The sequence below is a fragment of the Diceros bicornis genome (assembly GCF_020826845.1).
Source record: "Diceros bicornis minor isolate mBicDic1 chromosome 30 unlocalized genomic scaffold, mDicBic1.mat.cur SUPER_30_unloc_2, whole genome shotgun sequence".
NCBI classification, from domain to species: domain Eukaryota; kingdom Metazoa; phylum Chordata; class Mammalia; order Perissodactyla; family Rhinocerotidae; genus Diceros; species Diceros bicornis.
The window spans coordinates 1,570,566-1,714,744 of NW_026690900.1; the positions used below are offsets into that span (position 1 = coordinate 1,570,566).

The 144,179-nt window shown below is 43.1% G+C and overlaps 2 long non-coding RNA genes across 2 annotated transcripts; both read left to right on the forward strand.

Annotated features, from left to right (window-relative positions):
* The first annotated feature begins 16,450 nt into the window (after positions 1-16,450).
* On the forward strand, positions 16,451-119,498 carry LOC131402104 (uncharacterized). Its single transcript, XR_009218279.1, has 3 exons — positions 16,451-16,555; positions 16,819-16,924; positions 119,468-119,498. It is a non-coding gene; the product is annotated as an uncharacterized LOC131402104 (long non-coding RNA).
* On the forward strand, positions 23,045-24,177 carry LOC131402103 (uncharacterized). The gene is made up of 3 exons (XR_009218278.1): positions 23,045-23,110; positions 23,706-23,748; positions 24,089-24,177. It is a non-coding gene; the product is annotated as an uncharacterized LOC131402103 (long non-coding RNA).
* Positions 119,499-144,179: the final 24,681 nt, after the last annotated feature.

Genomic DNA, 144,179 nt, shown 5'->3' on the forward strand with positions numbered 1-144,179 from the left:
CCGTTGCTTTAAAGTGAGCTATGATCCATCACTCTATCCTCCTGGTCTGGGTTCAGTCTTCTCATCACTGTGTGATCACTGGGTCCGGCCAATTTCCATCTCATTGCCTTCCCCCTGAACACCCCTCCACTTATCCCCTCTGCTTTCCCCTCTGCTTTTCCCACAAAGGTCCCTACATCCTTCCTCTCTCTTAATGTTATATGTTCACCTCAACTCTTGCTCAGCTCCTCTCGCCTTCTCTCCACAGGTTACACCTATGGAGCCGTGGTCCCAACTACCAACAGTGAGTATTCCTGGCCCTGATCTCCTGTGTCCCGTCTGCATTTGGGGTTTGGGAGCACTTGTTCTCCTTCACCTGCTGTCCTTGGTGAGGGAAGGACCTGGAAGTGCCCTAATTCATCCCTTCTCTCCCTCCGGGGTTCTGGTGGAGAGTCCCAGCCCAGTGTGAGAAAGCCTTAGACACAGACATGTTCTCCACCACATTCTGACCCCACGTGGTTTTCACTTTAATTCTCCTAAAGCCCCGCCCTTGGTCCTCCTTTTCCAGGTATCCCATCCATCTGCCCATTTTTCTGCCTATCAGTCTCTCCTCCGAGTTCAGTCACTGTTGTTCACCTATCTCTCTCTCTTGGGCTCCTCTCATCCACAGGCTTGCTCATCCTTCTGTTCACAGAGTCAGCCATCCCCTCACTCTCATTTATGCTTCAACTGTGAATGGTGGTCCTGAGACAGCCAGTGCTGGAGCCCGTGTGAGCCTGGGTGCTCCTCCCACCCTGTCCCTCCCTGATGACAGACTTATCCACAGCTCCCGAGCCGGCCAACACGTCCCTGCATACTTGATCACCACCTATTCCACCAGAAGCCACCACAGGTATCTGGGGGTTCCCTTTTCCTTCCCAAGAGAAGCTCTCTGGCCCCACTCCCCATGAGCCAGGTGTGATCCAGGAGCTGGGAAGCCAGGGTATGAAATTCTGGTTTTAGGGCAATCATGCTGATCACAAAGATTATACCAACGATTCATTCTAAGGCCAGCCATCAGAGAGCCCCTAGTCTTGTGAAATTAACACACCATTATAACACAATGTGGGATATTTCGGGGAGAAGCACCTGGAATAATTTGGAGGGGAAGAGCTTGCTAGAGAAAGTTTCACCAGAATGTAGTCTTTAAGAATGAGTAGGAGGGACCCTGGCAAATAGAGGATGAAGGGTTTTCCTGGCAGAGAGGATTCCATGAGCAAAGGCTCTGTCCAGAAGCAACATGCCGTATGGGGAGAATTGAAACGAATTTGGGTTGCATGAAGCATGAAGTTTAACTTGCAGTAGATGGATAAAATGAGACTGAAAGGTCAGCAGGAGCCAGATTGAGTAGAGTCTTGAGTGCCAGGTCAAGAAGGTTGAACTAAACACTGAATGTCATAGGGAGCCATGAGTGGTACTAGAGCAGTGGTGGCCCTAGTGAGGTATTCATTTCAGAAAGATTCTTCTAGTAGTCCATGTAGAACATCCTTTAGACAGAGCATCCAGTGAGCCTGCTGGGGTGTTGGTCCGGGTGAAGGAAGTTAAGACCTGAGCTAGGACAGGGATGGAGAGAGGGAGTGTATGTGAGGACCAGTGTGCAAGGTGAATGGGTGTTACTGGGAAGGAGGAGGAGCTGAGCAGATATGCTGGTTCTGACTTGGGTGACCACACGGGTGGGTGGTGGTGACACTGGGACAGAAGACGACAGATTATAATGAGTGCAGGACTCTGGTCTGGTCTCAGGCCAGCTTTCACAGATGGACATCACTCTCCCTCTCGTCTTGCGGCTTTGGGGCACAACCTGAAGACCCTCACAGTCAACGTCACCATCTCCACCCTCCGGTATTCATCACACATGAACAACGGCTAGGCCACGTTCAACTTCACTGAGAGGGTCCTGCAGAGCCTGGTGAGACCCTGGTCCCAGCAGCTCCTGGTGGGTTAAATCCCACCCAGCCCCTCCCCCAACCCCTGTCCCTCCTGCTCCTCCTCCTCCTCCTTCCTCCCCAGCTGGATCATTGTTCAAGAAGAGCAGCCTGGGCCCCTTCTACTCAAGTTGCAGACTGGTCTCCCTCAGGTGAGACCCTCCCCTGAGCATTTGCCCCTAATGACCACTTTTGTGACCACCCCTCTCTGTCTCCCCACTGTCCTCCCATTTCCTCCTTCCTGTTCTGGCCCCCACCCCCAAAGGTTTCAGGACCTCTCTCTAGAATCCCCACATCCCTCTCTCCCCAGGCCTGAGAAGGATGGGGCAGCCACCTGTGTGGATGCTGTCTGCACCCACCACCCTGACCCCGTAGGCCACCAGGCCTCTGTGCTGGGAGCTGAGTGTCTCCACCTCTCTGCTCTTCTTTTCGGTGGCTCCAGGCTCTGCAGCACAGAGTTTATCCATCAAGAGAGAACACCAGCTACATTTCCGCATCATCAGCTGGAACCTCAGCAACTCGGAGCCCACATCCTCGGAGTACACCGCCCTGCTGAGAGACACCCAGGACCAGGTGGGGTCTCCCTCTTCCGTCTCTCTTTGCCCTGAGGGCACCGTCATTCCTCCATCTGACTTTCATCTGTTATGTGATTGTTTCAACCCTTCACTTTCCCTGCATGTCTGGGTTCTCTCAGTGTCCAGAGGTGATGTCCTAGTTGCCATCCCCATTTCTCACATGGGTAAACTGAAGCTCAGAAAGAGGTGTATTGTGCCTAAGGTCACACAGTGAGTTAGGGACAGAGCCAGGATTTGAAGTCAGGTCTCCCTTGCCCCAAGGTCTGTGATCTTTCACTGGCTCCAGTGGCCCCCTGCGTCCCCAGGAGACCTCCATCTCACCCACTCTCCCTCGCGTTTGTGCTAGGTCACTAAGCTCTACAGAGGCAGCCAGCTTTGAGACATATTCAACTCCTGCCTGGTCACCTACTTGATGTAGGTTGAGGAGATTGGAAGCATTGGCTGAACTGGTGGCTGATGACTCTGAGCTCCCGTGACACATCACTGATCTGGAAGTCACTTACATCGTGCACATTCTCCCCCACATCCCTGTCAGCTCATCCTAACATCCCCTTCCATAGGTTTTCGGGGGATGAGAAAAGCATTAACATTTGGTGCCACCAACCTCCAGTATCCTGCTCCTCCTCCTCTTCTGGATACTTTCAACAAATATCAGCAGTCTAACTGTGCTCTCCAATAGTGGAGCCGCTAACCACATGGGGCGATTTAAATTTTTTATACACCTATTAGGATACGATTCACTTATTGTGTGTGGAGAGGAGTGTATTTTTTAGGTTTTTCTATATACAATATCTTCTCATCTGCAAAACAAATAGTTTTACCTATTCCCTTCCAATCTGGGTTTCTTTTTGTCCTTTTTCTTGGATCTGTAGATTACATTAGGTAATATGAACATTTTAACTGTGTTTATTCTTCCAATCCATGTGCATGGAATATCTTCCCATTACTTCAGGTCATCACTGATTTCTTTCAATAATGTCTTATAGTTTTCATTGTATAGGTCTTTAACCTCTTTGGTTAAATTTATCCCTAGACACTTTTTTCTTTATGTTGCAATTGTAAATGGGATTGTATTTTTGAGTTCTCTTTCTGTTAGTTCATTATTAGTGTATAGAAATGCAACTGCTTTGTGTAAGTTGATTTTGTACACTGCAACTTTGCTGTAGTTGTTGATTATTTCTAATAGTTTTCTGATGCATTCTGTAGGGTTTTCTATATTTACAATCATGTCATCTGCAAACAGCAAGAGTTTCATTTCTTCCTTTCCAATTTGGATTCCTTTTATTTCTTTTTCCAACCTAATTGCTCTGGCCAAAACCTCCAGTACTATGTTGAATGGGAGTGGAGAGAGTGGGCACCTTTGTCTTCTTCCTGTTCTCAGAGGAATGGCTTTAGGTTTTTTGCCATTAAGCATGATGTTGGCTGTGGGTTTGTGATATATGGGCTTTATTGTGTTGGGGTACTTTCCTTCTATACCTATTGTATTGAAATTTTTTATCATAAATGAATGTTGGATCTTGTCAAATCCTTTCTCTGCATCTGTGGAGAGGATCATGTGATTTTTATTCCTCATTTTATTAATGTGGTTCATCATATTGATTGATTTGCGGATGTTGAACCATCCCTGCATCCCTGGTATAAATTCCACTTGATCATGGTATATGATCCTTTTAATATATTGCTGTGTTCGATTTGCTGATATTTAGTTGAGGATTTTTGCATCTGTGTTCATCAGTGATATTTACCTGTAATATTCCTTCTTTGTTCTGTCCTAGCTGGCTTTTGCTGTCAGGGTGATGTTGGCCTCATAGAATGAATTAGGAAGTGTTCCATCTTCTTCAACTTTTTGGAATAGTTTGAGAAGCATAGGTATTAAATCTTGTTTGAATGTTTGGTAGAATTCTCCAGAGAAGACATCTAGTCCTGGACTTTTGTTTTTTGGGAGGTTTTTGATGACCATTTCGATCTCTTTACTTGTGATTTTTCTGTTCATTTTCTCTATTTCTTCTTGAATCAGTTTTGGGAGGTTGTATGAATCTAATAATTTAACTATTTCTTTTAGGTTATCCAATTTGGTGGCATGTAAGTTGTTCAGTGTATTCTCTTATTGTCCTTTGGATTTCTGTGGTACCTGTTATAATTTCTCCTCTTTCATTTCCAATTTTATGTCTTTGAGGCTTCTCTCTTTTTTTCTTAGTGAGTCTGGCTAAGGGTCTGTCAGTTTTGTTTCAATCTTCACAAAGAACCAGCTCTTTGTTTCATTGATCCTTTCTACTGTTTTTTTAGTCTCTATTTCATTTATTTCCGCTCTAATCTTTTTATTTCCCTCATTCTGCTGACTTTGGGCTTCATTTGTTCTTCATTTTCTGGTTCTATTAGGTGTAGTTTAAGGTTACTTATTTGGTATTTTTCTTGTTTGTTGAGATGTGCTTGTATTGCTATGAATTTCCTTCTTAGATCTGCTTTTGCTGCATCCCATAAGAGTTGTTTTGTTGTCTTTTCATTTTCCTTTGTCTTCAGATATTTTTTGATTTCTCCTTTGGTTTGTTCATTGATCTAATGGTTCTTCAGTCATGTGTTCTTTAGTCTCCACATATTTGTAACTTCCCCATCTTTTGTCTTGTAGTTGATTTCTAGAGTCATGGCATTGTGGTCAGAAAAGAAGCTTGATATGATTTCAATCTTAAATTTATTCAGGCTTGCCTTGTTTCACAACATATGGTATATCTTTGAGAAGGTTCCATGTGCACTTAAGAAGAATGTGTATTCCGCTTTTTGGGGAGGGTATGCTCTCTATATATTGATTAAGTTCATCTGATCATATATTTCATTTAATGCCACTATTTACTTGTTGGCTTTCTCTGCATGATCTATCCATGGATGTAAGTGGGTTGTTCAGCTCCCCTGCTATTATTGTGTTGCTGTTAATTTCTCCCTTTAGGTCTATTGATAGTTGCTTCATATTGTTTTGTGCTGCTGTGTTAGGTGCATATATCTTTATAAGTGTTATGTCCTCTTGGTGGAAAGTCCCCTTTATCACTATATACTGCCCCTCTTTGTCTCTCATAGTCTTTTTTATCTTCACGTCATCTTTGTCTGATATAAGTATGGAAACACCTACTTTCTTTTATTTGCCATTTGCTTGCAGTATTGTCTCCCATCCATTCATTCTGAGCCTGATTGTTTTTAGAGCTGAGATGTGTTTCCTGGAGGCAGCATATTGTTGGGTCTTGTTTTCTAATCCACCCCACCACTGTGTGTCTTTTGATTGGAGAATTCAATCGATTTACATTTAGAGTCATTATTGATACATGAGGGCTTAATCCCACCTAATCTATATTTCCATAGTTTCTCTTCCTTTGTGTTTCTAACTACCATTTCATTTTGGGGGTTTTCTGTGGAGGTTTTATCTTTTTTTATGATCTATTGCTCTGCTCTGATTTTTTGTTTGCTGGTTACTGTGAGGTTTGTATGAAGATCTCATAGATGACATAGTCCATCTTCTGAGAGCCTCTTATCTCCATTATCCTAAGCAGGTTCCATCCCTTTCCTCTTCTCCTTCTGAGTTATTGTTGTCACAAGTTATTCATTTTTGTGTTGTGCGTTTGTGACTAAGCTGAAGTGTTTATAGTTACTTCTGATGCTTTCCTTCTCTTTTCCTTTTAAGTTATAATTAAGTATTTGTTACCTTGTTGTGAAGCAGAGCTGTAGCTTTCTGATTTTGTCTGTCTATTTATCACTTTGCTCAAAGCTTTGTAGACATTTGCCTTCTTTTTGTTTCAGGTATGAGGGCGCTCTTGATCGTTGCTTGTATGGGAGACCTAGTGGCAATGAACTCCCTCAGCCTTTGTTTATCTGGGAAAACTTTTATTTCTCCATTGTATCATAAGGATCGTTTCACTGGATAGAGTATTCTTGACTGAAAGTTTTTGTCTTTCAGTATTTTTAATATATCATTCCATTCTTTCCTTGCCTGTAAAGTTTCTGCCATGAAATATGCTGAAAGCCTGATAGGTGTTCCTTTGTAGGTTATTTTCTTCTGTCTTGCTTCCCTTAATATTTTTTCTTTGTCATTGGCTTTTGCCAATTTTACTATTATATGCCTTGGAGAAGGTCTTTTAGCATTGATGTAATTAGGCGTTCTGCTGGTTTCATGTATTTGTAAGTCTGGTTCTTCCCCAGGTTTAGGAAGTGCTCAGCTATTATTTCTTTGAACAAGCTCTCTGCTCCTTTCTCCCTCTTTTCTCCCTCTGGGATACGTATAATTCTTATGTTGCTTTTATAATTGAGTCATATATTTCTCCAAGATTTCCTTAATTTTTTAAAAATCTTAGTCTTCTCTCCTCATCCACTTGAAGCATTTCTATATTTCTATCCTCTAAATCACTAATTCTTTCATCCATAATATCAGCTCTGGTTTTTAAGGATTCTAGATTCTTTTTTATCTCATTAATTATGTTCTTCATATCCAGAATTTCTGCTTGTCTTTTTTTTATATAGTTTCAGTCTCTATGATGAAATATTCCTTTTCCTCATTAATTTTATTCCTGAGTTTATCGAACTGTCTTAACATTCTTGTAACTTGGTGAGTTTCTTTATTGACATTTATTTTGTATTCTCATTTAGATTGTAAATTTCTGTGACTTCAAGGTTCGTTTCTGGAGATTTGTCATTTCCTTCTGCTCTGAATTGTTAGTGTAGTTTCTTATGGTGTTTGATGAACTAATCTTTTGCCTGCGTATTTGTGGTAGTATCAGGTCGCAGATTCCACCTGCTACCGCTGTGGGGGAAGCATGAGCTGTGTTTCTAATCCCACTCCATATGCTGGAAGTTGTGTGGGTACAGTGGGTGTTTCCACTCGCTGGGAAAGCATTCCCACTGGGCTCAGAGCTGCCGCCACACGGAGGCACCTACCCAGTTGTGAGACCGCAGCACTACTATGGGTATTTGTGCTATCTGTGATAGCATTTGCATGTGCGCATATATCTGCTGCTGCCTTTTCTTATGCTCATGCCAGCCTCTGTGCTTGGTATGTGGGACTTCTTCATGGGTTCTGAGCATTGTCCAATAATTGGGACTGCAGTGGCACGGTGTGCTTTCCAACCATCCAGGAAAGCATTCGTTTGTGGGTCCAGGGCTGCCGCCAACACCTCCCAGAGTTGCACCAAGGTGCATTCCTACTTTTGGGGGTGTAGCAGTACTATTGGCTCTCACTCCAACTTGGGAAGCACTCGGGTGTGTGCACAGTGCTGCCAGGGAAGGGTTGGGGATAGGAATGAATTCATAGTGCATGCAATGACAAGCATAAATCTCAAAACAATTATGCTGAGTGAAAGAAGCCAGTAAAAAATGAGTACATCGTATATGATCCCATTTATAAAAATCCTTGGAAAATACAGGAAAATCTATAGGAACATATACCGGATCACTCGTTGCCTGGGAATGAGAATATGTTTGCAAACGGCAGGGAAGGAGGAATTAAAATGAGCATGAGGAAATTTGGGGAGGATGGGCATTCCTTTTCTTGATTGTGGTGTTGGTTGAATAAGTTATAATCAAAATGTATCAAATTGTTCACTTTAAATGTATGCAGTTTACTGTATGTCGTTAATACCTCAATTAAGCTAGAGCATGTAGGGGAAAGAGAGGGAGAGAGAGCCGAAAGAGGGAAAAGGAAAGGAAAAGAGGGACTGAGGGTGAAAATTAAGTGGACAAAAGGAAGAGAGAGACACAGGAAGCATCGGGTCTCTGTGGCTTTGGCATCTCCTTCCCCTGGAGTGTCCCATACTGGGCAGCTGACTGGACCATTCTGATGCGCTCTCCTCACCTCACAAGTCACTGTCTGCCGGCGGTAGACGGAGGGTGACCATGAGATCCGGAGACGACGCCTGGTCTATTATCTGCCTCATGGCAAACTGCGGAAGCTGCGATGACTAGATCTGACTAGATCTGAGGTCCACTTTTCCCTGTTAAGGTCCAGAGGAGCTTGGCTGGAACAGAACGAAACCACATTGAATGGACACAGGCTCCGAGCCTTTCTAGACTTGGCCCCTGACTGGCTCACAGGGGACTAAGCTGAAAGGTTTCACTTTCCTTAAGTGCTGAAAGTGACTGCAACTTCTGTCCTTGATGTCACACCAGTTCATCCCTCAGGGACACCAGAATTGGTGAAACCAGCACAGACATTGCCATCATGTAAAATCGTATCCCCACTTCAGTGCAAGGTTTCCCTTTTTAGGAAACTTCGGAACATCCCTCCCCTTCACTCTGTGCAGCCATCACACCCCTCTCAGTTCCTCCATATTCCTCCCCCACTGAAGCCTTGGTAGTCTCATGTTCCCCTTTTCTGCTTCATTCTCTGAAGCTCAGATTCACCAGGACTTCCACATCAATCTCCCTCAATGTCTCCTCTCCCCAATCATGGGTCCTCTATGACGGGAAACAGGTCAAGATGGGAAGAGTGTGTCAGACATGACTCTGCAGTCACCTTGGGCCTTGGGAGCTGAAATGACTAGGTGGCTGGGAAGCCTGAATCCCAGAGTAACACCAAGGCTCTGGGAAGAGAGTATCTGCTCTGGATGTAAAAGTGAATAAAACTCGGGGGGTGAAATCTGAGGGAAAAGAAAGAGGCTTTTTACATCTTTCTCTGTACAGAGTCCAACTAGCCTCACAGCAGAGGCTCCCCAACAAGCAGCCCAGAGCATCCCAAGCATGAGGCAGGCTGCATTGTTCTGCAGTTGGCCTGTGGCTACAGATTATATTCTCTGTACACACTGTGCACATAACCAAAGCTGAGGATACCCAAGGGCTGAGAATAAAAGTCACGGTCAAGCCACTCTCTCAGACGTTTTGTGTGTGAGCTTCACATTCTCAATCTTAAGCAGTGATTCTCTGAGAATGCACACTCTGAGGCTATAATGATTAATAATATTAATATATTATTATACATTGCATATATTATACATTATACACTGTACATTATAATTATAAATTAACGTATAATTATTATACATTAATATATTATTATTATATATTACGTTATTATGATATCATTATAATGGTTAATAATGATTATCATTATTGACTATTTAATTTCTCCTAAGCAACATGACTGGCAAGCTCTGCGTGTATTATCCAAGTTACAGTCACAATATTTAGGGTTTTATTCCCATTTTAAGGTAAAGATTTGGAGGCTCAGAAATATTAAACAACTTGACAAAGAAGGAAAAAATTGCTACAAAGCTAAATTAAACATCAATTCACACTATGTTTCAAAGAAAGAAAGACGTTATCTGACTTACAAACAGACTCAACGTTGACCTCCCACAGGCCTGCAGTGAAAGAACCGGTAAAGAATGTACATCAGGAAGAAGAAATGTGAACCCAGGAAAACATAACAGGGGTCACAAGGAAAGGAAAAAACCGTCTGTCTAATTTAGTATTAGTTTTAAAACAAGACATTAAAAACACATTCGAACCAAAATTCCAGATTATTACCACATGGAAGAATAGAGGAGAGAAGATTTAGCTAAAAAATAACTCATTTTTTACGGAAGATATAAATACTAAGATACTCTATTATTGTTTAACACATTGCTCTCAGGAACTGATAAATCTGTGGGACAAAAGTAAGTAATGATAAAGAGGATTTGAAGAGTGCAACATACTCGATCAGACAAATAGACAAATCCCAACACACTGGCTTATTGTGAGACTTGTGATGCTGAAAACAGTCGTTCTTCTGACAGCATGATACCGCAATGGCATATCAATTTCCATGAATCAAATTTCCAACGCATATAAATCTAAAAAAAGGGAAAATCCAGTATTTCATTGTATGCAACTAGTGATTCAACATGCAACAAATACCAGAAAAATAAAGACCCAGAAGTAGGTGTCTTTTGTGAGAAGACAGATATAACAGTTCTTTAGTGAAATGTTATGTTGGAATCTATTGCAATATTACATAAAAAGGACAATCCATTTGGACTAGGTATGTGTTCTCTGTGACTGTGAGGGCAAAATTCTAAAGAATCCCCTGACTGTGATAACTCTCTGTTGATCTTAAAATACAAATGCATAACACTCAGGAAAGGAAAGGAAGGAAAGATCTCCTTTCTCTCCTCACCTGAAACTCAATCTCCCACCTCAGAAACATCACTGTCCGTATCTTCTCTGTCATGCAAAGGAATCAAAGAAAAGAAAAATATTGGTATATATTAAAGTTTCAAGAGCTCAAAGCAAGAAAACCTAATGATCCCTGCAGAGGCATAGATGTAGTGTGAGCTCCATGTCATCTGCCCCGTCTTGTCTTTTATCACCGTGTTTGTCGGGACGTCCTTCTTGGCCCCTCAATCTCCCTGCCTCACTAGCGAGTCTGTCTGCATCAGTGCTACCGCCAGTCTCTCTCTTGCCGTCTTCACTTTCTCTTCCTGTTTCCTGATATCTTCCTGAGTCACCAGAAGTTGTTTGCCAAGGAGCTGTGGGATGTACAGACCAGCTCCTGGGATCGTCTCTGCTGAATCTGAAGACCAGGCAGGGGTGGGCATAGGACTGGAGTTCAGACCACCTGCAAACACACCTGGCAGGGATGCACCTGTGCAACTAGGTGCAAGATTCAGCAGGGTTTTGACAAGGTCCAAAGGACTTAACAGTTCACCTGCACTCTGCAGGCCTGGAGACCTTGTAGTCTCTTCTGCCAGCAGAGTTGTTTGTGCTGCTCCAAGGTTTCCTCCCATGGATGGCATCTGACCTCATTGCCAGGATAGGATGAGATTCTAGTAACTGGCCTCTTGAATATCTAACTGGACATCCTCAAAGGGATGTAGATGCTCAAACCAGGCTTTGGGTTGGATTGGTTTCCACAATCATGTCGCTTCCTCTGTGATGATTTGACCATCATACTTCTTTTCCTCTTATCCTATAAAAATAAATAGTGAATGTGGATCAGACTGATAAATGAAGCCTGCTTTCCCAGGACAATTATGTCAGATGCCTTGTACTTCTACCCTCCCTCTCTCCCTGTGGAGATTAATCTGACCTGTGTCCTGGGACATCATCAAAGAGATTTGGGTCAAGAACAGAAAGCTCGAGGTCAAAACTCAGGACTACGGCAGGTCATTTCTTCTCCCCCATGTTGTTAGACACTTATGAGTATGACTTTATTCTCTTTTCGTCTTTGCCACTCTCAACAACAAAATCCCTGGTGCTCCCTGTCAGGACCCACGTTCCCCAGTCTTTTTCTAAATCCCAAATAATAGTATTCTTCTGTACAATATGACTATTCATTTGATTAACCCATTGGCCAGTTGGTGTTCATAGATCCATTAGAGCTTAAATCAGTAGTGAAATTATCATCCACCCCACTCCTAGTGACTCTTATTTGACAACTGTGAACATTAAATCTCAGTACAGAGAATGTATGTCTGAAACAACTCAACTTCCAAATGGATTACGTGCTGTAAGTGAGAAGTACCCACTGGATTTATAAAACCCAGGAAAAAAAAATGTAAAATCTCTCATTATTAAGTTTTGTATAGACTGCACCCACATTGATGATATCTTGGTTATAGTGGGTTAAAATATACTATTAAAATTAGTTTCACCTGTTTGCTTTAATTTTTTAAAATGTGGCTACTAAGAAAAAAATTAAATTCTATAATATAGAGTGCTTAATGTTAATATTAGACAGTGCCGATGAAGCCATCAGTGAAAATACATTCCAGAGAAAGTGGTTAGGGAAATTTTTTCCCTAGAAAAGGAGTCTACACTGGCCCACACTGCAAGTTGCAGCAAAAACTGTCACACACACACACACACAAACACACACACACACACACACTGAAAGAATGAAACAAACCTCTTCCTAGAGTCACCAATTCTCACATGGCATGAGGTTGCACTCCTACTTAGTCCTAAGTGGACTAATCTCAAGAGAAAAGGCAGAAGTCAAGGTATTTTACCAGTTAGGAAGATCTAAAACCAGAGACTAAAGCTCAAGATAAGTGGTGAATTTCCTGTCCTGGCTTCTGTTATTAATTCAATATGTTAGGGAGACTTTTCCAAGGAGGGTTGTTTTAAAACTCACTTTTTCTTTACTATGTAAAAATAGACAGGCTATGTAAAGAATAATTACTCTAACCAATCAATGAAAAGGAGATGTTAGAACACGAATACCCTTATTATAAGTCACTACTGGATTAGAGAGTCAGGAAACAGCTGACATTGGGTTAATTTGGCCTTAATTAGGCTGATTCTGATTTCATGACCGTCATATTGATTACATTATGCTAGAACCTAGGAAACTTCCCAGCCCCCCTATTATTTAACCACCAACCAGACCAGTCCTTGCTGACACATCCCCTGCCTCCATCCCTTCTGACAACACCTGGAGGATTTTCCCCAAATCCCACTCTGTCCCTGAGCTCTTCTACCTGCCCCAGGGCCAGGGAATCATTTTCTCCAAGGCTCAGGCTCTGCGTGTGCCCAGCTCTGGGGATGGCACTACTCCCTCGAGTGAAGACAAGGATCACACCACAGACCCTGTGAGCTGCAGCAATTGGACAATGACTGGGGTTTGCTGACAGAAAAGAACCTTTAGTGGGCACGGTTACCAGGGTCCAAGAAGCCCCAGTGATTCCTCCAGGGAATGTGATGCAGGACAGAGCAGGAATATCTGCCTGTGGTTCGGCTTGGGAATGCCTGTAGGTTGACATCGGTGACATTGGTAATGCATTCGCCAATGTCGTTCACTCATTTATTCATCGTATGTTATGGGGTGCATTCTACATACATCCAGACAACCGTCTCACCCTCTGGGGCTCACAGGCAGTGTCAGAAGAATTTCTAAATTCTATTTCTAATATATAGGTACAGCACTGGCAATACACTAGGTGTTCCAAGCATTTTTCAAACATTAACTCCTTTAATACTCTCCATAAACCTACAAAGTAGGTATGCTGATCATTATTGCCAACTGAGTGATGAAGAAACTGAGGCACCAATCAGGTAAATAACTCGGTCAATACAAATATCTAGTAAGGGATTGAGCTGGAATTTGGACATGAGGAGTTAGCTCCATACTCTGTGCTCTTAACCACGACATTTACTCTCTAAAGACTTCACATCATGAAAAAATTTGATCAGTTATTCATTTTCTTGGTGCATTGAGTAGCCACACTATTTTATCTGTGTCTGAAAAATAGAATACCTGCGTAGAAACTACTGCACATACACACTCAAATTACATCTACCTATGTCGCCAGTCCCTGAAAATTAATACAGAGAACATTTCAGTTTGTTTATTGCCCAGGTTGGGAGGACTCTGAGGAAATCTCAGTGTTACTGTAAGAAGCTGAGGATAGGCTGAGACTGGATATCAGGGGAAAGGTGTCTTCAGGAGTCACCATTAAATGAAAACATTGATGGGAATGTCTCAGCATTGACTGAATTCAGGATCTGTTGGTATTTTAACCTGGCGCTTATCTTATGGCTGTGGGCTTATGGTGATGCAGCACAGGAAGAGGGGATGGTTCACTGTGTTCTTGGGGAAACCAGACCCATGAAAGAGAGGAATGACGGTTTCCTTAAACAATGGACTCGTCGTGGGAAAAATTCGGCCTGGAAGAGAGAGTCGTGTTCCTGGTATAACCAGAAAGATTCGCCTGTGCTTCAGCCAAAGCAGACAGCCCTTCCTCATGCACTCATTTTATCTCAGTGGGAGGAAGGAGGAGAAAATCATGTAATTCTTTTCTGGATGTAAGATCTGTGATGGTAGAGACTGTGCTAGGAGGTTCTGAAAGGCCTCTCTGAGACATTTCAGACCTTTGCTCTGACCAGAATTACAAGTGTAAGCACCCCTGCGTATGTCTGGGAACAGTTAGTGTGTCAAGGAGAAGGCTCCCTGGTGCAGAGACTCACATGAAGAAGCGAGTTTGACTAGGGAAGGTCAGAAATGTGGCCAGTGTGGCTGGAGGGAGCCTGAGAAGAGAGAGTGAGGGGAGAGAGGAGGGTGATCAGGCTGGATCCTGTGACATGGTAGACTGTTACTTTCTGTTCCTCTGTGACAACATTACTCCAAAACCTACCACCTATACAGTACAAATATATAATATCTCATAATTTCTGTGAGCCAAGCATCTGGCATGGCTTAGCTGGGTGCCTCTGCCTCAAAGTCTCTGTGAAGCAGGGTTGTGGTCTCAACAAGGCTCAAATGGGGGAGGATTCCCACCCAAGATCACTCACATGGGTTTTGTCAGGATACATTTGGACTGAGAGTCTGATCTTCTGTCTGTCTGTTGGCTGGACACTCCCTCAGTTCTCTCCTATGGAGCTTCTACATAGTGCAACTGAAAACATCAGCACTTGCATTCCCAGTTCTGGTGATTTGATAGAGAGAGAGAGAGAGAGATGGAAACACAAGGAGGTAGGTAAGTAGGGAACCCAAGTAAACCAGTAAACAGGAAGCGACAGATGTTTTGTAATTAAAACTTGGAAGTGACATCCCATCACCTTGGCTGTGTTCTGTCGTTCAGAAGCCAGATACTGACCACTTAGTGATGACAAAAGGATGTGCACTTCAGGAGGCAGGGAGCATTGGGGCCATTGTGGAGGCTGCCCACCACATAGGCCAACGTGGGGCACTCAGAACTGATTCTGAGTAAAACAGGGGACGGTGGGAGGGTTAATGCCAGTGGATCACAATGTCTGAATTTCCTCTAATTTCAACCCCTTCAGGATGCAGACCTGAAAATGAGGCCCAGAGGGGCAGTGACTTACCCAAGATCACACATCTGGAACCCAGAGAAGTTCTGACTGGTATTCTATGTGATGTCCTACTCCTTCTTGTACTTCCTCAATCTCTAAGTGTGTACATTAGACACATGTGACACCATCCATAGGTGTTGTACGTATTACCACATGGACCCTGACAATGTCCCTAGGGAGCTGTTTTTAACCCAATCCTCATTGTGCAGCTTGGGAGACTGGGCAGATCTTGAGAGGCACAACAGATTTTCCAGGACACAGAACTGGTAGGAAAAAAGAGGTCTGACTTCAGCTCTGTCTCCTCAAATCTGGGGCCCTGGATCCACTCCCAAGGAGCTGTGGGGAGGGTGGTGATGGGTATTTGTGTACAGTGATGGAGATGACACGGGCAAGGAGGGAGAGGAGCCAACAGCCTAGAGGGGGTTTTAGGTGGGTCTGATTGAAGGAAGGGGCCAAATAATAGAACCTTGAAGAAGTGACCTCACTTCCTTGGTGACAGCCCCCAATAGAACTTAGAACTCTGGTTACCAGGCACCCACATTGTAATCACAGCCTCCTGTCCAGTTCATTTGAGTGGAGACACTCGACACAGCAGGATGTTCTCATGTTGTCCCGTGACTTTCTGAGGCTCTGGCCTCCGGAAAGCCCAGAATGAGAGCATGTTAAGTCGCTTTAGACATTTGCTCAGCCCTCACCTCGAATGTCTGTGGCCTTTTGGCAGGAGGAACCATCAGGTAACAGTGTGGGCCAGGGCAGGCCACTCTAGGCCAGGCCAGAACTGTGATCCCAAAAGGGCAGCCCCATATCCCTTGACACTCCTTTTGTGTGTGTGTGTGTGTGTGTGTGAGGGAGGTGGAGTTAGGTAAGCCGGGGATGAGGAGGACCCAGCCTGGGCAGGAGCAGGAAGCTAGATGGTGGGAGTCAGGCAGTGTGTCATGTTCATACTCAAGATCTTGGCTGCAGGAGAGGAAGGTGAGTGTTGGGGACCAAGCTCCTCTATCTGCATGTGAATCCCGGACCCTGAAGTTGTCCTCACATTCCTTCCCTGGTGAAGTCTATGCAAATTCCCCTCTGTGTCTGATCTGTGGGGGGGTTTCCCCTGTGGCAAAGTCCAGGCAGGCCCCTGATCCCTCCTGGCCTGACTCCTGGGCACTGTCAAAGCAGAGCTGCACCCAAGAGATGGTCGAGGAGCTGGTGGATGGTTTCCAGTTCACCCTCTCCCTGGAGAGAACACAAGTGCACCAGTCCATCAATGACCAGGGCTGCTCTGAGGTGAGTGTGGGTGCAGAGGGGTCTTCACACGCAGGACTCTGAGATGACCAAGGCAGTACTAGAATGCAGACTCAAATCTGAGAACCCCCTGGACTCCCCACATCCAGAATTTTCTCACTAGAGTACCCCACAGTCCCACTCTCAAAGGAATCTGGACCTCCACTCCTCTCCACCAGCTACACAGGAGGGTAGAAATTCACTTCAGTCCTCCTGGTGGTTCACTGTGATATCACTTACTGTATGTCCCTCCTCCTCTCCCCCAGTGTGAGGATGAGTTCACTGTGAATTTAAATGAGGCCTGCAGGATGCGTGCCCTCCAGGCAGGCATGATGGAGAAGCTGACAGAGTCCATGGCACCAGCTTTCCTGAGTTTGAACATGTCCATCTTCACCACCTTCATGGTCAACTACTCGGCCTTAGACACATCCCACCGGGTTCTGGACCAGCTGTTTACTAGGTGAGTAGCTACTCCCTCCTCAGCACAGTGGTGACTCTGCTCACTGCCAGCTGTGTACCTTGGGCAAATCCCCACATCTCTCTGAGCCCCAGTTTGCTCTTCTGAAAAGTGGGGGGGGGGATAAATTTCATGGTGATCTTGTAGGGACTAATGGGATCAGCAATGGCAGGTGCTTACCTGGTGCTTGGATCTGCGGAGAGGGCTGTTGACGTGCTGTGGTTGTCCATGGTGTTTATTTTTCTCTTCGCCGTGAAAAGTAGTCTGCCTCACTGATCTCTAGGATGTGGCTTTTCTGAGTGTGGAAAAGCACATGGAAAGCACCCTGTCAAGGAGTTGAGATTCCATCCAGCTGGTCCTGATCCTTTTCCTTGGGTTAGCCAATTAAGGATCTCTGGGGCAGCAGAGAGGCCCTAGGTCCACTCAAGTGTCTGGGATGGTCTGGCTGGACTTCATTCATTCAAGTGTGTAGATTAAGCAGCTACTACATGCAGGACTTTTGGAGACACTTAGTAAAGTCAGTGAATGAAGGAGACACAATCGCTGTGCCTCAGTTGTTGTCTGAGAGACAGTGACATTATACATCTTTCACAGGTCCTGTCTTCCATGGTACATCACAAGTGATGCCCTGATAGCCTCCTTTATAGCTGGAGGCATCTTCCCTTAGTCCAGCCATGAGGGCAGAGCACAGGACCATTTAAAAAAGTGAGTGGTCTTTGGGTCCAGAAGAAGGGCTTCCTGTCTCTACAGAACAATGTGTGGAAGGAGAGATGGGGGCTGTGGCTGGGGCGGGCCTGTCAGAACCTTGCGTCTCACACATCTTTTGATTCCCAAGGGAAAGCTGAGGTCTGATGGCTTCCACTCCAGGAAGACAGGAGTCAAAGAGCTATGGATGGGTACCAGGACCCCTGGGAAACAAAGGGGTGGCTAGGCTGAGTTGTCTCCAAGAGACCCATTCCCATCACAGACCCATCTTAATCTGTCTCCTCTTCTCCATATCCACCTCTTTTGACCACCACCTCCAGGCCCAAGACAGGAGGTCTGTGAGCAACCCACTCAAAAACCGGCCTCTGCTCAATCCAGTTGCACAAGTACATGGAGGGCTGTGCTGGGCTGTGTCCTGGCCCTTCAGGAGAAGCGTGTCAGCAGGAAGAGAGTCACGACAGGCTCTGTGTTCAACGTGCTGGATGAGCAGGGGCTCATCCCCAGAATGGGAAGGGGCAGGCATCGATGTCTTGCATGAGAAGTGTGGAGGGAAAGGCCAGGCCTCTGACTCTGTTGCCAAATTGCCTCCCCCAGTGCCATCTCTTCTCTGGTGGGAACCTGCCTGGACCCAGGGCAGGATTTCTGGGACCCCCTTCACTTTCCCTGCTTCAGGATGAAGCTGACCTCTCTGCATCTCAGCTTGCCTGGCTCGGAGCTGGGGTCCACACCTACTTTCTCCATGTCCAGCTGGAGCATCCAAGGCCCATTGAGGCAGATCTGGAAGGTGAGGAGACTGCAGTATGGGAAGATGTTTTGCAGGGTCTTCAAAGGCTAGGTTCCCTTAAAGGCAGTGGGGTCTTTCCTGGCTTTGACAGGGACGGGGGAAGTCAGCTACTTGAGTGAAACTGTTTCTTTCTCCTGCTGCAGTATCATCTCCAGAGATCCCTCCAGCTCCAGAGCCAGAGCAAGGGCCAGCTCCACGGCTAGATCCAGCTCCATCTCTTGTTCCAACACCTGTGCTAGAGCTGGAGCCAGTGTCACCTCCATCAGTCCCTCCAGGGCCAGAGCCACCACCAACATCAGCTCCAGCCCCAGTGCCAGCTCCTGAGCTGCAGCCAGCTGGACCATTGGCTCCAGGGAGAATCCTCACTCCACCTGGAGAGATAACAGCAGAACCAGATCCAGCCCCAGAGCCCACCTGCCGCTGGGATGTGACCAGCAAGAACCTGCTGAGGGAGGAGAAGCATGAATTCTTGGAGTTCCCTCCCAAGCTGGTGGCAGAGCAGTTGACACTGATTGAAGTGGTGAACAGCGGGGTGCTCACGGCAGGTGGGGTCGACCTTCCTTGTACCATGAGCTGCCCCACACCTGCCATTTCCTGATCCAGAATCCCATGATCTCGGTCCAGCTTCCCTGCTTACCCTCATGTGACCTGAGCAGTTTTCTTAACTCCCAAGCCTTTGCTGTCCTCATGTGGACAGTAGAGATGGACACTGAGAGGAGCTGCCATGCAGAGTGCATGTGCAGATGGACAAGGTCGAGCAGAGAGGAAGTTGGGCAGAGTCTGTGCTTTGGTGGGGGAGGGGAGCACACTGAAGTGCTGTCTCGTCCTTGGGTAGTTCACTCATTTGCCCAGGAGGCCACAACTGCCTCAGCACTAATAAACACCTCATGTGTACATGACTGCAAGGCACACAAACAAAGCCTGTGGTAGTTGCTGCCTTGGGATAATGTGCATCTGATAGAGGAGTCAGACCCCAGGATGCTCAGATTGGGTGGGAGATGCCCCTAGAGACAGTCAAGCAGGCGCCGAGTTCTGGTGCTTGGAGGAAGTGAGACTGGGCGGCGAGCAAAATGCCACTTCCCGGCACCACAGTATGGGGTCCTGCGTCATCCTGTGCTGGGTACCCTCAGGGGACACAGGCAACACCCAGGGACTCCCACAAGCCTCAGGCCACATTCTCAGCTTCCTGAGCACTAGCTCTCACCACTGACCCGGCCTGGGACTGGGGGCTGTGGACGCTGAGCTGGGCTGTGGCAGGGCTGTGTGACACGCCATGTCCTCCCCAGGAGCTCTTCAAGAAAGTGATGCCCCACGACTTCCTGGACTCCATCTGGTCCCAGTTTGACAACAGGTGCAATGAGCACCTGGCACCCACCATCCATGCCACCACGACCCACTTTAACAGAATGGTCGAATGTGTCATCACCACCTGCATTGGGGACCCGAGCATGACGGCCTAAGACAGGGCCAGGGTGGTAGAGCTCTGGATCCAGGTGGCCAAGGTGAGATGTGGGAGGCCCTGAGAGCCACTCTCTGGAGTCAGGGTAACTGTCCCTTCTCCTCTCTCAGCTCTCATGTTTGAAGTCTGTGGTCTGAGCCTTTGCACAATTATTAAGCCCCTCCTGCCAGTGCCTTGATGACCTGACTCCTGGTCCCAGTGGTGGGAATCTCACCCCTTCCTGGGCTCCATCCTTGCCTTGAGCTAAAATCCTCCTCCCTGGAAGTATTCTTCATCAGCTTCCAACTGTGCCTTTCCCGGGGTTCCCTGAGCTGCTGTCCCATTCAGGATAGGAGACGTCAATGAGGCGACAGAAGCCAGAGGAAACAGGGCTCCAGCTCACCCTCACAGCTCATTCTCTTCCCTTCCCCAGGAATGCCAAGGCCTGAGGAACCTTTCCTCACTCCATGTGATCCTCTGGGCTCTGCAGAGCCCCTCCATTCAGCGTTTAAAAGAGACATGGAGATGGGTGTCCAGGTGGGTAGGCCTCTCTCCATTTGATCACCACCTGGGTAGACCAGACACCCCCCACTGGGCTAGCATTGCCCTTCAGTCAGTTGGGACCTCCTGGGAGACAGCAAAACCTGACGATAGGGTCTGACCTGGTTGGGAGGCTTGGAGTCTTTCTGAAAACTTAGGCCAGTGGTTCTGCTTCAGGAATCAGTTTCCCTAAGTGACAGATCCTGGCTTGAGCCAAATTGAAGATTTTCAAGTGTTTTCAACAACAGAACTCTCTGTCCACATGTAATTAAGACTGTTTAAAACACATCTGCTGAGAAGATAAGAGAATGGAGGCCCCAGGTGACAATAGGAGAGCCCCCTCCCCAGTCCCAGACACCTCAGGGCTCAGAGGACACAGTGAAAACGCTCATCCAGGCTGTCTGGATATTCTGGGTTTTCAAACAAAAGGGATTTACCCTCAAACCACTCCACAGTGTCTCTTTCCTTTTTTCCCTCCTCAGGAAGAACGGTACAAAACTTAAAAAGTTGATGAAAACAAGCCAGCAGGAGAGCAGGAAGCTGCTCAAGGAGGTGAGTGGAGGCAGGAGATCTGGAAGGAGGGGAGGTGAGGTGGGGAGGGACCAGGCAGGATGTGCTTTGGGAAGTTTTTCACTTAAGGTTCCCTGAGAAATAATGGTCTGTGTTGTCCAGCTTGACAGGAAGCGGGGGATGTGAGCTGCATGGGCAGGTGGGGACTGTTTGGGGAAGGAGGCCCTGGTCACGGGATACAGTGATGTCGGCTGGACTGTTCCAGGAGGTGAAGAGCTGGCAGAATGAGCAGGTCTCTGGCTTCCATGCGGACCCATCAGCTGGCCCTCTTCCTCCAGGCTGGCGGGTGGATGGAATGGGTGGGGGTTCCTTTCTTCCTACAGCAGCCCAGCCTGTCCTCAGGAAGCCAGGCCCCTGCTGCTCCTTCTGTCTTCACTGCACCTCACAGGGGTGGGCACTCTGCCTGCCCCAGGAATGGGCACTGTGAGGTCACACAGGTCTTGTGGACACAGGGGCTGCCCAGCCTTGGGCCAAATTGTGAATCTGGGACAGAACTGTGTGGTCTCTGGGACTGTGCACTCTAGCCAGATAGTGGTCACTGCTGACAAACCAGTGAGTCTCGCCCGGTGCCTTGTTGACAAGGATATGCCCCAGATGGCAATGAGAATTATCAGGGAACCTGCAGATTCTTAATGGACCTTCCTGACAGGACACTAGAAGTTTCCAAGTAAAAAAGGATGCAAATGTCACCATTACACAGTGCTGTGGTAACCCCCTACACTGTCACTCAGATGTGGCACAAGGGGGATCCTTCCCGAGTGAATAAAGGAGGAGTTCTGTGCAGGGTCCATCATGAGGGGATCCTAGGGAGCTGAGGCCTTTGGCATGGCCTCAGGTCCAGCCTGGTATCAGAGAATCCCAGGGGGCTGGAAAACACAGAATCCACTTGGATAGGACCCCGAGACACCTTGTGCCTCCCGATCCATGGCTCAGGCTGACTGAAGGCCTCAACACACCCCGAGAGTCCAGAGGACAGGACCTTGGTCAGAGGTGTGTCTGGAGGAGGAGTGAAGGCCGGGGGCCAGGCCCTTTGGCTGGGAGGGGGTACTGTCACCTCTGTGGGCCCCTGAGCAAGTCACTGCACCTATGTGGGCCTCAGTCTCCTCATCTGGGAAAAGGAGGGAGATGATCTGTGGTGCAGGCCTCAAAGGGGTGATGAGGTACAAGGGGAAGAGGAATGTGCAGGAGCATTGTGCTCCTCCTCCTCGAGGGGGGAGGAGAGAGTACTGGTGACAGTCAGATGACATTGAGTCCTCAGGGGACCCTGAGAGGCATGGGAGTCCTCCTCACACTTTCCTATGAGGAGAGAGGCTTAGGGGCCTGGGCAGGCCTGAGGGCACAGAGGAGGGAGTGTTGGAGCTGGGAGTGATCTAGAATCAGAGCACTCTGGAATGGGATCAGCCATAGACACCAGATGTCCAGGGTCCAGGATCAGGGGCCTGGGAGACACGGAGAAGGGAACATGGCCTCCCTGAGCTTGTGCTTGACCCTGCAGGAGGTGACCTCTGTGTGGGCCACCCTAGAGATGGATCCCCAGGGAGCCCAGGAGAGGCAGCAGCAGCAGGTGAAGGGGCCTGAGGGGGAGGGTCTAGGTGTTAGAGGAGAGGGTCTCTCTCCTCACGGCTTGAGGCCTCCCTAAGAGAGGGGTCCCTCCTCCTCCAGCCCAGCTCCTGGAGCCCCAGAACCTGAAATGCCTGCCCTGGAAGTGACCGGGAGGAGGCCTGGAAGGGCTGGGCCCAGGATAGATTAGGGACGGGAGGGGCAGGGAGCACATACTCTGGGATTTGCCAAAAGCCGCCCCTGGGAGGTGACTGGGGAAGTTGGGTGGTCCTGGAGGGGGCAACTGGGTGCAGGCCACTGAGGTTCCTAGGCTGCTTTCTGTGGGAGTCTGTGGTGGGCAGGAGGCTGGGGTGAAGGGATTTGGGGAAGGGTACATGGGGGCACTTGAGAGGTGGGACTCATCTCACCACTCCAACCCTCATTTCACAGGGTGTCGTCCCCTTCCTGGGCACGTCCCTCTATCACCTGAAGCTGCTGAACATTGGGATGGAGGATGATCTGGAAGTGAGTGAGCCTGGAGGTGGGACCAGGGAGCAGGATCCTGAGGTTTGGGAGGCAAGAGCCCTGCACTGGGCCCTGAGCTCTCAGTACCTGGCAAACCTCCTCTCATGAGGGCCCCATGGCCACCCCTGGGAGCTGGGGAGTCAGGTCCTTCTTAGCAATGCATGAATAGACGCTCCGCATAAGCCCCCCCACCAGGCTCCCTGGGCTGGTGAAGCTCAGTGCTGCCTGTCTGCAGAGCTGCAGGAGGCTGTGTCTCAGCTGCACTCAGCCTCCCCCTCAGACCCTGCCCCTGGGGGAGTACCACCAGCCCCTGCAAGTGAGGAAGCACTTCTGTGGTCCAGCTGTCCTTTCCTCCCTGAGGCCTCAGTCTCCCCATCTGTCATCAGAGATGGTGTGCTACATAATGTCTCTGGCCTCAGCTCCCCTGTCCCTCCTGCTCTGGGGCCCAGAGCCTGGCCCAGTGTCAAGTTCTCTTTGTGGAAACTCTGCCCTCTGCTGGGCCCTGATGTTCTTGCAGCCTGAGAAGGGGTGGGATGGGGGTTGGTTATGGGTTTAGGGGGCTGTTTCTGATGGACATTAGCTGTCTTCCTTCCAGGGAAATCGGGTCAACTTCCAGAAATGGTATGAGATAAGCAGCTGTGGGAGGGTGGGGAAGTGGAAATCACAGACCTCCCCTGGCAAGACTTTCTCTGACCTCATCTCTTGGGTCTTACGTTTATTGGGAGAGTCAGATCCACAAAACTGGGAATCCCATTAGGTTGGCGGGTGTGGGAGGGGCTGGCATCAAGGACACCTTCCAGGATAAGGAACTAATTCCAGCCAACTGTGAGGACAGGCAAGTCCTGAATGGAGTGGGAAGGAAGGAGGGTTCCCGAGTGAGCACAGACCCCAGACCATATCCTCAATCTGCAAAGTCCCTGACAGGGTTCCCCACCCAAGCTCTGTCTGTATCCTGTCCTTCCTCCTAGAAATTAAAAGTCATCAGGAGGATCCAGCTGCTCCAGCAGGCTGCAAATGCGTATGACCTGGAGGCCGAAGAGCGATTTGGGGCCTGGTTCCAGGCCATGGAGCCCCTCAGTGTTCATGAGAGGTGAGGAGGACAGGAGTTGGGTGAGGGCAGGGCAGACTCTCTCTGATGGCCAGCTCCAGAGTCTGTGGCCTGGCTCGCTAATCAGCCTCAGAGCTCGTAGCGGGGTGGCCCATGGGGCACCGGGACTCAGCTGCTGGCAGGCTCTGGGAGGGGCAACTGAGGTGTGGCTCCTGGTAACTCACAGGTCCACTCTGTCCTGTAGCTACTGGGTCTCCTGCCAGCTGGAGCCCGCACACCAGAAGGCGAGCAAAATGCGGCTCTTAAAGAGAAAGAGGAACCGGACATCCTCCAGTTTAGGGCCGAGTGAGTGTTGGGACCAGCAGCGACTGCATCCAGGGGCTCAGTATAGCTTTGGCCTAAGCATTTGCCTGGATCCCAGCTCCACTGCTGACCAGGCCTGGGACAGGCTTCTCCCCTCTCCTCTCTGGGGTTCAGTTGCCTCCTCTGAAATGAGTGATGCTAAATGATGCCTCCTGCATCAGGGACAAACGGGGTGCTGTTGATGGACTCAGCACTCGGCACAGGGTTTGGATCAGAGTGCAGGGGGGCAGGGAGGTGTGCCATGAATCTCAGGGAGGGACCCCAAAATAGTCTGTTTCTTCTCTTCAGCCGGCACGCCTTTGGCAATGAGCCGTCACACTCTGGAGACCACAAGTGCAGCTACTCCTGACCAGCAGGAACACTGGCGCCCTCGGGGTGTACCGGGCCAGCTCTTCCCACCCTGAGTGAACGAGGACATCCTAAGACTTTCCCTGGCTTCCCCTAAAGCCCCAGAGGGAGGGAACCACCCCCTCCAACTCCCTGAAATCTGCACCCCAGGGACTGTTAGCCCATTGGGAAGGAGTGATATTATTTCTTTACTAGTAAATGGTAGATTTGACTCTTATGTTATATCCTGTTTCTGTCACAGCCTGGGTGTTGTGGTGTGGTTCTTCCACTTCTTATGCTCATGTAAACAAGACACAGAATCTCACTTTCCTCCTTGAATTAAGAACTTGTATGCTCACAGCTTATTGTATATGGGAGAAGGGAGGAGGGCTAGCCTCCTCCCTGGCTACTGAAAGAAACCCTCAAGTCTCCCTTCCTCAGAGGACAGGTGCATTTCTGTGTGGGTCACCTGGGCCAGGAGCAGAGACTGCCCCTCAGATCTCCCTGGATGTAGAGGTTGGAGGGACTTTCCCAGGAAGAGCAGTAACCACTGAAATATGGGTGTCTTTCAAATAGCACCTACCAGGACCGTGTCCTTCCCCAGGACAGTGGCTGTCTTTCTGCAGTTTTCCAGGAAGAAGGAATGTTTTTTGCTTCTCTTGTTGAGGTTTCTTTGATCAGATATTGGAACTTGCCATTTTCTAACCAGTCTCTGGATTTGCATCAACACTAAATGAGAAATAAATGAAAAAAGATAAATGTTTGCATGTGTAATGGACAAGGACAGAGGAAGACCATGTGCAGATGGACTAAGGGCCCACAGGACATCCCCATCAGGCCGCCTCTAGGGCTCCCTGTTGACCCTTTGCCTAGATTGGAATCCTCCTGGGATCCTGGCCCATGCCCTTGGAAGTCCTTTTCCCGCTTGTTTCATATCCAGAGGGAAAGATTCATGATGCAGCTTTTAAACCTACAACAGGACTTTGTTCCATAAACCTCACTGCTCCCTGTGAACTAGGATTTCCAGCATCCCTGCACAGCATTGTATGAATCTTTTTGGGCAGAAATTCCCTAGAAGGCTCCTAGCCTTTCTGTCAGGTACACTGTCGCCATTCCTCCCCAGCTGGGCCTGATGGATCAGTGGTAAGCTCTGGTTTGCCAGGACAAGAGACCTTAATCCTGTCCACTGAATGACCCACACTGTCCCTTGCTGCCCTGGGTGACATTTGGGCCCATGTGGTTCTGAGGTCCCTGGTTTCAGGCAATCACTAGTTTACACACTCACTCGTGTTGTTACTGACTTGTCCCAAAGGGGCAGCTGGGCCTGAGGGCTTAGAGCACGTAGCCGCTGGGACAGCTGTGTTCTTTTCCCCAGTCTGTGCTGTGGTTATATGGATTTGTGTTACAGGGATGTGAAACTTTCCTGTTGGGAGTTTTGAAAGATGAGACAGGAGAGGGGCAGGTATAGAAGTGGGTCCAGCAGGGGAATGCCACCAATCTTAGACACCATAGACACAACCTTACCAATTAAAATGGTGAAATGCTCCCCAGGTTGGTGGTTAACAGACACTGCTCAGAGCTCATGCCAAGAACCGACCCGACGACCTGGAGCTGAAGGGTGAGCACCCGGCATTTTGAACATCATGCCCTGGAAACACCCTGTAAGACAAGGGCCATTGTCTTGAATTCCTTGGTACTTCTTCCCCCTCCCATCTGAAGGCTGCAAGTGTCACCCAGGGAGGCCTTTTCAGTTCAGCCAGAAGCAGAGTAGAAATCCTAGTTGCCACAGCCCAGGCCCTTCCTTTCAAGGCACTGCCATCCAGGAAAGAAAGAATTCACACATCCGTGTAGACAACACAAACACACACACTCATATCCCACCCAAATCCCAAGATGCTTGAACTACTAAGAGATTAAAAGTGACTTCAAAAACAGATCAACCAATTGCAAAAGAAGGGTTTCATTAAGATCCCGACTCAAATAAAATGTAAAACCAGGAAATAACCTTGACAAAACTGGGAGACTTTGGATACTGACTATATAGTTGATTATACAAATGACATTTTTATTTTTGTGTGTGATAACGTTATTGTGTTTGTGTTCCAAAAATCCCTCATCTGTAAGAGAAACTGAAATATTTACAGCTGAAATGATGTGCTCTTAGCCATCTCCTCTGGTTAATTCTTGGGGTCTTGGTGTGAGGATAAACAAAGTCAGATGGTATACGAGTTGACAATCTTTGAAGCAAGTAACAGGTTCACAGAGATTGATTTTTCTGTACTCTGAGTTTTAGAGATTTTTGAAAACCTTCAGAACACAATTTTGATAAAAACAGTATACTTGGTGTCCACATTATAATGTTACAAATTAAAACATCACAAATATAAAGGAATGGTTCTCCTTCCTGACGTAAGGAAACTCTCTCTCAGTCTGGCTTCTGTGAATGACCTGATGATGCCACCAATTATTCACTTATCGCATGTTTGTTGAATAATTTCTATGTGCTCTGTGCTGTGTGCAAGGAAAACACATATTCACGACTCTGGATCTAGTGTGGGAAGGAAGGCAATGAGCCTGTTGCCAAGGTTCTCTAAGTGGAAAATAATGTCCACAGGGGGTATGCTCATTCTTGAGATTCCAAAATCAAAGCTACACAAGTTTTCCAGGTAACTGATAAGAGATACTGAATTCATGATATAGAAATCACATATGTCTGAATTACCATGTGACAATGAAGAGAAAGACTGATGGATTTTACGTTATAATTAGATGCAAAATCATCGTACTGGACCCTGGCCAAGTGGTTAAGTTTGGCATGTTCTGCTTTGGTGGCCCAGGTTCAGTTACTAGGCACGGACCTACAATACTCATTAGCAGTCATGCCGTGATGGTGACCCACACAAAAAGTAGAGGAATATTTGCAACAAATGTTAGCTCAGGGTAAATCTTTCTCAAGAAAAAAAAAATTCGATGCAAAATCATAATAAAAATTTATGGAATCGGCTTTAATATACATTCAAAGACAAATCTCATTCTAGTAGGTATCATCACTTCATTGAGTGTAAGTTCTAGAAAAAACAAATGTAAGTTCAAAACACTAATTCCTCAGCTTCAATTATCCTATCAATTTTAATATAAAAAGGAGAAAACTCATGGTAAAGAAAAATTGAGGTTTACCATGAAAGGTCAAGATCATGATGGACGTTACAAAGAGATGCTGTGAGAGTCAAGCCTGTCTCATAGGGAATTTCTCAACGGCGCCACTCACCTTTTCTTCAGCACTGATGTTGCTTTCCTCACTGTTTTCAGGATGCCCTTCTTGGCTCCTTGCTCTCTCTGCCTCCCCGGCAATCTCGTCTGTCCTCGAGACCACAGTCAGTCTCTCCCATGCTTTTCTTCACTTTCTGTGTCTGTCTCCTGATATCTCTAGATGATACCTGTTGCCTGAAGAGGGTCTGTGAGCGACCCAGGCCCATTCCTGGACTCATCTCTGCCCAATATGGACAGTGAGTCAGGGTGGGCTCAGGGCTGGTGTGCAGATCCATCGGCCCCTGCATGGTCCACGGATTCACATGGACCAGCCTGTGTGACTATTTCGAAGGTATTTGCGACTCCAAAGAACTTAAGAGTTCTCCTTTACTGCTGCAGGCCTGGAGTCCCTGCAGTCTACTGTATCCACAGACTTGCTGCGGCTTCTCCAGGATCTCCTCCCACTGACTGCACCTGACCTCACCGCCAGGATGGGAAGTTATTCCAGCAACTGGCCTCTGGAATATGCAGCTGCTTAGGCTTCAGGGTGCATAGATATTCAGTTTTCTGAATGGGTTTAGTTTCATGATCTTACTGTTTCCACTATGAAGTCGGGGAATATTTTTGGAGCTTTCTCTTTCAAAACAAAATAAAATGTGAAATTTGAACAAAATGGAGGATGAAGACTACCATCCATGGAGAACGTTCTCTGCTCACGTGGATATTCCACCCTCCTTCTCTCCCTGGACACATGTGTCTTAAATCACACTGTACATCACAATCATTGGAGGGTTTTTAAAACTCAGATTGCTGGAACTCAACCCAAGTAGGTCTGGGGAAGGAATAGAGAATTTTCATTTCTAAGAGGTGATGTTGAGCTGCTGGTACAGGGACCACACATGGAGAACAGGATTCAGTGACATCATCAAGCTGATGTGAGACAATGACGGAAAGCTCAAGGTCATTATCCAGTGTCAAATCCAGACCAACTTCCCTCCGCCATCTTGCTTCAGGACGTTCCTCTCCGCCTCTCTCTGTCATGGTCAAATACACACATGCTGGTGTCCCACAGCCCACTGTTATTGGGACACAGAGTTCCAAGCACTCCAGAGCTCCTTTCACTGCCTCATCTCTAATGACATTATTCACTACTTCATCCTTAGTCATTCACTTCCACACACCGATCCTATCTTCACCCAAAGTTCTCCTGCTCCCCAGTCATTAATTCACAAACACCATATTCCCACCACAAATTTCCACATTTCCAGTTTGTACACAAAGAAATCCACTCTAAATAACCGTTCTTCAATAAACTAGATTACTCCAGTAGGAATATCTTCACAAACCTCTTTCTTTTCTTCTCCTAATCCTTTCTAGTAATCTCAGATTCACAGTCCATCATTTCAATCATCCACTGACCATATGCCCAGATACTTTATTGCCATCATATCCACCCTGCACACTTCAGATGATTTCAAATACCTGCCATGTCATGTTGACACTTGCACTGAACAGAGAATGCACCAGGAGCCTGTGGATCCCAACAGAGAATCAACAGCAACCAATGGACCTATATGCATTTCTCTAATGCTTCCTGAATGCTCTGCTCATTTTTTCCATTTCTTGAGTTCCGTAAATCTCTATATTCCGACCTCCTCCATATTTCACAGATAAATTGTTAACCACCAGACAAGAACTATTTCACTCTCTAGTCATCAGATCTACATATATTCCTCATAAGGAATACATTTTTCACACCTTTTCTGTTGTTATATCCAAAGAAATTGATTTTTTGGCTGAAACCACTCTGATTTTTATCTTATTCTTCCATTTTAATGACATTATGCCCTCAATATTTGTTGTGCTTTCCATAACTTCCCTACTGGAATCATCCCTCAAGTTTCAAATATGCACAAATCTCTACCATCTACAAACTAATCTCTCAGCCAGCGTTCCTAATAGTCCTCACCCTCCACGCCCCTCCTCTCCTCCTCCTGCCAGGGATCCATTGTGAAAAGTTCACATATATCCCAATGCCTCTGTTTCCAGGGTGCCCACCCAATCCCATCCCCATTCTGTGGATGCTTCTCTTGCTAACCTCACAAGCCATGTCTCTTACTAATCCACTGGGGACTTTTCATGATTTTTCTGACATGGTCTGCAGTAGCACGTGACATTTTGGACTCCAATGTCATTTTAAAAGACCATTTGTCCTTGGGATCCACTACCCTACACTGTCCTGCTCTTGCCTGTCTAAACTTCCTGAGTAACTTCCAGGCTTCTCTTTATTACCACCCCATAATGACTGATGCTTCCAGAAGTCAGCCATGCTCTGAACCTCTTTCCCAATCTGCACCCTCCTTCTGGGACAACCCCATCCATTTCCCTGGTTTCAAATACCACTAATGAGCCAAACATGTCCAAAGAATCAGCAGAGACCTAACTCTGAACCCCAGACCCATTTATCTACCTGCACATTCACCACATCAGTGATAACTTACAATGACCATGTCCCAAGTCGAACAAGTCACTTACCCAAATAATTGGCTTATTTCTCAGTGTCCCCAAACTCACTTATTTTTGGTAATAAACTGTCTACCCCTGTGTGTCACTTTGGACACCTTGCCACCCCACTCTCACATATCAATGAACCATCCATCCACCCTTCTGAATCTACCTACAGGTTATCCACTTCTGATTTATTTTTAATCACCTTTCAGACCTCATACAAAATATCACTTCCACACAGTGAACACTCCTGCTCCAGTAACCTAAATTACAAAACTCCATTTTTCCTCTTTGTTGATTTTTTTTATTTTAGTTATATGTGCATTATTATCTATTTCTTTCAAGATTTAGTTCTTTCTCACTAAATTAGATATTCCATGAAGACAAGACTAATGTGGATTTTCCAAATTTTCCCACAATAGTGTTCACATATGGCTTTGCACACAAAAAGAGCTCACATATATTATGTGTACAATATACAATTTATATTCATATACATATAAAATTCAAACACTAAAACATTGCTTCATGAAATATTTTAAATCCATCCACTTAACTATTCTCTTTTTTTTCCCCGAGGAAGATCAGCCCTGAGCTAACATCCATGCTAATTCTCCTGTTTTTGCTGAGGAAGACCGGCTCTGAGCTAACATCTATTGCCAGACCTCCTCCTTTTTTTCCCCAAAGCCCCAGCAGATAGTTGTATGTCATAGTTGCACATCCTTCTAGTTCTTCTATGTGGGACTCGGCCTCAGCATGGCTGGAGAAGCCCACCTGGGGTTCCGAACGACAGTCGCCAGCAGCGGAGCACACACACTTAACCACTAAGCCACGGGACCGGCCACTCCACTTAACTACTCTTGTGCAAATATACCACCTTTAAGTGGTACACTGCAATAAATTAGCAGGAGTAGCTTAAGATTCTAAATCCTTTCTCCTGGTAATGCAATCATGAGATTCTAGTCAAAATGATCTGTTTAAAATGCAAAAGTGATCAGTCCATCTTAACATTTAAATCCTCCATTTCTGTCTTCAGCACATATTTCTCCTGTTGTCTTATCATAATTATTAATATTACCCTTTTCATTCCCTGATATGTTCCAGTTTGGAGGGAAAACTATTTGGTCATTCTATTTTTAGAGCACTTACTACATGCAAAGCTCTGGTGTAAAACCTGTGATCTACAAAATAACTAAACAGACTTACTGCCCCTGTTTGATTTAGTCTTAGTGGGAGGAAAAAGATCATAAATGGCAAAGGACGTATAACATGCCATGTAGAAATCACTGCTGTGATGAACAATAAGGCAGAGAGTGAGAGTTTGAGCTTGAGCGCATTTTCAAATTACTTGTGTGTGTGTGTGTGTGTGTGTGTGTGTGTGTGTGTTTGCACGTGCTCATGCCTGCTTCCTGGATGGGATGAGTTGCTTTCTCCTTGGGATTGGGGGAGCCTCCTATGCCTCGGGAATGTTCCTCCATGTGCACTTAGTACGCACTTTGTTATCCATGTGTATTAGTCAGGATTCTCTAGAGAAATACAACCATAGAATATATATAAACATATAGAAGTGGAAATTTATTTTAAGAATTGGCTCACAAGGTTATGGAGGTTGAGAAGTCCCACAATATGCCATCTGCAAGCTGGAGAACCAGAAAAACCAGTGATATAATTCAGTCAAGTTCTGAAGGCCTGAGAACCAAGACCTCTGAGGTCCAAGTGCAGGAAAAGGTCGACATCCCAGCTCAGGAAGAGACAATGGATTCAGCCTTTCTTTGTTTTTTGTTCTATTGAGCCCTCAACAGATTAGATGATGCCCACCCACACCACTGTGGGTGGGTTTGTTTATGTAGACCATGGAATCAAATGACAATATCTTCCAGAAACATTCTCACAGACACACCCAGCAATAATGCTTCACAGTCTATTTGGGCACCCGTGTGTCTAGTCAAGTTGACAGCTAAAATTAATCATCACATCATGGCTCTATCCAAACAAGATTAACAGAGATATCACAACGTGACCTACGTCATTTAAATTTTCCAGAACACATGTTAAAGTAAGTAAATACAAACAGATGAAAACGGATTTTATAACATTTTCTTTAACTCAAGAAATATAAATATTATCATTTCAAAATGCAGTCCACATCAGTACAAAGAAGAAGATACTCAAGTTTTCTGCCCCCTCTGTCTTGCTGGTGAATTTTAATGAATACTGTCTCCTCATATATCTTAATATAATCCAATGTATAATTTTCTCCCATGTATTTGAGCTTTATTGCATCAAAAGGAAATCATTTTCTCATTGTCAAACTGCTCTGTTATCTCTTTTTTTATAATTTAAAGCGATATATTGTGTTTATGTTAGAACTGAAATTAAGAATTTAAGTTATTAAGAAGGAATTGATTCCAGCAAAGGCTGGTTTACTAAAATGGAAGACAGTTCAAGAGCAAATCTCCCAAGAAAATCATAGGGCCAATGGCATTGGAAATTTCAAGGTAGAATTAGAAGACACATGGGGTGTGATTAAAAGGAGAGTAGACAGAATGTGGGGAGGAATTGATATCAGAAGTGAAAATACACAAGCACGTTCCAAGTTGATGAGAGACATCAATCTACAGATTCAATTAATTCAACATTTCCTAAGCAGAGTGACTACACAGGAAATATTAATGAACTAAACTATGGTCTAAAACCCAAAGTTAATGTAAAGGATTTTAGGGACAAGAGAGGCCAAATAAGCAAGAAAAAGGCCAATTGGTGATTTCTAACCATAAAGAAAATAAGATAGACATCCACAGAGCAGCATTTTTAAAATGCTAATAGAAATCTCATGTCAAATCAGAATTCTACACCCAGCAACAATAGTGTCCCAAATAAAGATGTCCTAGAAAAACTTAAAGTGAAACTTTTCATTGTTAGCAGCCTTGAATTAGACAAAATACTGCAGTGAGTTATCACATTCAAAGGAAAATTAGTCCAGCTTGAAAACCAGGAATGCAGGAAGGACTGAAGAGGAAAGGAAAGGATAATTTATAAATAAATATAAATGAATTTTATTTCGGGATATAATTCTAGAAATCTCTCATGCAGATTAAAATATATGTAGAATGAAATGCATGAAAACAGTAATACAAATGTCAGGCAGGTTAAAAATATAATTGAAAGTGTTGAAGGTATTAGCATTTGGGGGAGATGGTAAAAGTAATTATTCATATTAGACGTTATTAAGGATTCAGAATTTAACCATTAGTGCAATTAAAGATTTCTATATGATTCCAAGTAATAAGTTTATAGAGGAAATAACAGAATAACAAAAGAGTTAAATCAACATCAGTGAAGTAAAGAAAGTAAAGGAACATTAATTATTCAGGTCAAAGGGAAGGAAAAGAGTAAGACGGTTGAAATAATTATAAGTTTACGTGTAATTACATGAGATGTAAATGCACAAAATACTAATTTCTTGTTAATGGCTGTGTGATATATTCTAGAGAATTGTTAATAAATATTTTGGACATTCTTTCATTGATAAACGTTTACACAGTCTCTATTTTTTCCTATGAAAACATAAGTGGTATGGACATTTTTGTACATATAAACTTCCATTCCTATTTTTAGAGAAGGTATCATTAGTGGAAGAAAAAGGAAACATTAAAATGTTGATAGAAACTGCAAATACCACCTCCCCACACAATTGTATTAAATGTTTTCATACCAACAGTATCTGACAGTATCAATAACCCAACTTATTTTTTTAGGTATAAATCTTTAGGAATCTCTCAAATCCCATTGATAAGAGACAGATGTCTCCCCTGGATTATCCACAGATTGAATTATCCACTCCATTCCTAAATAAAAGGGGAATCAGAGGCAGAAGTCCTGGCATTTTCCAGCATTCCACGGGCTGTCTGCACATCAGGAGTTGTGTGAGCAGGACAACTCTGAAGCCATGGAGGAACCTGCATGGGCCTGTTTTCCAAGCCAGCCTATTCTGGTGAGCGTGGAATCCATATGGACAGCAAGAGTCTCCATTTGTACACTTTGTCCTTCTGTGAAACTTCTTTAAGTGAGCAGGCAGTAGCTCTTAAAAGAAGAAGATGCCTTATTCAAAGTTTTTTCTTATGTGTTAATATTTGTTAAGTAATGATCAAGGTGTTGTACTTTTCTGTATAGGGAGCTTCCTTGAGATAATAAGCCAGACATTTGTTTAGTTTTGTTTTTAACTAAAAACATCACTAGGAAGTGGAAGTAGTATTCATCTCTGCACTGTTGACATTGTTCTCGTCTCTGGAAAATCTTTTACCCACAATGTGATTGGTCTTTTTTAAAAAAATTCAGTTCTGTGCTCAAATATCACCTCATCAGTTAGTCCTTCCCTAATCTCTGCATCATCTAATTATAGGTGGGCCGGCCCCCCTGGCGTAGCAGTTAAGTGCTCACGCTCTGCTGCCGGTGGCCCAGGTTCAGGTCCTGGGAAAGCATCAACGCACCACTTGTCAGCCCATGCTGTGTCGGCTTCTCATATGAAGTTGAGGAAGATGGGCACAGGTGATAACACAGGGCAAGTCTTCCTCAGCAAAACAAAAAAGAGGAGGATTGGCATGGATGTTAGCTCAGAGCTAATCTTCCTCCCAAGATAAATAAATAAATGAAATAATTGTAGGTAATTTCTTTCCCCTTTATCCCTCCTTACTCTTCTTCCTCCATCCCTCCCTCTGTCTCTCTATCTCTGTGTAGCCCTTACTGTTTATGACAGGATCTAATTATACCTAACACTATATTAGACATTCATCCATCTCTTTATTAACTCATTCCTCTCACAAAGATTAAAATAAACAGGGGAAATGAATTTTTAAGTTAAATTCTGGATCATGGGTTTTAGTACATTACTTGGCTTATAATAGGTGCTCTATAAATGGGAGGATCAAACAATTTTCCCTCCAAACTGGGACATGTTGGAGAGTGAAAGGGATGGTATAAATGATTATGGCAGGACAACAGGGATGAAGTCAGATGTATGACTTCACTTTTAAAAAGGATCTGAAAACAGAAATGAGAGATTGTAAAGGAAAGGTGCACTGATTAAGTTTACATTTTAAATAGATTATTGTGGCTAGAGTCTTAAAATGAATTACAGACAGAAAGGATTTGCAATCTTAGTGATAATTTATTGCCGTATACCACCAAAGAGATTCTATCCTTGTATAACTGTAGTTGAGTGAATTTGTTTGAAAGCTTTAGAAAGTACTTTTTGGAGTTTGAATAATTTCTTTCAATAAATATGTTGTGCACCTTCTAAGGGCAAAGCAGTGAGTGAATACGGCAGTGTAAAACATTAAGTCCACATCAGTCTTCACTTCTTGGAGTATCGAATTTAGTGAGAAAAACACTATGAGAGAAATAGATGATAATACACACAATTAAAAGCTTTAAAATTAACAGAGAAAATGACATTAATTTTGATGGCGGGATAAGGAAAGGTCACTCTGTGGAAATGGTATTTTGTAGGAAATCTGAAAGGTGCTCAACAATTATTCAAAAGTGGAGAATCTTTAGGTGGATTCAGGAGGGTAGATGGATGGTTCACTGATATATGAGTGTGGGGTGGCAGGGTGTCCAGAATGACACTCAGGTGTAGACAGGATATCAATACAAACAAGTGAGATTAGGGGACCCTGAGATATGGGTGATTATTTGGAAAACTGCTTCGTTCGACTTGGGACCTGCTTACTGTGAGCTGAGTCATCGAGTTATCACTGATGTGGTGAGTGCGCAGATGAGTATTTGGATCTCAGGGTTGAAGCCAGGTCTGTGCTGATTCTATGAGCATTTCGAGTTCATTAATGGTATTTGAAGCCAGGGAAATGGATGGGATGGCCTAGAAGAGGGTGTGGATGTGGAACCAATGTGAGAGCAGGATTGATTTCTAAGAAGCGTCTATTGTGTTAAGTCAGATGGTGTAGCCCAGATTAACAGGGAGGAGTAGGAGGAGAGAGGAAGAGCCAGGAGAGGAAAAATGGTTTTTTAAAGTGGCTAGAACTATGTGATGGGAATATGGTATGTGTGAGTTATTTATTTATGAACAGGAGAATATTTGAGTGAAGATGGGACTTGGGTGTGCAAGTGAAGTGAGCATCAAATTGCTGAGAGTTAGGTGATATCATTAGAGATCAGGCACTAAATTGCTATGCTCTGGGCACACAACCATCTAGTCTTCATAGTCCTTTCTGTCCTTGACTTATATCATCTTGATGTCTCAGGATCTAGTTCTCAGTGTGTGGTGCCTGTGGCAGCAGCATCAGCAGCATCCGGGAACACTTAGAAGTGCAAATTCTTGACCCTCCCCAGGCCTACTTGGGTTGATGTCCAGCAAACGGTGTTTAAACAACCCTCCAAATGATTTTGATGCACAGGGCAGTTTGAGAGATACTTCTCCAGGATACAGGAGGGTGGAAGATCCAAATGATGTGAGAAAATTCTCCATGGCTAGCAGTCTGCATTCCACATTTTATTCAAATTTCACATTTCATTTTGTTTTCAAAGGGAAAGCTCAAAAGAAATATGATGCCCCAGACTTTAGAGAAGAAAAGATAGGTCCATTTAGCCAAGACCAAGTGGAAACATCGTGAAAGGTCTGCACTTCCTATAAGTGCATTTTAGGAGGTCAGTTTCCTGGCTGCATTTTCAAGAGGACAGTTACAAGGATAACTTCCCACCCTGGCAATGAGATCAGGTACAGTCAACGGGAGGAGACCTTGCAGAAGCCCCAGCAAGTCTGTGCACACAGGAGACTGCAGGGACTCTAGGCCTGCAGCAGTGAAGGAGAACTTTTAAGTACTTTTGATAGCACAACTACCTTAAATATAATTGCACCAGGTGGTCCAGGTGAATACCTGGGCTGTGTTGGTGCCGGGTCTCTAAACCCCAGCCTCAAGCCCACTGCCACACAGTCTGCAGACTGGGCAGAGATGATCCCAGGAGTGAGTCTCGGTCTCCCCCACCCACTCTACAGACAGCCTGTAACTTATGGAGAGATCCGCAGACAGAGTCAGAAAGTGAAAAAAGCAAGGGAGACTGGCTGAGGCCCTGAGGGCAGAGAGGTTTGCCAGGGAGGCAGAGAGCAAGGAGCCAAGAAGGATGTTCTGAGACCCGATGGAAAATAGGAGAAGGTCCTGCTGAAGAAGCCAAGAAGTGTGGCCCCAGAGCAGTGGTTCCCCATGAAGAGCCCTTAGTTTCACTAGCCTGACTTAATATCACTCTCTCTACTTGCTCTGGACTGTGATGCTTTGTCATTTTATAATTGCACTTTATTAAACTCTTTTGAAAGACATAAATGTGAATAGTAGACTGTTGTGTGGGTGAGAGATCACGTTTCATGTGACAGGAAAGAAGATTTTTACGTGTCCTGGTATACTGCAATTTCTGCTTATCACGATTTTTCTTCACTTTTATATTAAAGGTAATTTGGCCTCAGGGATCATTTAGTATTTTTAGTTATATTTTTTTTAGAATACTTGTACTCAGGAAAAGATGATACCTATTGTAAAGAACTTATTTTTTAACCTTAAATTAATTTAATTCCATAAAAGTCTTACTTTACTAAGCTTGCCTTTATATCTCATTCTAACATAAGTTGTATCCTTTTTTTGCCGAATGCTAACTCAAATACAAGGAATTTTCTGGACTTTCTTGAAGACTTTTGATAGAGCAGTCTTAGCAGTCATGGGGAAGGAAGCCCATTTCAGAGGGTCAAAGAGTGACTGAGAAACAGAAAGGCAGAGAGTGAGTGGAGGTGGACAGCTGTGCCTTGTGCCTCCTGACAATGGCCTCTGGATTTAACACAGTCATGGCTCCCTCCCAGAGCCCACAGCTTTGGTGTGGGGTTGACTGCTCCCTAGGACTAGGGTGTTCTAATTCCTCATTGTGAGCTAATCTGCATATTCCAATCCCCAGGTGTCCTAGGACAAGGGGTGTCAAATGGCCCTCTCTGACCCTACAGGATCCAGGCACAGGCCCCTTTATGGAACAGGAAGAGGATCTGGGTATACACGGGGTTATTACCTGGCAGACCTGGAGTTATGGGGAGTGGAGCTGAATGAGGTCACAATGTAGGAGCCACTGACACGGTCTGAGGCCATCTGGGAAGACAGCAGAGTAAGGGTGACCATGGGGGATTGTCAGGACAAGACCTGCACCCTCATTTGTATGTAGCATCTGTGTGCTTCATCACAATCTACTCCTCAAGTCTCATTAACATGAGCTGATGTCTTCCCCCATTACATCTTTTCTTCCCTCGTATATTCTGTTAAATTGTTTTAGGTTAACGTCAGTTGGGTTTTTGCTCCCAAACCTCTAAATTATTCCTGACGAATTTGTAGATGTAGACCATGATTTCAGTGAGTTACATTGAAAAATGAAAGTGTTCACATGTGATAATTTCAGACCTGAGAAATTTAAATGATGGCATCGGACGTGGTCCTTGATCTTCAGGACATCCATATAAGCCACGTGATAATCAGAATTTTTAAGACAAGGTACTATTAGGATTTGATGGTTTGAGTGAGAACAAAGGGGAGCCCTACAATTGATTCACAGTTTATCAACAGCAGAGAATCTTCCATCACCTCTTCCAGCTCCTGGTGGTACCTGCTTCCCTGTCTTGTGGCAGCAGATCTCCAATCTCTGCCTATGTCTTTCATGTGATCTTCTTCCCTCCATGTGTCTGTGTCGTCTATTCTTCTTATAAGGACACCAGTCATTGAATTTAGGGCCCACCCTAAATCCAGGATGAGTTCATCTGCGGATCTTTAATCACATCTGCAAAGACCCTGTTTCCAAATAAGATCACATTCTAAGGTTCCGGGTGAACTTGAATCTTTGGGAGACGTTATTCAACCGACTACATCCTCTACCCTCAAGTTGAGGTTGGGAGCTGGCTCAGGCAGACCAGAAGGTTAACGATATCGGAGGAGTTGTTTTCACCAACAATATTGGAGTTGTTTTCCTCAAAAGTACTTGATTCAATGTAATAAACTTAAAAATCATAATTATTTGAAATCGTGATAGTGATTCTTAAATCATATGGAAGAGAAATTTTACAAAAAGAAAGAAGAATTTTTGAGAACCAACCACCAAACAAAATAAACATGAAAGAGAAAAAGGACAAAGGGACGTATCAAAACATCTCCCTAGTTCTGTTAACAAATCGGCAAATTAAGGTACTCACAGAACCAGTCTCTCCACTGAAGCAACCGTTCAGTTGGACAAGACTGACAGAATCAAGTGTTTCAGAACTGGGAAATACAATAAGAAACTTACGGCATCCAGAGGAGTGATTAATGAAGGAAAACGTGGCTGAATTTGGGTAAGAAAGCATTGTGGTGTTTTTGCTTAATGCCTACCCACTGCCATTCTCTGGTACAGCGGAGGATGTGAAAATGGGAGCCAAGAATCCTTGCTTGGCTCCCTCGAGCCAGGAGACAAATACTAACCTGCTTCTTAAAATAGGGTGATTATGTGACTGGGTGGTAGTGATCTGACTTTTGGGTCCTTGAAGGACCAGCACAGAAGTTGACAGGTATTTCTCCCCCTCAGAGTGGAGGGACTTTCCAAGTGGTGTCATTGTCTGATGAAACATTTAAAGATCTATGCTACTGGTAGATGACTGGGCAATTGGCTGGGGCAGGAGAGAGACATAAAAATCTGGAAAGGAGGCATCTGAGGAGGAAGTTTTTGGGGAATGAAAGCTTAGAATGGCCACTGCATCTACCAGGGAAGCTGGAGTGCAATGTGCACGCCCAGGATTGGATGGGTGCTCAGACAAGACCTGAGAAGACCTGGGCTTGCACCTCTGGCAGATTTGTGGGCCCCATGCAGGTAGGGGGTGAAGTCTAAGGAAGAGTTACAGGGGACCAGCTGCAAAGACTGGAGAGATTTTAATTTTTTCTTTTTTTAAAATGTATTGTTTTGGATTCTTGCATTTAAAGAAATCTCTGTCAGGTCACTTGCTCATTGTTAAGATAACTGAGAAGTCATTTCAGTGACCACACACATCAAAGAACATAGTCTTTGCAAAAATCGTTTGAAAAGTCGCTAAACAAAAGGATGATTGCAACTCATAAAAAGCCACAACAACAAAACCTGGAGAGCAGGAGAATCTGATTCTCACAACGACCACATTGTAATACGCAAAATGTCCAGTTACCACTACAAAATTACAAATGATATGAAGGTACAGGAAAGTATAGCCAGTTCATATGGAATAGAATGGAAATTGACAGAAGTTTTTCCTGAGGAAGCCCAGGCATTGGACTCATGAGACAAAGACTTTAAAACAACTCTCTTATATATGCTCAAAGGGCTAATGGAAAGTAGGGACAAAGGACCCAGGAAAATAAAGAGAATGATGTCTCAATTCACAGAGAATATCAATAAAGAGATAGAAACTGTAAAAAGAACCAAAGAGAAATAATTGAGTATTACCCCTGCACTTCTCCCACCTCCAACCTTAAACAACCACAAATTTACTTCCTGTCTGTACAGATTTGCCCATATTTGACATCCCATGTAAATGGAATCATGTAATACGTGGTCTTCTTTGTCTACTTGCTTTCACTTCGCAGGTCTTCAAGGTGCATCCATGGTGTTGCACGTGTCCTTCATATCTTTATGGCTGAAAAACATACAATGTACAGAAATACGGATCACCTTGTGTTTATACATTCATTAGATGATGGATATTGGGGCTACTCTGGTCCACCTTTTGCTTGTCCCACTCTCACATTCAAAGCCCAACATCAATGTCTCCCATCACCCTTCAGTATTCACTGCCATCCAGTCATCTCAGGTCTGCTTAGGCACTAGGTCTTCTCAATGTAAACACTGTTGGATCCCTTAGCAAGGGCCCTAAAAGGCAGAGGTTGGGACAGGTAGTGGCCACCTCGCTGAAGACTGTCAAGTCCAACACATGCTTTCTAGAGCTGCAACTTTAACATAAAAAATTAGAGCGGAAATTCCCAACGTTGCTGACACAAGTGGTCTCCAGTGGTTACTCTTAAAACACTTAAAGTACAGGGCCTCCTAGTAGACATCTGTCATCCTTCTTGGTTTCTCAGCCACTGAACCCCTATCCTATGTTTGAGGGCTTCCCTCACTTTATGATCCTGGGGGGGAGACAACACCAGCTTCCAGATTTAAAAGCAGAAAATGCCAGACACGTCCATTTGCATCCTCCCCACTGCAACCAGGGCAGAGTTCTGTGGATCAGATGCACCCACGAAGACTGACCCAGGAGGCGGGACCGATGCACTGATGAGGATGGATTTGGACAACAGTTAATAGAAGCAGCCTCAGCGGTGCTCCAGCCCATCCCCGTCCTCCCAGAGGCTCCGTGAGCCATCACCATATCAATCCTTCTGTTGCACACAATCAAGAGCCCTGAAAGAGAGCCTGGCGCTGGTGTTGGAAGTGGGGAGATGGTCAGGAGGGGCCCACTGTTCGCATTCCAGCCTTGATCTAGGCTGGGGCCCTCTTCCCAGACCCCCGGTCAGCCAGCATCGTCACTGGCCCCCAGCGGCCTTCCCCACGGGCTGGGTCCGCGGGCTCAGCAGGGGTTAGAGGCTACACCCCTGGGGTCAGTCCCCGCAGCGGACATCGGCGCCAGACTCCACGGAGCCATCACGTCTGGAGGATGCAGCCGTGGGGACACGCGCGTCCTCGTCGTGGGCGGAGGACACGCAGCTGTCAAGCCAGAATGCCCCGCGCCGTGGGTAGCGGTGGGGCCGGACGAGCGGGGAGGAGGGCAGCGGGGACCGGTTCCACGACCCTCCGGGGGGTCGCTCGGGGCAGCTCGCACGCGTGGAAGGCTCCGGGTTCCGCGTCCACGGCCTCATCCAGCGCTGTTGCCTTCATTCTCTGCCGTCCTCAACTCCACTTCCTTCTGCGGCGCGGCCAACAATCTCTCTTCTCTGGGCCGCCCGCGAACTCTCAGCTCTTCCCAGCGGCCCCTCGGCTCGGCTCTCTCCGCCGCCTCTCGCCGGTTTTTGGCTGGGCTCGGCTCCTCCAAACAGTCGTCGGGCCCTTCCGCCTGTCCTCCGCTGTGTCTTCACATCTTCGGCTCTTTCTGTTTATCTTCGTCTCTCTCCGCCTGGTTTCGGCTCCCGCCGCCTCTTCCCGCGATTCCTTGGCTCAGCGGTTTGGGTTCGTCACTCTCCATCTGGTTTCGGCTTTCTACGATTTCACTGCCACAGTTTGGCTCTTTCCGTCTCTCCCCGCCAAGTCCCGGGCTCCACTGGGCTCTCTCTGTCTGCCAAGGTCCTCGTGTACGTGGCTGAATGTGGTTCAAATTCCCCCCTCTTCACTGTGGTATGGGAGTGTCACTTTCTCTACATCCTAATACATCAACATATTAAGCAAAGAGTAAATGTTCCTAATCTGATAAATAAAAACAAGAATCTTGGTGTTTTACTTATTTTTCCTTTGGTGAACGAAGTTGAGAATCATCTCTTATACTGAGAGCATTCTGTATTTTCTGTGAACTGTTCTTCGCCATTTGTCCATTTCTCCAACGGATTCTTGGTCTTTTTTGGTTGGTAAGAGTTCCTTAATATTAATAAATTAGCTTTTTGTGATGAGTTGTCAACATTCTCCTCTTTTCCTTTATTTGTCTTTGCCTCTAGTTGTTGCTGCCATGCAGATTTTTTGAAAGGAAATCAAACGTGTTGATTTCGTTTCTTGTTTTATGTTATACTTTTAAAAGAACATCTTTTCTCTGAGATTATATATAAAATACTTATCCTTTGGTTTTTTCTAGAACTTTCACAGCTTTAATATTTACATTTAAATCTATGATAATCCCTATTCCACAGAACAACTGGGGGTTCCAACATGATTTTGTTAACCATTCATTTTTTCTTTCCTGCCTTAGCACACCACCCGCACCCACTTTATTGGGAAAAATGTTCAGGCATGGAGATAATTTGAAAGAGTTGTACAGTGAACAGTATCGTTATGGACAGAATTCTCTCCCCTCAACAGTCATGTGTTGAACCCCTAATCCCTAGTACCTCTTATTGTAACTTTATTTGGAGATTGTGACTTAAAAGAAAGTAACTGAGATAAAATAGGGCAATTAGGGTGGACCCTAATCCAATGTGATCAGTGTCTTTATGAGATTAGGACACTCACACCAAGAGACGCCAGGGGCACGCATGCACAGAGGGATGACCACGTGAAGCAACAGCAAGAGCATGGTCATCTGGAAGCCAAGGAGAGAGGACTCAGGAGAAACCAATCCTGCAGGCACCTTGGTCTTGGACTTCCAGCCTCCAGAATTATGAGAAAGTAAATTTCTGCTGTTTACGCCACCCCGTTTGTGGTACTTTACTAGGGTAGCCCTAATGAAGACAGTCCACACTTATATTGCATCAGTTACAATTTACTATGTTTTCTTTGCCACCTCCATCCATTTATCACCCAAGAATCCATCTCTGTTTAATGCATTTTGAAATAGGTTGCTGATAGCAGTAGACTTCACTCCTAAACATGTTAGCATACATAGTCATTAAAGTTCAAAATTTGACTGAGGCTGGAGGATCTTCCAAAGTGGCTCACTGAATGGTGAGCACTTGGTGCTGACAAGTTGGTTCCTCTCCACATGGACCTCTCCAAAGGGCTACTTGATCATCCTCATGGCATGGTGGATGGCTTCCCCTAGAGAGGGCGCTATCTAAGAGACCAAGGAGGAACCTTCTGTGTTTTATGATGTAGCCTCAGATGTGAGACCCTGTCATTTCTGCAGCACTGTATTGATCACTTGGGTTCATGACAATTCACGTCGAATTGAATGTGGGAGGAGACTGCACAGGGCATGAAAACAGGTGGAAAGTACCATTGGTGGCTATCTTGGCTGCTAGCCTACACACCCACCTTTCCTCCAGGCCAACTCTCCTCATCAGCCCAGAATTCCTTTTCTTCTGCACCAGCTCACCCCTGAGAACCTGGTTTGATTGGAGCTGTTTGGGGCCTCTGGAGTTCCTTGCTGTGTTTCGGACAACGTGGAAGGTCTCATCTTTCCATTTACTCTTGCTCCTCTCCCCTCTCTATCCTTCTCAGCCTCTCCCCCAGCTCCAGCCTTCCTTGGCTCCTAGTGATTCTTTTAGCAGTAGAGGATATTCTGAAGGTCAGCAGGATGTGCAACAGATAAGAGGGGTTTGCTGGAGCAGGAAATGTTGGGGGAAAGTTTGCTTCCTGGGCTCCTGTCACCTTCTGTAGAAGGGGAGCTTGGGGGTTGTTGGTGGCTTGTCAGGACAACTTTTTTCTTCCTTATTCTGAGACTGGTTCCTTCACATTCCCCAGTGCAGGGGATATTAAATGGGGCTCCATCTATCCACTACAGTTGGGGACAGAGACACCTACACAGCAAGAGGAAACTGAGGAGCTGCCAGCTGGGGCTCAGAATGTTCCTTGTGTTTGGGATTAGGGAGGACTCACCACACAGGCCGTCGTCTCCTGTTGGGGGGGACTTGAGGGACTTGCATTGTGGGATCCTCTCATTTGTGTTGACTACTGCTTGCTGATGCTTCTATAGACTCTTATCTTTTGATAATGGGAAGAGAAGGAGTTTTCTTTTTCTGTACCCTAATAATTTAATAAGGATCTAGCCATTTCTTTTATTTTAAAAAATAGAATTTATTATATGAACTCTATGTAAAGCAAACTGACAAGCCTTCCCTAATAATACTTGTGACTTAAAGAGCTCAGTAATAACTTTTACAGTCTCCCAGTTGACAATTCACATCATTCTTGTTATATGATATACACTGTTTCATTGTTTTTTCTGAATTCCTTCTCTTTCCAGCTGATTTTGTAGAAGTATATGTTTCCCGTTGTTGCAGATTGTGTTCTTCAGGAAGCAAATGCTGAGATGGAGTTAGGATTGCAAAAGGTTTAAGAAACCTTTTGGCAACCTAAGGGCCCATCAAGGGGAGAGTAGATAAAGAAGATGTGGTATATATACACAATGGAATACTACTCAGCCATAAGAAACAATGAAATACATCCATTTGTGACAACATTGATGGACATTGATGATGTTATGCAAAGTGAAATAAGTCAGAAGGAGAAGGTCAAATACTGTATGATCTCACTCATTATGTAGTAGATAATAACAACAACAAACAAACACATAGAGACATTGATTGGATTGGTGATTACCAGAGGGGGCAGGGGGAGGGAAGAGGGTGAAAGGGATGATTCGGCACATGTGTGTGGTGATGGGTTGTAATTAGTATTTGGGTGGTGAACATGATATAATCTATGCAGAAATAGAAGTATAATGATGTACACCTGAAATTTATACAATGTTATAAACTAAAATTACTGCAATAAACAAAAAATTAAAAAAACAAAAAAAGAAACCTTTTGCACTCCTAACTCCTGTGAAAGTAACGAACCGCAGGATTGGGCCAGGGGAACAGCAGAACGTTATACACACCTACCAAAGTCTCCACCAGTCTTATGGGGACCTGCAAAGCAAAAACTGCCCTTTAGAGGAGTCCATGTTGGGCAGAAATGCTAGGCCCTTGTACCGCCACCTTGCTCAGTCATTGCGTGTGGGCAACCTCAAGAAGAGAAAAACCCAAGGAAAGAGTGACCTGGGCTTGAAAGCCAAAGCAGAGTCTGAAAAAATGACAGCAGGACACCGTCAGCTAATCACACGCCCAGCAATTGGGCAAGTCCTTTCTTGAATGCTGCGTGTCCATGTCAGCCACGTGTGTGTCTGAACCTCCCTCACAGACTGGCATGGCATCTTGCATATAGCCCTTGCACTAGTAAAGATTGGTTGGTTGCTAAGAGTATGAACTTCACTATTTACTACAACCAACCCTGCTGTGTCAACGTGTCACTGCCCAAACACACCTAGTATTACCTCCTGATGTGGTCCGATCTGAGTGTGGGAAGAAAAATTAACAAATCCACCTGGACCCATGATCCAAATGCTGAAATATCACAGCAAAATCACAGATGAAATACCTTTCCCAATACCATATGTTGTATAGTTGAGGAATTTCTTTCCCTAATTCCAGAATATCGATTTTCCTCTTATATTGCTGTAGACGTAACAAGATCAACTTCCCCACCTCCACTGGCCACTAAAGGAATAAAGAGAGATCATGAAGACAGAGAATTAGAGACACCAGCATGGGGGAGGTCAACCATTATAGAAAACAGAAAGTGGATAGAGACGTGGCAATTAATATGGCAGAACATAGAAAGCTGAAGCCCAAGTTCTAGAGTGGAGAAAGCCAGCAAGAAACAAGCTGATTCCTATTGCAGAACTCTCATCAGCTCAGAAATGAGGCCCCTGATCCTCTGAACCGGGAGAGACTGAAAACGCAAAACAGCTGTGAGTCTTTAAAAGACGCATTTGAGCCCAGTGATCTGCCTCACTCCACGAGCCCAGGTCACAACCCACTGACACCTTGAAAGAAGACCAGAGTGAAAGGTTACTCCTGAGGTTAAACTTGACCTCAGGGACACCAAAAAACATAAAGGCAAAAAGTAGAGCTGGAAGAAAGCTGAGGAATCACCCAAAAAGATAAATGAGAAGCAGTTGAGCAAAGAAAATTAGAATATCAACCTGGAGGTCAAATATCTAATTAGGTGTTTCAAGACAAACAAAAACAACGGCAATGGTGGGAAGAAATGATCAAATAATCTAGCAAACATTCCACAAGCCAAGACTACACATTTCCAGGCCTAAAAGACCACAAATATCCAGAACAATGAATGAAAAAAGACACATCACCATTAAAGAAACAACGATTTAAAAACCTTCCTATAGAAGCACCAGGCCAGACAGGTTTACCATCAAATTCTACCAAATATTTCAGGAACCCGAGAGGTAATTTTCTGAGGATCTGTTTGACACTTACATTGGAGAACCTGATGTGTTGCCTAGTGAGACTCTGGTGACTGCTTTTCTGGGGGTGTGGAGACTGGGTTACTCTTTGCTGGAGATACTCATATCTAGTCTGAGGAGTCAAGAGACAAGCTGGGGTTTGTGTTGGTGAAAATGGTGTGGTATTTGTTGGCGCTCCTTTCTTCTTGGTGTATAGGGGTTTGTAAGTTGCTTTTTGGGGTTTCCAACATCTCTAATCTGGCAGGAATATGGGGGATCAATTGCTGAAGCTTCCATCATTTGATGGAGCCCTCATGATGTTGGGGATAACTAGGAGGCATGAGACTGAGGTTCCTGTTGTCTCTGGTGCTTGGAGGCTGGAGGACCACTGCTTGTATGGGGCTCCCACTTTTCAAGTGTTGGGGTGACAGGGAGGGGTCACTGGATGGAGGGCCATTGTCTCTAATTCAGGGAGAGGATTGGGATAATTGCATGAGATTCCACTTATCTTTAGTCAGGGAGCTCTGGAGGGGTCTTTATAGATCTCCTTTTTTCTGGTGCTGTGGGAAAGTAGAAGTCTGACTTTCTGGGTCTGCCTTTGTCTGTATTGTTGGCATAGACAAGGTGGGTCACTGGGCTGGGGCTTCCCATTCTCTAGTGTTGAGGAGCAGCTAAAGGTGTGACTTATTGGGCTGCTGTCATTTCTAGAATTGGAAGTGACTAGAGAGTGCTTGCTGGAGTCCCATAATTTCTAGTTTTGGGGGAATGGAGGTCTTGATGCTCAAACCCCAGCATTTGTGTTTGTGGATGACAGTTGTTATCTGGGGTCTGGTTGCCTCTAGTTTGGGAAGGAACAGGTGGTGTGTCGCTAGGGCTTCTGTCACATCTGCTGTTGGATGCAGATTGTGAGCACCATTTGCTGGGGCTCCATATCTCTAGTCTTGGGGGGTGGAGTAAGATTCCCTTGGAGGAGCTTCCATCATCTCTAGTTTTCAGGTTCCAGTTCAACGTGTTTTTAAAAGCATTTTATTTTGAAAATATTTAGACTTACATAAAAGTTGTAAAAGTATACAGGATTGTTTTATTCAGTCAATATTCATTATTTTTATGTACATTTTGTTTCCTGCTAATGATCATTCCAGAATTATGTGTCTTTGTGTGGAATTCTTTTCCTTCAGCTTGAAAATTCTCTTTTGAGTTTCTTGAAGTTCAGTTCTGCTGTTGTTTAATTGTTCTAGCTAGGTTTTTTTAAACGCCCTTTGGAAAATATCTTGAATTTGTCTGCATTTTTGAAAAATATTTTTCTTAAGTCAGAGAATTTTAAATGGGCAATTTTTTTCCCCCTCCCATTCAACCCTTTAGCTGTCAGATGTCATTCATGTCTTCTGCTTCCAAAGTTTCTTTTGAAAAGTTTCCAGACTTACTATTGCTCTTATGAAAGAAACGTGTCCTTTTCCTTTGGTTGCTTTAAAGATTTCTAGTTTGTCTTTCATTTTCTACAATTGTCCATGTTTCTTTGCTTTGATTCATAGTTATTTTAAAGTCTTTGTCTGCTAACTCCGGTATCTGGATTGTCTCTGGGTCTGCCTCTGCTGATTTATATATTCATAATTCAGAGCATTTTCCTGCTGCTCTGCAAGTCTATTAATCTTTTATTGTGTGCTGGATCTTATGAACAATACCTCGTAGAAGGTCTTAATCACGTTTCCTTCCTCTAACGAGTAGGTTTCTAGTATGAATGGATCACCCTGAGCCTCTGAAGGCTAGGTTTTAGACCCTAAAAGGACATATATATTTCAGTTTTGCACTGACTCCCAAGATGTAATACTTACTCTTAGTGTGTGGGACTGACTCTTAGGCTGTGACACTTCTAGGGTCATAATTGAAAGCCAGGGCTTTTTTATTTTATCAAGGTCATTCCACTTCAGAAGAGTCCAAAAGCCAACCTCCCACTCTTGGCATGTGTGATTTCTGACATTTCGGCACAACATTCAGTTTTCAGTGGCTTTTCTCTTCTAAGTCTCCTAGATTCTTTCCCTGCACATGCACAAGTGAGGCGTTATTCAAGGACCTGAGGGGGTATTTCTAGGCAGATTTTGGGGGCTTCTTTTTCTGAATCTTTATTTTTCACTAAAATATCCTTCAGAGATATTTCAGGGTCAGGTTGTATTTCCTCTACCATAGCCCTGGAATCCAGTATTCTTCCAGAGATCCCTGGTCCCTTCCTTTTTCTTTAGAATAGTATCTTAGAAACCAATTTCTGGGTGGTTGATAAGTATTCTCATTATTACTGGAGTGTCGTTCTTCTAGGCATTCTGACCTGACAGGCTTTGGAAAGATATGAAGCTATACTATCCTCTACATAACTCACATTATCTATCTATCTATGTATCTATCTATCTATCTACCCATCCATCCGTGAAAAACGTGAATTGATAATGGTAGCTCTTATTCCAATCAAATGCCTCAGTTGGATTGGAACAAGAGCTAGTCTTCTCTCTTTCCTTGTTTATAACATCTTTCTTTGACTGTGATACACTGGCTCTCATCATCTACAATATATTTACTTAGTTGTTCAGATCTGGTATACGCATAAAATAGTTTCAGAATTACTAACCCTTACCTTTCCGAGAAACATTTTTCATGAACTAGAGTACAGGATTTCTGATCAGTTCTTTTGATCCAGGCTTACAGGACCTGGTAAAACATATTTTTCTAAAGTAAATTTGCTTTCATTTTCATATCCTTCATTGTGGCAATGTTATTCATTTGCAATACATTTAGATTCATTTTTTATAGATTGTTTTCCATTTTATGTTCCATTCACTACCAGGTGGATTAATTTTTTGAACTTACAGTAATATCCACTCTGGGGTGTACAGTTCTATGGGCCTTGGCTAATGCATAAAGTTGTGTATCCATCAACACAGTCATGATCAAACATGACACACACATCAACTGCCTTGATAGGAAAATTCCATCACTCCCAAATTCCTTTGTGCAGTCCCTTTGTAATCATCCCCTCTCTTACTCTTTGCCCCTGGAAACTATTGATTTGTTGTCCTTCTGTACAGTTTTGCCTTTCCCCAAATGGCATACAATGGGATTTACAATAAATGGCTTTTTGTCTCTGGCTTCTTTCACTTAGGAAAATGAATCTGATTTAGATTGAGGCATATGTTACACATAGCACAATGCATAGATCTTAGGTGTAGAACTCAATGCGTTTTGACAAATTCATACACCTATGTAACCTATACTCCTTTCAAGATATAGAACGTTCTCCTGACCCCATAAAGTTCCTATATGACTGTTCTTGGTCAATCCTTACTCCTGCCTCACCCCTTCTCCACAATATGAGGTTAGATGCAACCACTGTTCTGATTATTTATCCTATCATAGATTATTTTTTGACTGTTCTTGGAACTCATACAAATAGAATCATACAATATATACTCTTTTTTGTATGTGGCTGATTTGCTCAGTGTAATCCTACAATGGATTTTAATTAATTCACAATAAAAGATGAAGTATATAATGTTTCCTATATACTGGGAGTCTCATAAATGTTTTACATATATTAGCTGATTGAATCCTTAATACAAATCTGTGAAGTAGGCACTCTCATTGTTCTCATTATACAGATGAAGAAACTTTGGCATAAAATGTCTGTTACTTGCTTGAGGCAACCATCTCTGAAGAAGAGAACTGAGATTAGGCAGAAGAGATTGAACTGTGATAAGTTAAAAATGGAGACCCCAGTTGATCCCAATGGGAGCACTGGAGCTGAGGTGGCCCTTCAGGGGTATCTCAAATGAGGCAAAGGAATTGGGCCTTTGTATCCTCCCCCCATGAATCAGTCATTGGAAGTGGGCTGCCATTGGGAGTGGTCACAATCTTAGGTGTGGCACTTTCCTTTGGCCCAAGGAAACCCCTGAGAGGTTGGCCGAATGAGCCCTTAGAAGACTTTCTGCAGTTACAAGAGCGAGTGACTTAGTCCTTAAAGAATAATCTAGAAAATATATCACTGTCTCCATTGTGGTCCACCACTTATGCCACTCAGATACACTTGCTTCTTACAGTCAGTGCACTAGGATTCTGGTTGGTCATGTTGACTGGGGAAACTTAGAAGAGGAAGATCAGTGGGACAAATTACAGACAACTCTTGACTGCACCTTTTCTTCGTACTCCAATTGATACTTACCATCCCACTACTCCTACTGTCCGATTTAGATTCCCTTGACCCTTGGTAAGCACCTCTGGTTGTCTGGGTGGCTTATCAGGAGGGAGGATCCAGTTCCTCATCCCTGAGTCATCTGAACACCTGATCACCACTTCCTTCACAGGATACAGCTGCTAAACTTAATTATTGGGGAAAGAATATCAAAAGACATCCCAATGGATTACCTGAAGGCCAAATGTCTTCTTTGCCCTCACTCTATAACAGAAGTCCCGTGTCCTCTGGATGAATTACTTGTGCCAGAGGCCATAGTGACTTCTTTCCTTCTGTTGGTCTCATAAGCAGTAGTAAAGTTCAATGGGACTCTGACTTTGTTTCCTGGTAGAAGTATCCACCTCTGGGAACTAGGACCTGTTGGTTTATTATTGTTTGCAATTCTTCCCAAGAACCCCATAACCCATCATACGTGAAGAACACCTGCAATGGCAACTATTTTATACTACACCTGGGAGTATCCATGCTTGGATTGCACCTAGGACAGTGCAGTAGCTGATGGGAATCCTGGGCAGGGCTATGAACTTTCCATCCAGGTGATTGACAAGAGTAGATTCTCAGGAAAAAAGGGCTGCACAGTTCAGAATATCTTCCATTGCCCCAGTAGATCCGCCTTCTCTATCTTGATGCACCCAGGAAGGTTAGGGAAGATGAACTACATCAGCGAGCTTTCTTGCCTTAAGGCTTTTGGCTGGGTTTAGTCAATGGAGAGCCTAGACATGAAATCAGAATGATGAAAGAGAGTGACATCTGGTCCTGGATATTTCTTGCAGGAGAACCTGGGGCTGGATGCTACTTCTGACCTCTTTTCACCTCCTGGAATGCAATTCCCTCCTCTCTTGTTGCTAGAATTGGATAATTGCTCACTCTCCTTACCCCTTCAGGCTCATGGGTGTTAATAGAGCCCTACACTTACCAGCTTACTGGGTACCAACCACCTTTTGTGGTTTTCTTACATCCTGTCCACAACTCCGAGAAGCCCTAGTATGAAAACTCTACTTGAATCATCCTAGTCTCAATGTGTCCTCTGTTTCCTGCTGAGATTCCTACTGATATGCCAACTCATTGATAGCATAAGGAAAAGACCTAATAGTGAACCATAAAACCCAACAAGATCAAGACCCATCAAGTCTCTGACCACATCATCTTCTACCACTCCTTCCCTGTCCCACCATGACGTACTCCAGTCACACTAGCCTCCGTTTTGTGGACCTTTGCATGAATAAACTGCTTTAGCCGCACAAATTCATATGACTCACTGTCCCAACTCGTGAAGGTCTCTGTTCAAGTGCCCCTTAACTAAGACTTTTTCCCTTCTTATTCCATGTAAAATAGCAAGATCCCAATCCCTATTAACTGTCTTAAAATACTTTCATTTTCTACATAACACTTATAGTAACATATTTTCTTGATTTTTCTATAATCTGTCTTTCCCCTATTAGAACTTAAGTGCTCCAATAGCAGAAGTGGAGTTTTCTTCATTGCTGCAGACACCAGTGTCTCCAGCAGTGCTTGGCATATAGAATATACTCAACAAATAGGCTGGTGATTAAGGGTATCGACTGTCTGGGCTCAAATCTGGGCTCTACCATTTTCTAACGAGAGAGCTCAGGCAAGTGACATGCCAGTTTTCTCATTATTATCAATTATCAAGCATTTAACGGTGAATAAAACAAAGAGGTTACAGTACAGGAGATCAGGAGAGAGATACACACGAGGTAGGAGAATATGGAGAACTTAGAAAAAGTAAAACACTTAGAAAGTAGTGTCCTAAGGATAGAGCAGTCAGCTGGGTCAAATGATGCTGCGTGGTGAAGTAAAATGAGAGTAAAAAATGATCACTGATTTGGGCCTCATAGAAGCTGCTGATGTCCTTGACAAGAGCAGATTGAGTGACATACTTGGACAAATCTGATTGAAGTGAATTGAAAAGAATGGGAATTGAGGAAGAGGATTATTTGAACACCAACAACCCTTGCAAATGTTTGCCTTGAAGATTAGCAGAGAAACGGCAAAAGAGCTGTTGAGAGAGACTTTGGGTTTAGGAGAGACAGACTTTAAATGGAAGACACTGGAACATGTAGTAATCAAGTGCTGGAGTCCTGGAACAGGACATAGGTCTAAGGAATAGGTTAGGTGTAACTATATGTGAACTTAGACTTTATCCCATGCCAAACTGGTACGAACTGGATAATGGATATCTATTCTCTGAACTGTGCATGAGACCAGTTCTTCAGATAATGGTCAAAAATACCTAAGGGTCAGGTTGGCGTTATAGGCTGTAAAGTACCCTTGAGGGTCCCCAAGGCATGGTCAATGACCTCCTCCTTGGGTATCACAGGAATCATGCTGGGCTGTTTATGCTGATTGTAATATCAGTTCTTTGTGATACTGTGTTTTGTTGGATGCAACAACTCTCAGTCAATTGCAAGAAACAGAATGTTTGCCTAGGAAAGAAAAAATCCAACCTCCGTATGGGGTTGCTCCCAGAGCCTTGCTGACCCCCAGCCCTGATGACATCTCTGGCACCTGCAGTGGAAGATGTTGCCCAAACATATTTTTCACCTTTGTCTTTACCAGGGCACAGGGTCCCAGGAGCAGAGCCCCAGGGCAGGGAGGACCCCAGAGCTCATTACTGAAAACAGTGACCAGTTAGGACTGGACTATGGGAATGACAGCAAGAGGGGACCAGAAGCAACTCTGATCCACAGTGACATTGAGGGAAGATCTGATCCAGTATATATTGCTTCTGAAAATGCCCTAGTTCTGATCAATAACTAATCTTCTTTCCATGGTCTTGAATGGCAGAGCACTTTTAGACACGTGTACCCTGCACAGGAGTAACATTTCCCTACAGAGGGCTACACTGTAGGTCTCCTTCCAGTTCTGCTCCTCCAGTCACAACTGACTAGAGGCCTTGCCTCAAGCTGGTGAGTCAGCTGAGATATTCTTTCTGCTTCTTCTACCCCTCCTTGGGAAATTTCCACATTCCATGTGCATGATGAGTTATTATTATGGCTTTGATTACATAAGGCCCAGTGTCTACAAGAAAGGGGACTTGGTGGTCAGTGGGTTTTCCCCCTTCTATACATTGACCCAGGATTCAGAAATGTAACATAAATTTCTTTGTGATTCGTCCAAGCAAAGATGTCACATTTTACCTGTAAGTTCATGTGTGTGTGTGAATCCCTCTGACAGTTATGAAAGTTGAATATAAAAGCTGTGTTGAGAATCTCCCATAAACTGTGAATCATCACTTCCTTTATTTCCTTTAATAATTATTTGTGGCTTCATTTCTTTTTCCCTTCTGGAATATTTTCCTTCCAAACAGAAGACAGAAATAAGCATCTTTTATTTTCTCCTGCCTTGGAATAATCTCCATTAGTGATTATTTTCTGAAAGCCTAAAGGATGCAAGTTGCAGGCACAAAAAACCAAGATCCCACTGCGGTGATCCTCATGCCATCCTGCTCCTGACCCACGAAGTGGGAGGGGAGAGAACCCTTGCGCACACCATATCTTGGCTAGAAGTTAGTGCTAAGAGCATGTCTCATCAAATTATATAGATTATTCAAAAATGAACTTTTTATTGAGATGATATTCATTTTTCTTCAAAATGCATTTACTGAGTATCCTTTATGGTCTAAAATAATTTGGAGTATTCTCTGAAAAAGATGTGTTGTTTTCCAGTTTAGTGAGATATAATTGAAGTTCATCATTGTATAAATTTAAGGTGTACAGCATAATGGTTTGACTTATATATTTGGTAAAATGATGACCACAATAAGTTTAGTTAGCATCTATCATCTCATATAAATATAATAAAAAGAAAAAGCAAAAAAATTAAAAGATATTTCTTTCCTTGTGATGAGAACTCAGGTTTTATCTCTTAACAACTTTATTTGTACTATACAGCTGTGTTAACTATAGTCATGGTGTACATTATTTCCCTAGTACTTATCAAAGATCAAGTGTTTAACATATATATATGATGAAATTTTCTAGATGTCTTTTGTTAATTGCTAGGCTAATGATACTGTGGTCAGAGAATGCACTGTGTATAATTTCAATGTTCAAAGGCTTACTTGATGACCCAGTGCATGGTTAAATGTATGTATATGCTTTGGTGTTCATAGAATACCATTCTTTTATGACATTTTTATGTAAATATCTGTTAAGCTTAAGTCTTCCATAACTTTGCTTATTTTCTTCATCTTTAATTTGACCAGAGGTTGTATTAAATCTCCAAATCTGGTTGTTCATATATGTACTTATGCACATGGATCTATAAATAATAGCTTTTTTTCACTTTGGGGGGTATGTATATTGACTGTTAGCACTCGATCTTCTCTTCCTTTCACCACATATGGTCACCACATATGTCACATATGACATATGGTCACCACCTTTGATATTTCACATGTTTTTTGCTTTGAACTCGGATTTTATCAGATATTAACGAGGATACCCATGCTTTCTTTTTGTTCATATTTAAATGGAATATCATTTCTATCTACTTTAATCTCTTCTGTGTTTTGCTTCAAGTATTGGAAAGTATGTAGTTGGATCCTGTGGTAGGTGGAATGTGCCCCCAAATGTGACCAAGTCCTAATCCTTCGAGTCTGTGAATATGTTACCTCACATAGAAAGGAGACTTTGCAAGTGTGATGAAGTCAAGGATCTTCAGATGAGGAGATAATCCTGAATTATCTGGATGGGTCCAATATAATCACAAGGGTGATTTCACAAGTGAAAGAATAAGTCAAGAATGTCAGAGTCAGAGAAGGAGTTATGACAACGAAAACAGAGAATGAAGTGATATGAGGCTGTTACCTAGGAATGGGAGCAGCCTCTAGAAGCTAGAAAATGCAAAGAAATGGACTCTTGTCTAGAGCCTCCAGAAGGAATGCAGTCCTGCTGACACCTTGATTTTCACCAGTGAGACTCATTTTAGATTTCTGACCTCCCAAAGTATGAGATAATAAATTTGTCTTGTTTTAGGCCTCTAAATCGGTGGTAGTTTCTCAGAGTAGCAATAGGAAATTAATAAAAGTCCTATTTGTAATCCAATCTGAGTGTTTCTGTGTGACTCAGAATTACAGCATCCCAACATTTTGGTTTTTAAAGCTGTATTCACCAATGAAAATAATATTTTAATATTAGAGCAACAAACGCCTATGTTCTACTCTGCAATCTTGTGGAATTGCATGCTGTACCTTGTCAATTAATTTGTTTGAAAATTAAAGTTGGACTGAACTTAGATGTGCAAGAGAGGAATCAACCCAAAGATAAGCTCTAAAGCTCACTGCCTATGATGGTTTTCTAATCTGTAAAGAAATAGATGAAAAGCTGCAAGTTTGCCTTGCTCCTTGGACTCTGAATTGTTTTTACTCTTTTAGAAAAACATAGAGTCATAAATTGCTTCTTCCTCTTTATTTTCTCCCTAAGACTATCTCCTTATTTATGATGGTGCATTTCCCTGCTTCTGCTAGTATGTATTTCCTAAGTCTGTGAAGCAGGCAGTTTTAGAAAGATATATTGCAAGAGTTTTGATGACACCATTCTATATTCGACTTGCCTTTCCTCCAAGCTTTTCTTATGCACTTCTCTGACCTAGCTAGTTTCTTTGTATGGATCATGAACTTTTGCTTAATCTCATTATACTGGCACTTGACCATGACCAACCTCATGTTGCTGGCCTGCATGAAGTAGTGCTTGACTCATAAACAAATATGTAAATTGTCCTTTCCACTTAAGCACCCTTACAACTAACTCATTTTAGGACATTGGTCTATGTCTTTTGAGTGCAGAGCGGTAGTGCTGGATCTTCCAAGCTTTTGGGAACACCATGTGCATGTGCTTTCTATTCCAAAGTCATGAAGAGACAGTAATTGCTCTGGAATGTAAATGTTGCTTGAGTCAAAATGCCATGCTTTTCTTCCTTTTTTTCCCACAGGAGTTACTCCTAAAGTGCATGACTTGATCATTATTTCTAATACTATGGCTTTGGTACAGGCTGAACTACAAAAATTATCGTTATGTCCTGGTCTTTGTTTTTGCCTTCAAGGAGATCAACAGGAGCCCCCAGCTGCTCTCCAACCTGTCTCTGGGTTTCCATGTCTACAATTCCTTTCACAGTGATGTCAGCACCTTGGAGAACACCATGAGGTAGTCATTGGGTGGGGCCCAGAAGATCCCTAATTACACCTGCCAGGTACAGAACAAGGATGTGGCTGTCACTGCAGGAACCACACCAGCATTCTCTGCTCAGATTGGGAGACTGCTGGAGCTCTACAAATACCACAGGTATGAGCATGTTGGGGGCATGGATCTGCAGGGACTGAAGTTTTTCTCCTTGATGAAATTCTGTGGCCACTCAAGTGGAAAAGAAGAAAGTGCGTTTGCATATCTCCCTAATAGGAAAATACCTACCACAGATAGTTCTTGATATGGTGGATTCATTATTTTGGTGTGTGAAGCTGAGAAGGTATGAAGTAGCCTGAGGCTAGCATCATTGGCTAAAGCAGACTACAGTAGCTTCTGGAAATGTAGTTGCCCAAATTCCCTCAAAGGAGTGGAAGCTGAATATTCTGAAATAACCACACCTTACTTATTTATCTTCTCGTTAGTAAAATTTTATATGTAAACATGTACTTAAAAACCATGTTAGTTGGGCAAAAGTCCTGAACAGACATTTATCCAAAGAACATATACAGATGGCCAACAGACACATGAAAAGATGTTCAAAATCATTAACTATCAAGGAAATGCAAATCAAAACTAGCATGAGATATCACCTCCTGCCCGTCAGAATGGTTATAATAACAAGACAGGAAACAACATGTATTGGAGAGGATGTGGAGAGAAGGGAACTCTCATATACTGTTGGTGGGAGTGCAAACTGGTGCAGCCGCTATGGAAAACAGTATGGAGATTCCTCAAAAAAATCAAGGATAGAACTAACATATGCTCCAGCTATTCCACTGCTGGGTATTTATCCAAAGAACTTGAAAACACCATTGCATAAAGATACATGCACCCCTGTGTTCATTGCATGTTTATTCACAATAGCCAAACTTGGAAGCAACCTAAGTGGCCATCAAGGGACGAATGGATAAAGAAGATGTGGTATATATACACAATGGAATACCGCTTAGCCATAAGAAATGATGAAATCCAGCCATTTGTGACAACATGGATGGACATTGAGGGTATTATGCAAAGTAAAATAAGTCAGAAGGAGAAGGTCAAACACCGTATGATCTCACTCATTAAGTAGTAGATATTAACAACACCAAAAAAACACATAGAGGCAGAGTTTGGATTGGTTGTTACCAGAGGGGAAGGTGGAAGTGAGGCGGGCGAAAGGGATAATTCGGCACAAGTGTGTGGTGATGGGTTGTAATTAGTATTTTGGTGGTGAACCTGATGTAATCTATGCAGAAATAGAAATATAATGATGTACCCCTGAAATTTACGCCATGTTATAAACCAATGTTACTGCAATAAAAATTTTTTTAAAAATGAAAAAATAAAAAAATTTTACACTCTTCAAATGCTTTACGAATAGTCACAAATTTAATCCTAATAAAAGGCAATGAAAAGGTACCATTATTATGGGAATTTTTAGAGATATAGAAACTAAGATGGATAGAGGTTATGTAACCTTCTCAAGATCGTGAAGCTAGTCATACTAGAGTCAGGGTTTGAATCCAGGCAGTCTGGCTTCAAAGCCAAGCTTACACTCAATCACTTCTACCATCAGATAATATTGCTTCACATTCACAGTGTTATGGCCAAGAATATAAGTTTACCTACCTGATCATATGAATTTTCTGAAATTCTGCTTATGTTGCTTCCAGAGAACTCAATACAGAACCTTTTAACTCTTTTGATTCAGATAACCTATGGAGATATTGATCCTGTACTGAAAGATAAGGACTAGATTTCCTCTCTATGAGATGGCGTCCAAGGACATATTTTTAGTCTTCAGAAGGGTCTTGCTGTTGATACAGTTTGGCTGGACCTGGGTGGGAAATTTAGAGTCAGTTGATATAAAAAGTGAACAGTTCCTCTGGGTACTTTGAAGAGAGGTGACTATGAACGGTGCCTGCCTGTTACTAAGATACCTGTGACCAAGAGGACGTACACTTCAAAAGATTGGACCTTCATTGCCAGAATCATAGGCTCATCAGCCAATACGTTTACCATGTATGCTGACACAAGTATATTAATAAGTGTGAGCATTGCAGGAAACTATTATTTAACCACTCAGAAGGTGTGGATCACTACATGCACAATGGGATTCTACTTTTATTCCACTTCACCACTTTTTAGATACTTACCATGGGAGTCTTTCCTTTGTACACCAGAACTTTGAGATATCTGGATTTAAACACTCTCTATGGACAGTTAGCCCCTCTAAATACCAAGAAGACTTTTTCTTTACCAAATTATGGCTTGAAATTTTTAACTCATCATTTGCAGAACCTGAATGTGGAAAATTTTGGAGTATCCGCTCAATGCCTCCCTGGATTCTCTGCCAAAGGACAAATTAGACACGACCATGTCTGGATCCAGCTACTACATCTATCATGCTGTGGATGTGGTGGCCTGAGCCCTCCATGAAATGCTTTTAATAAAAGCAGAAATGGTGTCCACAATGGATGCAGGCCAGCTCATGTTTCTCCCTTAGCAGGTAAAATTTCTCCCTTAAATGTGATCCCATTATTGTTTTTTTAGGAGCCGAGAGATATTTTATTTGGATATAGAATTGTGATTGTGACATTGTGACAGATCAGCAGTGACTTGAGCATAATGAATTTCTGTTCTTTCTTTACAGATTGCAAGTAAATCTCTAATAATTGTAGGGGCTAATTAGCAACAGTGTCAACTCTTTTAACTAGAAATAATCAATTAAAAACTTTCTCTGTGAGAGGTAATTTTGTAAGATAAAACTTGATGACAATTCATCCCAGGGAATTTAAAAATTCAGGGATTTGCAAAATCTACTTCTGGCCCTATCCCATGATATCTTAAATGCCACTGGGGATAGGACAATTTATTTGAACTTCCTGCATTTTTCTAGAAAGGCTACTGGTAGCTAAATGAGTATTTCCTCATTGAAATTTAAAATGACTTTTGGAAGCAAGGAGATTGATCCCCTTTTTACAGAGGAGAACCCCAATAAGTTGAAATATATTTTAATTTCCCCAAGACCTTTTCAATTCTACTTAGATGAACCTAGACTTTTATAAATCCAAAACCTATGCATAATGTGTCTTGAAATACTTGCTCTTATGTACAAGGAAGTGAATGTGATGTCAGATCTAAATACACACATTTTATTGTGAATATACATTTATTTATGAATATAGAACTTTATATATATTTATGTAGTATATAAATATTAGTTATTCATTTATATATAAATTATATCAATTAATGTATGCATATTATTTACTAGTAGCTTTTATATATTCTCTCTCATTTAATAAATTATTTTGTTCAACGTTAGTAAGGAGCAAGCTTTCTTTCTTTGTCTCTTCTTGAGTTCAAGGAAACTCCCTAGCACCCCTAAAGCAAACTTCATTGCTCAAGGGGATCAGGTTTAGCTCTGCAGCACTCCCTGGACACGGAATCTTCAGGAATGGTTTAAACAAATCATGATGTGCTCTCTGAGGGCTGACAAGAACGCCTTCTTCCTTAAGCATGCAGAATAGTAAACACTCCCAAATTGAACTTATTCAGAAGATGACTAATATAGAGGGGAAAAATCTAATTGCGGGGCAACTGAGTATCCCCACCAGTTCGTATCTGAGTTTTCTGTCCTCACTTTCCATGCTCATTTCATTTCAGAACTATGTCTCCCTTTCAGCTCCACCTATTCCTAAAAAACACCCAATTTAAAAACATCACTGGAGCTCATGTGACACTGGATGAGAAAAGAAACTCTGTGTCATAGCATGAAATTCTGAACTATGTCATTTTCCTAAAGGTCTTGGACTTCAGGTGAAAGTAAGGGAGTTTGTTCCCCAGGATCCATGTGGTCAAGATTTCATCATACATGAGGAGTTGATAGACTGGGCCTTCGGATTCAAAAAGGTTGCAGAAAATTCAGTCTTGGATTAATTCTTCCTCTACATCACAAGATAGAGACCGTATATGAGAATAATGGTGAAATTATTTAACTCATAACAAAATTCTCATTTATTGATATAATTTTTCTTACTGTTCAAGAGATATTGAAAGTACACTTTTAATTAAGGAGAAATTCCCAAATTTTGAAATGCTTTCTATGCTACAGCAGGACAGTGAGGCGACCAATTTAGTAGGAGGAGCTGATAAAAAATTGATGATTTAAATTCCTATTTAAGCTGAAAAAGTGTCAATCTCATTGCTTGCAAATTCATTGCTGTCCATGCATTGTGCCTTGAAGACATAACAGATGCTGACCATCTAGACTTTTGATGACTTGTATATACAATTCAAATTGTCTTTGGCCATTTGGTTTTCTTCCAGAAAAGAGATTTTATTCTCTTTAACTAGAATCAAAAGAATTGACATTAAGGTTTTTTTTTAATATTTAAATATTTTATTAATATTCCTTATATTTCCATCTCTTCATCCCACCTTTATACATTCTTGTAGAAAAATTCACCATCAGAAAAAAAGATTCCTTTTGCTCTTCCAGGAACTACATTCTTCCTCTTCATCAGATTTCCCTTTAAAACTCAGTCCTGTAAGTCATCCCTCAAGATGCTATATTTATTATATCATTCAAGCCCGTCCCTGTGTCTTTGGTGTAGAATCTACCTGACATTAAATATATTACTAAATAAATTCAATAATTGCAATTTGTACTAATCAAAAAATTCTCATGTTAATGTATTGTATGAATTTAAATATTATTTATTATTAAGGTAAAATATGCTTATAGTTCAAAAAAGTAATCCAGAAATACAATATTCAGAATCACATTTGGCAATAACAAATATGATTCATGATCAGATGTCCCATTTGCTTAAAACAAACAAGCGTCCTAGTCATTGAGATGGAAAATGTTTTAAATCATTATGTATCTTCATGTTGGGAATTGTTTTCTGCAGATTGACCTTGATTTTATTTTGCTTTCCCTGGGTGCATCAATCATGTCACATCTTAGAGGTGATCTTTAGGATAGTTTGTGAGATAATTTAAACAATATTATCAATTATTCAATATTATAAAATCATGAAATATTATCAAATTATATAGTATTGTTCAGTATTATCACCAATTCTCTTCTTTCAAACTCCCCCCTATGGGTGTAGGATGTTCTGTCAGCCAGGATTCAGGAAAATCCCTCAGGAAGAAAGCTACCTGCTGTTTTGACTGTGTATTGTGCCCAGAGAGAGAAATATGTAATCAGACAAGTATAAACTGGCAAAATTACATAATTACAATCACTTTCTCTCAAACCTTCTTTGTCTCCAAATAAAATGTAAAGGGTCTGGGATTAACCAATAGCATCACATTTCTTCTTTATTTTCAACTATTTCATTCACTCATTCAATACATTCATTTAGGTAATCAATACATCATTTCCATGTTGGGAGTTACCTTGATCTGGCTTCTTTATACTCACATTGTTAGGTTCTGCTGAAGCAGCTCTTCTCAAGGGAATACAGCTCTTAAACTACATGTTGTGTTAGGCAAACACTTAGAGATTCCGTAGCACCATATTCTAATCTTTATCACAAAAGAACACACATGGTATTAAGATGGAAGTAAGTGTGGGTGTCTTTAGGACATGCTTCCTATTCATATCTTTACACCCAAGGTGACGAGCACTGTGTCTTACAATTAGTAGGTGTGCAAAAACCGGAACTAAAGATTCAATAAATGAATGGATATATTATATTATTATTACTCTGGTAGAAGATATAAACAATGAACCGAGCATGCAAACTTGATAAGATAAAGGCCCTGCTTTCCAAGAAATCATAGTGAGGTACATGTGAAAAAAGAATAGCAGGGCAATTTGAAAAGTGCCATAATAAATGTAGTTAGAAGATAGCAGAGTCAACAAGAGTAGATAGTCTTACTTGGATGAATCAGATAATCCTTCATGGAAAGCTAATGTTTGAGTTGAGTTTTTAAAAACATTTGGGGATTTGTCAGTTCAAGATGAAGAGGGATTCTTGGCAATAGAAGTTTGGACAACAAAAGTTATGCAAGATGAATAAGTTCTGGCAACCTACGGTCCAACATGGGCCTATAGTTAACAATAATGTATTGTAGACTTAAAAATTTACTAGGAGGGTAGATTTATGTTAAGTGTTCCTACCTCAAAAGAAAAAAAGTATTTTCAAAAAGGAGGTTAAAATAAAAAAATAAAGAGGACAGGAGGAAGCATTTGGAGGTGATGAATAGGTTTAAGGGCTTGATTGTAGTGATAGATTCACGGGTGTATATTATCTCCAAAAACATTAAGTTGTACACATTAAGTATGTACAGCTTTTTGTATGTCAGTCATACCTCAATAAAGTGTTTTTAAAATGTTTTTATGTGGTATATGCAGAAATATGGAATAAGACTAGTATGGCTGGAATGAGATGATAAAAGACTGATCGTGGATGATGATGGAGTAAGTAAATAATGAAAAAAAAAAAAGCCCATCATATGTAAAGTACAATATTCCTGCCTTAACAAACAAAACAGCAAGGAATTCATACGTACTAATTACCAAAGTTATCTCTTGAGTTTGCTAAATGTTCTGTCCAGTAAAATAATGCATGAAACAATATATTACAGAAATAAATAAGGGCTGGGGGAGAGAGCATGTTTACAAATTATGTTTGTTGTTAGAATGCATCTGTCTATAAATTAAAAAGAAAACAAACTAAATGTGTCTTTTAAAAAATATTTATTATATGCTATAAAAAAGTCCAGAGTAATTTACTATGATGATTCTTTGTGCCAGAAAAAATAAAAGCACAGTGTTGTATTATAAAGATGGAGAGGGAAATATGTTTCGTTCCATTTGTTATTTACTTAATGAATATTGTCATAAATATCACTTTTCAAAAATAAAAAAAAGTGAAACAATTAAAAAAAATCGCCAGAGATAGAATGACTCCAGGATTAGAGAATTCAGCAGCTCAAAACTATAATCAAGCACAGATGATATTCTCATATTTTGTTCTATCATCTTCTGGTTCCCAGCTTTCTCTTCAGGCTGGGCTTCTTGTGGTCTCAAAGGCTGAGCTGTTTAAAGTATTATACCATAGTAATCGAACAGAAAGATGAAAAAGAGTGGGCATCTACTCCCCCTGATTTTGTAAGAGTAACTAAAAAACACATCCTCCAAGTGGGGCCAATTATAATTGATTTAGAGCTGTCAGCCTCCCCTCAATAACACGGCCTCATGGAAGAAGTTGAATGTTAAAGCACAACTGAGCTGCTGGTAGAAAGGGGATAGATGGGTCATGAATATTCAACCAGTGGAATCTGCTTCAACGTTTACTTACATAATGCAAAAAATATTTTAAATTAGAATGCAAAAATGTCTAGTCAATTAGTGGGATCCAAAATAATGTATCAGGCCAGCCTTATGGTGTAGTGGTTAAAATTCAGCATGCATCACTTTGGTGGCCCGGGTTCATGGGTTCAAATGACAGGCATAGACCTACACCACATATCAGCCATGCTGTGGTGGCCACTCACATACAAAATAGAGGAAGATTGGCACAGATGTTAGCTCAAGGCTAATCTTCCTCAATCAAAATATAAATAAATAAATGAATAACTAATTAACTAAATAAATAAAAGATGAAATTAATGTATCAATAGTAATGATTTTCCCACTTATCAATATTAAGTGATAGATAATGCAGTATTAAAGTCTCATTTCTCACTCTCAAAAACACAAAAATGTAATGCACAAAATACATTAGTTAGAATGTGTTCAGCTCAAAGTGGTAGAGAACCTCATAGTGGCCTTAAATCATGACATTTGTTATTTATGTTACAAGAATTTCAGAAATAGACAGATGCAAAGGTTTTTTTTATTCTATCAACATTTTGATAACAAAGACTCAGGCTCCATATAACTTTTGCTTCAATATGCTTAGTGTGTTGGATTTTATTTTTATAAGTGTCTGCCACTGCTCATCATCCACAGGGGAAAGAAAGAGGAAGAGTGAGCTATAGCATCCTATTAGATGCAGGTTTTATTTAGTGAAAGAAAGAGACCATACAATCAGATTGTCATTGATTTAGGCCCATGGCGCATAGCTGACAAGTGAGGTGGAGCACACTCTGGCAAAAATTAGCTTAGATCTGCCACAATTGGCTTAGGTCTCTCAAAATTGGGGTTCTAATAGCTAGGTATAATGGAGGAAGTGTACTTGTAGGTAGTTGCTGTATGTTATGCGAAGCGTAGTTTTAATTTTTGCTAAAAATGTGTTTGGGAAATGCAAAAGAAAATGAATACATTTAGCGCCATTAAATTTCCCAAATGGAATGTCTGAATATTACAAGTCTGTATCCTTTTCTAAATAATTTTTAGCTTTAACGCAATTCAAACCACTTTATCAAAGGAATTTACTTTGAAAGTTAAGAATTTTACTACATTTTTTATCAAACAAAAATCGAGTTAGAAAAATAGAGAAACAAGATTTATATAGAAAAGTGAGTCAACAAGAAAAACTGTAATTACAGTAATTGCATTGTTCTAATATTATTTGTAGAAATAGGAACGAGAAAATAATGCTCACTTTCAACAATAAGAATGGCTGCTTCATGCCCTGAGGTCAGAGATGAGCAGTTGTGGCAGAGACCCTATGGCCCACAAAGCCTAAAATATTTGTTCTCTGTCACTTTACAATAAAAGTTTGCCAAAAACAAATTCATAGGCCAGGGCGTAGCCCTTGAATGATGGCCGATGGGCATGCCTGCATATGTGTTGCAGCTGCCTCATCCTCAGCTGAGATGACTTGTTTCCATGTGTGCTTCTTGCCTCACAGTGCTCCCCAGAGCGATTGAGATCTAGGTGAGCACAGTGGTAAAGCACTTGATGTCCCTGATGCCCTGCCTTCCTTTCCCTGCCTCACTTTCCCAGTACCTCACTGGTGTGTTGCAAAATCCCCACCACCTAAAATATTCGCCCTTAAACCCTTAAGTTTATGGAAACATCCAACTAACACAAGACCCAAACTTGGAACTTCTGAAGGTGGATTATCACCTACTTGAAGCTAAAAGCATTCTGGCATAGAAGGGAACTGTTCAATGTGAATATTATTAACGTAAGTCTCTGCAACTTTGTGTCTCACAAACAAATAAGGTGTGGGCTGTGGGCCCTATAATGCCAATGAGACTTTTGTTTTTTGTCTTGGGAATGTGGAAGAGTGGCTGACTGAAACACCAAGACTTTCCTTTCCTTTTCAAATAGAGATCAATGTACAGGGCATCCAGGAAGCCAGTATGCAAACAATGAGACAAATCGCAGCCTGCTGAAAGTTGTGACATTTCTGGCATTTGAAGATTTTTTAGGGAAGATTCTGGCTTGCACAGCTCCTTGCTTCTCTGTTGTCACAGCAGTGGTCCTTGGGGGTCTTTGTGAAGCACTGAGACACTCCTGTAATCAAAGCCAAGAGTTGGACTCTCAGCTACATCCTGCTCATCTCCCTCACCCTCTGCTTTCTCTGCTCCTTACTCTTCATCGGCTGACCCAACACAACCACCTACATTATTCAACAAATCACATTTAGAATTGTTTTTACTGTGGCTGTTTCCACTGTCTTGGCCACAACCATTACTGTTGTGGTGGCATCCAAGGTCACTGCACCAGGAATAGGGATGTGGCAGTGGTTGGTGTCAGGGGCACTTATCTTCATCATTCCCATCTGCTCCTTTATCCAGGTGAGTCTCTGTGCGATCTGGCTGGAACCTCTCCTTCTTCATTGACACAGACGAACACTCTAAACACGGCCACATCCTCATCGTGTGCAACAAGGGCTCAGTCACTGCCTTCTACTGTGTCCTGGGATACCTGTGCTCCTTGGCCCTGGGCAGCTTCACTGTGGCTTTCCTGGCCTGGAACCTGCCTGACACCTTTAATGAAGCCAAGTTCCTGACGTTCAGCATGCTGGTGTTCTGCAGTGTCTGGGACACTTTCCTCCCTGCCTGGACTGCACCAAGGGCAAGGTCATGGTGGCCGTGGAGAGCCTCTCCATCTTGGCCTCAAGTGTGGGGCTATCAGGCTGCATTTTTGCCCCCAAGTGCTACATTATCTTCCTAAGGCCAGAGAGAAACCCATCAAGAGGGTTAAGGCATACAACTGGTTCAGGTGAAAATAATCAATATATATATTTTTTTCACTAGAATTTGCATACACCTGAAAAATAAACTACCAAATTTTTGCAAGCAGACTTTAAGTACGACGTAAAGGGCCAGCCCCGTGTATTAGCGGTTAAGTGTGCGGGCTCTGCTACTGGCGGCCCGGGTTCGAATCCCTGGCGTGCACCAACGCACCGCCTGTCAGGCCATGCTGAGGCCACGTCCCACATACAGCAACCAGAATCATGTGCAACTATGACATACAACTATCTACTGGGGCTTTGGGGAAAAAAATGGAGGAGGATTGGCAATAGATGCTAGCTCAGAGCCGGTCTTCCTCAACAAACAGAGGAGGATTAGCATGGATGTTAGCTCAGGGTTGATCTTCTTCACACACACACACACACACAAAAATAGTACAAAGCAAATTTACCTTACATCTCCAATTAATTTATTGCTTTACGTTCTTTTGGCTTTGTACAATGACCCTCGGAATTCAAATGCACAAATACACAAATATGAATATCAGCTCAGATTAATTTTCCTCTAAAATTATCTGTGGTAGATTGCATAAATGTCCACACATGAGTTCTCTCCCTCCATCTGTGTGTTTTGGTAGAACTCTCCCACTTTGACTCTGTGTGGACTTGGCCTTTTAACTTGCTTTGGTCAATTGGACACTAGTAAATGACAACAACACATCTTTAAGAATATATATTAAGAATAACTTTACTAATTTTACGATCATGGATATTCTCCTGTATTGTCATCCACCACTGTTATGCACTGAGTATTTCTACTTTTAATTTTAGCCCTATAATCCATTTGGAGTGATTTACTTGTGAATAATGTTAGTCGATTGTCCAGTGCTTTATTTTGCAAAAGGATATCTTATTGTCTATAAAACAATTACTGTATCATTTTAAAAGTTGATTTTAAATACAGTGAATCTGAATGATGTTTGAAAAATGGATATTATTTTCATTCATAATTGTAGTATATCTCTCCATTTCTTCAGAGCTTTTATGTCCTTTGGTATATCTTTATAATCTTCTTCATTTATCTTACATAACTTATAAATTATATAACTACATATGGCATCATGTTGCATAAATCCAATTATTTCAAATACTTTATTTCTCCTAAGACTAGAATAATTACTTATATGTTTAAAATATTTCCTGCTAATAAAATGATATTTTTATATGGTTATCTAGTATCTTTTCACATCAGTCAACTTATTTAAAATTCTAAATTTTATAAGTTATTTCCCACTAAAATAATAGATTTTCTCTTCTTCTTTAATATTATTTACCTTATTCTTTCTATTCTCATTTTTAAATGACTGGGTTCTCTGGTGCCACACTGAATCACAATAATGTTTACCAGGAACATTTTCCTCTTCTGAAGTGTAGCATAAACACCAGATAAATTCTTTGTCAGGGAAAAGCAGTCATCTAAGAGAGAGAAAACAGAAACGTGAAAGGGAACCATTTCTACCTGGAAGTCAACAGACTTCCCTCTCTTGGTTATTTAATGCTAGATATGTTATGACAATGTACCCACTGAGAATTAGAGGATCTCACTCTAGTTCCAGGAATTAACCTTGGTCAAATAGATTAACTTCTTTAGACTTTCTTCATCTTTATTATGAAGAGCTTGAAAAGTGTTTATGAGTTTTAATGTCCTATGATTCCAAGTTATCCTTTACCCAGATGCACCTGACAAAGAACAGAGTGAATTTTCAGTTATCTACTTTTCCATCAACATTATCACTTAGGGAAGAAGAATGCCCCTGAGCTAACATCTGAGCCAATTCTTCTCTAATTTTTCTCTGTGGGATGCACCACTCCTCAAGAATGGCTTGAGGAGTGGTGCATTAAGTGTCTGGTGGTGAATAGGCCTGTGCCCGGAATCAGAACTAGTGAACCCCGGGCCACGAAAGCAGAACACGGGAACTTGACCACTACACAACTTGGCCAGGCCCCAATATTATTTTTGTCTGAGGAAATGGATGTATGGAAACACTTAACTATGGTTTGTAAATAGATAGTTCATAGGGGAGTTTTGTCTGCAAGAATGCAAAGAGAGGGTACATAGTTGCAATATGTCTTTGTATGTAAATATCTAGATGGAAACTTAACGTGGCTGCACCAACGAAGGACATGACAACATGATACATCTAGAACTAATACATCTACACATACAAAGAAGAAAAAAACCCACTATGTATTCGATCGGGATACACAGCATTAGGCTAGACTTGTTCAAAGACATTGAAACACTGACCCCAAAATCTCACTTCCTCCACCTTACAAGGTATCCAGCTTTGGGTCATTCCGGCGACCCAGAAGTCCCAGGTCCAGCTGTTGCCCAACCTGGAGGGTTTCCACAAAGTCCCTTGACTTGTCATCATAAAGTTAAGGGTAGGAGTGTGCTAGACTTCAGACTAGGGGGATAGGTATGGAGACAATGGATCTCAAAAAGTTAGCAGTTGTCCTAGCATCTTTTCGATGGACTAAATGCTGGACTTCCTGGTGTTTCAGAGTCAGGCAGTCAATGGAGCACTTGTGGCTGCACCAGAAGTGAACCAAGACGTGCACCGGAAGTGGACCGAAATCAGCAACAGAAGGTGAACACAGGCTTGCAAGTGAGAAGTGGAACATGGCTCCCACCAGGATGAATTGTGTGGCAAATGGTACCATCTTAATGTAGAATGTGTGTGTGCCAGCAGTTTGCAGGAAACTGGAGTGGTGGGTTTGATGTAAGCGCTGAGTGGAGGGGATTTTTGTGGCCTGGGGGGATCAAATCAACCCATAACAGTAGCCTTGTCTCAAGCCAGAGGAGGTGGGTTTCAGTGTGGTAAGTCATAATTTGATGTGGTGGTTGCAAAACCTAGAAGCCCTTGCCTCTGCCAGAGTCTCATGTCTGTGTGTATTGGATGCATTTTGCAATTCCCAACTCAGTAGTCATGTATACTTTAATATTTTTATCTTAAGAATATATTTTACTTGACCCAGTATGTCAAGAAATATTATGGTCTAAATGTATAATCAGTATAAACATTATTATTGAGATGTTCTATATTCACTTTTGTCGTACAAATTTTTTTTAAATCCATGTATATTTTACACTCATAACATATCTGAATTTAGACTAACCATATTTTAAATGCTCAATAATGACATATGACCAGTGGCTACCAGATTGGCTAACAAAATAATTAGTAAATATTATGTTTTTGGAGCTGTTTTAGATTTATGGAAAAATTGAGATGAGAGTACAGAGTCCCCGTATACTCTTCCTCCCTGCACACACGCACGGTTTCCATTATTATTAACATCTTGCATTAGCGTGGTATATTAGTTATAATTCAGGAACCAAGATTAATACATTATTATTAACCAAGAACTATAGTTTACATTAGGGTTCACTCTTTGTCTTGTACATTCTGTGGGTTTTGGGAAATGAATCCTGTGCCCACCGTTACAGTATCATACAGAATAATCATTTTCCTGCCATAAAAATGCACTGTGCTCCAGGGCCAGATAGATGTATAGATGTGGCCCTTGTCATTGATGTTTGGGGTGATGGGAACATAGGTGTTTTCCAGCATGTATCCTCCACTTTAGGATGAAAAAATAAAGGAATTTCCCACATAGTCCCATATTCTCACAACAGCATAAATAGTGGAGGAAACTAATCCTGAAGGTGTGGAAGTGGATCATCACACCATATTGATTCCAGGGATTAACAAGGTTAAAAGAACTGAGGAAGAGGAAAGGAGGAAGATTTTTAAGAATAAAAAATGTAGCTTTATTTCTGCATTGATCTCGAGCTATGGATATGGAATTTTCTGAATTCAGCATGACTATTGCTTCCCCAGGCAGGGACTCACGTGCTTATGGTGTTTCTGCACTCATGATTGGTGTGCAGTCCTGCATGGGTCACACATGGAATGTTCAGTGGCTGCCCTGGGCCCTGGGTGTATGCAGCTGTCCCTCCCTATCTTGGACTTTGGAGGGAGTGATGCTGGAACGTTCTTGGCTAAGGCTTGACTGACATGGATACTTTCTGAACCTTTCACCTTACACTTGATATCACATCCTCTGATGCAGTTATTTTGCAGAATCACAAATGGCATTCATGTGGATGGCTTGTTGACAAACGTTTGGGACCCCATCTGCCCAAGATGAGGTGGTCCCTGAAGCCTTGCTATCCATGGACCTGGATGAAATCATAGTGCCTAAGGCTGGAGAGGATGTTCGTCAAACATGTTTTCCAAGTGGTGTTATTCATCTGGACACAAGACCTCAGATGCAGAGCCCCTGGGCAGAGAGGGGTCTGGATCTCACCAGAAGAGAGGAAGTGACTGCTGAAAGGAGTCAGAGAGCATTAGAATTGCTTTTCCAGTCCACAAAAACCACATATACACATGTATGTGTGTGTGTGTGTGTGTGTGTGTGTGTGTGTGTGTATGTGTTACTATACTTGACATGTGTAGATATCTCCTTAGGCTGCATGTTCCACGTCTGCTTCTGCTGCCTCACACCTCACACAGAAACAGGGCTTTGCAGAGGCTTCTAAGATGTTCCTTTTGATTTTCTTCTTCCTGTTCCTGCAATTTCCTCTCTTTGTCTGTCGTTTGGCTTATCCTGACTGCTTTTTGTGAATTGAACCCAGTGCATACAAGGCTGGAGATGTGGTTATTGGTGGGTTTTTCCCCTTGTATACGTATTTCTTATACAGAGGGATCAAGAAGCCTAGCAAGGATGTCACTTTGCAGTGGTAAGTGCCTCTTTATTTATATTCTGCTTGATTATTATGATGAATGATGTCTATGGGATCTGTGGATGGATAGACCAAGGCGCTGTGCATCACCTGTCCTGTCTTTCCCCGGCGTCCCCACCTTCCCAGAATTGTCCATTATTATCTCTATCACTTCCCGCTGACTTGTTGCTTCCTTCAAAGGAGAGAACAGTGCTTTTATATTTTCCAGTTTTCTTCCTTTTAGTGTCCAATTTTCAGGGCTAGAAGCTTAGTGAGACAGCACTCTCCACCAACATACTCCACCAACTCTGCCCTTCCTCCTGCCTCAGCTGCTGCTGCATAGTGCTCTACCTTCTACTCTTTTGGGGGGAGAATCCCAGCCTGTACAAAGGAGCCCTTGGGTGGGGGTGATCCTGTGTGCCTGCCCTTCACACGTCTTTAGTTGTGACTTATTGTCTTTGTTTTAAGCAAGGCTCGAGAGCGCTTTTCTGTGGTGTTTGTTAGTTATTTTAACAAAAGCATGTTAAGGAAGTGCCCTCCAAAAAGAATGTGTTTTAGAGAAGTGGATCCTGAATTTTATCAAATGCTTTATACACTTCATGAGCATATTGTTGTTTTTTCCTGGCAGAACGGTGAGTACATTAAATGTGAAAATATTAAAAGATTATCTAATTTTCTAATAGTCTGTTTAAGATGATTCCTTGTTCACATTTTCTTTTTGCTCCTGGTAACAGGCTCATGTTAATTTCATAATTAATAGAGATATACCTTCTTATTCTATATTCTGGAAGAGTTTCCTGGTAGAGTAAATATCTATTCTTAAGTTTTAGAAACTATTCTTCTGTAAATACACCTAATCCACCATATATTTGGAATTTTCTTTCTTAAAAACTCTCTTGAAACCATAAAGAACATTTGTAAAATTTTCTATTTTCTATTTGAGCCAGTTTGAGTTATTCCAGTTTCATTTACAAAGCAGCTTTATCACTGAGATCCCAAAAGGCATCTCCAGGTGCAGATGCACAACATTCTCTCTGACTTTGCTCCTGGTCCGATTTTCTCACCTAATATTGTTGATGTTTGCCTTGCCCAAATAGTTTTTCTTTATCAGACTTGTCTGTATGATGCCTATTTTATTGAGCTTCCCAAAGAATCCGAATGACTGATTACTTTTCTTCTGGATTTATTTTATACTTGTTTTATACTCTTATTTCTGCTTCTATCTCTCTTTCTAAATTATTTTTTTATGTTTTCTTTCTCCGTTCTCCCAGTTTTGAGTTGAGAGTTTAATTCACTCGTTTCCATTTTTATTTACTATTCAAGATATTTTATGCTCAGATATTTTCTTTCAGAACAGACAGTTTTATTCTCTTCTTCCTTTCTCTCTCCTCTCTCTCCAGGACTCCATGCTAATCAATGGTTTGATTTCCTGTTTCACCAAAGAGTTATTCATGAGAGTAATTAGTGGCTTATAAATTGTCTGATTTGTTTAAGATATGTTGGCAGTTAATGAGCATTTTTGCGTGCAAGTTGGTTAAGGAACTGGATTTCAAATTTTTCTGTTCCTCTGATGAGCTACTGAGTCAGAATTTCTGTGGTTGGCCATGTATCTCTCTTCTGGTGGCTTCAGGAATTGATTACTATGTAGAAATTGCTTGCTGGACGAGGATAGGACCTAATTTTATAATAATATTATTTCTTTGCTTCGGAGTAGGAAGTTTGAGATTTATATGCAGGCATATGTGTGTGTGTATGCTCCAAAAATAATTAATGATAAATCAAGATTAACAATATATACGATTCCTATATTGACTTTTTTTTTGGACAAAGTCTGAGAAGTTAGTTGAATACTCTTACTATGGTTGTAGTTAGGTTCCATTTACTTCATATTTTTAAAATCCTTTTTTTAATATATGATTGAACAAATACTTTTTGACTGCTAACCACCTTTTAGTCCCTAAATATTTTGCCTTCAGATATGTGTACCATTATACACATTCATATATAAAAGTTTCATATTAGTTGTGGCTTTACTTTTGTGAGCACGTGTATGGACTATTACTGACAATCTCCTTTCTTTCAGCATCTACGTTCAGTGTTAGTTTCCTATGTCTTCGTGGAATGTAGAGTAACATTCAATATTGAAAAAGTGATTTAAGTAACTTCAATATAGTATAACTGATATACGTAGCATTATCTCTGTGGTTCTATTTTTTTGTACTTTGCTTTTTTTCTTTTTTCCTAGTTTTGCTCTGTTTAAAGTAATTTTCCTTATTCAATTTTTCTCCACTGTGTTGGATATATAGATCATTCTCACATTCTATTTTAGATTATTATTATTTTTTTTTTTTGCTAGGAAAATTGGCCCTGGCCTAACATCCATGCCCATCTTCCTCTACTTTATATAGGACACCGCCACAGCATGGCTTGATGAGCAGTGCATAGGTCTGCACCAGGGATCCGAACTCATGAACCTTAGGCCACCAAAGCAGAGTGTGCAAACTTAACCACTACACCACCAGGATGGCCCCTATTTTACAATATTTTTAATTTGAGACATAAGAAGAACCCAGAATCTGAAGTCTTGTCTCACTGACTCCTGAATGTTAGATGAAAAATTAATTAGTATTTTACTTCTTTTCTTTTTCTCCAAATCCAATGTCTCTAGGTATAGATTAAGCGCTTGGTTCAAGATGGTTTTAAATTTTATGCACATTCTTTAAAGTTGTTTGTATTTTGCATTTTTTATAAATCACATTAACACAAAGTACTTAGACAATTGTTTTACTTTTTCAGTGTTCACTTCTTTGGTGTGGTGCTTTTTTTTGAAACCCGTCATCCTCAAGCTTGATTAAGGATCTGAATGATCTGCAATGCTTGTTAAAACGCAGAAGGAGTGCTGGACCCCACCGCAGATATTCTGATTCAATAGGTTTTGGGTGGGGCTGAAGGACTGGCATCTCCATATTGTGATTGGAAGCTCCCCTGCCTAATATTCCTTATTTTTTTTCATTTCACAGTCAGTGAAATTCGTGTCTCAGTGTAGGGCTGTCCCTCCCCAATCCTTTGATTCTTCACAGGTGTTATGCCACAATAAACTTCTTGTAATCCTAACTCCACCTCAGCATTTGGATGCCCCAACTGACGCTCAAAATTTCTTCATTTTTCCTCAGAAAGAGGTACTTTATTTTCAGAAAAGTCACACAATCTGCAATAAGTTTAATATGGATGCTGCTCTCTGCTCTTTAGAGATTGCAATGTATTTTTACAACACCTGCACCATTCTTCCTTGTTCTCAGCATTTAACGCTCTAATACTGGAAACACATGGGGCTTCTGGACATTCTGGAAATTCTCCCTTCTTCAAGTTTAATTGATCATATCACATCTGAACTAAGTTGTACTACATTTGGCCATATCATGGCTTGTCACATGACCATCAGTTATATGTATAGTATGTGAGCATCTCACAGAAACAGAATGTTCCTGGAGTGTGTCTCTCAATGATTCTTCTCCTAAAATTTGATTAAATATGCTCTAAATAGAAGTTTTCAGTTAAATGTACCTAATCCATCCATACATTGTTTGTCTGTAAAATGTTCTATATCATAAACTTATTTTGTTGAATAGCATGTAAATTATTTCTATGCCCCCAAGCTCACACATTTGATTGTAACATTTATTTTCTTTTCAACTTAAAGAAATAATTTCTATTAAAAGAAAGAAAGCCAAAAGAGTATCCTAAAGAATTAAATACTATGAGTATAGAGGACTAGATAACTTGAAGTGGTTTCCCTCCACATAACAATATCTTCCGTAAAATATAATTTTATTGCATTCTTGAGTTCACATGAAGTAAGCCAAATCTCAAAGGACAGAAGAAGGAAACTGTAAGCACTAGACAAATTTGGATTCACCCAGTGGTCAAAGGTCAGTACGATCCTCTAATGAAAGGATTTGTCTTTGTGTCACAAGTGACCTGAGGGAATGAATCTGGGAGTCACAGATTAGTTGTGAATCACACAAAAATGTCACTTAGCTTGGTGTCAAGGCACGTGACTGTGAGCCGAAACCAGTGACATTCTTCTCTGGAGGAAAGGATCTAAACTAAAACCTTACATTCTGTACACATTAAAATCATACAAAAATGAGCTCATAATCAAAGTTCACCAAACAAATAAGGAATACATGTCATTGTTGATAAGTGTCATCAACAGATGAGAAAATTAAAAATAAAACAATAGATTTAAACAGTAAAAACTCAAATATGAGATTTACCAACTTCAAGATATAAAATAACTGTGTATAAACTGTTTATAAAAAATGGAACCAGAAAATTGGGAATAACAAAATCAAACAGGAGACTCTAGAAATTATCTGACATATTTGCCAAAGGGCCTTATAGAACTTTAAGAGATGAAAAAGACTTAACTGTTCAGTTTCAAAACTCCACAGATAGGTTCTACAACAGAAGAGAGAATACAAAACTAATTTTGAATTCTGAAGGAAACAGAATGCATCATAGAAAGACAAGGAAGTAGAAAACATGAAAGATAAGGTAGATATGGAGATGATGAGAGAGAGTAAAGAAAAAGGAGAAATATAATACTGTACAACAAAAACAAGTGAGTCATGAGGGAAAAACTGAAAGTTAAAGGGTCTATAAATTTCTCAGGAGATGAGAAATTATATCCACTTCAGGCAATGTGGGCTGGTGGTAAAATAGAAGCAGAGAATATAACTCTGACCCAAATAGAGGAGATACAATAGAATATGGAAAACAAGTATAAATCAATAAATTTTAAAGGGAAATAACATAATAAAACTTGTGGAAAAAATAGAAGGAAAACATATAGATAATGGGGGCAAAACAAGGATATAAATGATCACAACAAATGTAAATGGAATAAACTCTGTAGTTACATGCAGATTGTTAAATTTGATGGGACAATGACAAACGTAACTGTATCTTGTTTACAAGACTTGTGAAAACTGAAAAACATGGAAAACTAGAAATTCAAAATAGAATAGAACATATAAACATATGCTAGTAAAATACCAATCAAAAATCAACCCAGGGTAGCTGTAATAATATGAGATAAAACAGATGACGAAAAAACCATCATTGGGAAGTAAGTGGTTAATTCCCAATGATGTATAATTTCAACTGATCATGAAGATATAGTCGTTGTTATACTACACACGATGTCATGTGAAGATAATATAGCCTCAACTAGGAAAGGAAGGAGGATAAGGAAGTGGAGGAGAAGGAGAAGAAGGAGAAGACAAGAAGAAACAAAAGGAGGAGGAGGAGGAGGAAGTATAGGAGAAGGAGGCAGAGGAAGAGGAGAGGTAGAAATAATATACCTTCATAGTGAAGAATTTCAACATTCCTCTGAGACAAAAAATAACACATATCTATTAATAGAGTATTTGAAAAACCAATTAGCAAGTTTGATTTAGTGGATACATATCGAACCCTATACCCAACAAGCGAAGAAAACCTATTCTTCACAAGGACACGGGGAGCATTAACAAGCAGTGAGCATGAACTAGGGTACTAATCAATCCTCAAATAATAGAACACTTGAAATAAGTACAAGTGACTGCTCTATTTTATTCTTGATGGTCTTACAGATCCCAGGCAATAGAAATACAAAGAATTTTCTTTGGCTTAGGAGTTATTTGTGTAGAAAGTCTGTAGAAAAGATGAATATATTATGGGCTATCAGGAATAGGTACTGTTAAAGATGTTAAGGATTAATTTTAATTTAATATTTTTTTAAATAAGAAATGGATGAGAAGCTTTTTAAACTTTACAATGCAGTCTTTCTTAGATTCCAAAGTGTTTCTAGTCCTTTCAGTTCTTCTTGATTCTTTCAATTGTTCCTGTCTGTTGATGATTCCTCGTTCATTGGATCTCTGAAGTTCACCTTAGTTTCCTGGCTTTTGATGGTGGCAGATGCACAGGTTTGAGGGGGCAGAGGCTTAGGCAATTTGAGTGACAGCTTTCTGTTGCACCATTCTCAACCTGCACATGTCATGCGTCTATGATTGTCACTCACATGTCAGTTGCGATTATTCTTCCTCCCCAGGGCTATCCCCAATTTCATGCTAATATTGTTGCTCTTCTAGGAAGGATTTAATGGTGTGCTCAAATAAACAAGCATTTTGCCTCCTGAACCAAAGAGCCATTTACAAATCTAATCTGAATGTGATCTGTTTTTCCATTCATTGTACTATCTTTTGTGTACTTAACCAGTTTCCTTCATGAGTGTGGAATTCACTAAGGACCTTCCACAGCTGGAGTCATGTTATTTTCTTTAGTTATAAATTATAAGGCTTCAGGAGAGCCATATGTTGCCACAGACGTTCGAGTCAATAGCAAATTCATTTTAATGGAGTTATTGTATTGTATTTGAAGGAAATAATTTTGAGTATTTTCCCTAAGGATTCCTATCCATCTATGCAGGTTTCAGTACAAGATCTACCAGTATGCTCTGGCCTTGGTTTTTGCCATTGAGGAAATCAACGGAAACCCTCATATTTTGCCCAACATTTCTTGGGATTTGATCTCTATAATGCCCTGCCTAGTGAACGGAGGTCAGTGGAGAGTTCCCTGATTTGACTCTCGGGGTTGGGCAAGGACATCCCTAATTACAACTGTAGGAGAGAGAGCAAGTCTCTAGCGGTCCTTACAGGAACCACATGGGCAATTTCTGCCCAGATTGGAACACTGCTGGATCTGTACAAATTTCCACAGGTAAGACTTGGTGGGATGGGGAGAGATGAAACCATGTCTCCTTTGGTGCCATTCTCAGGTGCCTAAATAGGAGGAGAGGAGAAGACTGGGTTTGTGCATCTCTCAAAGGATATGATCTCAAAGGGCACGTGTACAGGACCTTGGTGGAGTATGACATTTCCTTGCTTTGGAGTAGAGAGAAGGCTGAGGGGGAAGGAGATAAAGCAGTTTCTTGGAAGTCTACTGATCTTATTTTCTAGAAAGCTTTCAGGGAGTGGAAAATGATTAGAAAATGAAATGAGCTATTGTCCCCTTCTACCACCTCCAAGTGTTGGTGAACAGCCTTCAGGACTGAGAGTGTGGTTTTTGCCAATCCTCAGCCTCATATTGCTTCCAATTGTCTTTTCCTTTTAGCTTACATATGGTCCTTGTGATCTTATCCTGAATGATGAAAAGTAGTTTCCATCTCTCTAGCAGATGGCCCCCAGGGACACATCTCTAGCCATTGGCATGGTCTCTTTGCTGCTTCATTTCAGTTGGAGCTGGGTGGGGCTGGTCATCTCAGAAGACAAGCAAGATGTTGAGTTTCTCTCAGACTTGAGAGGAGAGATGGACAAGAATGGAATCCGTGCAGCCTTTGTGGAAATGATACCTGTCGCTGAAAGGTCATATTCCTCAATGACCTTGCCATATGATTTACAAGTAGAGGAAGCAGAAGGGAGTGTGATTATCATTTATGGTGATGCCAACTCTCTTGTAAGCTTGAGCTTTTCTACTTGGGAATATTTAGTGATATGGAAAGTCTGGGTCACGACATTACAGTGGGATTTTATCCACAGTGAGAGAGATTTCATCCTTGACTCATTACATGGGACTCTCATTTTTTGACACCACCCTAGTGAGGTCTATGGCTTTGAAAATTTTATTCAGACAGTTAACCCTACCAAATATCCAGAAGACATTTACCTCACTAGATCGTGGTACCCCTTTATTCCTTGCACCGTTTCTGAGCCTGATTGTAAAACACTGGAGAATTGTTCACCCAATGCCTCCTTGGGATGGTTGCCTTGGCAGATTTTTGACACGACCATGACTGAATGGAGTTACAATGTGTACAATTCTGTGTATACTGTGGCCTGGAGCCTTCATGAGATGCTTCTTCAACGTGCAGAAATTCAGCTAATGGGAAGTGGGGAAGAGCTGGTGTTTTTTCCCTAGCAGGTAAAGTCTCTTCCACTTAACAGCATGTACCCTTGTAAAAGTGACTTTCTTATGGATTTCCACAGGTGTTCAAACCAAGAAGTTAGGATTCTTTCTCCATGAAAAGCAGAGGAGTTTCTGTACTTGTTTCACTCTCTAGGAGGTAAGTGTAGTCCTGGGTAGTAAGTCATCAACAAGAAGGTTCTAGTGGCAACGAGGAAGTGAGCTATGAGTCAAAATCAATGTTTTGTGTTACAAAGGATCCCAACAACCTGCTTGCCTAATGTTTCAATAGGGATTATCCAGCCTTCTCCCATGCAGCTCCTCAATGACAAGAAGAAGAGAACTTGTCCTTTACGTGACTATCTGGTGCTGAACATCATGGTGAATAATTTGCATAAATGATCTCATTTAATTCTGCAACCACTTTAGGTATTGCTAACATCATTTTGCAGATTGATGGTCTGGGAAAATTCAGAGAGTGCATGGGGGTGGCTAGATTAGACTTTGTACTTGAGATTTGTCTGAATCTTATCACCACTGGTCATGTTCTAAAGACATATATTCTTGTCTTTAGGCATTTTCTCTTGAAACTACCTGATATTTTAGAAACATTATGATATTGTAGTTCTCCATATGCTTTCATTTGCTTTACTTCATTGGATACCTGTAATAAAGTTACATTATGAAGCAAGGATTACAGACAATGAAAGGCTGTCCCCAATTCAAGGTTTTTCTCTTTAACACCTGGGCCTACTTCACTGGAGGATGATGTGTCACTTCTAGCTGTACCCCTTTCTGAGGAACATAGAATTTAACAATCCTGCTGGTGACTCAGGTAATTTGGCTGAAGGAGGAAAATCAGATTAAGAGTACACCATTCTCAACTTTTGGAATTTTCAGAAGGTCTTAGACTTAAGGTGAAAGTAGGAGATTATTCCCAACATGCTCCACGTGGTCAAGATGTGTCTTTATCTGAGGAGGTGATTGAGTGTGCCAAAGAAATTACTGAGATGTGTTGATCCCAATCACAATTACTTACACCATACATGAATAACCATAATCTTGTTGGGGTTTTGTACCCCCTCAAAGCTTCATAAAAGGCCACATATGGGAATTTAACAATTCACTTCCAACTGAAGTAATTTTTTCTTTTACCAATAATCCAAGATCGAAGCAAGACCTTCACAGCCAAAAAGATTGCAAGTTGCTGAATGTTCAGAAGGTGGTTAGTAATTTTTAGGAATTATTAAAAAAAATTGTTATGTACATATTTTTAAGAGATAATGTTTTGCACACTTAGTACACTACAGTATAGTGTAAACATAGCTTCTTTATGCACTAGGAAATCAAAAAATTGTGACTCACTTTATTGCAATATGTGATTTGTTGCGGTGCTCTGGAAACAAACCCATCATACGTCTGAGGCCTACCAGTCTTTTATATCATACAATAAGCATGGCATCCAACCAATGAACTGGATTTAGATATTTCAAGCTTCAGTTTGTTAAGGCCCAATACTCTAAAGCACTCTAGTTACTTGAAAATTAGGTAAAAGTCACAGCTGTTACCAAGTGTTATCTGATTTTCTCCAGACTCCACACTTTGTATGCAGAGAGAGTTGCAATCCGGGATTCAGGAAGAGCCCTCAGAAAAGCAAGGCTGCCTGTTGTTTTGATTGCATTTCTTGCCCACAGAATGAGATTTCCAATGAGATAGGTGAGGATATGCCTTGCAGTGACATTCTCCACTTCTATTTTTTTTTTGTAGGGAAACATTTGTCCTGAGCTAACATCTGTTACCAATCTTCCTCTTTTATTATTGTCCCCAAAACCCTAGTACATAGTTGTATATCCTAGTTGTAAATCATTCTAGTTCTTCTATGTGAGCCATCACCACAGCATGGCAATTCACAGAGAGATGGTGTGGTTCCATGACCAGGAAACCAACCGGAGCCACCAAAGTGGTCAGCACTGAACTTTCATCACTAGGCCATCAGGGCTGGCTCTCCACCTCTCTTTTGTATACACCGTTCTCCCAAAGAAACGGAAAAGCTCTGGATGAGGACTGCAGCGTCCAAATGTTTCCTTCCTCCCTTTAGTAATTTAACTTTTATAGCCAAAAAAGCCAACTTTTTTTTATCATTTCCATCCAAAAAGATACACTCTGTCTCTACCTTGAACTAGCTTGCTTGACTCATTTTAGCATCATTGCAGGCATTATCATCTCAAGGAAACCCTTTTTGACCACTCCAGAGGAACTTAACTTAAATCTCTCTCATGGAATCTAACACATGGTATCTTAAGTCCTTACTTTTCATCTTCTTTAAATCTACATTTAGATCACATTGAACAAATCCTTATTTTTCCAGAGTCTGGTGCTGTGCTTAGCACAGAGCAGGAGCTCAGAAACGTTGTGTTTGATTTAAGGGGTAAGTATTTACATGGTATGCAAAGTGCTTAGGGTACAGCTTCCTTCAATGAGTACATACATCTTTTTTCTGATGTCCTAGAGTTCGCAGTTGAGTAAAGGAGACAACATGCAGTGAAGTGAATTCAAGGTGGTGACAAAGGGCTGCAATATAGGTAAGCAGAGACCCATGGGATGCAATAAGTGATAGTATATATATTCGTGGGGAGGGAACTGTCATGGACTTCTTCATAGAGGCAGTAGCATTAGTATTATGTCAGACTAATGAAGGCGGATTAAATTCTTGGTGGAATTCTTAGAAATGGCAAAAACTGGCAAAATAACCCTGCATTTAATATTCTAGGGAGCTGAGAAAAGGTTCAACATGACTAGAACCCAGACAATGTGGGTTTGGGAGTTGGGTCATGAAGTAGAAGAGGGACAGAAAACCAACACTGAAGATTTTTCATACCATAATTAACATCTTGGAATTACTCAGATTTATGATATTAAATGGTGCAATGCTGGAATCCCCTCAATGGTGGCATTATCTAATTTTATTTTTGTGATTGATATGAAGCTTAATTTCACAACATCTTTTGTAAAATTTCAATTTTTTTGAAATGTACTGAGATTGATAATATAGTCTGGCATATCGTCAATTTGGATAAAGCTTCCACGTGCATATTTGTCGTGTGGTAAGTTTTGGTATATGTTCCCTATGCACATCTAAAGAACACTACGTCCACTAACTTCAATTCCTACATGCTTGGAGATTAATAAATACACTTGTAAACAACCGATGATTAATGAGTAAACTATCATGGAAATTAGAATGTATTTCCAATGAAAAATACTGTTCATCAAATCTTATGGGTTGGAGTTAAAACTATCCTTAGAGAGACATATATAATCCTAGATTATATATATTTATTTATTATTTTGTATATTTAAATAAAGAAAGGTTGAATTTCTAAGTTGTAAGCATTCATCACAAGCTAGAAAAAGAGCAGAAAATTAAACACTAGGAAAATAGAAAACACAAAATTATAAATATTAGAGGAAGTGTTAACAAAATAAAAGACAAACATCAAAAGGATAAATAAAACTAAATTAGATTCTAATAAATGACAAATATACTCAATAAAATCCTAGTCCTAGTGTTCAACAAAACAGAAAAATTGCAAGAAAAACATACCAAGGCTGAAAAAGAGTAATCTGTGCAGATCATATGGAAAATTTTTAAAATGAAGAAAACATAAATAACATCATGTTGATACAATGAAAATTAAGAAGAAACTCACAAATTTCCAGGCAAATAAAAGTTACCAAACCGTCTCAAGAAAAAATGAAAAATCTGAATATTGCCATACCTATTAGAGAAATTGAGACCATCTTTTAAAACTTTTCTACAAAATTTTATTGTAGGCTATTTATTTGGTACAAAGCTGATGAATCTTCCTAAATATTCAAGAAAGAAATAATATACATCTACTCAAACTCTTCCAGAGGATAGGAAAAACAGAAACCTTTTTGACTCACTATGAGAGACTAGCTTAACATTGGTACGAAAATATAACAAATTCATTGCAGGAAAGGAAATTACAGGCCACTCTCTTTCTTGGATTAAATTAATTTATCCTAAAAAAAAAATCAAATCAAATCAATGTTCCAAATCTAGCTATATTTTATAAGAAGGACATATCATGACCAAATAAGGTTCATGCAATGTAATTCAGTACACTAATCTCTGAAAAAAGAGAAATAATAATCGCAATAACTGTAAGAAAAACTAGTAAAATTAAACACCTATTCATATTTTAAAACAAACAACAACAACAGAACAACCCTTACCAAATCAGGAACAGAAGGAAACTCTCTTACTCCCATACACAGTAGTCACAGAATGGAACTTTAAGGTGCAGTGTTGAAAGGAAGGATAAGAGAAGAATGTTCAACATCACTGCCTCTATTAGACGTTACACTGGAGGTCCTGCCTGATACAATATTGGCAGGAAAAGAAATAAAAGGAATAATTTACTTCAAAGGAAGAAGTAAAATTGAAGTTATCTTCAGATGATATTATTGTATAAATGTAAAATCCATGGAAATTAATGTATTAATTGAGTTTAGTGGTGGCTGAATACAAGTTTAATATAGAAAATTTTGCTTCCATCTACCCGTCATAAGGCATCAAAAATTTGAATTTTAAAAAATGACATTTACAACATCTTAAAGTATGAAGTACCTAGAAATAAATTTAATGAGACTTTCAAAAGATTTCTGTCCGTAAATTTGTAGAACAGCATTTAGAAATATAGAGGAAGACTGAAAGAAGTGGAGGGATAAACCAAGTTCGTGACTGAACAGACTCAAAAGTCAACAGATATCAAAACTGTCCAAATTAATCTACAACTTCCACAAAATTGCAGCGAAAGTGCTGACCGTTCTGTGGAAATTACAATTGATACAATTCTTATGGAAATGATAAAGGAAAAACTTAACTAAGAAAATTTTGAAGAAAAGTATAGAGTGGGAGTACTTACTCTACCTGACATCAAGTATTATTGCATCACAATAGAGGAGGTTCATCAAGAGGATAAACAACAAAATCAACCGAACCAAATGGTAAGTTCAGATACAAGATGCTCATATAGGGACTCATGTATAGACGACTGATTTACAAGGAAACACTGAGGAGGAGTGGGAAAATGAAAGACTTTTCAATAAAGCATGTTGGGTAAATTGACTGTCTTCATGGAGAAGACAATGACTCGCCAACCCGAACTCACACCATCCACAGAAATCATTATCAGGCAGATTGTAGTTCTAAACATGAAAAGTGAGAAAATTTAAAGGGACGTAAAGAGGAAGGAGCAATGCCCCTGTAGAAGTAAAAACATGTATTTATGCCTGCAGGGATGAATGGGCACGGAACACTTTCAGAACCACAGGAAGATTTGGGAATCTTAAAAATCAGAGCAGAGGTATTAGAGGTAGGCAAGACCAAGGTTATACAGTCTTTTTGGTCTTCCTAAGAGTTTGTCAGATGTTTTAATGGAGGCTAAACATGATTCCACTTACATGTAGAAGTATCACTTGTGATGCAGGACAAGGGCAGGGAACCAGAGTAAAAAGATCTTATGATAACATAGGAGAGAAGTGACTAAAATCTTAACAGAAGTGGTGGAAGTGAAATCAAGGTGAAATGTACTGGAGATCATTTTAGATGGTAGAAAGGGTCTCATTTTGAAACTCCCTAGGAGTGAGGTCTATGACTTGGTCATTTCTGTTTCCCTAGAATGTAGCATATTATCTGCCTCATGGATGTTTTCCAATAACTGCTTGCTTCTTTAATGAGTAAACCTAGGCCAAAGCTTAGAGGGGTATAGCTCAGAGAGACAGAGAGCACTTTTGGTTTTCTGCTGAGAAAAAAGTGCTTTCATGATTATGCAAGATAAAAACCGAGAAGCATAATAGCTTTGTTTACTTAACCATAAAGAAGATGGACAGTATTAACTGGGAACATATCTCTGCAGAGTATTCTGTTATTTGATGCATGGAGCAACAAAGGAAGACAATTTTCTAAACTGACCCAATGCCTTCTTTGGGGGCATGCGAACAAGAGAGAGTGACTGAACCTGGGCTGAGAACACTTTGCATCTCTCCCCAGACATGGATCAGAGTGTGAAGTGTCCAGATCATCAGTAGGCCAAGAGAGAGCAAGATCACTGCCTCCAAAATGCTGTGATCTTTCTGGCTCATGAGGACCCCTTGGGGATGGCCCTGGCTTGCACAACTCTGTGCTTCTTTGTCCTCACAGCTGTGGTCCTGGGTGTCTTTGTGAAGCACCAAGACATTCCCATAGTCAAGGCCAATAATCAGACTCTCAGCTACATCCTGCTCATCTCCCTCACCCTCCGATTCCTATGCTCCTTACTCTTCATTAGTCGTCCCAACACAGCCACCTGCCTTCTTCAACAAATCACATTTGGAGTTGTTTTTACTGTGGCTGTTTCCAGTGTCTTGGTCAAAAATATGCTTGTCTTTGTGGTCTTCAAGGTCACTGCACCAGGGAGAAGGATGAGGCAGTGGTTGGTGTCAGGGGCACCTAACTTCATCATTCCCATCTGCTCCTTTATCCAGCTGAGTCTCTGTGGAATCTGGCTGGGAAACTCTCCTCCCTTCATTGACACAGATGCACACTCTGAACACCGCCACATCTTCATCGAGTGCAACAAGGGCTCGGTCACTGCTTTCTACTGTGTCCTGGGACACCTGGGCTCCTTGGCCCTGGGCAGCTTCACTGTGGCTTTCCTGGCCTGGAACCTGCCTGACACCTTTAATGAAGCCAAGTTCCTGACGTTCAGCATGCTGGTGTTCTGCAGTGTCTGGGTCACATTCCTCCCCATCTACCAAAGCACCAAGGGCAAGAGCATGGTGGCCGTGGTGCTCTTCTCCATCTTGGCCTCCAGTGTGGGGCTATTAGGCTGCATCTTTGCTACCAAGTGCTACGTTATTTTCCTAAGGCCAGAGAGAAACACATCAAAAGTGTTAACGAATAAAACACATTCATGGAGAAAATAATCGAAATGTAAGTTATTTTCATAGGTCACAAGAACTCGCATACACTTGACAACAAAACTACCACATTTTTCCAGACCCACTTGAAGTATCAACTAAACTTATCTTACATCTCCAGTTAACTATTTGCTTTATGTTTCTTTTGGGTTTGTACAATCTTCCTCGGGCATTCAAATGAACAAATACAAAAACATTCATACTAATTCTCCTCTAAAATTATGTGGGAGAGATTGCGAAAATGGCCACACATTAGTCCTCTCCCTCTGTCTGTTTGGTCATAGCATCCCACGTTGACTCTGGGTAGACTTGGCCTTGTAACTTGCTTTGGCCAATGGGACATTAGCAAATGACATGAGCAAAGGCTTGAAAAACTCTTGTTCATTGTTGGTACTTGTCCTTCTCTGGCTGCCCTTGGGAAACCTGAGGCCATCAATATGTGAATGAGTCTAGATAGACTGCACATCTCCATCACTCCAGGTGACTTCAAGTCAACAATCAGATATGTGAGTAAGGCCATCCTAGACTATCCAATCCCAGCTGAGCCACCAATTGGTCTGGATAAAAATAACTGCCCAGTTAACCCACAGAATCTTGAGAAAAAATAAACTATTCTTATTTGAAGCCACCAAATTTTAGGATGGTTTTTTTATACAGCAGAAGCTAACTGATACCTTATGCTACCATTTATATATGTCCTCTCATTATTTGTGTAATTATCACAGATTTCTATTTCTTTATCCAATATCGTAGACTGAAATATCCTTCTCTAGATTAAGTCTCTGAAAGAAAATCAGAGACCATATCACGTTCCATTTTACTTTTTCTCCTTCCTCTTTTCAACCAGACATCTTTAAGCATATATATTAAGAATATCTTCACTAATTTTAAGATTATGGATATTCTTCTATATTGTCATCCACCACTGTTATACAGGGGGGATTTTTACTTTTAATTGTAGCCCTATAATCCATTTGGAATGATTTACTTGTGAATAATGTTAATTGATGGTCCAGTGTTTTATTTTACAAATGGATATCATTTAGTCTATAAAATAAATACAGCATCATTTTAAAAGTTGATTTGAAGCGTATGGAATCCATATAATGTTTGGAAAACTGATATCTTTGAAACACTGTTTTCAGTCACAAGTATAGCATATCTCTCCATTTAATCAGAGCTTTTACACGCTTTGTATCTCTTTATAATCTTCTTCATATAACTAATGTGCAGTTCCAATTATTTTAACTACTTATCTTAAATAATTCATTGCTCTTGTGAATGGAATGATTATTTACATGGTTAAACGAATTCTTGCTCATGTAACAGTATTTTTGATGTTTCATATAGGAATCTAGCTTCCTTTCACATTACTCCACTTATTTACCAGTTCTAAACTTTTAAGTTATGTTCCACTAAAATAATAGATTTTCTCTTCTTCTCTAGTATTATTTACCTCTTATTCTTTTGATTCTCATTTTTTCATGACTGTGCTCTCCAGTGACACACTGAATCACACTAGTGTTTGCCAGGAGCATTTTCCTCTTCTTAAGTGTAGTGTAAACATCAGGTAATTTCTTTGTCAGGGCAGAGCAGGCATCGAAGAGAGAGAAAGTGAAAACGTGGAGGGGAATCGTTGCTAGTTGGAAATCAACAGACTTGCTTCTCTTGGCTGTTTGGAGCTGGAGATGTTATTACAATGAGGCCAGCTGAGAATCAGAGGATCTCTCTCTAGTCCCAGTAATTAGTCTTGGTCAAATCTCTCAACCTCTTTAGACCTCATTTTCTTCACCTGTGATATGAAGAGTTCGACGACTCTTTTTGAGTTCTGAAATCCAGTGACAACAAGATACCCTTCACCCACATTCACTTGACAAAGACCAGAGAGAATTATTAGTTGTCTTCCTCTGCATCAACATTATTATCCATATCACCACTTAAAGACATATCAAATGTCTACTTTTGCATGACACTGATAAAACAGGTTCCATACCAAATCGCTGTTCATTGCGATAACAAATCTATAGTTAATTGTTTAGAGGTAAGTATAAAGATGGGCCCTGCTGGAACCAGCAATTAATGGGCCAAAAAGTCTTGTTTTATTTTACAGTGATGCTGTGGAAACATTCCTTAATACACCAGAATTCATTTGTACTTACATGTAAGAAACAAATGGGAGCCTTTAATCCATGATTACGAGCTAATAAGGATATGATTTTTAAAATTGTGTTAATGATCCCATTTGCCTGGTATGGGTCTGTTCTCTGGTGAGTAAAGAGCAGATGTATTCAAGGCCACTTTCATTCCTTTAATAAATATTTACTCAGCGCCTACCCTTTGCTTCAAGATAGCAGTGATCTACCGTAAGAGCATTTGTATTCTAGTAGGGTGACACAGACCATAAACAAAAAGAGAACCTTGAGGTGATCAATAAAGTTACATATACGTCAAATTTTTTTCATTCTGGACTATTTTTCACCCTTTCCCTTCTTTGACTGTTTCCCAGAACTCTAAGCATTGACTTGAAAACACAGAAAGCATGGGTCCCACGTTTCTTCTCTCAACACCTCTGTTTCAAAGACGTAGTGTTTATCATCTGAGAATATGTCTCTTTAAGACTAAGTTCCTATGAATCAGCATTATTTCATCACTTTCTTGAGAGGACGGATGATATTATGAAGGGGAAACAAAATATCCTATGGGATTTATACTCGAAATGATCTTTCCACTCTAATTGTGTTATTTAATGTGGTGTGATTTGGGGCAAGTCAGTTACTCCTTCAGAGACAGTGGTAATAATACACTGAAAAGTATTCTATAGAGATTAAATGAAACAAAGTATGAGAAACTGCTTTGTAAATTGCAAAGCAATCTATTTCAGCTTATTTTTTCTACCAATATTTTCATTTACCCAATCCTTTTTGACTCTACACAACCTACCTAGACTGAGTTTTATCATTTATTCAATAAAATGGGTCAAAATGGTTGAATATTAGAAATTTCATATGGTTCAACTTAATTAATAGGCCATCACAGTATTTAATTTGGTTATAATTACAGCTAAATTTTTCATGTTGCCTTACCATGTGCCAGGCACTCTAAGCATCTGACATGTATTCCCTCATTTAATCCTCACAACGATGCTATGGAAACAATACTATTAACCCCTATTGTATGGATGAGGAATATTAGAGGTTATATAATTGACCAAGCTCACACAGCTGGTACCCAGGCAGTCTACCTCCAAAATCTCTTTTAGGGATCCATTAGAGGTCATGGTGCTTACATTGTAAAAGGATCACCCTGGTTCCTGGGTGGCGAATGGACCAGAGGGTACAAAGCAAAAAAACACATGGCTACTCAAATGATCCGGTCAAACAATTCTAAATACAGGATTTCCTCCCTTTTTAAGGCTGAATAATATTCCATTGTATGGATGCCCCAGATTCTCTTCATCCTTTCACCCACGGATTCACAATTAGGTAGTTTCCATCTGTTTGCTATTGTGAATAATATTGCAGTGCATTTTGTCAAACGATTTCCTGGCACTTAGTGAGTTTGAAAAAATTCTTCTTATACACATTAGTTACTGTAATGAACTACCTTTCCAAATGTCTAAAGTTTACATATTTGTCATTCTACAGAAATACCTTGCCTAATCATGATTTGTGTTGTTATCAGTTCATGATCTAAGATTTTTTTACAAAAATTTGCTATAATGCCTTTTTTTCATGTATTCAGGAACTTTGCGTAATATGGGAATTCCCTGATTCTTGATTTTTAGTAGAGTTTTCTAGTAAGCCTTTAGGATAGGAAGTGTCTTCCTAGATGTGAGACAGAGAGCAGAAAAATAATAAAGTGATTCTTATATTTAATTATATCAAAAGAAAACGGTCGTTTTGCTAAATTGTTTTTACACATCCTTTGCTTATTTGTAAGAATGGCAAATATCATTTTATTAATGAAAAGAAAATTCAATAAACAATTTTAACATAAAACAAGATCTATTGAGAACTTATATGAAAATTTTAGCAATATGATGTCACAAATTTCCTCATCTGCAAAATGGAGATAGATAATACCATCTTCCTTATGGGTTGCCGTGAAAATACTCGAGTAATGTATGTAAAAGGCTTATCACCATGTCGGTGGGAAAGTGATGTCCCATTCATTTTTCCACCGGGATGATGACAGCTTTTTTTATGCTTGAAGTCTGTAGTTTTCAAAATACGTTCTACGGTTGTAAAGTGAATCCTTTTTACAAATTCTTTGTAGATTTCAATGATCCCTTTGGAATACAAATTCAGGCTCCCGTGTGTGTGCGTGTATGTGTGTCTATACGCACATCTCTCAAACAATACTTTAAGCCTTATAACGAAAAGCTACCTTCCCCACTCTTGACTCTGGTTACAAAAACAACTTCTTTAATGTTCTGGTTGAAAATCTATATTTCTAAATTAGCTACTTATACAGCTTTTTCATTTTTCAGCTTTTGACTACTTATAGTTTCTTCCTTTTCTGAAAAATCCAGCATAAAGTGTTCTTACATATGTTAAAAACATAATTCCCCTTGCCCAATATAACTATTTAATGAATTAGGATAAATCAAAATTCAATGTCTACTGTTTTATGACATAAGTGTTTACCATTTTATAGTATACGAATCTTATCCAAAGATGTGCTACATCAGATATTATGAATACATTTTCTTTCTCACTTTTTCCTTTGACCGTTTAAATGGTAAAATTCTCTTGTTTCTTTGTTGTCTCCCTCTGGATTCATCACTGATTCATCTCCTTCCACCAGAAACTTAAATCTCTTCTCAGTAACTTCTGAAGCATGAGACAATTAATGGGCTTCAGGTTTTGCTTGGGGACATCCCTCTTGGTCTTGAACATATACACAGGCCCACATATACGCAGTACGTCTGGAAGGATAGAGGATAAAAGGATGTTTATCTCTGTGAAAAAGGACTGGGAGACTGTGGTAGAGTTTTCTTATACGTGCATCTTCCACGTATTGGCCTCCCTCCCCCCAGATTTTTAAAATTAAAATAGCATTATATCCTTATCTACTGGCTTGGGACTGCAAGTTGTAGAGAAATGTGAATATATGATCAAATTTTTTAACGAAATTAAGAACCAGAAACACGCACAAAAATTTAGAATTCTAAATATGGGCACATCATTCTATTAGGCTGTTAAACGTGGGGAAAGGATTGAAGAACAGCTGTTCAACAACCAGCTACCTATACAGTTTAGGAGTCCACGGAAAGCCCCGTCTCCAGCCCCGCCCCTGGAGCTGATTTCCTCCCCCTGTGGAGTCTGCCTGACTTATTCCAGCCCAACCCCCGCCTCTTCCCGCCCCTGGATCTGGTCTCCGTCCACAACGTTGGGGCCTGGCTCCGCCCACAGCCTGGTCCTGGTTCATTGCCCCGACCAGACCCTTGTTCCCGCCCACAGAACCGCTCCCCCGGGCCTGGTGTCACTCACACCCTTGTCCCCGCCCACAGCCCACCCTTAGAACTGGTTACCGCACACAGCTCCGCCCCTAGATTTTGTCCCTGTCCCTGGTGCTCACCCAGCCCGCTTTCCAGCTTCTCACTCACTCTAGAAACTAGACACCTCCCCCGAGGCTGGGGTACCCGGCCCGACCCGCCCGCCGCCTCAACTCGCAGCCCCCAAACTTCCATCCTCCGCGAATGCCTGCCCGAGACCAGAAGTGGAAGAGCTGGCGGCGCCTGGGATGGATGGGGCGTTTTTGCGCGGTGTGTCCCATCTTCTGGGCTGGAACCAGATTCCCGTGGACTTTAGCCCTCAGGGGCGGAGTGCGGTGAGCGGCGGGCGGTCCCGGCTGGGTAGGGGTCCAGGGAGGGGCCTGGGCCATGGGCAGCCCCGTCAGGACCCAGCGTACCTCCATCCCCCCACAGCCCCCTTTCACCCAGGCTGTTTGCTCAGGGCACCCGAGGCTGCTGTTCCTCCTGGCTCCGGGTGCCGCCATCCCCTCCTCAGAGTCCCCGTCACCGTCCTCCTTGTGATTTTGTCCCCAGGGAGCTTTAGCTGCTTCTGGAGGCGGTGTTTGGGTTATTACTAATGGGGGCGCTCCTGGCCTCTAGAGGGGGAGGCAGGAATGCTGCTCAGCGTCCTCCAGGGCCCAGGACGGCCCCACAGAGAATTATCCATCCCCAAATGTCAATTATGCCAAGGTTGGGAAATCTGCTCCAGGGCCTGAAAATCTGCTGAGGCCTGAATGAAGTGTGGAAAATGTTGACAAGTCAGCGAGTCACTTACAGGGTCCCTAAATGACAAGCTTATTTAAAGGGTCCAGAGTCACCAAAAAGTCTCTGTCCAGCCAAGTGAGTTGAGCGACTCAAGTGCACACAGCACGAAGCTGCTTTCTCCCATCTTGGGCAGCAGGTGGCTGGATAGGAATCGGGAAAATCCAGTCACAGCCAACAGTTACAATTAAATCAGTAAATACAAAAAAAGAAAAGTGAATGGGGTGGCCTTTCCATCCAACACCCTATAAAAGGCCTCAAAAGTTTGTATGCACCTTTTTCCCCCCCTGAGACACGAAAAGCATCCGTGGAGCTCAAGTTTGAGGTGAAACCAGGCTCAGGGTCCACCTGTCCTCGCTGCTCCATGGGTCATGTGACCAGGTGAGTACCCTGTGGACCTGGTACTAACAGGTTCCGGCAGCTTCCGCTGTGCAGAAGTCCTGCCAGTGGGCTTTCCTGGGCTCGGGTTGTCACCACATGGAGTCACTGAGAGTGAGGGTATCTTGAGAAAAATTATTGATGTTTGATGGATGGAAAAATGGTAAGCTGTGTGTGGTTCTGTGTGGTAAATGTTTCATTAAGTACAGTTATACGCAAATAAGAACACATGAAACAAAAGTAAATAACTGAAATTGTGTATTATAGTAGAAAATATAGATTTACTTGCATAATACTCAAAAGTCAGAATTTATATATAATTTAAATACAGAAATGTTTTGCATGTGTATGTAGTATTAGAAAACATCCCATTAAATATTAGCAGGGATACTCAGCAACATTCCTTAGACCCATTCAATTTGACTTCTAAAGTCCTGTAAATCCTCTACAAAAATTTGAAATAAAGGAGCATTCAGGGAAAAAGATGATTGGAACTTTGTATTAATAACAAATTTAAAATTGAATTTGCCAGTAGCCAGATTTATTTTGAGCATTTTTTTCTTTATAACATTTCAAATCATTTGGAGGAATGCTAAGCAACACTGTAGATTGAAGGGAAGGGCACTAGTCTCCAAAAAGACTGTCCTCTCCACCTTGACTTCTAAAGGGAATTAACTTTGTTTCTTGAATCTTTTCTGGAAGAACAGTCTGGTGATTCATGTTGCAGAGAATATTGTTAAATGATTTTGTATTTAGTTGTTGGCCTCTACTAATTGTGTTTGTGTGTTTGTGCCTTTTTCATTCTAGCTTTCCTGTGACGTTCTTGAGGGGAATGTTTGCTTGTCATGCAATAGATAGTCTTTGAGTGTATAATTTATGGTGACCCACCATCCTCGTTTATTCAGAACAGAGGGGTTTTCCAGGATACAGGATGTTTAGTGTTCAAACCAAGGCAGTCCTAGACAAACCAGGATGTTTCCTCATCTCATAAGCCAGGCCCTGGGCCACATGCATGGGGTCATGGAGAAGCAGAGAGACCTTGTCCCACCTCCATGGAATTTATATTGTATTTGGGAATTTGGATTTTAGAGAGTAAATGATGAGAGTGATGTGGGAGTTTGGCACAAGAGGACTCAACCTGAGGGGGCAGAGAAACCCTCTTGAGAAGGACTGATATTTAGCTTGAGAGCTAGAGTTGGGACTGGATTTAGCTGGTCTGAAGGGTACATTGGAGTGAGGGTGTGGGAGTGTGTTCAAGAGAGCGTTTCAGGTAGAGGGACCCGCATGAGGACACCCCTGAAGCAGAGAGCCTGTTGTGTCCTTGAACTGAGAAGAGGGATGGATGAGCGGAGTCAACACAGGGGGAGAGGTGTGAGCCAGACCAGCGAGGGGGACATGCTGGACCAGGTCAGGCGTGACTTGGGACTCTGTTCTAAGACCAGTGGGAACACTCTGGAGAGATGTGAACAGATGGCTGATGTGATTGGCGTTTGGTCTAAGCACTTTGGTTAAAATGGACCTGAGGTTTAAGATTGAATACTTAAGAGGCAGGAGGTGTTGGGAAGAAGATTACGAGTGAGGTGATTGTTCCCTAGGTCTGGGTGATGGCTGTGGAGTAAGAAAGAAATAGAAAGAAAAGACCTTGGAGTGTAGAACCGAGAGAATGTAACGGTACTTTCTTGCCTGCATGTGTCAGATGGCACAGGGCACTGGCTTTTCTCCTCGCTGCTGTCCGTGTAGACCTGCAGGCGCCCCCTCACCCAGGTCTGCGTGTTCACCCCACTTGGTCACTCACAGGCCCCATTCCACATCCTAAAGGAAGTCAGGCCTTACTTGTGAGGGGGTTGTCTCAGACGGGAGACACCGAGGAGAGCCCCTCCACACATCAGAGCAGCCCATTCAGCCTCTCCCTCAGCCTCCTTCCTTCCACTCTCCCACTTTCCACACCCAGAAGGACACCTGCTCAGTATTACACAGCCCCATGTTCTTCCTCCACCAGGCTTGAGAAGAGTGGGACAGCCAGCGGTGTGGACAGCCGTCTGCACCTTCCACTCTGAGCCCCGCAGGCCCCGCGCTGGACAGAGAGCGACTCTACTGGGAGCTGAGCCATGAGAACCTGGGCGTCACCCACCTGGTTTCCCTCACCCTGGACGGGGACAGCCTCTACGTCAGTGGTGAGGGGCTGGGCTACAGCCACGCTCTCTCTGCCAGTCAAAGTTCTGTGTTGCCTCCATTGCTCTAAAGTGAGTTTTGATCCATCTCTCTCTCCTTCTGGTCGGGGTTCAGTCTTCTCATCACGGTGTGACTGCTGAGTTCAGCCACCTTCCACCTCTTTGCCACCTCCCTGAACACCCCTTCCCTCTTCTCTTCTGCTTTTCCCACAAACGTCCCTACATCCTCCCTCATCCTTAATCCTTTATGTTCACCCCAACACTTGCTCAGCTCCTCTCGCCTTCTCTCCACAAGTTATACCTATGGAGCCGCAGCCCCGACTACCACCAGTGAGTATTCCTGGCCCTGATGTCCTGGGTCCCATCGCATTTGGGGTTGGGGAGCAATTGTTCTCCTTCACCCGCTGTCCTTGGTGAGGGAAGGACCTGGAAGGGCCCTAATTCATCCCTTCTCTCTCTCTTGGGTTCTGGTGCAGAGTCCCAGCCCAGGGTGAGAAAACCTTAGACACAGACATGTTCTCCACCACATTCTGACCCCACATGGTTTTCACTTTTATTCTCTTGAAGCCCCGCCCTTGGTCCCCCTTTTCCAGGTATCCCATCTGTCTGTCCAGTTTTCTGCCCGTCCATCTCTCTCTCCTCTGTGTTCAGTCTCTCTTATTCACCCATCTCACTCTCTTGGGCTCCTCTCATCCACAGGCTTACTCATCCCTCTACTCACACAGTGACCCATCCCCTCACTCTCATTTATGATTCACCTGTGAATGGTGGTCCTGGGACAGCCACTGCTGGAGCCCGAGTGAGCCTGGAAGCTCCTCCCACTCTGTCCCTCCCTGATGACAGTCCTCGCCACAGCTCCCGAGCCAGCCACCACATCCCTGCATACTTGATCATCACCTGTGCCACCAGAAGCCACCACAGGCATCTAGGGGTGCCTTTACCTTCCCAAGAGAAGCTCTCCAGCCCCTACCAGCCAGTTGTGATCCAGGAGCTGGGAAGCCAGGGTGTGAAATTCTGGTTTTAGGACAATCATGCTGATCACAAAGATTATATGAACGATTCAGTCTAAGGCCAGCCCTCAGAGAGCCCCTAATCTTGTGAATTAACACACCATTATAACACAATGTGGGAGGTTTCGGGGAGTGGCACCTGGCATAATTTGGAGGGGAAGAGCTTGCTAGAGGAATTTTCACCTGAATGGAGTCTTTAAGAATGAGTAGGATGGACCCTGGCAAATAGAGGATGAAGAGTTTTCCTGGCAGAGGGGATTCCATGAGCAAAGGCTACAGCCAGAAACAACATGCCGTATGGGGAGAATTGAAACAAATTTGGGTTGCGTGAAGCATGAAGTTTAACTTGCAGTAGATGGATAAAATGAGACTGAAAGGTCAGCAGGAGCCAGATTGAGTAGAGTCTTGAGTGCCAGGTCAAGAAGGTTGAACTAAACACTGAAGGCCATAGGGAGCCATGGGAGGTACTAGAGCAGTGGTGGCCCTAGTGAGGTATTCATTTCAGAAAGATTTTTCTAGTAGTCCATGTAGAACATCCTTTAGACAGAGCATCCAGTGTGCCTGCTGGGGTGTTGGTCTGGGTGAAGGAATTTAGGACTTGAGTTGGGACAGGGATGGAGTGTATGTGAGGACGAGTGTGCAAGTTGAATGGGTGTTACTGGGACGGAGGAGGAGCTGAGCAGATATGCTGGTTCTGACTTGGGTGACCACACGGGTGGGTGGTGGTGCCACTGTGAGAGAAGACGACAGATGATAAAGAGTGCAGGACTCTGGTCTGGTCTCAGGCCAGCTCTCAGTGATGGCCATCGCTCTCCCTCTCGTCTTGCAGCTTTGGGGCACAACCTGAAGACCCTCACAGTCAGTGTCAGCATCTCCACCTTCTGGTATTCATCAGACAGGATCAACAGCTCAGCCACGTTCAACTCCACTGAGAGGGTCCTGCAGAGCCTGGTGAGACCCTGGTCCCAGCAGCTCCTGGTGGGTTAAATCCCACCCAGCCTCTCCCCCAACCCCTGTCCCTCCTCCTCATCTTCTTTCCTTCCTCCCCAGCTGGATCCTTGTTCAAGAAGAGCAGCCTGGGCCCCTTCTCCTTGAGTGGCAGACTGCTCTCCCTCAGGTAAGACCCTCCCTTGAGCACTTGCCCCTAATGACCACTTTTGTGACCACCCCTCTCTCAGTTTCCCCACTCACCTCCCATTTCCTCCTTCCTGTTCTGGCCCAAACCCCAGAGGTTTCAGGACCTCTCTCTAGATTCCCCACGTCCCTCTCTCCCCAGGTCTGAGAAGGATGGGGCAGCCACCAGTGTGGACGCTGTCTTCACCCACCACCCTGACCCCGTGGTCCACCATGCCTCTGTGCTGGGAGCTGAGAGTCTCCATCTGTCTGCTCTTCCTCTCACTGGCTCCAGGCTCTGCACCCTGGAGTTTATGCATGCAGAGAGAGCACCAGCTACATTGCCGCAGGATCAGCTGGAACCTCAGCAACCTGGAGCCCACATCCTCGGAGTACACCGCCCTGCAGAGAGACACCCAGGATCAGGTGGGGTCTCCCCTCTCCCGTCTCTCCTTGCCCTGAGAGCACCCTCATTCCTCTGCCTGACTTATATCTTTTACATTATTGTTTCAATCCTTCACTTTCCCTGCGTGTCTGGGTTCTCTCACTTCCCAGAGGTGATGTCCTAGCTGCCTTCCCCATTTCTCATGTGGGTAAACTGAAGCTCAGAATGAGGAGTATTTTGCCTAAGGTCACACAATGAGTTAGGGGCAGAGCCAGGATTTGAAGTCAGGTCTCCTTTGCGCCAAGGTCTGTGATCCTACACTGGCCCAGTGGCCACCTGCATCCCCAGGAGACATCCATCTCACCCACTCTCCCTCCCATTTGCTCTAGGTCACCAAGCTCTACAGAGGCAGCCAGCTGTGAGACATATTCCACTCCTGCCTGGTCACCGACTTGATGTAGAATGAGGAGATTGGAAGCATTGGTTGAGCTGATGGCTGATGGCTCTGAGCTCCCGTGACACATCCTTGATCTGGAAGTCACTTACATGGTGCTCATTCTCCCCCACATTCCTGTCAGCTAATCCTACCATCGCCATCCATAGGTTTTCGGGGGTTGAGAAAAGCATTACCATTTGAGGCCACCAACCTCCAGCATCCTGCTCCTCCTCCTCTTCTGGAGACTTTCAACAAATATCAGCAATCTAACTGTGCTCTCCAATAGTGAAGCCACTAACCACATGGGGCAATTTAAATTTTTTATACACCATTGGGATATGATTCACATATTGTGTATGGGGGTGTTGTATTTTTTAGGTTTTTGTATATACAATGTCTTCTCCTCTGCAAAACAAATAGTTTTACCTCTTCCCGTCTAATCTGGGTTTCCTTTATTCCTTTTTCTTGCCTAATTGCCCTCATTAGAACCTGTAGTTCCTCTTATTAACATATGAAATGAGGTAAGACATCATTGTCTTGTCCCTGGTCTTAGGGGGAGATTTTCAGTCTTTCACATTGAATATGGTGTTAGCCTTGGGTTTTTCATTGATGCTATTTATAAGTTGAGAAAGTTTTTTTCTATTCTTAATTTGTTGAGTGTTTTCTGTTTTAGGCATAAAGGGCGTTGTATTTTGTGAAATTCTTTTCTATGTATATGGTTGAAAATACGTGGTATGGCCATTATTCTATTAATATGGTGTATTACATAATCAAGTTTTCAGATATTAAGCCAACCCTTCAACTAGAGGTGAGAGATTAAGATGTTCTCAAGTCTGTCCTCGGCCTGCCACATCCCTGAGCACTTGTGGCCTTCTAGATGCCCACAAATACACTGCAGCTTTTCAAAGCCCCCTGTGGACATCTCATTCCCCCAATTTTTCTTCTAAGTTTTTGGCTCGCCTCTTACCTGCCTCAGCTGGAATCACTCCCTCAGGCCACTACAATAGAAAACAATTAGCTCTGATTGTTTTTACCAAGTGCCTTGGGAACCGACTTTCCACCCTGGGCAAGCTCTGAGTCAAGTAAGGACAAGCCCTGAACATGGAGCTTTTTCAGGGAGCTGCCAGGCAGGTCAGCTAGTGACAGTTCGATGGGGATGGTTCTTTTCAGAGCTCCAAACCAATTATGGCTGCTTGGCTGCTGGTTGTCTCAGCCACCATGGTTCTAAGACTGATGGTTTTCAAAGTTATGGAGGATATTGTGAGAGCAGGATGTGAATAGTGAAAGTTATAGTGCCACAAAATTTGCTACCTTTATCAAGATTCCACTGTGTATCTTCACTAAACCCTCCTCACATTCTTACAAGCCTTTGAAAAATTTCTAGGCTCTGAAAAGTTGATTTTGACCATTTTTACCAGTGTTCTCATTGTTTTTATGCATTTTCAAAAGTCCCTACTCTAAAGTTTCAAAAATGTTCTCCCTGTGGTTATTTATTTATAAATTACGTACTTGAAATTAAATTACATGAGAAATTCAGTTCCTCACTCACACACACTAGCAACATTTTAAGTGCTCGATAACAACATGGGGCTAATAATGAGTGTATTTGGTAGTGCAGACAAATGTTTACATTACTGCAGAAAGTTCTCTTGGACAGGACCCAAAAGCAGGGTATCTAGAATCACGGTAGTATTCCAGACACCCTTGTTCATCCTTTGTGCCCTTCCAGGTCTGTCCTCCACGGTAACCACACTGGAATGGACTCCCTGTGTACCTTGCCACCGAGACTGGACAGAGTTGCCATCTATGAGGAATTCCTGTGGCTGACCCAGAATGGTACCCAACTGCAGAACTTGACCCTGGACAGGAAGAGTGTCCTTGGGGATGGTAAGGCTCCCTGGTCATTGGGAAAGAAAGTGAGGCCTTTCTGGGAACTCTGGATGCCTGGGGTTGAGAGAGCATTGAACTTTCTCAGGCTGGCAGGTGGTGGCACAGTCCCCCAGTCTTTCCTCACCATTGAGAGAGAGAAAAGAACACCAGTGTAATATTGGTGGCCCTCACCTTCTCCTAGACAGCTCTGTGACCTCAAACTAGTCACCACCCCTCTCTGGACATTTGTTTCCTTATCTCTGCACTGAAAGCCACTGGGCCAGATGGTCAGTGAGGGCCTCTAGCTGTGTGTGAAGCAGACTTGCAGGTTTGGGGGTGGATGTTTTTCCTGATCCACAGGCTATAGTTTGCCAAGTCCCACTATAGATGAGCACCAATGCTCTAGAACTTTTGCAGTGGTGGAATGTTCTATATCTGTGCTGTCCAGTGCATAGCTGCATATGGCTGTTGAGTGCTCGAAGGATGGTATTGTGACTAGTCTTTATTGTTACTGATTTTTAATGTTACTGAGGTGCTAGAATTTTTATTTTATTTAACTAAAGTTAATTTTAATTCAAAAAGAGACTTGTTGCTGCTGCATATCAGACAGCACACCTCTAAGTGGTTGTCTGGATAGAGGTACACGTAGGGGGAACTGCACCCCTCCCCCCATGCCCACTGGGTGCCGTGTGTCCTCCCCTTCTGGACATTATGTTGTAGCTGGAAATAACAAGAATAGAGAATTGAAACTTATCAATTATTTGATGTGAACAAATTCATACTTGCAGGCGGAAATCAGAAAAGACTTCCTGCAGGAAATTACAATGTAGATTAATCCTAGAAAATGAATATTAAGCAAATAGTTAAAGGAGAAGGAGATGATGTGTTTCTAGGCACGGAAGAACACTTTTCAGTGTGAATTTACAAATTTAGAGAGATCCCATAGGCTTGCCAACTGTGATGACCCATTCTCCCCCCGGCCGTCGTAAGAAAGTCCATTCAAATTCACTCATATGTGCCCAGAGGTATGAATTTGGTTTAATTTATTACACTTTTGTTCTGTGATAATGGCCTTGGATTTTGTAGCAAAGTGTGCTCACTTTTTAGAGATGAAACTAAAATGGGGTGAAACATCATGATGTCTACTTTACTTTAATATTTCATTGAATACGTGGGATGATTCAAGTGGGGCAAGTGTTAATAATTTATACATTGATGAAATATTGTTTTAATTGGATGGAATATACATTGGTAAATCTAGATGATGGATGTTTATGAGACTGTTCCCTTTATTTTTCTGTGTATCTAAAAAGTTATATTAAAAAGAGTGAAACACACTCACATGCATTCTCCATTTCACTCACTTCCAGAATATTCTCCCAACAGAGATGACACCTTTATTGTGAAGCCTGGTAAGCCTGCAGGAAGCCCCAGCCCAGGGTAGGAGGCGAGTATCTTGATGTTGTGCCTCATTGAAGAGAACCATGTGAACAGGTTTTTGGATGATGAGGAAAGTTGACCAACCCTTGTCAAGCAGGGTTGAGGCACAGTGGGGTCAGCAGGAGCACTGGGGCGATGACAGGAGGTGGTTCACCCCACCACTTGTCTCCCCAGACCTCCTTGTCTGGGCCCTCACCCTCATATTCTTGGCGGGACTCCTGGTGCTTATACAGGCCTGACCTGCTGTCTCCTGGTAAGACGTGACATGTTGCTTGTCTTCTTACTATTGGGTTGTAAGAGCTCTTTATATAATATAAATACACATCCTTTTCTAGGGATGTGTTTTGCAGATGTTTTCTCCCAGTCTGTGCGTGGCTTGCCTTCTCCTTCACAACATGAATCATTGGGGAAATGTAAGGGACAGTCATCATGAGATTCCACCACACTTGAGAATGGCTATAATTAAAAGACTGACTATAGCAAGTGTTGTTGAAGATGTCAAGTCACTGAAACTCTCATCGAGTGCTGGTGAAAAATAGCTTGGATGCGTCTTTAATAATTCCATACGTCTACCCAGTCATTCCTCTCCTAGGAATCCATCCAAGGGAAATAAGCCCATATGTCTATACACAGACTTGTACACACATGTTGATAACAACCTATTTATAGTAGACAAAAACGGAAAACAACACAAATGTCCATCTACGGGTGAATGGATACGCAAAGTGTGGTATATCACCACCTTGGAATACTATTCAACCATAAAAAAGAATGAATTATATTTTTCTTTTTTAATTATTTTACTGAAATTATAAAGGGCTTTAACATTGTGTAATTTCGGGTGTTCATTATTATTTGTGAATTTCTGTATAGACTGCATCGTGCTCAGCACCAGTAGTCTAACATTTATCCATCACCATGCATATGTGCCCATTTCACTCTTTCACTCAACACCCAGCCCCCTTCCCCTCTGGAAACCACTAATCTGTTCTCTTCATTCCTGTGTATGTTTATCTTCTACATATGAGTGAAATCATGCATATTTGTCTTTGTCTGGCTTATTTCATTTAACATCATGCCCGCAAGGTCCATCCAGGTTGTTGCAAACTAGACAATCTTGTCTTTTTTTCTGGCTGAGTAGTATTCCATTGTATATAATACATACCACATCTTCTTTATCCATTCATCTGTAGCAGGGCACTTGGGTTACTTCCATGTCTTGGCTATTGTGACTAATGCTGCAGTGAATGCAGGGGTGCATAAATCTCTTTGAATTGTTGATTTCAATTTCTTCGGATAAATACCCAGTAAAGGGATAGCTGGAAGTTATGGTATTTCTATTTTTATTTTTTTGAGAAATCTCCACACTGTTTTCCCTGGTGGCTGCACCAGTTTGCATTCCCACCAGCAGTGTGTGAGGGTGCGCTTTTCTCCTTATCCTCTCCAACATTTGTTATTTTTTGTCTTGGGAATTATGGCCATTCTGACAGGTTTAAGGTGAACTCTCATTGTAGTTTTGATTTGAATATTCCTAATAATTAATGATGTTATACATCTTTTCATGTGTCTGATGGCCTTCCATATATCTTCTTTGGAAAAATGTCTATTCATATCCTCAGCCCATTTTTAGATTGTATATCATAGTTGCAAATCCTTCTGGTTGCTGTATGTGGGACGTGGCCTCAGCGTAGCCGGACAAGTGGTGAGTCTGTGTGCGTCTGGGATCCGAACCTGGGCCGCCAGTAGAGGAGCGCGCACTGAACCATTAATCCACGGGGCCGGCCCTGTCTTTTCATTTTGTTCATCATTTCCTTTGCCTTGCAGAAGGCTTTTAGTCTCATGTAGTCCCATTTGTATATTTTTTCTTTTCTTTCCCTTGCCTGAGTAGACATGGTATTGGGAAGGGTGCAGCAAAGACCGATGTCAAAGAGTGTACTGCGTATATTTTCTTCTAGGAGTTTTATGGTTTCCAGTGTTAGATTCAAGTTTTTTATCCATTTCGAGTTAATTTTTGTGTATGGTGGAAGATAATGATCTACTTTCATTCTTTTGCATGTGTCTGTCCCGTTTTCCCAACAGCATTTACTGAAGAGACTTTCCTTTCTCCATTGTATGATCTTGGCTCCTTTGTGAGAGATTAACTGACTACAGATGTGTGGTTTTCTGTCTGGGCTTTCAGTTCTGTTCCATTCATCTATGAGTCTGCTTTTGTGCCAGTACCATGCCATTTTCATTACTATAGCTATGTAATATATTTTCAAGTTAGGATTGTGATGCCTCCTGCTTTGTTCTTTCTTCTCAGGATTGCTTTGGCTATTTGAGGCCTTTTGTTATTCCATATATCTTTTAGGATTCTGTGTTCTATTTCTATGAAGAATGTAATTGGAATTCTGATAAGGATTACATTGGATCTGTAGATTACTTTAGGTAATATGGACATTTTAACTGTGTTTATTCTTCTAATCCATGTGCATGGAATATCTTCCCATTACTTCAGATCATCATTGATTTCTTTCAATAATGTCTTATAGTTTTCATTGTATAGGTCTTTAACCTCTTTGGTTAAATTTATCCCTAGAAACTTTTTTCTTTTTGTTGCAATTGTAAATGAGATTGTATTCTTGAGTTCTCTTTCTGTTAGTTCATTATTAGAGTATAGAAATGCAACTGATTGGGGTAAGTTGATTTTGTATGCTGCAACTTTGCTGTAATTGTTGATTATTTCTAATAGATTTCTGATGGATTCTTTAGGGATTTCTATATTTACAATCATGTCATCTGCAAACAGCAAGAGTTTCCTTTCTTCCTTTCCAATTTGGATTCCTTTTCTTTTTTTTTTCCAGCCTAATTGCTCTGGCCAAAACCTCCAGTACTATGTCGAATGGGAGTGGCAAGAGTGAGCACCTTTGTCTTCTTCCTGTTCTCAGAGGAATAGCTTTAAGTTATTCAGCATTAAGTATGATGTTGTCTGTGGGTTTGTGATATATGACCTTTGTTGTGTTGAGGTACTTTCCTTCTATACCCATTTTATTGAGAGTTTTTATCATAAATGGATGTTGGATCTTGTCAAATCCTTTCTCTACATCTGTGGAGAGGATCATGTGATTTTTATTCCTCATTTTGTTAATGTGGTGTATCACATTGATTTGCGGATGTTGAACCATCCTTGCATCCCTGGTATAAATTCCACTTGATCATCTTATATGATCCTTTTAATATATTGCTGTGTTCGATTGGCTGATATTTAGCTGAGGATTTTTGCATCTGTGTTCATCAGTGATATTGGCCTATAATAGTCCTTCTTTGTGCTATCCTTGCCTGCTTTTGCTGTCAGGATGATGTTGGCCTCATAGAATGAATTAAGAAGTCTTCCACCTTCTTCAACTCTTTCGAATAGTTTGAGAAGTATAGGTATTAAATCTTGTTTGAATATTTGGTAGAATTCTCCATAGAAGCCATCTGGTCCTGGACTTTTGTTTTTTGGGAGTTTTTTATGACCATTTCGATCTCTTTACTTGTGATTGGTCTGTTCATTTATTCTATTTCTTCTTGAGTCAGTTTTGGGAGGTTGTATGAATTTATCTCTTTCTTTTTGGTTATCCAATTTGGTGGCATGTAAGTTGTTCAGTGTATTCTCTTATTGTCCTTTGGATTTCTGTGGTATCTGTTGTAATTTCTCCTCTTTCATTTCTAATTTTATGTCTTTGAGCCTTGTCTCTTTTTTTCTTAGTGAGTCTGGTTAAGGGTCTGTCAATTTTGTTTCAATCTTCTCAAAGAACCAGCTCTTTGTTTCATTGATCCTTTCTACAGTTTTTTTAGTTTCTATTTCATTTATTTCTGCTCTAATTTTTATTATTTCCATCATTCTGCTGAATTTGGGCTTCATTTGTTCTTCATTTTCTGGTTCTATTAGGTGTAGTTTAAGGTTACTTATTTGGTATTTTTCTTGTTTGTTGAGGTGCGCTTGTATTGCTATGAATTTCCTTCTTAGAACTGCTTTTGCTGCATCCCATAAGAGTTGTTTTGTTGTCTTTTCATTTTCATTTGTCTTCAGGTATTTTTTGATTTCTCCTTTCATTTGTTCATTGATCCAATGGTTCTTCAGTCATGTGTTCTTCAGTCTCCACATATTTGTGACTTCCCCATCTTTTTTCTTGTAGTTGAATTCTAGTGTCATAGCATTGTGGTCAGAAAAGAAGCTTGATGATATGATTTCTATCATAAATTTATTCAGGCTTGCCTTGTTTCACAACATATGGTGTATCGTTGAGAATGTTCCATGTGCACTTAAGAAGAATGTGTATTCTGCTGTTTTGGGAGGGTATGCTCTCTATATATCCATTAAGATCTTCTGATCATATTTTTTATGTAATTCCACCATTGTTTCCTTTCTCTGCATGATCTATCCATGGATGTAAGTGGGGTGTTCAGGTCCCCTGCTATTATTGTGTTGCTGTTAATTTCTCCCTTTAGGTCTATTAATAGTTGCTTTATATTCTTTTATGCTGCTGTGTTAGGTGCATATATCTTTATAAGTGTTATGTCCTCTTAGTGGAAAGTCCCCTTTATCATTATATACTGCCTCTCTTTGTCTCTCATAGTCTTTTTTATCTTGAAGTCTGCTTTGTCTAATATAAGTATGGCAACACCTACTTTGTTTTATTTGCCATTTGCTTGCAGTATTGTCTCCCATCCCTTCATTCTGAGCCTGTTTGTTTTTAGAGCTGAGATGTGTTTCCTGGAGGCAGCATATTGTTGGGTCTTGTTTTCTAATCCACCCCACCACTCTGTGTCTGTTGATTGGAGAATTCAATCGATTTACATTTAGAGTGATTATAGATACATGAGGACTTAGTCCCACCTGATCTATATTTCCATTGTTTCTCTTCCTTTGTGTTTCTGACTACCATTTCATTTTGGGGGTTTTCTGTGGAGGTTTTCTTTTTTTCTATGATTTATGGCTCTGCTATGATTTTTTGTTTGCTGGTTACTGTGAGGTTTGTATGAAGATCTCATAGATGAGATAGTTCATCTTCTGATAGCCTCTTATCTCCATTAGTCTAAGCGGGTTCCATCCCTTTCCTCTTCTCCTTCTGATTATTGTTGTAACAAGTTATCTATTTTTGAGTTGTGCATTTGTGACTAAGTTGAAGTGTTTATAGTTACTTTTGATGTTTTCCTTCTCTTGTTCTTTTAAGTTATAATTAAGTATTTGCTACCTTGTTGTGAAACACAGCTGTAGCTTTCTGATTTTGTCTGCCTATTTATCACTCTGGTCAAAGATTTGTAGACATTTGCCTTCTTTTTGTTTCAGGTATGAGGGCATTCTTGATCATTGCTTGTATGGGAGATCTAGTGGCGATGAAATCCCTCAACCTTTGTTTATCTGGGAAAACTTTTATTTCTCCATTGTATCAAAACGATCATTTCACTGGATACAGTATTCTTGGCTGAAAGTTTCTGTCTTTCAGTATTTTTAATATATCATTCCATTCTTTCCTTGCCTGTAAAGTTTCTGCCAAGAAATATGCTGAAAGCATGATAGGGGTTCCTATGTAGGTTATTTTCTTCTATCTTGCTTCCCTTAATATTTTTTCTTTGTCATTGGCTATTGCCAATTTTACTATTATATACCTTAGAGAAGGTCTTATAGCATTGATGTAATTAGGCGTTCTCTTGGCTTCAAGTACTTGTAGGTCCGGTTCTTCCCCAGGTTTTGGAAGTTCTCAGCTATTATTTCTTTGAACAAGCTCTCTGCTCCTTTCTCCCTCTTTTCTCCCTCTGGGATACGTATAATTCTTATGTTGCTTTTATAATTGAGTCACATATTTCTCCAAGAATTCCTTTAATTTTTAAAAATCTGAGTTCTCTCTCCTCGTCCACTGGAAGCATTTCTATATTTCTATCCTCTAAATCACTAATTCTTTCATCCATAATATCAGCTCTATTTTTTAAGGATTCTAGATTCTTTTTTATCTCATTAATTATGTTCTTCACATCCAGAATTTCTGCTTGTTTTTCTTTTAATAGTTTCAGTTTCTTTAATGAAGTATTCATTTTCCTCATTAATTTTATTTCTGAGTTCATCGAACTGTCTGAACATTCTTGTAACTTCGTGAGTTTCTTTATGACAGTTATTTTGAATTTTCTGTCATTTAGATTGTAAATTTCTGTGACTTCAAGGTTCATTCTGGAGATTTGTCATTTCCTTCTGCTCTGAATTGTTAATGTAGTTTCTTATGGTGTTTGATGAACTAATCTTTTGCCTGTGTGTTTGTGGTAGTATCAGGTCACAGATTCCACCTGCTACCGTTGTGGGGGAAGCATGAGCTGTGTCTCTGATCCCACCCCATACGCTGGAAGTTGTGTGGGTACAGTGGCTGTTCCCACCCGCTGGGAAAGCATTCACAATGGGCTCAGAGCTGCCGCCACACAGAGACACATACCCAGTTGTGAGACCGCAGCACTACTATGGGTATTTGTGCCATCTCGGAAAGCATTTGCATGTGCGCGTATATCTGCTGCTGCCTTTTCTTATGCTCATGCCAGCCTCTGTGCTTGGCGGGTGGGACTTCTTCATGGGTTCTGATCATTCCCCAATCATTGGGAAAGCAGTGGCACGGTAGGCTTTCCAACCATCCAGGAAAACATTCATGTGTAGGTCCAGGGCTGCCGCCAACACCTCCTAGAGTTGCACCAAGACGCATTCCTACTTTTGGGGATGCAGCAGTACTATTGGCTCTCACGCCAACCTGGGAAGCACTCAGGCGTGTGTACAGTGCTGCCAGGGAAGTCTTGGGGATAGGAATGAATTCATAGTACATGCAATGACAAGCATAAATTTCAGAATAATTATGCTGAGTGAAAGAAGCCAGTAAAAAATGAGTACATAGTATATGATCCCATTTATAAAAATTCTTGGAAAATACAAGAAAATCTATAGGGACATATACCGGATCACTGGTTGCCTGGGAATGAGAATGTGTTTGCAAACAGCAGGGAAGGATGAATTAAAATGAGCATGAGGAAATTTGGGATGGATGGGTGTTCCTTTTCCTGATTGTGGTGATGGTTCAATAACTTATAATCAAAATGTATCAAATTGTTCACTTTAAATGTATGCAGTTTACTGTATGTCGTTAATACCTCAATTATGCTGGAACATGTAGGGGAAAGAGAGGGAGAGAGAGCCAAAAGAGGGAAAAGGGGAGGAAAAGAGGACTGAGGGTGAAAATTAAGTGGAAAACAAAGAGGGAGACATAGGAAGCATCGGGTCTCTGTGGCTTTGGCATCTCCTTCGCCTGAAGTCTCCCATACTTGGCAGCTGACTGGACCATTCTGATGCGCTCTCCTCACCTCACAAGTCACTGTCAGCAGAAGAAGGAGGGCAACTGTGTGGTCCAGTGACACGCCTGGGCTATTACCTGCCTCATGGCTACCTACGGAAGCTGCGATGAGTAGATCTAACTAGGTCTGATGTCCCGTTTTCACAGCTGATGTCCAGAGGAACTTGGCTGGAACACAACGAACCTACATTGGACGGACACAGGCTCTGAGCCTTTCTAGACTTGACCCCTAACTGGCTTACAGGGGACTATGCTGAAAGATTTCACCTCCCTTAAGTCCTGAAAATGACTACAAATTCTGTCCTATGGTGTCACACCAGTTCATCCCTCAGGGACACCAGAATTGGTGAAACCAGCACAGATATTGCCATCGTGTAAAATCGAATCCCCACTTCAGTGCAAGGTTTCCCTTCTTAGGAAACTTTGAAACATCCCTCCCCTTGACTCTGTGCAGCCATCACATCCCTCTCAGTTCCTCCATTTTCCTCCCCCACCGAAGGCCTGGCAGTCTCAGGTTCCCCTTTTCTGCTTCATTCTCTGAAGCTCAGATTCACCAGGACTTCCAGATCAATCTCCCTCGATGGCTCCTCTCCCAACTCATGGGTCCTCCATGATGGGAAACAGGCCAAGTTGGGAGGAGTGGGTGAGACATGACTCTGCAGTCACCTTGGGCCTTGGGAGCTGAAATGACTAAGTGTCTGGGAAGCCTGAATCCCAGAGTAACACCAAGGTTCTGGGAAGAGAGTATCTGGTCTGGATGTAAAAGGGAATAAAACTCGGGGGGAGAAAACTGAGGGAAAAGAAAGAATCTTTTTTCATCTTTCTCTGTACAGAGTCCAATGAGCCTCACAGCAGAGGCTCTCCAACAAGCAGTCTAGAGCATCCCAGGCATGAGGCAGGCTGCGCTGTTCTGCCGTGGGTCTGTGGGAAAATTACATTATCTGTACACACTGTGCAGACGACCACAGCTGAAGAAACCGAAGGGCTGAGACTTAAATTCACAGTCATGCCACTCTCTCATACTTTTTGTGTGTGAGCTTCACATTCTCAATCTTAAGCAGTGATTCTCTGAGAATGCACACTTCAAGATTATAATGATTAATAATATTTTTAATCATTGCATACATTATATGTTATATACTATACATTATAATTATAAATTAATGTTTAATTATTATTATACATTAATATATTATTGCATATTATATTATTATAATAATATCATTATAATGATTAATAATAGTTATCATTATTGACTAATTTCTGCTAAGCAACATGACTGGCAAGCTCTGCGTGTATTATCTCAGTTACAGTCACTATTTTTAGGGTTTTATTCCCATTTTAAGGTAAAGGTATGGAGGCTCTGATATATTACATAACTTGACAAGGAAGGAAAATAATTACTACAAAGCTTAAATAAACACCTATTCAAACTATGTGTCAAAGAAAGAAAGACGTTATCTGACCTACAAACAGACTCAAAGTTGACCTCCCACAGGCCCACAGTGAAAGAAGCGGTAAAGAATGTACATCAGGAAGAAGAAATGTGAACCCAGGAGAACATAACAGGAGTCACGAGGAAAGGAAAAAACAGTCTGTCTAATTTAGTATTAGTTTTAAAACAAGACATGAAAAACACATTCGAACCCAAATCCAGATGATGACCACATGGAAGAATAGAGGAGAGAAGATTTAGCTAAAAATAACTCATTTTTTAGGGAAGATATAAATACTAAGATACTCTATTATTGTTTAACACATTGCTCTCAGAAACTGATAAATCTGTGGGACAAAAGTAAGTAATGATAAAGAGTATTTGAACATACTCGATCAGGCAAATAGACAAATCCCAACACACTGGCTTATTGTGAGACTTGTGATGCTGAAAACAGTCGTTCTCCTGACAGCATGATACCGCAATGGCATATCAATTTTCATGAATCAAATTTCCAACACATATAAATCTAAAAAAAGGGACAATCCAGTATTTCATTATGTGCGGCTGTGATTCAACATGCAACAAATACCAGAAACATAGAGACCCGGAAGTAGGTGTCTTTTTTGAGAAGACAGATATAACAGCTATTTAGTGAAATATTATTTTAGAATCTATTGGAATATTAGACAAAAAGGACAATTCATTTGGACTATGTAGGTCTTCTCTGTGACTGTGAGGGCAAAACTTGAAAGAATCCCCTGACTGTGATAACTCTCTGTTGATCTTAAAATACAAATGCATAACACTCAGGAAAGGAAAATGAGAGAACAAAATGAGAAAGAAAGATCTCCTTTCTCTCCTCACCTGAAACCAAATCTCTCACCTCAGAAGGATCACTGTCTGTATCTTCTTTGTCATGCAAAGGAATCAAAGAAAAGAAAACTATTGGTATATATTAAAGTTTCAAGAGCTCAAAACAAGAAGACATCAAGACCCCTGCAGAGGCATTAATGTAGTGTGAGCTCCATGTCATCTGGACCATTTTGTCTTTTCTTCATCGTGTTTGTCGAGACGTCCTTCTTGGCCCTTCGCTCTCCCTGCCTCGCTAGCAAGTCTGTCTGCATGAGTGCTACCGCCAGGCTCTCTCTTGCTGTCTTCACTTTCTCTTCCTGTTTCCTGATATCCTCCTCAGTCACCAGAAGTTGTTTGCAAAGGAGTTGTGGGATGTACAGAGCAGCTCCTGGGATCGTCTCTGCTGAATCTGAAGACCAGGCAGGGGTGGGCATGTGACTGGAGTTCAGACCACCTGTGAGCACACCTGCCAGGGATGCGCCTGTGCAACTAGGTGCAAGATTCAGCAGGGCTTTGGCAAGGTCCAAAGGACTTAACAGTTCTCCTGCACTCTGCAGGCCTGGAGACCTTGCAATTTCTTCTGCCAGCAGAGTTGTTGGGGCTGCTCCAAGGTTTCCTCCCTTTGATGACATCTGACCTCATTGCCAGGATAGGATGAGATTCTAGTAACTGGCCTCTTGAATATGTAACTGGACATCCTCAAAGGGATGGAGATGCTCAAACCAGGATTTGGGTTTGATTGGTTTCCACAATCATGTCACTTCCTCTGTGATGATTTGACCATCATACTTCTTTTCCTCTTACCCTATAAAAATAAATTGGGAATGTGGATCAGAGTGAGAAACGAAGCCTGCCTTCCCAGGACAATTATGTCAGATGCCTTGTACTTCTACCCTCCCTCTCTCCCTGTAGGGATTAATCTGACCTGTGTCCTGGGACATAATCAACGAGATTTGGGTCAAGAACAGAAAGCTCGAGGTCAAAACTCAGGACTACTGCATGTCATTTCTTCTCCCCCATGTTGTTAGACACTTATGAGTATGACTTTATTCTCATTTTGTCCTTGTCAGTCTCAACAACAAAATCCCTGGTGCTCCCTGTCAGGACACACTGTCCCCAGTCTTTTTCTAAATCCCAAATCATACTATTCTTCTGTACTATATGACTATTCATTTGATTAGCCCATTGACCAGTTGGTGTTCATAGCTCCATTGGAGCTTAAGTCAGTAGTGAAATTATCATCCACCCCACTCCTAGTGACTGTTATTTGACAACTGTGAACATTAAATCTCAGTACAGAGAATATGTCTGAAAAAATTCAATTTACAAATGGAGATTGTGCTGTAAGTGGGAAGTACACACGGGATTTATTAAACCCAGGAAAAAAATGGAAACTCTCTCAATATGACGTTTTGTGTAGAGTGCACCAACATTGATGATATCTTGATTATAATAGGTTAAAATATACTATTAAAATTAGTTTCGCCTGTTGGCTTTCATTTTTTAAAATGTGGCTATTAAGAAAAAAATTAAATTCTATAATATAGAGTGCTTAATGTTACTATTGGACAGTGCCGTTGAAGCCATCAGTGAAAATAAAGTTCAGAGACAGTGTTTAGGGAAATTTTTTTCCCTAGAAATTGAGTCTACACTGACCCACACTGCAAGATGCAGCAAAAACTGTCATACACACACACAGACACACACACACACTGACAGAATGGAAAAAACCTCTTCCTAGAGTCCCACCTCTTCTCACATGGCATGAGGTTGCACTTCTACTTAGTCCTAAGTGGACTAATCTCAAAAAAGAAGGCAGAAGTCAAGGTAATTTACCAGTTAGGAAGATCTAAAACCAGAGACTAAAGCTCAAGATATGTGGTGAATTTCCTGTCCTGGCTTCTGTTATTAATTCAATATGTTATGGAGACTTTTCCAAGGAGGGTTGTTTCAAACTCACTTTTATCTTTTTTATTTTTCTTTACTATGTAAAAGTAGACATACTATGTAAAGAATAATTACTCTAGCCAATCAATGAAAAGGAGATGATAGAACACGAATACCCTTATTATAAGTCACTACTGGATTAGAGAGTTAGAGAACACCTGACATTGGGTTAATTTGGCCTTAATTAGGCTGATTCTGATTTCATGACCGTCATATTGATTGTATTATGCCAGAACCTAGGAATCTTCTCAGCCTCCCTACTATTTAACCACCAAGGCCCACCAACCAGACCAGTCCTTTCTGACACATCCCCTGCCTCCATCCCTTCTGACAACACCTGGAGGATTTTCCCCAAATCCCACTCTGTCCCTGAGCTCTTCTACCTGCCCCAGGGCCAGGGAATCATTTTCTCCAAGGCTCAGGATCTGTGTGTCCCCAGCTCTGGGGATGGCACTTCTCCCTCTAGTGAAGACAAAGATCAGAGTGCAAACCCTGTGAGCTGCAGCAATTGGACAAAGACTGGGGTTTGCTGACAGAAAAGAACCTTTAGGGGGCATGGTTACCAGGGTCCAAGAATACCCAGTGATTCCTCCAGGGAATGTGATGCAAGACAGAGCAGGAATGTCTGCCTGTGGTTCGGCTTGGGAATGCCTATAGTTTGACCTAGGTGACATTGGTAGTGCATTCACCAATGTTGTTCATTCATTTATCCATCGTAGGTCATGGAGTGTTTTCTGCGTACATCCGGACAACAGGCTCACCCTCTGGGGCTCACAAGCAGTGTCAGAAGAATTTCTAAATTTTATTTCTAATATATAGGTACAGCACTGGTAATACACTAGGTCTTCCAAGCATTTTTCAAACATTTACTCCTTTAATACTCTCCATAAACCTACAAAATATGTATGCTGATCATTATTGCCAACTAAGATATGAAGAAACTGAGGCACCAATCAGGTAAAGAACTAAGTCAATACAAATATCTAATAAAGGATTGAGCTGGAATTTGGACGTGAGGAGTTAGCTCCATAGTCTGTGCTCTTAACCACGACATTTACTCTCTAAAGACTTCACATCATGAAAAAATTTGATCAGTTATCCATTTTCTTGGTGCATTGAGTAGCCACACTATTTTATCTGTGTCTGAAAAATAGAATACCTGCGTAGAAACTACTGCACATACACACTCAAATTACATCTACCAATGTCTCCAGTCCCTGAAAATTAATACAGAGAACATTTCAGAATGTTTCTTGCCCAAGTTGGGAGGACTCTGAGGATATCTCAGTGTTGCTATAAGAAGCTGAGGACAGCCTGGGAGTGGGTCTCAGGGGAAAGGTCCTCAGGAGTCACCATTGAATGACAACATTGATGGGAGGGTCTCAGCAGTGACTGAATTCAGGATCTGGTGATGTTTTAACCTGGTGCTTATATTCTGGCTGTGGGTTTATGGTGATGCAGCACAGGGAGAGGGGATGGTTCACTGTGTTCTTGGGGAAACGAGACCCATGAAAGAGAAGGAATGACGGTTTCCTTAAACAATGGACTCGTGGTGGGAAAAATTCGGCTTGGAAGAGACAGTCCTGTGCCTGGTATAAGCAGAAGGAGTTGCCTCTGCTTCAGCGAAAGCCGACAGCCCTTCCTCATGCACTCATTTTATCTCAATGGGAGGAAGGAGGAGGAAATCATGTAATGCTCTTCTAGATGTGAGATTTGTGATGGTAGAGACTGTGCTAGGAGGTTCTGAAAGGCTGCCCTGAGGCATTTCAGACCTTTGCTGTGACAGAATGACAAGTGTAAGCACCCCTGCGTATGTCTGGGAAGAGTTAGCCTTTCAAGGGGAAGGCTCTCTGGTGCAGAGACTCACAGGAAGAAGCGAGTTTTACCAGGGAAGGTCAGAAATGTGACCAGTGTGGCTGGAGGGAGCCTGAGAAGTGAGAGGAGTGGAGAGAGGAGGGTGATCAGGCTGGATCCTGGGCCATGGTAGACTGTTACTTTCTGTTCCTCTGTGACAACATTACTCCAAAACCTACCACCTATAAAGTACAAATATTTAACATCTCACAATTTCTGTGAGCCAAGCATCAGGCATGGCTTAGCTGGGTGCCTCTGCCTCAAAGTCGCTGTGAAGCAGGGGCTGTGGTCTCCACAAGGCTCCAATGGGGGAGGATTTACACCCAAGATCACTCACATGGGTTTTGTCAGCATCCGTTTGGACCGAGAGTCTGAGCTCCTGTCTGTCTGTTGGCTGGACACTCCCTCAGTTCTCTCCTATGGAACCTCTAAGTAGTGCAACTGACAACATCAGCACTTGCATTCCCAGTTCTGGTGATTTGATAGAGAGCAATAGTAAGAGCGAGAGAGAGAAAGAGAGAGAGAGATAGAAACAGAAGGAGGGTGGTAAGTAGGCAACCCAAGTAAGTCCGTAAGTGGGAAGTGACAGACGTTTTGTAATTAAAACTTGGAAGTGACATCCCATCACCTTGGCTGTGTTCTGTTGTTCAGAAGCCAGATACTGGCCACTTAGTAGTGACACAAGGATGTGCACTCCAGGAGGCAGTGAGCATTGGGTACATTGTGGAGGCTCCCACCACATAGGCCAACATGAGGCTCTTGGATTGATTCTGAGTAAAACAGGGGACCGTGGAAAGCTTAATACCAGTGGATCACAATGTCTGAATTTCCTCTAATTTCAACCCCTTCAGGATGCAGACCTGAAAATGAGGCTCAGAGCGGCAGTGACTTACCAAAGATCACACAACTGGGACCCAGAGAAGTTCTGACTGGTATTCTATGTGATGTCCTACTCCTTGTACTTCCTCCATCTCTAAGTGTGTGCATTAGACACATGTGACACCAGCCCACAGGTGTTGTATGTATTATCGCATATACACCTGATGAGGTCCCTAGGAAGCTGTTTTTAGTGCAATCCTCTTTGTACAGCTTGGGAGACTAGGGAGATCTTGAGAGGCACAGCAGATTTTCCAGGACACAGAACTTGTAGGAAAAAAGAGGTCTGACCTCAGCCCTGTCTCCTCAAAGCTGGGGTCTGGATCCACTCCCAAGGAGCTGTGGGGAGGGTGGTGATGGGTATTTGTGTACAGTGATGGAGATGACATGGGCAAGGAGGGAGAACAGCCAACAGCCTAGTGGGGGATTTGGGTGGGTCTCATTAAAGGAAGGGGTCAAGTAATAGAACCTTGAAGAAGTGACCTCACTTCCTTGGTGACAGCCCCCAACAGAACTTAGAACTCTGGTTACCAGGCACCCACATTGTAATCACAGCCTCCTGTCGAGTTCATTTGAGTGGAGACACTCGACACAGCAGGATGTTCTCGTGTTGTCCCGTGATTTTCCGAGTCTGTGGTCCCCGGAAAGCCCAGAATGAAAGCATGTTAAGTCACTTGAGATGTTGACTCAGCCCTCACCTCAAATGTGTGTGGCCTTTTGGCAGGAGGAACCATCAGGTAACAGTTTAGGCCAAGGCAGGCCACTCTAGGTCAGGCCAGATCTATGATCCCAAAAGGACAGCCCCACACCCTTTGACCCTCATTGTGTGTTTGTGGGGGGGAGGAGGAGTTAGGGAAGTTGGGGATGAGGAGGATCCAGGCTGGGCAGGAGCAGGAAGCTAGATGGTGGGAGTTGGGCAGTGTGTTATGTTCGTACTCAAGCTCTTGGCTGCAGGAGAGGAAGGTGAGTGCTGGGGACCAAGCTCCTCTATCCGCATGTGAATTAAGGACATCAAGGTGCCTCGCATTCCTTCCCTGGTGGAGTCTGTGCAGATGCCGCTCTGTGCCTGATCTGTGTTGGGGTTTCCCACTGTGGCAAAGTCCAGGCAGGCCCCTGATCCCCCCGGCCTGACTGCTGCGCACTGTCACTGCAGAGCTGCACCCAGGAGATGGTCGAGGAGCTGGTGGATGCTTTCCAGTTTGCCAACTCCCTGGAGTGGACAAAGGTGCACCAGTCCATCAATGACCAGGGCTGCTCTGAGGTGAGCATTGGTGCAGAGGGATCTTCACACCCAGGACCTTGAGATGATCAAGGCAGTACTAGAATCTAGACTCAAATCCGAGATTCCGCTGGGAACCACGGCCCCAGAATTTTCTCACTAGAGTGCCCCACAGTATCACTCCCAAAGGAATCTGGACCTCCACTCCTCCCCACAAGCTACACAGGAGGGTAGAAAGTCACCTCAGTCCTCCTGGTGGTTCACCATGGTGTCACTGACTGTATGTCCCTTCTTCTCTCCCCCAATGTGAGCATGAATCCACTGTGAATTTAAATGAGACCTGCAGGATGCGTGCCCTCCAGGCAGCATGATGGAGAAGCTGACAGAGTTCGTGGCACCAGCTTTCCTGAGTAGGAACATCTCCAGCTTCACCACCTTCATGGTCAACTAATCGGCCTCAGACACATCCCACCGGGTCCTGGACCAGCTGTTTACTAGGTGAATAGCCACTCCCTCCTCAGCACAATGGTGACTCTGCCCTCTGCCAGCTGTGTACTTTGTGAAAATCCCCGCATATTTCGGAGCCTCAGTTTGCTCTTCTGAAATGTGTGTGGGGGGGATAAATTCCATGGTGGTCTTGTAGGGACTAATGGGATCAGCAATGGCAGGTGCTTACCTGGTGCCTGGATCTGCGTAGAGGCCTGTAGACATGCTGTGGTTGTTCATGGTTATTATTTCTCTCTTTGTCACGAAAAGTAGTCTGCCTCATCCTTTTCTGGGATATGGCCTTTCTGAGTTTAGAAAAGCACATGGAAACCACCCTGTCAAGGAGGTGGAGATTCTGTCCAGCTGGTCCTGGTCGTTTTCCTTGTGGTAGCCAATCAGGGATCTCTGTGGCAGCAGAGGGGCCCCAGTCCCACTCAGGTCTCTGGGATGGTTCTGGTTGGACTTCACTCATGCAACCATGTAGATTAAGCACCTACTACATGCAGGACTTTTGGAGACACTTAGTAGAACTCAGTGAATAAAGGAGATACAATAGCTGGGCCTCAGTTGTCGTCTGAGAGTCAGACAGTCACATTGGACATCATTCGCAGGTCCTGTCCTCCATCGTACATCCCAAGTGGTGCCCTGATTGCCTCCTTTACATCTAAAGGCATCTTTCCTTATTCCAGCCAGGAGGGCAGAGCACAGGACCATCTGAAAACATGAGTCATCTTTGGGTCCCGAAGAAGGGCTTCCTGTCTCTACAGAACAAGGTGTGGAGGGAGAGATGGGGGCTGTGGCTGGGGCGGGCCTGTCAGGATCCACATCTCACGCATCTTTTGATTTGCATGGGAAGGCCTAGGTCTGATGGCTTCCAATCCAAGAGGACAGGACTCAAAGAGCTTGGATGGGTGTCAGGACCCCTGGGAATCAGAGGGGTGGCTTGGCTGAGTTGTCCCCAAGAGACCCATTCCCACCACAGACCCATCAAAATCTGCCTCCCCACATCCACCTTTTCTGAAATCAACCTCCAGGCCCAAGATAGGATATGTGTGAGCAACCTGCTCACAAATCTGCCTCAGTGCTCAGTCCAGTTGTACAAGTGCATAGAGGGCTGGGCTGGGCCATATCCCAGCCCTTTGGGAGAAGAGTATCAGCGAGAAGAGAGTCATGACAGAATCTGTGTTCAATCTGCTGTATAAGCAGACCTGCCACTGCCAGGATAGCGTCACAGGGACCACTGCTGCCGTGGGGCTCTCCCTTGGATGGGAAGGGGCAGGCATAGGGGCCCAGTCCAAAGCCAGGTGCCTTGGGGGAGAAGTGTGGAGGGAAAGGCCAGGCCTCTGACTCTGTTGCCCACTTTCTTCCCCCAGTGCCATTTCTTCTCTGGTATGAACCTGCCTGGACCCAGGGCAGGATATCTGGGAGCCCCTGCACTGTCCCTGCTTCAGGGCGAAGCTGGCCTCTCTGCATGTCAGCTTGCCTGGCTCGGGGCTGCAGGGCCACGCCTACCTTGTGCAGGTCCAGCTGGAGCATCCATGGCCCATTGAGGCAGAGCTGGAAGGTGAGGTGACTGCAGTCTGGGAAGAAAATTTGCTGAGTGTTCAGAAGCTTTGTTCCCTTCAAGGCAGTGGAGTCTTTCCTGTCTTTGACAGGCACAGGAGAAGTCAGCTACTTGAGGGACACTGCTTCTTTCTCCTGCTGCAGTACCATCTCAAGAGCTCCCCCCAGCTGCAGAGCCAGAGCAAGGGCCAGCTCCACCGCTAGATCCAGCTCCAGCTCTATTTCCACCACCTGTGCCAAAGCTAGAGCCAGTGTCACCTCCATCAGTCCCTCCAGGGCCAGAGCCACCACCAACATCAGTTCCAGCCCCAGTGCCAGCTCCTGAGCAGGAGTCAGCTGGACCATTGGCTCCAGGGAGAATCCTCCCTTCACCTGGAGAGATAACAGCAGAGCCAGATCCAGCCCCAGAACCCACCTGCCCCTGGGACGTGACCACCAAGAAACTTCTGAGGGAGGAGAAGCCTGACTTCTTGGAGTTCCCTCCCTGGCTGGTGGCAGAGCAGTTGACACTGATGGATGTGATGAGCAGTGGGGCTCTCAGGGCAGGTGGGGCCGGCCTTCCCTGTGCCATGAGCTGCCCCACACCTGCCATTTCCTGATCCAGAATCCCATGATCTCGGTCCAGCTTCCCTGCTTACCCTCATGTAACCTGAGCAGCCTTCTTAACTCCCAAGCCTTTGTTGTCCTCATGTGGACAATAGAGATGGACACTGAGAGCAGCTGCCATGCAGAGTGGCTGTACAGATGGATGAGGTGGAGCAGAGAGGAAGTTGGGCAGAGTCTGTGCTTTGGTGAGGGAGGGGAGCACACTGAAGTGCTGTCTGGTCCTTGGGTAGTTCACTCATTTGCCCAGGAGGCCTCAACAGGCTCAGCACTTATTAGGTTCCTCATGGGGACATGACTACATGGCAGACAAACAAACCCCGTGGTTGTTGCTACCTTGGGGGAATGGCATCTGAAAGAGCAGTCAGACCCCAGGATGATCAGAATGGGTGGAAGATGCCCCTAGAGATGGTCAAGCAGGAGCCGAGTTCTGGTGCTTGGACGAAGTGAGACTGGGCGGTGAGCAAATGCCACTTCCGTGGGCCACAGTATCGGGTCCTGGGTCATCCTGTGCTGGGTACCTTCAGGGGACACAGGCAACACCCAGGGACTCACATAAGCCTCAGGCCGCAATATCAGCTTCCTGAGCTCCAGCTCTCATCACTGACCCGGCCTGGGACTGGGGGCTGCGGACTTTGAGCTGGGCTGTGGCAGGGCTGCGTGACACTCCCTGTCCTCCCCAGGAGCTCTTCAAGAAAGTGATGCCCCATGACTTCCTGGACTCCAACTGGTCCCAGTGGGACAACAGGGCCAATGAGCACCTTGCACCCACTAGCCATGCCACCTTGACCCACTTTAGCAGAGTGGTCAAATGTGTCGTCACCACCTGCCTCGGGGACCCAAGCATGACGGCCCAGGACAGGGTCAGGGTGGTGGAGCTCTGGATCCAGTTGGCCAAGGTAAGATGTGGGAGGCCCTGGGAACCCCTCTCTGTGGTCGTGGGAACCGTTCCTTCTCCTTACACACTTCTCAGGATTGAAGTCTGTGGTCTGAGCCTTCGCACAATCCTTAGGCCCCTCCTGCCAGGGCCTCGATGACCTGACTCCTGGTCCCAGTGGTAGGAAACTCATCCCATCCTGGGCTCCTTCCTTGACTTGAGCTAAAATCCTCCTCCCTGGGAGTGTTCCTCATCAGGCTCCAGCTGTGCTCTTCCCGGGTTTCCTGAGCCTCTGTCTCATCCAGGACAGGAGACGTCCATGAGAGGACAGAAGCCAGAGGAAGCAGGGCTCCAGCTCCCCCTCACAACACATTCTCTTCCCTTCCCCAGAAGTGCCAAGGCCTGAGCAACCTGTCTTCACTCCATGACATCCTCTGGGCAATGCAGAGCCCCTCCATTCAGCGTTTAAAAAAGACATGAAGATGGGTGTCCAGGTGGGTTGGCCTCTCTCCATGACAGCACCACCTGGGTGGACCAGACACCCCCCACAGGGCTGCCATTGCCCTTCAGTATGCTGGGACCTCCTGGGAGACAATGAACCCTGGGGACAGGGTCTGACTTGGTTGGGAGGCATGAAGTCTTTCTGGAAACTTAGGCCAGTGGTTCTGCTTCAGGAATCAGTTTCCCGAAGTGCCAGACCCTGACTTGAACCAAATTGAAGATTTTCAAGCGTTTGGTTTGCAGCAACAGAACTCTCTGTCCACCTGAAATCAAGATTCTTGAAAACAGATTTGTTCAGCAGATAAGAGAATGAAGGCCCCAGGTGACAACAGGAGAGCCCCCTCCCCAGTCCCAGAGACCTCTGGGCTCAGAGGGCACACTGAAAACGCTCATCCAGGCTGTCTGGATAATTCTGCGTTTTCAAACAAAAGGGATTTACCTTTAAACCACCCCACAGTGTTTCATTCCTTTTTTCCCTCCTCAGGAGGAACTGCAAAAAATTTAAAACCTTGTGCAGAATGGACCAGCGGGAGAGGAGGAAACTGCTCATGGAGGTGAGTGGAGGCTCGAGATCTGGAAGGAGGGAAGGTGAAGGGGGAGGAGGGACCAGGCAGGATGTTCTTTGGTAAGTTTTTCACTTAAGGTTACCTGAGAAATAACGGTGTATCTTGTCAAGCTTGACAGGAAGCGGGGGGTGTGAGCTGCAGGGGCAGGTGGGGACTGTTTGGGGTAGGAGGCATTTGTCATGGCGTAGAGTGGTGTTCGTTGGACTGTTCCAGGAGGTGAGGAGCTGGCAGAATGAGCAGGTCTCTGGCTTCCATGCGGGCCCATCAGCTGGCCCTCATCTTCCTCCAGGCTGGCGGGTGGATGGAGTGGGTGGGGTTTCTTTCTTCCTAAAGCAACCCAGTCTGTCCTCAGGAAGCCAGGCCCCTGCTGTTCCTTCGATCTTCACTGCACCTCGCAAGGAAGAGCACCCTGCCTGCCCCAGGGACGGGCACTGTGTGGTCACACAGACCAGGTGGACACACGGGTTGCTCAGCCTTGGAATGTATGGTGGATCTGGGACAAAATTGTGTACTCTCTGGGACTCTGCACTCTATCCCGATAGTGGTCATTGCTGACAACCCAGTGAGAGTCTACCCCGGTGCCTTGTTGACAAGGATACGCCCCAGATGGCAATGAGAATTATCGGTGACCATACAGATTCTGAATGGACCTTCCTGGCAGGACATTAGAAGTTTCCAAGTAAAAGAGGATGCAAATGTCACCATTACACAGCTCCCTGGTCAGCCCCTACATTGTCACTCAGATGTGGCAGAAGGGGGTCCCCTTCCTGAGGGAATGAAGGAGCAGTTCTGTGCAGGGACAATCCTGACGGGATCCTAGGGAGCTGAGGCGTTTGGCATGGCCTCAGGTCCAGCCTGGAGTCAGAAAATCCCAGAGAGCTGGGACAGGCAGAAGCCACTTGGATATGCCCCCTGAGACACCTTTTGCCTCCCCATCCATGCCTCAGCCTGACTAAGGGCCTAGACACACCCCGAGAGCCCAGAAGAGAGGACCTTGGTCAGAGGTGTGTCTGGAGGAGGAGTGAAGGCCGGGGGACAGGGCCTCTGGCTGGGAGGGGGAGCGGTCTCTCCTCTGTGGGTACCTGAGCAAGTCACCGCCACTCTGTGGGCCTCAGTCTCCTCATCTGGGAAATGGAGGGAGATGATCTGTGGTGCAGGCCTCACAGGGGTGATGAGGTACAAGGGGGAGAGGAATGTGCAGGAGCTTTGTGCTCCTCCTCCTCGAGGGGCGAGGGGAGAGTACTGGTGACAGTCAGATGACACTGAGTCCTCAGGGGACCCTGAGAGGCATGGGGAGTCCTCCTCACACTTTCCTGATGAGGACAGAGGCTTAGGGGACTGGGTAGACCTGGGGGCACAGAGGAGGGAGTGTTGGAGCTGGGATTGATTAGAATCAGAGCACTCTAGAATGGGAGCAGCCATAGACACCAGATGTCCAGGGTCCAAGATCAGGGGCCTGGGAGACACGGGGAAGGGAGCATGGCCACCGGAGCCTGTCCTGGACCCTGCAGGAGGTGACCTCTGTGAGGGCCACCCTGGAGATGGACCCCCCAGGGAGCCCAGGAGAGGCAGCAGCAGGTGAGGGGGCCTGAGGGGGAGGGTCCAGGTGTCAGAGGAGGGGCCTCTTCCCTCACAGCTGGAGGCCTCCCCAAGAGAGGGGTCCCTCCTGCTCCAGCCCAGCTCCTGGAGCCCCAGAGCCTGAAATTCGTGCCCTGGATGTGACCAGGAGGAGGCCTGGAATGGCTGGGCTGAGGATGGATTTGGGGGGGGAGTGGAAGGGACCTCACAACCTGGGATTTGCCAAAAGCCGCCCCTGGTATTTGACGGGGGACGTTGGGTGGTCCTGGAGGGGGAAACTGGGGGGAGGCTGCTGAGGGTCCTAGGCTGCTCTCTGTGGGAGTCTGTGGTGGGCAGGAGGATGGGGTGAAGTGATTTTGGGGAGGGTCCATGGGGGCACCTGAGAGGTGGGACTCATCACCCCTCCCACCCTGATTTCACAGGGTGTCGTCCCCTTCCTGGGCATGTTCCTCTATCACCGAAGCTGCTGAACATTGGGATGGAGGATGATCTGGACGTGAGTGAACCTGGAGGTGGGCGAGGGAGCACGAACCTGAGGTTTGGGATGAGAAAGCCCTGCACTGGCCCCTGAGCTCTCAGTACCTGGCAAACTTCCTCTCATGAGAAGCCCACCGCCACCCCTGAGAGCTGGGGAGTCTGGCTCATCTTAGCGATGCGGGAACAGAGGCTCCACGTAAGCCCCCCACAAGGCTCCCCAGCCTGGGGAAGCTCAGAGCTGCCTGCCTGCAGAGCTGCAGGAGGCTGTGTCTGAGCTGCACTCAGCCTCCACCTCAGGCCCTGCCCCTGGGGGAGTGCCATCAGCCCCTGCAAGTCAGGAAGCACATCTGTGGTCCAGCTGTCCCTTCTTGACTGAGGCCTCAGTCTTCCCGTCTGACATCAGAAATGGGTGGGCTACAAGGTCTCTGGCTTCAGCTCCCCTGTCCCTCCTGCTCTGGAGCCCAGAGCCTGGCCCAGTGTCAAGTTCTTTTTGTGGAAGTTCTGCCCTCTGCTGGGCACTGACAGTCCTGCAGCCTGAGAAGGGGTGGGATAGGGGCTGGTTATGGGCTTGGGGGGCTGTTTCTCATGGACATTCACTGTCTCCTTTCCAGGGACATCTGGTGAACCTCCAGAAATGGCTTGAGGTGAGCAGCTGTGGGAAGGGTGGGGAAGTGGAAATCACAGACCTCGCGTGGCAAGATGTTTCGTGTCCTCATCCCTCGGGTCTTACATTTATTGGATGAGTTAGAGCCACAAAGCTGGGAATCCCATCACGTTGGTGGTTGCGGGAGGGGTTGGCATCAAGGTCACCTTCCTGGATGAGGAACTAATTCAAGCCAACTGTGAGGACAGGCAAGTCCTGAATTGAGTGGGAAAACAGGAGGGTTCCCTAGTGAACACAGACGCCAGGCCGGATCTTCAGTCCCCACAAGTCCCTGGCAGGGTTCCCCTCACAAGCCCTGTCTGCACACTGTCCTGCCTCCCAGAAATGCAAAGTCATCAGGAGGATCCAGCTGCTCCAGCAGGCTGCAAATAAGTATGATCTGGAGCCCGAAGAGCTATTTGGGACCTGGTTCCAGGCCATGGAGCCCCTCACTGTCGATGAGAGGTGAGGGCACAGGAGTTGGTTGAGGGCAGGTCAGATTCTCTCTGATGGCCGGATTCAGATCGTGTGGCCTGGCTCCCTGATCAGCCCCAGACCTCAATGCATGGTAACCCATGGAGCACCAGGACTCAGCTGCTGGCAGGCTCTGGGAGTGACACCTGAAGTGAGGCTCCTGGTAGCTCACAGGCCGCTCTGTCCTGTAGCTACTGCCTCTCCTGCCGGCTGGAGCCCATACACCAGAAGGCGAGCAAAATGCGGCTCTTCAAGAGAAAGAACTGGCCGTCCTCCAGTTCAGAGCCTAGTGAGTGTTGGGACCAGCAGCGACTGAATCCAGGGGCTCAGTATAGCTTCGGGCTAAGCATGGGCCTGGATCCCAGCTCCACTGCTGACCAGGCCTGTGAAAGGCTGCTCCCCTCTCCTCTCTGGGACTCGGTTGCCTCCTCTGAAATGGGTGATGCTAAATGATGTCTCCCGCATCAAGGACAAACGGGGTGCTGTTGATGAACTGAGCACTCGGCACAGGGTTTGGATCAGAGTGAAAGGGAGCAGGGAGGTGTGCCGTGAATCTCAGGGAGGCACCCCAAAATAGTCTGTTTCTTCTTTTCAGCCAGCGTGCCCTTGGCAAGGAGCCATAACACTCTGGAGACCACAAGTTCAGCTCCTCCTGAGCAGCGGGAACACTGGCGCCCTCGGGGTGCACCGGGCCAGCTCTTCCCACCTGAGTGAAGGAGGACATCTTAAGACTTTCCCTGGTTTCCCCTAAAGCCCCAGAGGGAGGGCCCCACCCCTTCCAACTCCCTGACATCTGCACCCCAGCGACTGTTAACCCATTGGTGAGGAGCGATATTATTTCTTTAATAGTAAATGGTAGATTTGACTCTTATGTTATATCCTGTTTCTGTCACAGCCTGGGTGTTGTGGTGTGGTTCTTTCACTGCTTATGCTCATGTAAACGAGACACAGAATCTCACTTTCCTCCTTGAATTAAGAAATCGTGTATGGTTACAGCTTATTGTATGTGGAAGAAGGGAGGGGGGAAGACCAGTCTCCTCCCTGGCTACTGAATGACACCCTCAAGTCCCCTTCCTCAGAAGACAGGTGCATTTCAGTGTGGTTCACCTGGGACAGGAGCAGAGACAGCCCCTCAGATCTCCCTGGAGGTAGAGGTTGGAGGGACTTTCCTAGGCAGAGCAACAACCACTGAAATGTGGGTGTTTTTCAAATAGCACTTACCAGGACCATGTCCTTCCCTAGGATAGTGGCTCTCTTTCTACAGCTTTCAAGGAAGAAGGAATGTTTTTTTTTCTCTTGTTGAGGTTTCTTTTGATCAGATATTGGAACTTGCCGTTTTCTAATCAGTCTCTGGATTTGCATCTACACTAAATGAGGAAAAAAAGTAGAAAGAGAAAAGTTTGCCTGTGGAAAGGACAAGGCCAGAGGAAGACCATGTGCAGATGGACTAAGGGCCGACAGGACATCCCCCTCAAGCCGCCTCTAGGGCTCCCTGTTCACCCTTCGCCTCGATTGGAATCCTCCTAGGATCCTGCCCCATGCACTTGCAAGTCCTTTTCCTGCTTGTTTCATATCCAGAGGGAAAGATTCACGATGCAGCTTTTAAAGGTACAATCAGACTTTGTTCCATAAACCTCACTTCTCTCTGTGAACTAGGATTTACAGCATCCCCATACTTCCTTGTATGATTCTCTTTGCGCAGAAATTCGCTAGAAGGCCCCCAGCCTCTCTGTCAGGTACATCGTGGCCTTTCCCCCCCGACTGTGCCTGATGGATCAGGGGTGAGCTCTGGTTTGCCAGGACAATAGACCTTAATCCTGTCCACTGAATGACCCACACTGTCACTTGCTGCCCAGGGTGACATATGGGCCTGTGTGCTTCTGAGGTCCATGGTCACAGACAATCACTAGTTTACACACTCAGTCGTGTTGTTGCAGACTTGTACCAAAGGGGCAGTTGGGCCTGAGTGTATACAGCACATAGCCCCTGGGACATCTGTGTTCTTTTCTCCAGTCTGTGCTGTGGTTATGTGGATTTGTGTTACAGGGATGTGAAACTTTCCTGTTGGGAGTTTTGAAAGATGAGGCAGGAGAGGGGTAGGTATAGAAGTGGGTGCAGCAGGGGAATATCACCAATCTTAAACACCACAGACACAACAGACACAACCTTACCAATTAAAATACTGAAATGCTCCCCGCTTGGGTGGTGAACAGACACTGCTCAGAGCTCACCCCAAGAACCCACCCCACGACCAGGAGCTAAAGTGTTACCACACAGCATTTTTAACATCATGCCCTGGAAACACCCTGTAAAATAAGGGCCATTGTATTGACTTCCTTGATACTTCTTCCCCCTCCTTTCTGAAGGCTGCAAGTGTCACCCAGGGAGGCCTTTTCAGTTCAGCCAGAAGCACAGTAGAAATCCTGGTTCCCACAGCCCAGGCCCTTCCTTCCAGGGCCCTGTCATCCGGGAAAGAAAGAATTCACACATCAGTGTAGACAACACAAACACACACACTCATGTCCCACCCAAATCCCAAGATGCATGAACTACTAAGAGATTAAAAGTGACTTCAGAAACAGATCAACAAATTGCAAAAGAAGGGTTTCATTAAGATCCTGACTCAAATAAAATGTAAAACCAGGAAATAACCTTGACAAAACTGGGAGACTTTGGATACTGACTAGATAGTTGATTATCTGAATGACATTTTTATTTTTGTATGTGATAACGTTATTGTGTTTGTGTTCAAAAAATCCCTCATCTGTAAGAGAAACTGAAATATTTACAGCTGAAATGATGTGCTCTCAGACATCTCAGCTGGTTAATTCTTAGGGTTTGGTGTGAGGATAAACAAAGTCAGATGGTATACGAGTTGACAATCTTTGAAACAAGTAACAGGTTCACAGAGATTGATTTATCTCTACTCTGAGATTTCGAGATTTTTGAAAACCTTCAGAACACAATTTTGATAAAAGTGGTATACTTGGTGTTCACATTGCAATGTTACAAATTAAAACACCACAAATATAAAGGAATACTTCTCCTTGCTGACCTAAGGAAGTTCTCTCTCAGTCTGGCTTCTGTGAATGACCTGATGATGCCACCAATTGTTCACTTATCACATATTTGTTGAGTAATTCCTATGTATTCTGTGCTGTGTGCAAGGCAAACACATTTCCACAACTCTGGATCTAATGTGGGAAGGAAGGCAATGAGCCTGCTGCAAGGTTCTCTGAGTGGAACATAATGTCCCCAGGGGGTATGCTCATTGTTTAGATTCCAAAATCAAAGCTACACAAATTTGCCAGGTAACAGAGAAGAGATACTTAATTCATGATATAGAAATCACCTATATCTGAATACCATGTGACAATGAAGAGAAAGATTGATGGATTTTATGTTATAATTAGATGCAAAATCATAGTGCTTGCCCCTGGCCGAGGGGTTAAGTTTGGCATGTTGTGCTTTGGTGGCCCAGGTCCAGTTACCAGGCTCGGACATACAATACTCATTAGCAGCCACGCCGTGACGGTGACCTGTGTAGAAAGTAGAGGAAGACTGACAACAAATGTTATCTCCGTGAATCTTTCTCAGCAAAAAAAAAGAAAAAAAAAAAAGCAAAATCACAATAAAAATGTATGGAATCAGATTTAATATACATTAAAAGACAAATCTCATTCAAGTAGGTATCATCTCTTCATTGAGTGTAAGTTCTAGAAAAAACAAATGTAAGTTCAAAACAGTAATTCCTCAGCTTCAATTACCCTATCAATTTTAATATAAAAAGGAGAAAACTCACCAAGTATACTCAAATAAATAAATATTGAGGTTTACCATGAAAGGTCAAGATCATGATGGACGTTACAAAGAGATGCTGTGAGAGTCAAGCCTGTCTCATGGGGAATTTCTCAACGGCACCACTCTCCTTTTCTTCAGCACTGAAGCTGCTTTCCTCACTGTGTTTTCAGGATGCCTTTCTTGGCTCCTTGCTCTGTCTGCCTACCCGGCAATCTCATCTGTCCTCGAGACCACAGTCTCTCCCATGCTTTTCTTCACTTTCTGTGTCTGTCTCCTGATATCGCTAGAAGATGCCCGTTGCCTGCAGAGGGGCTGTGAGCGACCCAGACCCATTCCTGGACTCATCTCTGCCCAATATGGACAGTGGGCTGGGGTGGGATCAGGGCTGGTGTGAAGATCCCTCGGCCCCAGCATGGTCCAGGGATTCACATGGACCAGCCCGTGTGACTGTTTCAAAGGTATATGCGACTCCAAAGAACTTAAGAGTTCACATTTACTGCTGCAGGCCTGGAGTCCCTGCAGTCTACTGTATCCACAGACTTGCTGGGGCTTCTCCAAGGTCTCATCCCACTGACTGCACCTGACCTCATTGCCAGGTTGGGAAGTTATTCCAGTAACTGGACTCTGAAATATGCAGCTGCTTAGGCTTCAGGGTGCATATAACTTCAGTTTTCTGATTGTGTTTAGTTTCATGGTCTTACCGTTTCCACTATGAAGTCGGGGCATATCTTTTGATCTTTCATTTTCAAAACAAAATAAATTGTGAAATTTGAACAAAATGGAGGATGAAGACTACCATCCATGGAGAACGTTCTCAGCTCACGTGGATAATCCACCCTCCTTCTATCCCTGGAGACGTGTCTCAAATCCCACTGTGCATCACAATCATTGGAGGGTTTTTAAAACTCAGATTGCTGGACCTCAACCCTAGTAGGTCTGGGGAAGGAATGGCGAATTTTCATTTCTAAGAGGTGATGTTGATGCTGCTGGTACAGGGACCACACGTGGAGAACAGGATTCAGTGACACCATCAAGCTGATGTGAGACAAGGACAGAAAGCTCAAGGTCATTATCCAGTGTCAAATCCAGACCAGCTGCCGTCCGCCATCTTGCTTCAGTTCGTTCCTCTCCTCCTCTCTCTGTCATGGTCAAATACACACATTAATACTACCCTTTTCATTACCAGATATGTTCCAGTTTGGAGGGAAAACTATTTGGTCATTCTATTTGTAAAGCACTTACTACATACAAAGCTCTGGTATAAAATCCGTGATCTACAAAATAACTATAAAGACTGACTGCCCCTGTTTGATTTAGTCTTAGTGAGAGGAAAGAGATCATAAATGGCAAAGGATGTATAACATGCCATGTAGAAATCATTGCTGTGATGAACGATAAGGCAGAGACCGAGAGTTTGAGCTTGAGCACATTTTCAAATTACTTGTCTTTGTGTGTGTGTGTGTGTGCACGTGCTCATGCCTGCTGCCAGATGGCATGAATTGCTTCCTCCTGGGGGTTGGGGGAGCCTCCTATGACTTGGGAAATTTCCTCCAGGTGCACTTAATATGTACTTTGTTATCCATGTGTGTTAGTCAGGATTCTCTAGAGAAATAGAACCATAGAATATATATAAACATATAGAAGTGGAGATTTATTTTAGCAATTGGCTCACAAGGTTATGGAGGTTGAGAAGTTCCACAATCTGCCATTTGCAAGCTGGAGAACCAGCAAAAACAGTGATATACTTCTGTCAAAGTCTGAACGCCTTAGAACCAGGACATCTGATGTCCACGGGCAGGAAATGATGGACATCCCAGGTCAGGAGGAGACAGTGGATTCAGCCTTTCTTTGCTTTTTGTTCTAGTGAGCCCTCAACAGATTAGATGATGCCCACCCACAGGAATACCCAGAAATAATGCTTCACAGTCTATCTGGGCACCCCTGAGTATAGTCAAGTTGACAGCTAAAGTTAACCATCACATCCTGGCTCTATCAACCAAGACCAACAGAGACATCACAACGTGACCTATGTCATTTAAATTTTCCAGAACACATGTTAAAGAAGTAAATACAAACAGATGAAACTGGATTTTATAACATTTTTATTTAACCTAAGAAATCTAAATATTATCATTTCAAAATGTAGTCCACATCAGTACAAAGAACAAGATACTCAGGTTATCCACCCACTCTGTCTTACTGGTGAATTTTAATGAATACTGGTTCCTCATATATCTTAATATGATCCAATATATAATTTTCTCCCATCTATTTAAGTTTTATTGTATCAAAAGGAAATCATTTTCTCCTTATTGTCAAACTGCTCTGCAATCTCTTTTTTAAAAAAAATTCAAGTTATATATTGTGTTTATGTTAGAACTGAAATTAAGAATTTAAGTAATTAAGAAGGAATTGATTCCAGCAAAAGGCTGGTTTACTAAAGTGAAAGACAGTTCAAGAGCAAATCTCTCAAGAAAACCATAGGGTCAATGACATTGGAAAATTCAGGTTAGAATTAGAAGACACATGGGGTGTGATTAAAAGGGGAGTAGAGAGAAAATGGGGAGGAATTGATATCAGAAGTGAAAATACACAAGCATGTTCCCAGTTGATGAAAGACATCACTCCACAGGTTCAATTAATTCAAGATTCCCTAAGCAGAGTGCATATACAGGAAATATTAATGAAATAAACTATGGTCTAAAATCCAAAGTTAATGTAAAGGATTTTAGAGACTAGAGAGGCCAAATAAACAAGAAAAAGGCCAATTGGTGATTTCTACCCATAAAGAAAATAAGATAGACATCAACAGAGCAGCATTTTTAAAATGCTAAAAGAAATCTCATGTCAAACCAGAATTCTACACCCAGCAGCAATAGGGCCCCAAATTACAATGTTCTAGAAAAACTTAAAGTGAAACTTTTCATTGTTAGTAGCCTTGAATTAGACAAAATACTGCCGTGAGTTATCACAGCCAAAGCAATATGATCCCAGGTTGAAAACCAGGAATGCAGGAAGGACTGAAGAGGAAAGGAAAGGATAATTTATAAATAAATATAAATGAATTTTATTTTGTGAAGTAATTCTAGAAATCTCTCATGGAGATTAAAATATATGTAGAATAAAATGCATGAAAACAATAATACAAATGTCAGGAAGGTTAAAAATAGAATTGAAAGTGTTGAAGGTATTAGCATTTGGGGGAGATGGTAAAAGTAATTATTCATATTAGACTGTATTAAGGATTCAGGATTTAACCATTAGTGCAATTAAACAAAGATTTCTATATGATTTAAACTAATGTTTATAGAGAAATTAATGGAATAATAAAAGAGTTAAATCAACATCAGTGAAGTAAAGAAAGTAAAGGAACATTAATTATTCAGGTCAAAGGGAAGGGAAAGAGTAAGATGGTTGAAATAATTACAAGTTTACTGGTAATTACTTGAGATGTTAATGCACTAAATACTAATTTCTTTTTAATGGCTATGTGCTATGTTCTAGAGACTTGTTAATAAAAATTTTGGACATTCTTTTATTGATAAACGTTTACACAGTCTCTATTTTTTCCTATTAAAACATAAGTTGTATGGACATTTTGTACATATAAACTTCCATTTCTAATTTTACAGAAGGTGTCCATAGTGGAAGAAAAAGGAAACATTAAAATATTGATAGAAACTGCAAATACCATCTCCCCACACAATTGTATTAAATTTTTTCATCTACCAACAGTATCTGACAGTGTCAATAATCCAACATTTTTGTGTATAGGTATAAAGCTTTAGGAATCTCTCAAATCCCATTGATAAGAGACAGGACGTCTCCTCTGGATCATCCATTGATTGGATTATCCACTCCCTTCCTCCATAAAAGGGGAATCAGAGGCAGAAGTCCCTGCATTTTCCAGCAATCCACAGGCTGTCTGCACATCAGGAGTGGGGTCAGCAGGACAACTCTGCAGCCATGGAGGAAGCTGCATTGTTCTGTTTTCCAAGCCAGCCTATTCTGGTGAGCGTGGAATCCATATGGACGGCAAGAATGTCCATTTCTACACTTTGTCCTTCTGTGAAACCTCTTTAAGTGAGCAGGCCGTAGCTCTTAAAACAAGAACAAACCTTACTGAAAGTTGTTTCTTAGGTGTTAATGTTTGTTAGGTAACGTTCAAGGTATTGTACTTTTCTGTAGAGGGAGCTTTCTTGGGTTAATAGGCCAGACATTTGTTTTGTTTTGTTTTTAACCAACAAAATCACTGGGAAGTGGAATTAGTATTCAGCCCTGCACCTTTCACATTGTTCCCATCTCTGGAAAATTTTTTACCCACAATGTGATTGGTCTTTTTAAAAAAATATTCAGTTCTGTGCTCAAATATCACCTCATCAGTTAGTCCTTCCCTAATCTCTTCATCATCAATAATTGTAGGTGGGTGACCCCATGCCGTAGCGGTTAAGTGTTCACGATCCTCTGTCGGCGGCCTGGGTTCAGATCCTGGGCACGCACTAAGGCACCACTGGTCAGGCAAAGCTGTGGCTGGAGCCCATATAAAGTTGAGGAATCTGGGCACAGATGATAGCACAGGGCAAGTCTTCCTCAGCAAAAAAAAGAGGAGGATTGACATGGATGTTAGCTCAGGGCTGATATTCCTCACAAAATAAATAAATAAATGAAATAATTGTAGGTAATTTCTTTCCCTTTATCCCTCCTTACTGTTATTCCTCCATCCCTCCCTCTGTCTCTGTATCTCTGCATAGCTCTTACTGTTTATTACAAGATCTAATTGTACCTAACACTATATTACACATTCATTAGTCTCTTTATTAACTCATCCCTTTCACCAAGATTAAAATAAACAGGGGCAGTGACTTTTTAAGTTAAATTCTGGATCATGGGTTTTAGTACATAACTTGGCTTATAATAGGTGCTCTATAAATGGCAGGATCAAATAACTTTCCCTCCAAACTGGGACATGTTGCAGAATGAAAGGGATGGTATTAAGCATTATGGCAAGACAACAGGGATGAAACGAGATTTATGACTTCACTGTTAAAAAGTATCTGAGGGGCTGGCCTGATGGCGCAAGCAATAAAGTGCGTGCGCTCTGCTGAGGCAGCCCAGGTTCCGCCGGTTCGGATCCCGGGGTGCACCAACGCACCTCTTATCAAGCCATGTTGTGGCGGCATCTCATATGAAGTAGAGGAAGGTGGGCATGGATGTTAGCCCAGGGCCAGTCTTCCTCAGCAAAAAAAAAAAAAGAGAGGATTGGCAGATGTTAGCTCAGGGCTGATCTTCCTCACACACACAGAAAAAAAGAGTATCTGAAGACAGATATGAGAGATTATAAAGGAAAGGTGCACTGATTAGGTTTACATTTCAAATAGATTATTGTGGCTAGAGTCTTAAAATGAATTACAGACAGAAAGGATTTGCAATATTAGTGATAATTTATTGCAGTATACCACAAAACAGGTTATATCCTTGTATAACTTCAGTTGAGTGAATTTATTTGAAAATTTTAGAAAGTATTTTTTGGAGTTTGAATAATTTCTTTCAATAAATATATTGAGTACCTTCTAAGGGCACAGCAATGAGTGAATACGGCAGTGTAAAACATTACAGTCCACGTTAGTCTTCACTTCATGGAGTATCCAATTTAGTGAGAAAAACACTATGAGAGAAATAGATGATAATACACGTACAATTAAAAATTTTAAAAATTAACAGAGACAATGTGACATTAATTTTGATGGCTGGATCAGGAAATGCCACTCTGTGGAAATGGCATTTTGTAGGAAATCTGAAAGGTGCTCAAAAATTATTCAAAAGTGGAGAATTTTTATGTAGATTCAGGAGGGAGGACGGATGGTTCATTGATGTACAAGTGTGGAGTGGCAGGGTGTCCAGAATGACACTCAGGTGTAGAAAGGATATCAGTACCAACAAGTGAGATTAGGGGACCCTGAGATATGGGTGATTATTTGGAGAACTTGTTTGTTCAACTTGGGACCTGCTAACTGCAAGCTGAGTCATCGAGTTATCACTGATGTGGTGAGTGGGCAGATGGGTATTTGGGTCTCAGTGTTGAAGCCAGATCTGTGCTGACTCTACGGGCATTTCTAGTTCATTACTGGTATTTGAAGCCAGGGAAATGGATGGGATGGCCTAGAAGAGGGTGTGGAAGTGGAACGAAAGTGAGAGCAGGATTGAATTCTAAGAAGCATCAATTGTGTTAAGTCAGATGGTGGAGCCCGGATTAACAGGGAGGAGTAGGAGGAGACAGGAAGAGTCAGGGGAGGAGAAATGGTTATTTACAGTGGATAGGACTGTGTGATGGGAATATGGCATGTGTGAGTTATTTACTTATGAACAGGAGAATATTTGAGTGAAGATAGGACTTAGGTGTGCAAGTGAAGAGAGCATCAAATTGCTGAGAGGAACGTGATTTCATTAGAGATGAGGCACTAAATTACCATGCTCTGGGCACACGACCATCTAGTTTTCATAGTCCTCGCTGCCCTTGACTCATATCAGCTTGATGTCCCAGGATCTAGTTCTCAGTGTGTGGTGCCTGTGCCAGCAGCATCAGCATCATCAGGGAACAATGAGAAGTGCAAATTCTTAGACCTCCCCAAGGCTCCTTGGGTGGAGGTCCAACAATCTGTGTTTTAACAACCCTCCAGATGATTGTGATGCAGTTTGAGAGATATTTCTCCAGGATACAGGAGGATGGAAGATCCAAATGCGGTGAGAACATTCTCCATGGCTGGCAGTCTGCATCCCCCATTTTATTCAGATTTCACATTTCATTTTGTTTTGAAACGGGGAGCTCAAAAGAAATATGATGCCGCAGCCTTCAGAGAGGAAAAGACAGGTCCATTTAGCCAAGAGCAAGTGGAGACATCGTGAAAGGTCTGCACTTCCTATAAGACTCACCAACTGCATTTTCAAGAGACCAGTTAGAAGAATAACTTCCCACCCTGGCAATGAGGTCAGTACAGTCAACGGGAGGAGACCTTGCAGAACCCTCAGTAAGTCTGTGCATACAGGAAATTTCAGGGACTCCAGGCCTGCTGCAGTGAAGGAGAACATTTAAGTACTTTCTATATCACAAATACCTTAAATATAATTGCACCAGGCGGTCCAGGTGAATGCCTGGGCTGTGTTGGTGCTGGGTCTCTAAACCCCAGCCTCAACCCCAGTGCCACACAGTCTTCAGACTGGGCAGAAGTGATCCCAGGAGTGGGTCTCAGTCTCCCCCAACCACTCTACAGACAGCCCGTAACTTATGTAGACATCTGGAGACAGAGTCAGAAAGTGAAAAAAGCAAAGGAAGGACTGACTGAGGCCCTGAGGGCAGACAGGTTTGACAGGGAGGCAGAGAGAGCAAGGAGCCAGGAACGATGTTCGCGGACCTGATGGAAAATAGGAGAAGGTCATGCTGAAGAAGCCAAGAATTGTGGCCCTGGGGAAGTGGTTCCCCATGAACAATCCCCAGTTTCACTCGCCTCATTTAATGTCAACCCCTTTTCTTGCTCTGGACCGTGATGCTTTGTCATTTTATAATTGTACTTTATTAAACTCTTTTGAGAGACATAAATGTGAAGAGTCGACAGTTGTGTGGGTGAAAGATCGGGTTTCATGTGACAGGGAAAGAAGATCTTTACTTGTCCTTGTATACTGCAATTTCTGCTTACCATGATTCTTATTCACTTGTATATTAAAGGTAATTTGGCCTAAGGGATCATTTAGTATTTTTAGTTATATTTTTTTAGAATACTTGCCATCAGGAAAAGATGATACCTATTGTAAAGAGCTTTAACGTTGTTTAAGGTTAAATTAATTTGATTCTATAAAAGTCTTACTTTACTAAGCTTGCTTTTATATCTCATTCTAACATAAGTTGTATCCTTATCTTTGCCAAATGCTAACTCAAATACAAGCCATTTTCATATAATTTAACTAGCCCTTAGTCTACCTGTTACAGCCTTATCTGTTACCTAAAATAACCTTGGTGATTTTTTAAAATAGAGTTCACCTTAGATTCTTAACAAGGAAAATGTTGTTTGGGAGCATTTTGCACTGAGTGAATCTTGGCAGCAGGCTCCCTGCCTTCACCTTGACACTAGGTCCTGAGTCAACGATATTTGTCCACCTGCTCACAGAGTAGGTCACACCATAATTATTCAATAAACATGTGATGAACAATATTTGGTGGCAAAAAGTGTCAAGTTACAGAAGTGAGATGGTAGGACTCTTTTACAGGGCCAGGATGGAAAAGGACTGATGTGGTTTTGGAAGGATCTGGAATTTTCTGGACTTTCCTGAAGAGCTTTGATAGAGCAGTCTTAGCAGTCATGGGGAAGGAAGCCTATTTCAGAAATTCATAGTGATTGAGAAACAGAAGTGCAGAGAGTGAGTGGAGGTGGACAGCTGTGCCTTGTGCCTCCTGACAATGGCCTCTGGATTTGACACAACGATGGCTCCCTCCTGGAGCCCACAGCTTTGGTGTGAGGCTGACTCCTCCCTAGCATTAGGCTGTTCTAATTCCTCAGTGTTAGCTAATCTGCATATTCCAAACCCCCTGATGTCCCGGGACAGGGGGTGTCAAATGGCCCTCTCTGGTCCAATAGGATCCAGGTACAGGACCCTTTATCTAACAGGAGGTAGAGCTGGATATACATGGGGTTCTTACCTGCCAAACCTGGAGTTCTGGGGAGTGGAGCTGAGAGAGGTCACAGTGTAGGAGCCACTGACAGGGTCTGAGGCCACCTGGGAGGACAGCAGAGTAGGGGTGGGCTTGGCGGACGGTCAGGACAAGACCTGTCCTCTCATTTGTATGCTGCATCTCAGTGCCTGGACACAATCCACTCCTCAAGTCTCGTTACCATGAGCTGATTTCTTCTCTCACTGGATGTTTTCTTCCCTCTTATATTCTGTTAAATTATTTTAAGTTAACTTTAGTTGGGTTTTCTTTCCCATACCTTTAATTTATTCCTGACGAATTCTTAGATGTAGACCATGATTTCAATGAGTTACATTGAAAAACGAAGGTGTTCATATGTGATAATTGCGGACATGAGAAATTTAAATGATGACATCGGGCGTGGTCCATGATCTTCAGGACATCCATATGATAAGCCACGTGATAATCAGAATTTTTAAGACAAGGTACTATTGGGATTTGATGGTTTGAGTGAGAACAAAGGGGAGCCCTACAATTGATTCAGTTTATCAACAGCAGAGAATCCTCCTTCACTTCTTCCAGCTCCTGGTGGTACCTGCTTGCCTGTCTTGTGGCAGCAGATCTCCAAACTATGCCTACGTTTTTCACGTGATCTTCTTCCCTCCATGTCTCTGTGTCCTGTCCTTTTATTAGGACACCAGTCATTGAATTGAGGGCCCACCCTAAATCCAGGATGAGTTCATCTGCGGATCTTTAATCACATCTGCAAAGACCCTGTTTGCAAATAAAGTCATATTCTGAGATTCTGGGTGAACTTGAATCTTTGGGAGACGTTATTCAACCGACTACATCCTCTACCCTCAAGTTGAGGTTGGCAGCTGGCTCAGGCAGATATGAATGGTAACAATATCAGAGGAGTTGTTTTCAACAACAATATTGGAGGAGTTGTTTTCTTCAAAAGTACTTGATTCAACATAATAAACTTAAAAATAACTTTTTTTGAAATCGTGATGGTGATTCTTAAATTCATATGGAAGAGAAAGTCTACGAAATGAAAGAAGAATTGTTGAGAACCCACCACCAAACAAAATAAACACGAAGGAGAATAAGGACAAAGTGACATATCAAAACATTTCCCCAGTTCCGTTAACAACAAAGGCAAATTAACGTGCTCACAGAATCATTCTCTCCACTGAAGCAACCTTTCAGTTGGACAAACCTGACAGAATCAAGTGTTTCAGAACTCTGAATTATAATAAAAATCTTACAGCATCCAGAGGAGTGATTAATGAAGGAAAACGTGGCTGAATTTGGGTAAGAAAGCACTGTGGTGATTTTGGTTAATGCCTACCCGCTGCCATACCTTGGTACAAAGGAGGATGTGAGAGGATGGGAGCCAAGATTCCTTGCATGTCTCCCTCATGACAGATGACAAATACTAACCAGCGTCTTCAAATAGGGTGATTGTGTGACTGTGTGGTAGTTATCTGTCTTTTGGGTCCCTGAGGGACCAGCGCAGAAGGTGACAGTTATTTCTCCCCCTCAGGCACGAGGGAATTTCCAGGTGGTGTCATTGTCTGATGAAAGATTTAAAGGTCTATGCTACTGGTAGATGTCTTGGTGAGGGATGATGGCTGGGGCAGGAGAGATACATAAAAATCTGGAAAGGAGGCATCTGAGTAGGAAGTTTATTGGGGAATCAAGGCTTAGAATGGCCACTGCATCTACCAGGGAAGCCGGAGTGCAATGTGCATGCCCAGGATGGACGGGTGCTCAGAAAAGAACTGAGAAGACCTGAGCTTGCACCTCTGGCAGATCTGTGGGCTCCATGCAGGTAGGGGGTAAAGTCTAAGGAAGAGTAACAGGGGGCCCAGCTGCAAAGACTGGAGATGTTTTGGGGCCGGCCCAGTGGCACAAGCAGTTAAGTGCAAGTGCTCTGCTTTGATTGCTCAGGGTTCGCAGGTTTGGATCCCGGGCGCACACTTGCATCGCTTGTCAAGCCATGCTGTGATGGCATCCCATATAAAGTAGAGGAAGATGGGCATGGATGTTAGCCCAGGGTCAGTCTTCCTCAGCAAAAAAAAAAAAAAAAAAAAAAGAGGAGGATTGGCAATGGATATTAGCTCAGGGCTGATCATCCTAAAAAAAGAAAAAAAAAGACTGGAGATATTTTAAGTTGTTCTTTTCTTAAAATGTGTTCTTTTGGATCCTTGCATTTAAAGAAATCTCTGTCAGGTCACTTGCTGATTCTTAAGACAACTGAAAATATATTTCAGTGACCACAAACATCAAGGAACATAGTCTTTGCAAAAATTGTTTGAAAAGTCACTAAACAAAGGGATGAATGCAGCTCATAAAAAGCCACAACAGCAAAACCTGGAGAGAGAGAAGAATCTGATTCTCACAACGACCACATTCTAATACACAAAATGTACAGATACCACTACAAAATTACAAATGATATGAAGCTGGTGGAAAATATAGCCGGTTCATATGAATAAAATGGAAACTGACATAAGTGTTTCCTGAGGATGCCCAGGCATTGGACTCATGAGACAAAGACTTTAAAACAACTCTCTTATATACGCTCAAAGGGCTAATGGAAAGTAGGGACAAAGGACCAACGAAAATAAAGAGAATGATGTCTCAATTCACAGAGAATATCAATAAATAGAAATTGTAAAAAGAACCAAATAGAAATAATTGAGTATTACCCCTGCACTTCCTTCTCCCACCTCCAACCTTAAACAACCACAAATTTACTTCCTGTCTGTGCAGATTTGCCCATATTTGACATTCCATGTAAATGGAATCATATAATAAGTGGTCTTCTTTGACTAGATGCTTTCAATTAGCAGATGGTCTTCAAGGTGCATCCAGGGTGCTGCACGTGTCCTTCATATCTTTATGGCTGAAGAGCATACAATGTACAGATATACGGATCACATTGTGTTTATACATTCATCAGATGATGATATTTGGGTTGCTCTGGTCCACATTTTGCTGGTCCCACTCTCACGTTCAGTGGCCCAACATCAATGTCTCCCATCACCCTTCGTATTCACTGCCATCCAGTCAGCTCAGGTCTGCTTAGGCACCAGGTCTCCTCAATGTAAACACTGGTGGAGCCTTTAGCAAGAGCTCTAAAAGGCACAAGTTGGGACCAGTAGTGGCCACCTCGCTGAAGACTGCCAAGTCTAATACATGCTTTCCAGCTGCAACTTTAACATAAACAATTAGAGTGGAAATTCCCAAAGTCGCTGACACATGTGGTCTCCAGTGATTCATCTTAAAAAACTTCAAGTACAGGGCCTCCTAGTAGACATCTGTCATCCTTCTTGGTTTCTCAGCCACTGAACTCCTATCCTAGGTTTGTTGGTTTCCCTCACTTTGTGATCCTGGGGGGAGACGACACCAGCTTCCTGATTTAAAAGCAGAAAATGCCAGATATATCCATTTGCAGCCTCCGCACTGCAGCCAGTGTAACAGTTCTGTGGATCAGAAGCACCCACACAGACTCTGAACCAGGAGGTGGGAGCAACGCTCTGATGAGGATGGATTTGGACAACAGCTAATAGAAGCAGCCTCAGCGGGGCTCCAGCCCATCCCCGTCCTCCCAGAGGCTCCGTGAGCGATCACTCTAACAATCCTCTGCTGGACACAATCAAGAGCCCTGAATGAGAGCCTCGCACTGGTGTTGGACGTGGGGAGACGGTCAGGAGGGGCCCACAGTTCGCATTCCAGACTCGGTCTAGCATGAGGGCCTCTTCCCAGACCTCAGGTCAGCCGCCTTGGTCACTGCCCCCCAACGGCCTTCCCCACGGGCTGGGTCCGCAGGCTCAGCGCGGGTCAGACTCTGCACCCCCAGGGTCAGTCCCCACAGCGGACATCGGTGCCAGACTCCACGCAGCCATCATGTCAGGAGGATGCAGCCGTGGGGACACGCGCGTCCTCGTCGTGGGCGGAGGACACGCCGCTGTCCGGCCAGACTGCCCTGCGCTGTGGGCAGCGGCGGGGCCAGAGGAGCGGGGAGGAGGGCAGCGGGGATCGGGTCGACGACTCTCCGGCGGGGCGCTCGGGGCAGCTCGGGCTCGTGGGAGGCTCGGGGCTCCCATCCAGCGCGGTCGCCTTCATTCTCCGCCGCCCTCGCCTCAGCTTCCTTCTGCGGCGCCGCCAGCCTGTCCTCTCTCCGCCGCCCACGACATCTCAGCTCTTCCCAGCGGCCCCTGGGCTCGGCTCTCTCCGCCACCTCTCGCCGCTTTTCGGCTGGGCTTGGCTCCTTCAACCAGGCTTAGGGCCCTTCAGCCTGGCCTCCGTTGTGTCTTCACATCTTCAGCTCTTTCCGTTTCTCTTCAGCTCTTTCCTCCCGCCTCGGCTCCCTCCACCTCTCCCCGCCGCTCCTCAGCTCAGCGGTTTGGATTCCTCTCTCCCCGTCTGGTTTCGGCTTTCTCGGATTTCACTGCCACAGTTCAGCTCTTTCCCGCAAAGTCCTGGGCTCATCTGGGCTCTCTCTGACTGTCAAGGTCCTCGTGTCCGGGGGCAGAGGTTGTTCAAATTCACCCCCTCTTCACTGTCGTATGAGAGTGCCACTTTCTCTACATCCTAATAGATCAACATATTAAACAAACAGTAAATTTTCCTAATCTGATGATTAAAAACAAGAATCTTGGTGTTTTACTTCGTATTTTTCCTTTGGTGGGTGAAGTTGAGAATCATCTCTTATACTGAGAGCATTCTGTGTTTCCTGTGAAATGTTCTTCGTAATTGGTCCATTTCTCCAACGGATTCTTGTTCGTTTTTTGGTTGGTAAGTGTTCCTTAATGTTAATAAATTAGATTTTTGTGATGAGTTGCCAACATTCTCCTCTTTTCTTTTTTTTTGGTCTTTGCCTCTAGTCGGTGCTGCCATGCAGTGACTGCCATGCAGATTTTTTAAAGGAAATCAAACATGTTAACTTCGTTTCTTGTTTTATGTTATACTTTTAAAAGACCATCTTTTCTCTGAGATTCTATATAAAATACTTATCCCTTGGTTTTTTCTAGGACTTTCACAGCTTTAATATTTATATTAAATCCATGATAATCCCTATTCCACAGAGCAACTGGGGGTTCCAACATAATTTTTTTGTTAGCAATTCATTTTTTCTTTCCTGCCTTAGAACATCACTTGCACCCACTTTATTAGGAAAAATTTTCAGGCATGGAGATAATTTGAAAGAGTTCAACAGTCAAGTTATGGACAGAATTCTGTCTCCTCAACAGTCATGTGTTGAAGCGCTAATCCCTAGTACCTCTTATTGTGACTTTATTTGGATGCTGTGACTTAAAAGAAAGTAACTGAGATAAAATAGGGGCATTAGGGTGGACACTAATCCAATCTGATCACTGTCCTTATAAGAGGAGATTAGGACATATAGACCAAGAGACGCCAGGGGCACGCATGCACAGAGGGATGACCACGTGAAGAGGCAGCAAGAGGATGGTAATCTGGAAAACAATGAGAGAGGACTCAGGAGAATCCAATCCTTCCGGCACCTTGATCTTGGACTTCCAGCCTCCAG